At 39.5% G+C, this 144,179-nt stretch overlaps 3 protein-coding genes, 4 non-coding genes and 1 pseudogene across 7 annotated transcripts in view; 4 read left to right on the plus strand and 4 right to left on the minus strand.

Moving 5' to 3' along the window:
• Positions 1 to 1,671: 1,671 nt before the first annotated feature.
• LOC132774813 (chloride channel protein C-like) lies at positions 1,672 to 84,353 on the minus strand. Its single transcript, XM_060775284.2, has 16 exons — positions 84,103 to 84,353; positions 81,587 to 81,716; positions 72,816 to 72,896; positions 70,661 to 70,836; positions 69,288 to 69,380; positions 64,595 to 64,838; positions 49,572 to 49,766; positions 45,917 to 46,014; positions 43,383 to 43,474; positions 41,693 to 41,864; positions 41,060 to 41,231; positions 30,094 to 30,260; positions 20,943 to 21,122; positions 7,796 to 7,889; positions 6,280 to 6,375; positions 1,672 to 3,442 (listed from the first exon to the last, which is right to left on the minus strand). Exons 1-16 carry the CDS (start codon positions 84,351 to 84,353, stop codon positions 3,212 to 3,214), a joined length of 2,472 nt encoding a protein of 823 aa, XP_060631267.2. The 3' UTR covers positions 1,672 to 3,211.
• On the plus strand, positions 74,214 to 74,339 carry LOC132775257 (U2 spliceosomal RNA; annotated as a pseudogene).
• Positions 84,354 to 91,658: 7,305 nt separating the features above from the next.
• On the minus strand, positions 91,659 to 111,873 carry UBE2V2 (ubiquitin conjugating enzyme E2 V2). The gene is made up of 4 exons (XM_060775279.2): positions 111,770 to 111,873; positions 99,408 to 99,553; positions 94,681 to 94,806; positions 91,659 to 92,532 (listed from the first exon to the last, which is right to left on the minus strand). Exons 1-4 carry the CDS (start codon positions 111,783 to 111,785, stop codon positions 92,386 to 92,388), a joined length of 435 nt encoding a protein of 144 aa, XP_060631262.1. The 5' UTR covers positions 111,786 to 111,873; the 3' UTR covers positions 91,659 to 92,385.
• Positions 111,874 to 118,460: 6,587 nt separating this feature from the next.
• On the minus strand, positions 118,461 to 118,533 carry TRNAA-AGC (transfer RNA alanine (anticodon AGC)). The gene has a single exon. It is a non-coding gene; the product is annotated as a tRNA-Ala (tRNA).
• Positions 118,534 to 120,771: 2,238 nt separating this feature from the next.
• TRNAA-AGC (transfer RNA alanine (anticodon AGC)) lies at positions 120,772 to 120,844 on the plus strand. The gene has a single exon. It is a non-coding gene; the product is annotated as a tRNA-Ala (tRNA).
• A 600-nt stretch (positions 120,845 to 121,444) lies between these two features.
• Positions 121,445 to 121,517, plus strand: TRNAA-AGC (transfer RNA alanine (anticodon AGC)). Its single transcript has one exon. It is a non-coding gene; the product is annotated as a tRNA-Ala (tRNA).
• Positions 121,518 to 123,617: 2,100 nt separating this feature from the next.
• Positions 123,618 to 123,690, plus strand: TRNAA-AGC (transfer RNA alanine (anticodon AGC)). The gene has a single exon. It is a non-coding gene; the product is annotated as a tRNA-Ala (tRNA).
• Positions 123,691 to 127,418: 3,728 nt separating this feature from the next.
• The window catches only part of MCM4 (minichromosome maintenance complex component 4), a 22,140-nt gene continuing 5,379 nt past the window's right edge, over positions 127,419 to 144,179 (minus strand). Inside the window, exons 5-16 of the mRNA XM_060775278.2 lie at positions 142,617 to 142,712; positions 142,424 to 142,519; positions 140,687 to 140,825; positions 138,805 to 139,025; positions 137,294 to 137,414; positions 136,633 to 136,892; positions 135,266 to 135,631; positions 132,173 to 132,300; positions 131,644 to 131,851; positions 131,135 to 131,363; positions 130,796 to 130,929; positions 127,419 to 129,226 (exon numbers count right to left, since the gene is read on the minus strand). Coding sequence (XP_060631261.2) covers positions 129,134 to 129,226; positions 130,796 to 130,929; positions 131,135 to 131,363; positions 131,644 to 131,851; positions 132,173 to 132,300; positions 135,266 to 135,631; positions 136,633 to 136,892; positions 137,294 to 137,414; positions 138,805 to 139,025; positions 140,687 to 140,825; positions 142,424 to 142,519; positions 142,617 to 142,712 — 2,091 coding nt within the window. The 3' untranslated portion in view covers positions 127,419 to 129,133. The remainder of the gene's footprint in view (positions 129,227 to 130,795; positions 130,930 to 131,134; positions 131,364 to 131,643; positions 131,852 to 132,172; positions 132,301 to 135,265; positions 135,632 to 136,632; positions 136,893 to 137,293; positions 137,415 to 138,804; positions 139,026 to 140,686; positions 140,826 to 142,423; positions 142,520 to 142,616; positions 142,713 to 144,179) is intronic.

Genomic DNA, 144,179 nt, shown 5'->3' on the forward strand with positions numbered 1-144,179 from the left:
AACTGTGCTCCTCCAAAGGTTTTGGACTTCACTCCCACAATTCCTAACAGCTGGTAAGCTGGCTAGGATTTCTGGGAGCTGAAGTCCAAAACACCTGGAGGAGCACAGTTTGAGAAACACTACTTTAAACAAATCTGTTCACACTGTTCAACAGTAATATTTCAACCTAAAGAAATATTTCATAGTGATAAATAGGAGACTTTACAAAGATATTGGCTAACACACAACTATGTGGGGATCACACACTACATTGCAACATTCAAATAACTGAGGGTTGAAAGTTGAATGGTTATTTTTTCCATAAGACTTCCAACCAACAACTTGCTTTGCAGTATTGCACTTGTTGACCTAAAGGCCTGACATAGACAAACATAAAACAACAGTGAACCAACTGCAACAAATACTCAACAGATGTGCTACTGACTTGCTGTTTCAGTTCATTCAAAAAGTTCTTTTTCCCTCAGAAGAAAGGAATAGGAAGTTCCTCCCCTGGAAAAAAATGGAAACTTAAAACAAATCGCTAATTTTAATGATATAGTCTTCTTCATGAGGGAAAAAATATTTCAAGGGTTACATGAGTAGAAGCATTGAATATCATACCGTGGGACTTAGGTCTACTTGTATCATCTTTTCACTTGGCACAAAACTGCTGAGAATGATCCAAAAACGATAAACATCTACTGAGGTCATTTTTTCAGCACTGTGGTGCTACAGTTCTATCTGAACACGGTGGGCTGCCCATGAGACGCATTTGGTCCTATTGAACAAACCCTGTAGCAATTTGCAAACATGTTGGAAAGAGTGGCATCTAGTGGTTCCTATTGGCAGCTGGGCTTCATCTATCAAATGAAGAGTTTTCGTAACAAAACAGACTACAGATGTGAGATCTAAGCCCAAATAAAACAGGCAGACATTTGGATCTTTAAATGCACAATTTAAATGAGGAAGGAATACAATGGAAACCAGCAGGGAATTCTAATTCATTCTTGGGAGTGGCATTTCCATCCTCACCATAGGATGTGTCAGCATTGCTTTACTGAAGGCAATAACTTTATTCTAAAACAGCTGAATGTAACCTCATAAACTGACACGATAGAGAAGATTCATTTTACATGAATGAACTGCAACACATCATCAATCTTCATGCTCGGTGATTGTGATTTCTAGTCTATATTAATTAATAAACATTTGCAACATTGTAATATACAGCCAAAAAAGCAGGTAGCCATTTGAGTTCTTTAATCCAACACCCCTTGCAAACTCTTTCAGTGAACATACATAATTATGTGTGAATCACTAAGATGACTATGAAGGGTTGCGGACCAGACTGCCAAAGGCACCAGAGCTTTATCTTTTTCATTCAAAAGTCTGTCTTGCTATCAGAAATAGCTCAGCTGAAGATATCCAACAATGTATGGTATGTCTGGCAAACATTAAAGAGAAAGCATTGGCCATCTTATGAAAGGAGCATGAGTAAAAAGGCAATCACAGAATTGCTATGGAGCAAACCTAATGAATAAACCTATGTTTTGTGAAATTGGATTCTGGGAATTGTAGTTTAAATATAGCTTTTGGGCTTACGTACTGCTTTTTTCTAATCCAACTGAATTTTTTAAGGATTTGTGTACTTTCAACACTTTCAGCTTCCAATTGAGATTGAGAAATCAGTGCTTTAAATAAACCATTAACTTTTATTTTGACATTAAATGAAGAGTGGAGCAACTAATTTTCCCCTCTCATAATTTCACAATCACATCTAAAGAAGAGCACCATTGTATGATGCACCAGCCCCACACTCACTCTTCCTGGAAACATTATTTATATACTAATGAGCCTGCTTCCAGCATGAGATCACTCCCCAACTTCAAAATCCTCCAAGTTTATTTCTGAATAATCATTTGCTCAGCTACTTCATGAGGAATTTTCTTTATTACTTTGCTTGCATAAACTCTAGTAAAATTATTCATAAGATGAATCACATATTCACATAACAATATGTGCAAAGAAATCGCTAAATAAATTTGTGTCTTTATACACTGGGATGTGAGCAATAACTCCTATTCAATTTTATTTACTAGTGAAACAGAAAAGGTTCCTGTCATAAATGTTGCCCAACAGTGCTGCAGGCTGATTCCATTTATCTCAGGGGAAACTGCCAATAACATGAAGACACTAAGAAAAAAAATGATCTGGCTGGCACCATCACCATGAAATGTGTTCCTAACTTTCCGGAGGAAAAAAATGCAAGAAAAAAATGAATGCAAACCCAGCAATGACTTTGAAGAATCCTAGTTTCCACCCCAGTGGTTGAAAGGGGTTGCCATTTTCATCTGCTTCCAGAGGATGATCTGTATGTTGTGGTTGTGATGTGTGATGTAGTTTTGCTGTATGGAAACAGGACCTTTTGGTTTTCAAACCTAGAGTTTATAATGTTAAAACAGGGAGTGCATGTAATCACCTATGGAAAAAATTGTTCATATGAGATACCTGACTGGCTTCCCAAAGTAAAGCTACTTCATTGGGGAGGGGTGTCCTTCCTATCTTGGGGTGCTCTGACATTTAATCAGGGCTATACAGTAGATCTGTTGCTATGAAAACAGCCATTCCACTTCAGGTTTTACACCTATTCCTCTGGGTTGTGCAGGAATTGGCTAGTACAGCAGCCTATTTCCAAAAAATCTTCAACAGAGAGAGCACTTGATTAATCCAGACTGGGTATCCTTAAACGCTGGCCCTCCAGCTGTTTGAGCATCCAACTCCCAGAAGCCCTAGCCAGCTTGTTCAATGGTCAGGAATTCCGGGAGTTGGAGGCCCAAAAAAACTGAAGGGCCAGAGTTTGAGAATGCCTGATCCAGACTATATATGGAAGGAGTGACCCTAAAACTGAGGGAACACCTTCAATTATAGATTCATTAGCCACCCTTGCTCCTACTACACACAAATTATACACTTTACATTTTACACATCCTGTCTGAGACTGTGGGAAGAAAAACTGTGTGTAGCAGAAACTCAGCTATATGAATCCAAAGACTTGATCTTCTATTCCTCCATCTAATAGCTTTTTATGATAATTGAGCATTGCCTAAACTGAGAGATACAAACAACCAATTTTAAATTTTATTATGTTGAAGGCAAGATTGTCTTTCTTTTTGAAAAGAACCTAACACAAGAAAGACTTCAGAAACTAAGTATTCCCCAGTCCAATTGCTTGCTAGTCTAAAAGCTCATCATCGGATTGAGGCTGGTGCAATGACTCCTGCAGTCCCAATTTCTCTTCCAGCTGGAATGATATCAGATCTTTTCTGGTGATTATGCCAACAACCCGATTCTGTAAATCCACAACAGTCAGGTGACGAAGGCCTAGAGACCGGAAAATGATATATGAACGCTGCAGAGAGAAATGAGCTTGAATCGACATGGCTGATTTGTTTATGTATGGCTCCTGCAAGATGAAAGAAATAAGATATTAAGGAAAATAAGACAACATTACACATAGTCCTGCATTTTTAAAATCTCACTTAAAAGGAACAGAAGCACAATGAAAGGAACATTTCAGTTTCCACTAGGATTTGATTATTATTGGAATGTACACACAGATCACATAGCATAAAGCAGCTAAAACTAAGCTCTGTTGGTGCATCCAAGGTTTCTGCATGAATATAATCAATTACTACATGTATTCATGTGGTAATTGGAAAAAAAGAAGTAACCTTTTTACCCAAAATGTAGGCATTATTTTAGTTGAAGAAACATCTCAGGTAAGCCTCAGGACTTTATCACACAAGACTAGCAAAGTGGAATTTTGGCAGGATAATCACATATTTGGCCGGTTCTTCACACATGGTGCTTTTCATACCATCTGTTTGTGTAGTGTGATGTTACATGAATTGTTAAAATCCATTAATGTATCCTGATAGCACTGCTTTTCCATTACCGAACTCTATGTGATAAATCCCTTCCATTGCAGTTCCAATATGCTAACAGTCAGTGGGCATTATTTTCCTGCTCTTCCCACTCCCCCTCGCTAGTCCCAAGCAGGCTGGGTTGTTGTTTTGTTCTTTTTTAAATTGTATTGATGTAATCGTGGAATTGTGGTAAAAATAAATAAAATAAAAATGTAAAGGCACAATAACATAATGCATGTAGGTTGGATTTTGCAGGCTGTTCAGAGACAGTTTGCAGGACAATAGATTGCCAAAGCAGTGTCATTACTCTAACACAAAGAAGTGTGAAAATTAACATTGTAAAAATGATATGTTTCCATTCCCTACACTGTTGTGATTGCAGTGAGACAGCAGGCTGGTGTGATAAAGTGCTAAATGTTAATTCAGACATGAAATTCTTCTTTTTGTACTAATGTTGGGAGAAACCACACACAACTAAGGTGATTATATCTGCACATAAAGGTCAGGTATACAACAACCTTTGTAAAGTGGAACACAAAGACATTTTGCTGCAAGAATACTAGTTAGGAAACAGATGTTCAGATAAATGATGTAACTGCCAAAACAACTTCATATGTTAAAAAAAATCCCTAAGGTCAAACCTATGTGGTAGTATTTAGTGCACCATCTTGGCAGAAGGTTCAGCACAGATACAAAAGTCCTAAAAATAAAAACAAGCACCTCATGGCAAGAAAAGTCTTCCGTTTTGAGATTCATTCACAAGTGTAGTTTTTTAGGCTAGACAATCGTATTGCACTATTGTTGGGGTTGATCTGTTTAGAAGCTACAGTTGGGAGTCCAAGAAACCATATGATAACCTGTTCGCCTGAAAAAAAGATATACCCATAAAATAAGCCGTAGCAGCATTTCTAAGCATTTGTGCAATATAAGTCATACCCCGAAAATAAGACATAATGGTAGGTGTGGCTATGCAGCATACAAAGTCAGCTCCCCCTGTCAGATCCTGGTCATTCTGTGCATGCTGCAAGCTAAGGCATAGAGGGAGACATAGAAAGTGAACGGAAAAGTCTTCTCAGTGAAGTGAGGAGCAAGATGCTCTGCTTTAGGTATTATGTGTCCTCAAGGATGAAGAAGTAAAGCTGTGACTGCTGTTTTACTAAGCACTGTGGTTTTTCTCCCCCAGCATCAACCAGTAACAGTCTGTGGGTCTCTCTCACCTCCCACAAACACCAGTAAAGCTGCTGCTCCCCAGCACTGACCAGCAACTGTCTGTAGGTCTCTCTCGCCCCACACAAACACCAGTGGATAGGGGGAAAGCTTCAGCAAGCAGTCTGCTACTGAGCCCAAATATATCATCCCAACACCATTGTGCAGATTGGACCCAGTTCCAGGTTTGGAGAGTTATGATGATGTTCCAGAAGAAGACGACTTAACAGTATTTGTATAAATGCAGATTGTTGTACCATACTTGATAAAAATAAGACATCCACAGAAAATAAGCCACAGTGTGTCTTCTTGAGGAAAATGAATATAAGAGAGTGTCTTTTTTGGAAGGGGGGGGAACCCTTGATCATTTTCAATGGTTCTTCATTGTTTTAAAGATATCAAGTTTTAATCATTAGAGCTCAATATACCTATAACCTGCCACATCTCCTATGTCCCATTATTGCTTTCAAGATATCCAAAAAGGCAACTTCTTGATGTAATTTTATATATATCATTTCAGGAGCCACTGCTTATCAAAAAGATGTAGGATAATCCTTAAAATTGTGCTATGGTTACAGCTAAGTGAAATGTTGCAATATGTGTGGACAATAAAGTTTCTCCCTTTTCATGATATTATAGAGACATTCATGGGAGATTCATAGAAACAGAGCTGCCTTTGGGTTCAACTTTCTGGCACAGCAATTAACATGTAAATGTCAAAATATCTCATGTTAAACAGACAGGGGATCGTCATTGCTGTGTCGTTAGAGACATGGTTGGAGACAGAGAAAATCTCAAGAACAATGCTATGCATATTGTTTTAGTAGGAGTCAAACACTGACATTTAAATGATGTGTTCCATTATCACAGTATCTTTTTGCCAATCTGGAATGTGTTTTAATCACAAATCCCCTTGAAATCGTTGCCTTTGTTGTATTTTCTTGTTGGCTCATTGTATCAACATCTGTTATGTTTATATAATTTGAATTAAAACTCAGGAATGCTGTTTGTACTCTGCTACTTTTGTTGAGAGTGCAACGTCCCAAGATTGGCAGTGTTTATGTAAATCAGTGAGGCTGACAGAGCCGTCATAAACAGAAGGGAAAACTATAACAAACACATTGTTCATAGAGGAAACGTTTGTTTTCAGAGTTGGCTTTACTCTTACCAGATTGATGAAGAGCTGCTGATACAGAGGGTCTGTACTATAGCAGTCCAGCATAATGGCCAACCGTTGCTGATCATGCAGTTTTTCAGCTCTGATCTAGAATAGACAAAATCACTTTTACTTTAAGCAGTTTGTTAAAACATTAGAGTCTTGATTATCCAACCTTTGCTCATCCAACGTTTTGTATTATCCAACGCAATATGCCTCCCACCCGGAGCCACAGTTGTTTCAATACACTGCGATGTTTTGGTGCCAAATTCATAAATACAGTAATTACTACATAACATTACTGTGTATTGAACTTCGCTTTCTGTCAATTTGTTGTAAAGCATGATGTTTTGGTGCTTAATTTGTAAAATCATAACACAATTTGACATTTAATAGGCTTCCCCTTAATCCCTCCTTATTATCCAATATTTTCGCTTATCCAACGTTCTGCTGGCCTGTTTATGTTGGATAAGCAAGACTGTACTGTACTCCAATTTCCTAACATGGTGCAATTGGATTGGATTTTTAGGAAGGAACAATGTGTTGATTTCTTACCTGATGGTGAATAGCTCTGCAAAAAAGTAAAATTAAAATATATTCACCTTGTCTTTGAAAATTAATCTACTTTACTTGACTTCTTTTGTTGACTGAGGATCTTATCACATCACTTCTTTATGCCAGTTTATTAATTTGCTCCAGCCAGTCTCATGCCCTCATGTTGAAGCTGTCTATAACAACCTTACCATTATTTGCACTTTAAAAACATAATTTGCACTTTTTTTGTCCACACTAATGTCATTTTTGTTGAACCCTGTACCCTACCAATCGTTTCATGATTGCTTCATCTAATTTTAAAAAATTACAATAACACTACAATGGAAAAACATTATGATACTAAGGGAACTTCCACACAGCCCTATATCCCCGAATATCAAGGCAGAAAATTCCATAATATCTGCTTTGAACTGGGTTATCTGATTCCACACTCAGATAATGTGGGATTTTCTGCCTTGATATTCTGGGATATAGGGCTGTGTAGAAGCCCCTGGGACATGCTACAATGTTATGACAATATACCAGTAACCAAAATCATTGGAATGGGAGATCAAGAGTGATTTAAAGATACTAAAAAAAGTCATATTTTCTGTCTGAAAACCAGAGGTAGCTTGGAGCTTCTCTGCCAGAGGTTTCCTTGGGAATCCTTGAGAGAGGAATAACCTGGTCACACTTGCATCACATCTGTTAATGGAATAAAATATCCACACCTGAACTGGTGTGGGGAAAGAGGGACATTAACAGATTACTTCCAGGATAAAAAAAAAACCCAACAATGTTACAATGATTGGGAAACAATGATGTGCATGCAGTAAGGCTGAGATTCATGCATTGCTACGACTGTATGGAATCATAGCACCCTTAGAATAAAGCAGGTGACTGACAGTTTGCATTTTCAAAACAGCTAGATTGATTAGAATAGTATTATTTCAGTTGAATAAGCCAGAGAGAGAAATGAAGCAGAACTTTGTACCTTCTGATAAGAAAGAAGTGAACAGGGTTCAGGGTTTTCCTCCGAATCCATTTCAAAGATGTCTTCATTTTCGAGGAGCACACAGAGCTCAAGTCTAGTTTCATGGAGAAACACGTTCATCAGCATCAGTCAATATCAACAGTTCTCAATTGCTATGAGATTAAGATTTTTTTTACAAAAATAAGGAGAGAACTTATTCTAGGTACTGTTTCCTAAAACTTGCTCTCCATAAGTAGTTAGACTGGAGGTACATCACTTACTATTGACTATGCTGGAGACAAGATGAGATGTTATGATGTTTATTGATTGTTATAATGTTATTCTTTTAACTTGTTTTTAACTGTTTTTATCATGTTTAAGTATTGTATTTGCTTTGTTAACCGCTCTGAGTCGCCCTGAGGGCTGAGAAGAGCGGTATACAAATATAGTAAATAAATAAATTTGTAAATATATTAAAAAAACACAGACACACTGGGAAATACAGCAGGGATCATGATATATCAACCCAGCACTTCTAGTAAGCAAATAATCTGATTCACACTAATTAAGAAATAGCTACAATGTTATCAAGGAAGATTTTCCAGAATGCCTTGTCAGATGAGAACTCAATTCCTTTTTTGCCATCTTTTCCCACTTGCCTAAATGGCAGAAATTTCCATGGTTAGCAATACTAGACATGGTCTCCTTTAATGAAGAAAAAATGGAACTGTCACATTTTGTTTTATTTACATATACAAAGACAAAGGCAACTGATTCACCACCATAGATAGGCTTTGCTTTGATTTAGCAGGGTATTTCTTAGATGCACCTCATGAGCATATAGTATACTAGAGACTAGGAGCTTTCTTCTCTGTGAGATAAAATTTGTTTAGCAGAATATAGTTGCCTACAAAAGGGTAGACATATGATCTAAACATAAACTGAGAAAGGCTGAATTCAGTTTCTCCCTAGTTCATTCAAGTGGAGTTTTAATAGGTAGACTCCACCAAAATTGCTTTAAAAAACCCACTCAGGATTATTGGAAAATCATTGGTCTCTTGTGAAGCTGCAAAGATTGTTATAATATTTATCCTCATATGACTTTCCGCGCCCTCCGCCAGTAGTAGAAGTAGGAGACAGATCAATCCAATGTCAGTTTTACAACTAAGATCTTAGTCATTTATTGTACATTGATATTAAAGAGATGAATGATCGAGTAAAGTTATGTTCTATTAATGACCATGTTCATGCATAATGGTGAATCAATCTTGATTTATGAAAATATAATAAATATGAGCCAAGTGCTATTTCGCCATTGTGGGGTTTTTTTATTCCACTTTCCTCCTGTTCACACAAGTGAGTAAACAAGACTAATTCAGATAGATTTGTGCTAACATCAAATCTTATATTATAGTTTGTTATAACCAAGTAAATTAAATGCTAATTTAAGAACCCTGGCTAGATTGGACAAAACAGTCACACCATGGTCCCAATTTTGTTGTGGTACCTTACTCTAGAGGATCAGTTACCCAACCCTGTGCTAAGAGCATTTACACCGTACCATATGAAATAATCCCAGTGCGATGGAGGGGTCTTCTGTAGAAGAAGTAATCAAGGTCAAATCCTTAACAACAGGGGTCCCCAAACTAAGGTCCGCGGGCCAAATGCAAACCTCCAAAATCATGTTCCGGGCTCCTGCCCTAGACTTAAGTCTTTAGGTCATCTGTCTTTAAGATTTCTTTTAAATATGAGAGATAGGGAGATTGAAAGAGAGAGCTGGACACTGAATGCAGGAAAACTTTTCCTGGGAATTTCCTGTTTAAAATGCTGCATCATGGACATTAAATAAATAGGTAAATAGCTTTGTCAAATAACTAAAAATCGGACTTTTAATCCCAGATTTTCCCATCCACTGTAACCAATGGTTGAGGGGTCCCTGTAGCTGTAGCTTAAGAAATAAACAAAATTCTTGCTACAGCTACCAGAATTTCTTTGTTCAATAAAATATATTCTTATAGTTGACACGAGGATGATTGACTCTCCAGCACTGCTTCTTAAACTGTGGTCCCCAACACCAAATGGGGTCCCTTTAACTCAATGTTGGGGTCACAAAAATTTGGCAACAGAAAAAGGTTTCTGAATGCCACACAAATCTGTTAGCAACAACATACAGTGATTACAGCGGACTCTGCAGAAACTATACTCCACAAAAAGGAAAATCAGATTCACAAATGCTGATTTATTTTCTGTGATGGCATGCCCGAGCCTTTGGGGAAACTATATTGTCTGGCTTTACTCGGGGGCTAACTGATACCTTCTGTTAAGATTAAGACCCTTAGCAGACAGAGGTGCTTTAGGCAAGGTGAAAAGATAACCAAATGAGTTAGTGAAACAAGATGAATAAAAGGTTAACTCTAACAGGGACTATCATAAGGTAACTTAAAACAATACATTACAAAATAAGATTTTGCTGGTTGCAGTCATCTTTCTGGAATCTTTGAAAGTCTCTTGCTTCTGGTGCAAAACAATTGTTATAAACTGTCTCAATCTTCTTCCTTGTGAAGCTTTGGCTAGCCAAAAGCTTCTGTTGACCTTTGGACTGCTGGTATAAAAATACTGCTAAACGCAGGTGCTAAGAATGCCTGTTTGAATTGCTTGGGCCTTGGATTATCAGACAATCTATGGTAGCTCTGCTGTAGGAAAAAGGAGGAGCCCAGCAAGAACTCTATACAAAGAAATGGAATAGACCAGCTAAGACTGGCCTCTGGGGAGATTTTAAGCTCCACCCAAAAACTAATACATAGGAAGATGTCTACACTATTGGGAAGACCAATAAACAGGGGAAACTAAAGCAGAGGAGAGAATGAGGCAGAGTCAAAACTTCACATTTTCAGTAAATATTTGGTTTCTATAGTTATTTTATATATCTATATATACCTTGGGTGGAAAGAGGTCACAAGTGCAAAAGGTTTGAGAAGCTCTGCTCTATACTACAGATTTACTTTGTTTTGTTTGGAGTATGTAGAATGAATTCCATGCCAACATGGCTACTGGCTGAGTGATTTGGGAAGTAGTAGTTTTTTTAGAAAACTTTTTTTCAACTCTGATCCTAGTATAGGCCCATAGTTGTTGTTGTTTTTAATGGAATAAAATAAATGTGCATTTTGAACAATATTAAAGAACAGAAACATTCATTTAGCATAAAGCTTTGCTGGTAAATCTGAGCAGATTCCAAATTATTCCACTTTACTCTGAAATAAACCCAGCAGGGAATTACATAGGAGCCAAGCTTTGAGAATTGAAAGAAGAAATCCAGATAATGAAAAAGGCACATGGACATGCAATATATATATATACCACATGCATGATGAAGGAGAGTTTTGGAACACCACTAATGAAAAGCAACCCAAGGCTATTAAACTTGCCACTATCAGGAGAAAAACGAATACTCATTATTTCACTTGGAATTGCAAAAGCCATGCTTCAGAAGTATAACAAGATCATTCTTTGATGTTACATATATCCCTCCTATCACATCATCAGGGCTCAAACACAGCAGCTCAAACATGTTTCTTGCACTATATTTGGGGCTTAACAGGAAGTTTAAGAGATCAGATTGTGAACTGGAAATGGTTCCTCTGTTCGTTATTTATTTAAAAAGGAAGAGACTCCTTTAGGAAAGAGCCTCTTTTCAAAGATACCTTGGCAAGGCCTTGCAGTATTTTTTTCTGCAGCACCAAAACAGGCGTTACAAAGACACCTAATTAAGATAAAGGATTATTACCCAAAACTCCTGCTGAAGATACTTTTCATTCCTGGACATTCTGCATGGTATATCAACATAAAAAGATCTCACACAGCCCTCTTAAGCTGAAATCACTATCTGAAAATATGTATATTTTTGAGAAACACATTATTTGGAGGGAAATTTTTCAAAATGCCTACAAAGTAAATTAAGACTATAGCCCTCTACATAGACTTCCCCAGGAAAAGTTCCCATTGTAATCTGGTGGGATCCTTTTACATTGCTGACAGTGTGCGTAGAACCACACTGTCAGCAATTATACCATGATTCTGCTGCTCTAGAGACCTCATCATATTGAGCAACTCAAGCCAGAGGAGAGGCAGAGGCATCTGTGGGGAAGTGGAGAAAATTCAGTGGGCAGCAGGGGAAACCAGCACCCCACATCGCTCCCTTCCCCATCCCATGAAGGGAAGCATCGCCACCCGGCTTCCGCCCACTCTTTCCCCAGCTTTTTTTAATGAGAACACGGGAAGTTTTTCATGTTGTCTGGGCTCCATCCTAAGACGCTTGCAGGATGGAGCCAGACAGAGCCCTCCCGGAAGTAGCCTGCTTCATGGCAGGCTCTGTCCTGGTTCTATTCTGCAAGCATTCAAGGATGGAGCTGAAGATCAATGTGATGAAGTCCTACAAATATGGAGAAATAGATTCAAACTGCAGGAAAAGAGAGCCCACCTAAACATTAGAACTTCTTGATAGTAGGAGCTGTTCAACAATGGAACATACTATGATCGGTCCTTACATAAACTAGATGGTCCACGTGGTCTCTTCCAATTCTATGTTTCTATGATTCTACATGCTTGCTAACTTTCCCATCATGCATACATTTGAATTTAACAATATGCACTTATCTCAAAGCCACCCACAGGCTATACTTGGACTACATATGTTTTCAATCTGTCTCTGTGGGTTTTAATTCACACATTACAACATTCCTGCTCTTTTTGAAGAGCTTTGTACACCTGCACATTTTTCTACATAAAATGCAAATCCTTTAACTTTTTAAAAGAATATAAAGTGTTATCATTTGGGGCCCTAATATTTCACACTTATGATACAAGCTGTGCTCCAAACACCAGTCACAAAATTCCCCCAAAAAGCCAAAAGAATACAAAATGATGTGCACAAAGTACTCATGGAACAAGCTTTTGTAAATTAATAATATACATAACAGATTATCAACATTTAGATACTATAGTTTATATTAAAGCTTTATCACTTTTATCAGTTTTAGATAGATGTTCAAATGTTCACAAGGTGTGCCCCATTGTTGTTTTTGTTCATTCGTTCAGTCGCTTCTGACTATTCATAATCTCATGGACCAGCCCATGCCAGAGCTCCCTATCAGCCGTGGTCACCCCCAGCTCCTTGAAGGTCAAGCTAGTCACTTCAAGGATAACATCCATCCATCTTGCTCTTGGTCTTCCTTTTTCCTTCCCTTTCCCCAGCATCATTTACTTCTCTAAGCTTTCCTGTCTTCTCATTATGTGGCCAAAGTACTTCAATTTGCCTCTAATAGTCTTCCCTCCAGTGAGCAGTCAGGCTTTATTTCCTGCAGTATGGACTGGTTGGATCCTCTTGCAGTCCAAGGCACTCTCAGAATTTTCCTCCAGCACCACAGTTCAAAAGCATCTATCTTCCTTTGCTCAGCCTTCCAGCTCTCGCATCCATAGCTTATTACGGGGAATACAATTGCTTTAACTACCCCATATTCCCTATTCATTTGGTTTAATCCTATATTTGTCTAGATATATGAGACTTCTGAAATAGTTTAGCCCTCACTTCATTCCATGTTAAAGATGTGGGTTCAATCACACCATTTGCTCCAAAGCAGGCACGTTTTAAAATGTATTTTAGTTGAAATACCACTCCTACATGGAACGAAAAACAATTAAGGGTATATTAATTATATTTAACAATATGGGTTGATGAATACAACTATTTTTCATGTGCACACAGATGGACTCTGCATGTTGAATGAAGACAGGTTATCATTTTTAGTTACTGCGTTTCTTCCTTACTGCACACTATTGTGTACACTACACAGTACACAAGGGATTACTTTCTGTTCAACTTTTAATCTATTCGATTCTCTTCTTAAGCCATTCTATGTGGGAAACCAGCAAACCCCCAATGTTCCAGAGAACAGTAACATATTTTTACCTATTGGCTACATTTTATTTTATTTTTTGCAATCTTCAGGGATTGGCCACTAATGGCTAATGGAAATGAGTTCTCAACTAATCTGTTTCCTTTTAATTTTACTTCTACATCCATGGATACATTTGCTATTTGTGCAACCAAGGGGCCGTTCTCCATTTCAGTAAAACTAAGCACAGTAACTGTGATTTCACCCTTTTCCTAATTAACATAAATTAAAGGGTACCTCTCATATTATGCTCACCCCAGGAGATTCGGTGGTTCTTTCTTTTAAGAGCTCTGCTTTTTAGCCCTCAAATCAATTTCATCAGTCTTCTTTGTTTCAGAAGCCAGAGAAAGTAAAAGATGTGTTTTCTTGTTAAACATATAAAAATCAGAGACATTTGTTGATCTAGTGCAAATCTTTCAGATATCCACCAGTAAATCCCAATCAATATTTTGCCTAGCCTTATTTTTCTAACTGGAACAAAACTAATATGGCGAACACTCCTATTGAGTGCTATTGATCAATTTAAATTATAGAGTATGACAATGTCTTCATAAGACAATTGCTAATTAATGAAACTCTCATTACTGCATTGAGGAAGGCCAAGGAAATTTCTATAAAGAACTATATCCTACATATTAAACTCATCTTTTTCTCAAGCAGCATATAATCAAAATATATAGCTACACCAATGCAACATGCTCATCCACAAGTAATTTTGGCTTCTCAAGTACTTGAGCCACTTTGCCAACCAGAAAGAAAGAATGCCTAATAAACAGTTCTGAAATATACAGACTAGTTTTTGGATCAATTATTTCTCCCTTAAAAGATGTTATTGCATAATGCAGCTTTAAGTTTTCAACTTTGTCATATTTTCTAAACGATAATCTCTTCGTTTTATTTCATTTATGCGACACTGCACTTTACTGGAATGAAAGCATGTACTAGCTAAACAATGTAGTTTGGATTTAGTGTTCCCATGCATCATCATGAAAATGTTTCTCTCGGCAATAGCATCATTATTATTATTAAGTACAGCTGCTCTACCATCTCTAACACAGAGTTAGTAAATGAAATTTCTTTTCAGTATGTGAATTTAGAAATCATTAAAGACAGTGGCTGCAACTAGACTATTATTGGGATCTGGGCTCGATTATCCATTAAGCAAAATAAACCTGTATTTAGGATATCGAATCAAAAGGGGGCACCACAGAAATTTTCCATTGCCAGATTTACAGTGGGCAGTATGGTGCATAACTGCAAATGGTGCATCTGAAGCAGGTTCAACAAAAAGGGGCTTCCATGATAAAAGACTTTGCATTTTTAAAAAGTGGGGAAAAACTTTTCAACTATAAATGAAGTGGAGGAATACAAAAACAAACATTGTTTTTCAGCTTACTCTAACTTTTGCTTCATTTTGAAAATATTTTTATTGTTTATTGTTTATATTTTAGAATTAGATATATATGGGGGCACTGAAATTTTTCAGGCCTCTAAAGGTCTTAATCCAGTCCTGCTTGGGATCCAATGTTTTCCCTACTCAAACTCTTTTCCCCTTTCAGGTAGGGCAGTGGTTCTCAGCCTGTGGGTCCCCAGGTGTTTTGGCTACAACTCCCAGAAATCCCAGCCAGTTTACCAGCACTAAGGATTTCTGGGAGTTGAAGGTCAAAACTCTGGAGACCCACAGGTTGAAAACCACTGAGGTAGGCAGAGGCGGCCCTAGGTAATTTTCAACAGTAAGCAAACAGTATTTTGGCACCCCCCCCCCAACCAATCACTGATATATATTTTCTGTTTGTCGTGGGAGTTCTGTGTGCCATATTTGGTTCAATTCCATCATTGGTGGAGTTCAGAATGCTCTTTGATTGTAGGTTGAACTATACATCCCAGTAACTACAACTCGCATATGTCAAGGTCTATTTTCCCCCAAGAGCCCTCAAGAGCGCCCCTGGGCAAACTCAACTATACGGCAAATGCTTACTTTGTGTAATGGGTTGAGCTGACCCTGGAGGTAGGGTATAATTTCTCCAAACTAGAGTTGCAAACCAAGATCAAACTGTGCTTGGATTTTCTACCTTGGAAGAGTGATTCAAGATGCAGTTTGTAAGCTCTCAGCAGTGCTCAATACCATTGACCATGGTATCCTTTGGAAACACCTAAAACGTTTGGGAACTGGGGACACTGCATTTCAGTGATTCTGGTCCTATCTCCTGGGCAGGTTTCAGATGGATGAAGTTCACTTTTTCAGGTACTGATAAATTAGCTATGACTCAAATAACTAGTACTAGAGAAGAGAAGAAGAGGTGTCTTGCGATTTAATCAGGAAATTAAAATAGAAATTGCAATTAGCTTCTTCCTCCCACATGCCTTTTCCCTATCAATTTATTCCCTTTATTTTTCTACCTTATTTATATGCCGCCTTTCTCTACCCCAAGGGGGACTCAAGGCAGCTTACATGTGGCATTTACATAGTGCCTTAAAACATACAATGTTAACTTAAAATAAATTTGGTTAAAATTAATACATATGAAATATAATTAAAATGCATTCCAATGTTAAAAACACACCGTCCAGGGATCAGAGTCTAAGACCATATCAACACCATAAGGCAGAACCAAGAGCTCCACTCCTACTACCTCCCTATTACAGCTAGTATTGCCAAGAAATCGTACTTGTTTGCTTGCTAAATCCAGGATGCACACCTGGGATAACTAAAGCTGCTATATAGAGATAAGTGTGAGCCTAGTGCTTTATTAATAACCCTTTGGAGCCGTGTTTCCCCAATTTGTGTCAATCAGGGTGCTGGACTTGAGTTTCTTGAAACAAATTATGAATACATTTTATTGATTAATGTATACTCCACTTTTTTTTCAAGCATGGGACCCAGCATAGATTACAATAATTTAAACCAAAATTCAGGAGGGAAATCTTATTTTAGATAAGTTTTTTAAAAATATATATATTTAAAGCATATAGTTAAAACGGTTAAAGTAATTCATTATCTTTTGAAGTTCATTTGTAATATACACCAAAAGATAATAAATAATGATGAAAAATAGTAATTTAATTGGTGAGCTATCGCGGTTCGTATTGACAAAGGTAATTCAGTTATAATTGAAATGGTAAATTTCCTTGAGACCTTTAATCTGAGCCAGTTCAGTCCACTTTAATTTTTGCCTCTTTCAGAAAACAATATATTGGCAATTCTAATTCCACTATACACTTTGGCCAACTTGGATGCGCTACATACTCCCTTCCCCCCATTTCTAAATTATATTTAAATTAATTTACCTCCATTTCTTTAAACATGATTGCTTACTGGATATTCCATCTCTGCTTCATGACTATGTCACCACAATCCCTAAACCACTGAATGAATCATATTGTCAGAAGAAATGCAACTCAGATTTTCCTTCTTTCTTATGTCAAATCCTTAAGTAAACTAGTTGTAGACTATTATAGGAAATTGTTCTAATTTCATTAAATTAGGCTTATAGAGAGATATAACAACCAGGGGTAAACAAACAAACCATTTTTGTCTGTGTTACCAGTAACTTTGTTAACTGAAAACTTCTGCATAGGCTGGAAAACGGGTATTCTGCTTTATTTTTCTGAAGCCTTGTTTGGAAGAACCCAGCACTAAATTACTTGGGTTTTTTCTGTTTCTATATCTGCTTTAGACTTTCCACAAATGAATTGCAGGCACTTTCTATGTAATTGTCCTCAGCAAGTGGGGATGAAGCCAATTTTAAATGTCATCCCTTAAACAAAGATACTCGTTTGCATCTTGGCAAAAGCACTATTACCCTGTGAATAAATGATATTATTTCATTACACATCTGCATATGCTAGTCCAGATGGTGATGTAACACCTGTTTATTATTGATCTAATTATCTTCCATTCTCTGGTAGGTTTGCACAAGAGCCCTGGCCTTTATTTCAACCATAGTTCTAACATGGCCAAATATAATTAGTATCTATTTCTTCATACTTTAAAAAAAAGTAATACCAAAATCAAGCCAGCAGATATTCTGAATTAGATTCAAACTATGTTAAACTTAGTCCTTTGATTTCAGTGGGATATACTGACCAATTTAGACTGGATAAAAACTTGGAAAAGTTTATTTTAACTGTAGTCCCTAAATTTCCTAGTCTGTGCTCTTGAGGTAACTCACAGTCTGCTATTCATAGCAAGGGGAAATTATGATTCAAATTTTAACTATAAGCATCTCAACCCAAAATCAGATACCGATTTAGCATGTACCAGATTACTTTAAAAAAATAATGTAAATTCCACCTTTCCTCCAGTGAGTAGCATCCAAGCTTCCTCATTCCTACAACAAAATTCTTATGAGATACATGGGACAATGAGTGACTGATCCTAAGTAGCCCAGTAGTTTTCATGTCTTAATGGATGTCTTGATCTCCCCAGTCCAACACTCTAGCCAACTGCTGTACCATGATAATTATAAAACTGTTAACACATCACAATCCTAGCTCATAAATGTCTGTAAGAGATAGCTCTCAAAAGTCAGGATGCATTTGCAGGTTTATATACTGTCCAATAATCCTGATTTTGCTAAAACTATCTTGTCATTCCGCCTTTTAATAATAAATATAATTATATAAACTTTATTTATAACCCGCCACCATCTTCCCAGAGGGGACTCAGGGCGGCTAACATGAGGCCAAACTGAAAATAATGCAACATAGTTAAAACACAAAATAACAAAAATACATCATATACAAATATGAAATAAAATGGCCTGTTGTATTTTTCTACTTCTCCCACTTTCTCCTAAAGTTACAAACTGAGTTCAAAGGACAGAAGAGATTTGCATTCAAGGAATTCAGCAAGGGAAGGACAGAATTTTACCTTCCCAAGATGTTTGGGCAGGAGCAAATTACTGCAGTTTTTTCTAACATGTGTGCATTTCCTCTTTAATAATGTTTGCCATCTTGACCTCACTGTGACATTGCTAAGGTTTTCCTCTATGAAATGTTGGAGAGTATGGGATTAAATCACCATGAACAAGAGATTGTTAATGTGAAGTATCTTGACCCTCTAATGTTTTAGGTCAAGGTGGACAACTGTAGTGGGTCTAGCAACCAGTTTGCTTGCCTTGGGACCTTCCAAGGACCACACAGAGTACTACAACTGTTTTAAAAGACCCACCCTCGAAGTGGAATTTGTGGTTTTCAAAAGGGGGCTGTGTTTATATTTGTGTCTTGTTTTGATGTATTTTTTCCTGGATTTTGGGAAAGACATCTAGTGCCTACCTGATCTGGATTGTAAGCTTTCTTTAAAAAAATAATATGCCCTTGTAGCAGCCAGAATATTGGGCAAAATACATAGGATCTCTTTGATCAAGTTGTTCTGTACAAAAGAAACCTATCCTTGAATTTTGGGCAAAAGGGAGTTGGCAGCATGGGTTATGGAGATGAAGGAGCAAGAAAAAAAGGTGCCCTGCATTTGTCCAACACAGAAATACAAGACTGGGTTCAAATCTACAATTAAGCTACCAGAGATATCTTGAAAGTATCTACATTTTAAAAGGAAATAAAATAACTTATTTACTTCAGTGTTGTGACGGGCTCTCGCTTTTTACTAATTCACATGGAAATATGATACACACCTTCAGCTTTTTACTGCCATTATCTTACAGTTTATTGTGGTATTTTTACAAAGTTCAGATGCTCCTTCATCATTGGAAAGTGATGTAGAGTTCAAAACAGTATGGGTGAATTAACAAGGGAAAAATGAAACAAGCATTTTGGCTCACTCATTTATTAGCAACAGCTCTGGTTTTATTGCAGTGGACAGATGGGAAATAAAGAAGTGGGTTAAGCTTATTTAATGTAACATACTCAACCTGTTGGACTCTACAGTTTGAAAGACTTCGTAACTGTACACTTGCTAATAACATTCAATAGAAACAACAACATGACAGATAAATCACTGCAAAAATGTCTGTTTGCCCAGTTGGTTTGGATCCAGACTAATTAAGCTAAACTTAGACTCCATCCAAAGAAATAGGCCAAGATTTAAGTAGCTTTCAAATGAAAGCTCAGTTCAATGAACTCAGCCTGGAACCATCCTAATATGTTTATGGAATAATGTTAAAATTTGACATATACACTATGAATGTGACATAATCAGACGGGTCCAAGTTGTCATAGCTATAACTTGATAGGTAGAGTTGATTGAGGGATCTGACAGGAGAAAGTAGTTAACCTTATAGTGATCTGATAGAAAATGGACTGATGCCACTCACTAACCATATGCTGCCCTGATGAGCTTCCAAGAAAGAAAGAAACATTATTATAGCTAATGGGTATTAATATTCTACTTCCATAGGCCTGAATATTTAAGAATAGCCTAAGCAATGATTATAATAAATAATAAAATTGAAAACTCGTTACACAATACAATTGTATAAAGAATTTTCTCAATAATGAAACTATCTCCCAGCAATAAAATAAGAAAATGGTTAGAAAATGTTTTGTTTTGTAATTCAATTCATCTTTAATGAATATACATTTTCTTATATCTTATCTAAGATTGTCACAAAACTACATTTTCCACATATAAACTGATACCAAGAAATTCTATCAGTCTAGATATGAATTCTTCAGGGATAGGAAACAAACTTAAATATCACAAACTGAATAGTTCTGGTCCCCTTTTAGAAATACCAGTATCCATTGCAATTTTCCTCTGTTGAAGTAGAAATGCTTGCTGATTTTAGATCCTGTTTACTGAAGCACACCATCACAAAATGACATAGACTTTGCTGTTCAGTCTGAATTTTGACATGTTTTATCTTGAAAGAGGTGAACTGGAATAAGAGTAAACAAACGAGAGCTTGCTAGATATTTTTTTTCAAAGAAGTTGGATCAGGTTCAATTTTGCAATCAATTTGACCACTCCAGGTTTTTTTCTGAAGTATTTTTTTCTAGCAAAGCTCCAAGTGCCTTAAGGAATGGAAAAGGTCACAATAATACTAAGGAACACAAAGAGAGGCCTTCCCAGACAGCACTGTGCAAAATACACAAAGTTGTTCCAGCCTATAGAAAGAATACAGATGTAGATCTCAAACTGTCTACTTCATGTGTAACACTGATTTTCATAACAATGCATGTTAAAACCTTATTTCTTTGTTCTAAGTACAGGCCCGAGGGGCCATTTATCTTCAAGAAAGAACACAGTGGTGTCTTACCTTGTAATTGTTCCCAGGAACACCTCTGTCTGATCTGCCTTAGATTTGCAAACCACAGGGAATCCACTATGGTTGGTGTTGGCCAGGAGCTGAGCCAAGAAAGCAACATTTTCCTTTAAGTGGAGAACCCTGACGTGACGCTTCATGACATCTCTGGCAGCAAACAACTCCAGGTTTAACCTGAAAGATATAAAGCAGAAAGGCAAGCCTTTATTTAGTAAACAGGAAACAATGAGTGCTGTACCATGTTAGCATTTGATGACTTTATAATGTGCTGGAGAATTGCTCCAAGCTGCAAATAAATTGGTTTTTTTATTTGTGGATATTTTGTTTAAAATACAATTAGCCAGTAAACTGATTATCCAGCATGGTTTCCTACCTATGAGTAAGACAGTAAATTCAACCAGATGCAAGCAGCAGTTTTCTAGAAGAGGACAAGAGACATTAATCAGCTTTCAAGCATTGGGTTTTAAAGACCTAACTGAAAATAAAATTCTCAGAAAATCACATTTAAGTTACAAAATGTTCTTTGAGCATGGAGGACAATTGGAAGGGGAACAAAAATAATTCTGGCTTTCATAAGAATGGATGAACAGTTAAAATAGCTCAGACTAGTTGTCTACTCAAGCTCAATATCCTGCCCATGGCAGCGGCCATGGATGTCTGCCTGAAGATGTTGGAAACCATTCACAACTGCTGTGTTCACAGATAGCAAGGAACATTTGTGCCACATCTGCTCAAGTTGAAAAATTTAAGCTTTTCATAATAAATTGTGGGTTGCCTTGATGATCTGGTGGTGCCACAGTGGCAGAATGTAAAAGTTGAATAAAATCTAGGATCACTAGAGATTATTACAATTTCCTGACATATCACTTGCAATGGCCACATACAGAATGTAATTCTTTGTTTGAAGACCTATCAGAGTTCATTGGAAGTTTAAGCTGGCTGGTGGAAACATTTGGGTTTAAATTATTTTAATTATTTTTAATATTTTCATCCATATTGTACATCACCTTAGGGGGGCCTAATTAAGACACAAGGAAAAGGAGACTCATGCTTTGATGCATACTAAATTCTAGCACTTCCCCAGTCACTTCTATGGTGAAACATCTCATGGCCCCATTAAATTATAGCAATTATTTCTAAATTTGCAACTACAGACAAAAAGCAACATACATGGGTACACTGATTTTATTCAAATCTCTCTCCCCTTTTGCTGGTGCTCAAGAGTCCATCCTAATCCCACATTTTCTCCAAGGAGCTCAGGAAATCATGCATGCTCTTCCTGTCCTACAACAACCCAACAGGTTCCACTGCCCACTGAGATAATGGAGCCAAGGCTCACAGGGTCAACATTTCAAGACTCTCCCATGTTCCTTCCAACTACCACTGTAATCCTTGCAATATCTATAAGTGAACAGGTATTTGACCCAGCAATGATGTATTGCTATGAGCTATCCCATTTGCAATCCAAAGAATTTTTGACTGTATAAGGACCATTGGCTGTATAAAAGACATTCTCCTCACTGAGATGACAGTGGCCAGACAACTGCCTGAAATTTTGGGTTCTACTTTGAACTGTCACTATGCAGCTGGCACAATGATGACTGCACCAATGAGCCTGAGAGTGCATCTACACAGTAGAATTAATGCAGTTTGACACCACTTCAACTATCACAGCTCAATGCAATGGAATCATGAAAGCTGTCATTTTACAAGGTCTTTAGCCTTGTACCTATTCCAATTTACATACAAATTCAACTTAAGAACAAACCTACAGAAACTATCTTGTGGGTGCCTGTATTACTGTAAAATGTTCTATGGGAAGTCAGTCAATCAACTGAAACCTGATCACTATAGTTCAGAAAGAAGGATTTTGTTTTCAGAAATTAGGGTTTAAGTGTTATCCTCAGTAAACCAGAGTTATCCTACACTTTACAGTATGATAAGGCCATGGTTAATTCTGTGGAAATGAAATTGCTCTGCCTCTCACACACATAAAGGAAGTGGAGGAAAATTCGTAAGAGTTCTGTAGCACTAACTTTCTCAGGCTGTACAAATGAGAGGAGACATGACTCTCCAACTATACACAGAGACAAATGAGTACTTAAATGCGGAATGTGTTTGGGTTAACTTAATGTGTGTGTCATTCGCTTCCCTAAAGAGGATTTAAAATAACATTTGTTTACCAATGACTAACTGAACAGATGTGACATAGCAGTACAGATGTGCTCTGTTAAGGATGGAAACCACGTATACAGCAGAAACAATGAAAATATTTGACGCATTTCAGAAGACTCTTTACACACACATGCACAGATGCATGTTCATCTCACCCATGTGGTAGTACATCCATAAGCTGCCAAGAAAATCATGTCCATAGACAGACATTGTACATATCACTCTCCAAACTAATACAGCAGCTGGAAACTTCTTCCCTCTCTTTCCCAGAGATTGCTGAAATCAGAAAAGTCAGGCAACTGTCAAACTGTACCCCTGCACTGGATGGGATTAAATGTCCCTTGAAATTTCAGGCTTGCCGCTTGGGTGTTCTCCTGCTTGCCTCCAGGATGCCCAGGTTTTGGCAATCACCAAGAGTGCATTTGCACAGCTAAAACAATTGCACCAGCTGTGCCTGTTCCTTGAGATACATGTTTTGATTGCTTCGCATTTGGATTACTCTAACACAGTATTTGTGGCGCTGCCTTTGGAAACTTTACCAGGTTAAAAATGCAATGGCCAGAATACTTACCAGGGCCAGCTAATAGGATCATATAAATCCCTAGTCTAAAATAACTTTACTTGGCTATCAACTCATTTCTCAGCATGATCTAGAGTGCTAATCATAACTTGCTCTATATGGCTGTCTGAAAGACCATACTTTTCTACAAGAAATTATCAGAATCTTCAGATTTGTGAAGGGAGAGCCTTCCCTTGGTTCTGCCATCATCACTGGCTGGATTTGTGAGGACACAAGAGAGAACCTTCTCAATGACTGCTTCTTGCCTTTGGACTTCTCTTCTATGATAGGCTACACTGACTCTCTACCTGCTCTAATTTCACCAGCAACTGATCTTTTTTGTTTAAGCAGACTTTGAATGGGTCATAGGGGGGTATCTGATTGAGATGTGTGCTTTGTTTATTTAAATGTCTGTATGCCTTTCACATGATTTGATACTGTTTTAATGTGGCAGTTTTAATTATTTTTACATTTTATTGTTAGGTTTTTTAATTCACCTTGTGAGCTACACTGAGACCCAACTGAGGAGAAAGGCAGCATACAAATGTAATAAATAAATGAAATAAAAACTGCTTATTAGGGTTTTTTTAACTATTCATTTCCAATTACTGCTGAAATTGAGAATCTGACTTGCCCAAGATCACCCCATGGGTTCCCAAGGCTAAGTAGGAATTTAAACCCTAGTGTCCCAAAGTCTTACTTAGTTCAATTCTCAAACCACAATACAATAGTCTATCTATGGGACATGACTATAATAGTCAAACCGACTGATATAGCATAATTATGCATTGTATATACTTGAGTATAAGCTAACCTGAATATAAGCTGAGGCACCCAATTTTATCACAAAAAACTGGGAAAACTCATTAACTCAAATATACGCCAAGGGTGGGAAATGCAGCAGCTACTGGTAAATTTCAAAAATAAAAATAGATACTAATCAAATTACCGTATATACTCAAGTATAAGCCAATCTGAATATAAGCCGGGGGGGGGGGCTTTTTCATCCTTAAATATGTGCTGAAAATCTTGGCTTATACTCAAGTATATACAGTAATAACAGCCAGGAAAATGCTGACAATAGGCTTATCAATAGGCAGAGTGCTTTCCTCATTTCCTGGTTTTAGAGTGACAACATTCAAGATAATATCAATTTTATCTCCATATTCTTTCCAATTTTAAAGATTGCATATAGGTAATGTGGAATTTTGATTATGTGAGTCTAATTGCAATTTTATATATTATTATGGCATATAATAAAAAGATTTTAAATGACACTTCTCAGGCCTGACACAGCTGAACAGATAAAACAACAACCAAGCAGTTGTGTCTCGGGCAATTTCTGATAATAAAGGTCTATAAAAGGAAAAGGAAAACAGGATAAGGGTAGATATTCCACTTTAAAATTGTAGAATGACCATAAGACATAGAATAATTTAAAGCGATTTTATATGAAACCAACATACTGTGCAGCATCAAAAACACAACCATTGAATTATTGCAACTACACTGAAAACTCCTGGGAAGGTCTTCAATAATCTAGAACAGGAGTCCTCAAACTTTTTAAACAGAGGGCCAGGTCGCAGTCCCTCAAACTGTTTGAGGGCCAGATTATAATTTGGAAAAAAAAATGAATGAATTCCAATGCCCACTCCACATATCTTATTTGTAGTGCAAAAGAAACACACTTTAAAAAAATACAATAATTAAAATGAAGCGCAATTTTAACAAATATAAACTTATTAGTATTTCAATGGGAAGTGTGGGCCTGCTTTTGGCTGATGAGATAGGATTGTTGTTGTTGTTGTGTGCTTTCAAGTCATTTCAGGCTTAGGTTGACCCTGAGCAAGGGCTGGGTAAATGACCTTGGAGGGCCATATCCAGCCCCCGGGCCTTAGTTTGAGGACCCCTGATCTAGAAGACCTGTTACAGAAAGAGCATCACCTCCATACCTGGTCTATAAGAGCAGGAAGAAAACCAAGGTCTGTGTGGGAAAAGGATGTTCTTAACATAGGACAGTTCTTAAAATGAAGTATCAAGTATGAAGAAATCTTAGAAAGTCTTAAGAACTATTTCTCTCCCAACACAATTGAAATATTGGTCAGTTTCAAGTAGAAAACATGTGGATATTTCTCTCACCATGAGATTCTTTCTGTCAGCTGGTGGCCAGATATCTTGGCAACCTTAACCAATTAATGGAATATCTTATCCAGTGATTGGACTCACTATATGTTCCACCTACAAAATATTTCATCTAACAGCTGAATGGACCCAAAGGGTGCAATAAATTGGCACACAATCCACAGGCTCTTTCCAACTAGCCAAAAGTATTCAATCTATGTTTCTCTCTTAATAGGAATTCATTTTGTGCTTGTTATCTACAATGACCTACAGAAGAAAAAACAATTCAAAAACTTTCCAGGAGTCTGGAACAAATTTACTCCATATGAGACCACCATGAGATTCTTTATATCAAAAAAGAAATGGTTTTGTTAGGTGAAGCTTTTCAGAATGGTAGGCAGGAGTTCAGAAAAAAATGTGTTTGTTTCTCCACAAGGACAAGCTTATTTTGTTCAGAGAAAGAAGGGCAAATACATGACTGGAATCATTTTTTTAACAGGAAACAAGAATAAAAATGAACCATGAGGGACTATCTCTAATTTTAGGAAAAATCCTGGGCTGTTGTAGGTTTTTCGGGCTATATGGCCATGTTCTAGAAGCATTCTCTCCTGATGTTTCACCTGCATCTATGGCAGGCATCCTCAGAAGTTGTGAGATCAACTGGAATCCTGTTGGTTAGTAACAAACAGTATAGCTCCACTGAATCAGTGGCTCAATAGTGTGTCAAAACATAGGTAAGTCCTAATTGTTTCAATGGCTTTACTTTAGTCAGCACAAACTGTGTTTAGACCAATAATAGTTTGACCGTAGGAAATTAAGGTTAGTATGAAATTATTTATGTATTTATAGCCCACTTTTTCTCTCAGGATCAAGACTCAAGGGTGAAAGTTTTTAAAAAGTAAGGTTAAACTGCCAGCTGTAGAAAACATTGCCAATCAAAAGGTCAACAGTTCAAGTCCAGACTGTGGTGAGCTATTGCCATCAGCCCATCTTCTGCTCACCTAGCAGTTCAAAAACAGCAATTGGCATGGAGGTAATATAAGGCACCCATGCGGTCATGCCAGCGATTCGATCAGGAGAACATCTAAGGACAACAAAGCTCCTTGGCATGGAAGACAGCACCTCCCCATGGCCGGAGTCAAGCACAGCCTCCAGATGCCATAAATGGAAAAAGATGGGAAAGCCTTTACCTATGTTTGTGTACTGTCTGTCTTTGTTAATTTTATAGCAGCATTAAATGTTTGCCATATATGTGTACTATAATCCGCCCTGAGTCCCCTCGGCGAGATAGAACAGAATATAAATAAAGTATATCATCATCATCATCATCATCATTAGCATATAAAGGAGAGTGGATTGGTGAAATAACAACATTGAGAATGATAGGGAGAAGATGATAAGATACTATGAGTAAGGGAATTGGGTGTTTTTGCTTGGAAAAAATAAGATTAAAAGTAATAAAAAGATGAATAAGATTGAGAAGTGATATCTTTAAATATGTGAAAAAAATATGGCAGGGAGTAGACTGATTGGCTCTTACAGTCCCTTCCAACTCTATGAATCCATATCTCTATATGTGTACATACACAGACACCCACACTACAGGCTTCCCTATAGATTCTGAAGAGGGTAAACATAGGCTCTGGTGGGATGTGATGAACAATTCTAGATGTTTCTGGAAAATCTATACCATGGACATCACAACTTTATTATATGAGCAGGGTGCATAGCTATGCCACAGGAGCCATGCCACAAGGTAAGCTTTATTTTTAAGTTCTGAAATACAAGTCTGACCCTCTAAGTTAATATTGTCATCCATTCTTTTTCTTGCCCTCTCATTCCCCTTTTTTTATTACATACTCTCCTACACACATGTATACCATTTTAAAAACACAGAGCATTCTATCTAATCTGTATTTAATTTGAGGATGGCAGGTTTATATATACAAATGTGGAAATGTGAGTGATTTCTCAATAAATTCATTTCAATCCAATTAAAAGATTGATATACAAAATACAGGTTCTAGAGAACCAAATCAGCATGTTGGAAGAGGTAATATCAAAAAGCAATACTATGCAATACAACCAAAGTTCCAAGATATTTCTATTTATAACCAGAATTCTTGGCCCTCAAAAGCATCTTTATATGACATATCATGCAGAAACACCATGAGACTTTTGACATATCTCATGTTAAGCTAGAACAGAACAAGTACCAGATTCACTCAGCTCTTAACTCAACTTATCCCATTAAAAGTAGGCTGTAAGGTATTTTCTCTCTCGAAGTGCCTAGTGGCTTATAAAAGCAGGAGGAGCTGCCAAGTTGTAGATGTGTTCAAGTACTCTTGCCCTCATTAAAAAAAAAAACACTCTCTGGCAGCCGGCAATCCTAAGCATTCCAGTTAACTCCGTTTTATAAAATGGGAATGGTGGGGAGGCTTTTTTATAGCTAGGAGTGCAGCACAATTAGAAGTCACAATGCACTGCAGAATTAGATACAGCTTGATCAGCCAGAATCCCAAAGGCAATAAACTGCATAATCAGGAACAAGCTTTATTAGATATAAGTCATCCTGTCCTAGATGGGATTACATTCCCCTGAAAGGCTTTTTGCAGCTTGGGGATGTTTCTGGATCCGTTACTTCAAATGATAACTCAGACAGGAGTCTAGGAGTGCCTCTCAGCTTCAGCTGTTATGCTAGCTGCACCCTTACTAGCAATGGAGGATCTAAAGATGTCATTAATAATAAAGATGCATTAATAACCTCCAAGTTGGACTTCTGCAATGCATTGTACATTGGGCTACCTCTGTACCAAATTTGGAAACTCAATTTAGTTCACAACATGGAAGCCTGAATGGTCACTGGTACATCTGGGAGTGATTATATCACACTTATATTATAATCACTCCACTGGCTACCAATTAATTTCTGGGCAAAGTTCAAAATGTTGGTTATTATCTTTAAAGCCCTGTATGATTTGGGCCCAAGTTACCTACAAGATCATCTCCTCCTTTATAATCCACTCAGGTATTATTTATTCCACTCAGCCAGAACTAGGATGGCAACAGTCACTCAGAGGACTTTTTATGCAACTGCCTCTACTTTGTGGAATGACCTACTGTCTGACTTCAAAATAGAATTAAAAGCAAATCTATTCCAGTATGCCTATCCAGATTATTTTAAATTATGAATGGTAAATTATGTACTGGTTGTTTAAATGTCTATAGACTGTATAAACCTTTTAAACGGATGTTTTAACTGGGTTATGCAGTTATGGATCCATCTAGGGTGCACAGGAGTAATTCCATCATGTCATGGCGGGGGGGAGGAGGCTAGACTATTTAAAGACCAGGGAAGACCCAGGAAATGAACTGTCAGGGGTACTTTGTGGTTTTCCTGCATGACAGGAGGTTGGACTAGATGGCCCATGTGGTCTCTTCCAACTCTATTATTCTATGACGCCATGCAAAATTGCAAAATGATTTCTAGATCACCTTCTCTCATAAAAGCAAAGGTTTATTTATCCTGAGCCTGAAATGGCCCAGGTGCAAAAACATGGTAAAATTTTCTCCAACCCCCCTGAAGAGCATTTGTGTGTGGAGGGAGTTTTTTGCTTCAGGATACAGCCTTTCAAGGTTTCCAGAGGGGATGGAAACATGGCACTAACTCCCAACAATTGCCCATCTCTAGTTCCAAATATGGTTCAATGAATAACTCCATATCCCAAGTTTGAGGATAACCCTGATCTGTTTAAAGAAACAATGGTTATTTAATGTTGCATGCAATTGAGAATACAGTTCAGATTTAAAGCAGAAGTAACTTTGTATTGTTGAAGGCTTTCATGGCTGGAATCACTGGGTTGTTGTAGGTTTTTTGGGCTATATGGCCATGTTCTAGAAGCATTCTCTCCTGACGTTTCACCTGCATCTATGGGAAGCATCCTTAGAGGTTGTGAGGTCTGACCTGCAACAACTCAGAAGTAACTTTCACACTGCCTCATTTCAGATTAACTAAACTAGAGGCCCACACACACACACACACACACATACATATATATGGGGAGGAAAAGGGATGGCTACTCTGGCATAGTTGAACTTCACTCCATCTCTCCATCTAGAACCTAAAACATAAGAAGTCACCCAAAATGGTAATCTTGTAAAATCAGGCAACTAACAAAGTCCACACATTTCACTGACTCTTGGAAAACCTGTTAACAGATAACAGATTACAATTTTCTCCCAAAATGAGACTAATACAGGCTCACAGCATAGATCAAAAATAATGCTCACCAGTTTTTTCTGTGGCCAACAAATGGCTCAGCATCTAAATAAGGGATGCATTTCAGCTTCAATAAAGAACTGTACAGCGATGTGTTGAACCAGTCGCCAACCATTTTGGCTAACATGACGGCCAGCATGATGAGTAGCAAAGACTGTACATCATTTGTGAGCTCTACCTAAAGGAGAAATGAAAATGTGAATTATTAGGAGATGAACAATGCTATCAGTAGACTTCAGATTCAAAGTCAAGTTTTAACTATGTGTTTTTATTATTAAAAGTAATCAAGTACCATTTAAGCATTAAGTTTTATAAGTGTTCAAATGCAGCAAAAAGGAAGCTGCTAAACGTTAATTCAAATGATTTGTCCTTTTACCCAAGGGTTGTATGCTCTGTCAAGGCTCTCAAGTACACGAGAGAGAGAGAGCCCTTAAACTCACACTAGTGATAACACTGTTCTTAAAGTAAAGTGTGAAGAAGCCACTTGGTAGTTTCACTTCAGCCCCACTCAAGATAAGGGCTACAGTTAATGACTGTCCATGAATCTGTCAAGAGCTTCCTTCAAACTTTCTTGACTCTAGAAAGGTCAAGTTCCTAGGTAGTGTTTATCTTTGCAGACTCAATACAGCAGTAATATAATAATGTTGGATGGATCTGGCTGGAAACATGCTACATATGTTGAGAAAACACAGTAGACTATAAAACACATCCAGGGGCAGCCATAGTGGCCATACTAACAAAGTACCACAACTTCCAAAACCCACAAAACAGTGATGCCTCCACCAAGCCAACCAAAAATATACAAAATACATCATGCAAACGTTTGAAACTCCATTGGCTTCCATGCAACAAATGAGCAAAAAGAGTGCATTTGTGGTCCTATAAACTGAAGACTAACCCCACCAAATGGCTCTTGGTTCGGGATACCTGCTATGACAAAGTTTGGCCACCCTCACAAGGTTTACATTTTGTGGAAACAGAATTCACACATAAGGAAGGTGCATGAGGTTAAATCAAGGATAAGGTTAAATTGGTGCTATATTTAAAGCAAAGAAGAGAGAAAAAATAAGAAAACAAAGGAAGACAATTTACCAGCCAATGAAGTATTTTAGCTGTGCTTATTGTAACATGTAGATCACAACAACAAAAAACCCAGCTTGGTTTTAATACTTCTTTGATTTAGATCTCAAAGCATCACAACCTACGCCTTTAACACTATTCAGTTGCACAGTCCATACTGCTAGTGAACTGAAGAAAAATTCTGCTGATAGACAGATTTATAATGCCTAAATAAGAAAATTGCTTTCACCTTGCTTACCTCATAACTCCACACTTACTGAAACGCTTTGGAGGCTGTTTTAGGGGGGAAACCTTACACTGTAGCCTGCACGTTCCTGCAACTGCTACATGTCCCAAGCTTCCACATCATTATAACCAATTGGCTCTGTTCCTATTACTTTAGTTTTATTACATAACACATACTTATGTATTTCATTAAGGGCATCAACGGGGCACAGGACTTCAAAGAGCAGAGGGCAGCTGCCCAGGAAACTCCAAAGATGGCATTACATAAAATGACTGATAAAAGCCCTGGCCCTCATTCTCAGCCGCACTGCGGTTAACCTGTTTCAGGGTTTGGCTTTTGGTTTTAAAAAATGTAGTCAAAATGGAACCTCATTAGAGACAGAGCTGCTGATGCAGCACACTTTTACCAAGGATTTTTTTTAATTTGAATTCATGAAACAGGAGGGAATTCCAGTTAAAAGTTAAATCATCTGGTGCAAAAAGCATATTTTTACTCTATAAAGACAAATGCAAAAAAAGGGCACCATTTATATTTAGGCTCATAAAAAGACAAGCAACTGTGGTATAATGTGAGCATTCCTTAAAATGCAACAGCAGCCTGCCTCCTTCAGCACATGATAAAATACTTACTTTCTCTTCTTAGAAATGATACTATATAGTCACAATTATCTCACAGACTTTAAGAACAAAGCCTTTTCTCACCTTAAAACTAATGAATGAATAAACATCCATGGACTCCAGTCCATTTTATCAATTATATGAAGCATCAGACTTTCAAGAATATAATGCAAGGCACAGTGTTTCGAGGTAGATGGGAACTTGCAGGTATGTAAGCTCGCTGGGTGACATTGGACCAGTTCTTCACTTTCGACTTGATCTACCTTCCAAGGCTTTACCGAAAACCAAGTGGAAAAGGGAGATCTATGGCCATTGTCTTGAGCCCATTGGAGAAAGGGCAATATATAAATACACAGCTGGTAGTAGTGACAATTATTTACAAAAGCCTGCTTCTTCCCGCAACAAGCTTAATACAGCTAGCCCTTCTGAAATTGATCTGAAACAAATAATGTACCTCAAGTGTTCACCGACCTGAGGCTTTTATATTTCTAACTAATTCTAGAGGGTTGCATTGCTATGCTGTTAAAATGGCTGCCTAAAATAGTTAGCTTCAACTCTTCCAGGAGAGCTTGTATACATGAGGAGGAACTAGGGGTGTACAATTCAGCTAAACCCCATACTATTTTTGGTGTCTGGCTTTTGGTGAACCCCCCCCCCCCCCTGACCCCCAAATCCATTTTTCAGGAGCCTCCCGAACTTGGACGGGCAAAATTCCATTTTTCAATCCGGCTGTCAAAAGATCAGTTTTCACTCTGGGAAGATTCAGACCATTGGTGGCAATGTGGAAACTTCCAAGGCACACCTTTTGGGGCATCAGTCTTAAGAAACCAATTTTTCGGGGTTCTTTTCCTGTAATATCCTTCAACTAGACCTGGGTTAAGGCATCAGACTTAAGAAACTACCCTTTCTGAGATCATTTCTCCTTATATCCTTCAATGAGACCTGGGTTTAGGCATCAGATTTAAGAAACTACCCTTTCTGGGATTGTTTCTCCTTATACCCTTCAATAAGACCTGGGTTAAGGCATCAGACTTAAGAAACTACTTTTTCTGGGGTCCTTTCCTCTAATATCCTTCAATGAGACCTGGGTTAAGGCATCAGACTTTTAAAAACCACACTTTCTGTGATCCTTTCTCCTTTTATCCTTCAATGAGACCTGGATTAGGGCATCAGACTTAAGAAACCAACCTTTTCAGGATCCTTTCTTCTGATATCCGTCCATGAAACCTGGGCTAAGACATCAGACTTAAGAAGCCAACCTTTCTGGAATCGTTTGCCCTCAACACCCTTTTTCAATGAAGCTTATGGCATTCTTTTTAAACACTTATTTCAGTGGGGGCCACTTCACCTGAAGCTGCATTAGCCATTTTTTTAAAAGATATAAATTACCTCCTCATTTTATGGCAGCTTTAGAAATGGCAAGATACGTCTACCCCACATTTAAAGGTTGCCTCGTGTGAAGGGCACCATTGGCGGCAATTTCTAAAGTGTGCAGAAAGTAAACACTTATTGATATTTATTTTTATTTGAGTCAAAAAGCAAGCTAAGCCATGCAGAACTGCTAGCCGCAAGGAGAATTTAGGTCACCATGAACTGCAGCAAAATTTGTCTCTCTCAGAAGCCTGCTCACAACAGAAAAATGGAGGCTTAGTTTGGCTAAAAGACACGCCATAGCTTTCTTTTGTTCTGATTGGCTCAACTGGCAAGGCTTACAGGGAAAACCCATGCAGGCACAGGGCTGCCTCTCCATGTTCCATGTGTAGCCAAATGTAACCAAAAGTAGCCATGGTCAGCAACCCCATGGTCTGTTCCAGCTGGAAAAAAATGTTAGCAGCACCCATGCTGTTACGACTGAATCAGCAAGACCCCATTTTGAAAAATGGATCTGTGCACAGCCCTAGGAGGCACTATAGCTTGTGACAATAAAAAATCAAAATATGCAGTTTGTTTCCAAAAGGTATCAAATTTAAACAAAATTAAAATGAGATATAAGTGACAGCTCATTGTTGGCAAGGATTAGAATATTATGAACAGATCAAAACTATCAAAATGCATCACATCATTTCTGTACAGAGCTTGGAAAATTGCATTTTATAGCAAAAGAATGCATATCTTCAGCACACTTTTTTCAAATTTTGTAAGCTCCACAAATGTGGAAGTACCTAGTTGGAAATCACCAGGACTGGGAACTAAGCAGCCCTCCATATACTGTTGAATGGCAACTCCCAGCAGCCCTGGCCAGCATTGCAATGCTGAATAATAATAATAATAATAATAATAATAATAACAACAACAACAACAAAAACAAAAACAACAACAATAATCCTTTATTTATACCACGCTAACATCTCCCTAAGCAATAAACATTAAAACAAGAGCAATAAACATTAGACAATAACACCACAACACATTTAAAACTAAGGCCGGGCCAAATGTAATGATTAAATTTTTTAAAAATGCTGGACATGACAGGTGAAATCGATAGGTTTTTGGAGAATGCTTGGAGCTGTTGTCCAATAACCTGAAAGGCATAAAATTCCCACCAATGAAGTAGTTCCTTTTCCCCAATATCAATGGTCAAACTATTATGTCACAAAGGTTAAGAAGAGGCGTTAGTCTTTTTTTTAAAATTGCAACTTTTCCATTTACTTTTGTAATTCTACATGTGGCCTCAATTGTGAAGGAAGAATAACACATCATTCCAAAGGTGTTCATGCTGTATTCCACCATGTGTTGTACGTGTTGAAGTGACAACGAAGAAGACAGGAGAAATGTGTGTCTACATAGGTCAACAACTTGTAGCAGTGGCTTGTGGATTATGTACTCTCCCACACTTAGTACCTTCTTGGGAACTTACTTAGTAACCATGTTATTTCTGGGAAATGTTAGCTAATTGCAACACAACAGAGTTAACAACTGCCAGTTAGTGCACTAAGGGGTTTAGTGGAAAAGTAGACACACATTCTCAATGAAACCACAATGTTCATTCATTCAGCATTCATTCAGAACATTTCTACTGTGAAGCTATTCCTATGTGCTGAACATAGCCAGAAAAACAGTTAACGACATCCACAGATGTTTCACAGTTTTGTAACAGATGGAATCCGTTTTTGACATTTTGTGTTTCTTTTCCCAGGAGCTTTGGGTTCCCAATGCAATGCATAAAATGGTTACAAACAGATTTAAAAACAAATTTGTAATTCAGTTTTGAAAAATAAAGGCCAAATGGATACGCTGTGATCTATTCCAAGAAGGTTGTTATCATGCCACAACACAGCTGGACACTACACAAATGCAATAACAGGGACAGCATACCCTAGAGTTGGGATGGACAACAATGATCCTACAGATGTTTTTTAGACTACTATTTCTCCAAACTTTCATGCCTGGCTAGGCTCATGGGAACTGTAGGCCAACAAGATCAGCAGGGTGACAATTTCCCTCCCCTTCCCTCAAGGACTTCAGTCAGTCAATGAAGTCTGTTTCTGCTCTTAACATAGGCTAAAGGTATCGGAGATACCCACTATACTTCCCATTCTATGCATGCTTGCTTATGACATTCTACCTTCTTTCTATCACATTATAAACATCTGAAAAATATAAGAAAACTGGTGATGGTGCAAAATAGCCTTAAACCATGTGAAAAGGATCGATTCACATTGCTTCTTGTCACAAATGTAACTTGCTATATAACACTCCCTTTACATTGGTTTCAAGACAGACTTCTCTCCACTTTATTCCACTCTCTCTATTTTTCCTTTTCATATGTGCCAGTGCTCAGAAAAGTTACCCTGGGCAGAGTAACATGCCTAGAACCTCTTTGGTCACATTTCCGTGCTCTTTTATCTCAAGTTTGTGCTCTCAGTACTCTCCCTACTCTCAATAGCCTTACCTCCTGTCTTTTACTCTCTTGCACACCAAAATCCACTGCAGACTGTACTAATAATATTAGGAAAGAAAGAGTTGATTTGGTATCATACTGACGTTTTTCTGCAATGATTTTACTCTACTGCTGGATGAATGTTGTTGTTTATTCGTTCAGTCACTTCTGACTCTTTGTGACCTCATGGACCAGCCCACACCAGACCTCCCTGTTGACCGTGGCCAGTCCCAGATCCTTCAAGGTCAAGCCAGTCACTTCAGGGATACCATCCATCCATCTTACCCTTAGTCGGCCCCTCTTCCTTTTTCCTTCTCTGTTCTCCAGCATAATTATCTTCTCCCAACTTTCTTGTCTTCTCATTATGTGGTCAAAGTACTTCATCTTTGCCTCTAATATCCTTCCCTCCAGTGAGCAGCCGGGTATTATTTCCTGGAGTATGGAATGGTTGGATCTTCTTGCAATCCAAGGCACTCTCAGAATTTTCCTCCAGCACCACAGTTCAAAAACATCTATCTTCCTTCACTCAGCCTTCCTGCTCTCGCATCCATAGCTTATTACGGGGAATACAATTGCTTTAACTACCCCATATTCCCTATTCATTTGGTATAATCCTATATTTGTTTAGATATATGAGACTTCTGAAATAGTTTAGCCCTCACTTCATTCCATGTTAAAGATGTGGGTTCAATCACACCATTTGCTCCAAAGCAGACATGTTTTAAAATGTATTTTAGTTGGAATCCCACTCCTAAATGGAACGAAAAACAATTAAGGGTATATTAATTATATTTAACAATATGAGTTGAAGAATACAATTATTTTCCATTCACACATATGGATTCTGCAAGTTGAATGAAGACAGGTTATCATTTTTAATTACTGCATTTCTTCCTGTTGGATCTTCCAGTTGGATCTTCTTGGTGCTCTCAGAACTTTCCTCCAACAACACAGTTCAAAAGCTTCTATCTTCCTTCACTTAGCCTTCCCTATGGTCCAGCTCTTTGAACCATAGGTTACTATGGGGAATACCATTGCTTTAACTATGCGGATCTTTGTTGTCAGTGTGATGTCTCTACTCTTTACTATTTTATCAGGATTGATCATTGCTCTCTTCCCAAGAAGCAAATGTCTTCTGATTTCCTGGCTGCAGTCTGCATCTGTAGTAATCTTTGTACCTAGAAATACAAAGTCTGTCACTGCCTCCATGTTTTCTCCCTCTATTTGCCAATTGTCAATCAGTCTGGTTGCCATAATCTTGTGGGGGGGGGCTATGTTTAACTGCAAGCCAGCTTTTGCACTTTCTTCTTTCACCTTGGTTAAAAGGTTCCTCAGCTCCTCCTCACTTCCAGCCATCAAAGTGGTATCATCTGTGTATCTCAGGTTGTTAATGTTTCTTCCAGAAATTTTAACTCCAACCTTGGATTGATCAAGCCCTGCACATTGCACGATGTGTTCTGGATACAAGCTGAATAGGTCAGGAGAAAGTATACAGCCTTGCTGTACTCCTTTCCCAATCTTGAACCAGTCTGTTGTTCCGATGTCTGTTCTTAACTGTTGCTACTTGGTTGTTATGCAGAATAATATCTGGATTAATATGTCTCTTGAAATTCATTTTTACTATTTGCATGTAATATCAAAACTAAGGTGATTCCAAATCAGAAAACTTCTTGGGAGGAGAGCAATGTCCAGTCTCGATAAAATAGTGAAGAGTAGAGACATCAGACTGGCAACAAAGATCCGCCTAGTCAAAGCCATGGTATTCCCTGTAGTCACCTACGGATGTGAGAGCTGGACCTTAGGGAAGGCCATGGTATTCCCTGTAGTCACCTACGGATGTGAGAGCTGGACCTTAGGGAAGGCTGAGCGAAGGAAGATCGATGCTTTTGAGCTGTGGTGTTGGAGGAAAGTGCTGAGAGTGCCTTGGACTGCCAGAAGATCCAACCAGTCCATCCTCCAGGAAATAAAGCCCGACTGCTCACTGGAGGGAAAGATACTAGAGACAAAGTTGAAGTACTTTGGCCACATCATGAGGAGACAGGAAAGCCTAGAGAAGACAATTATGCTGGGGAAAGTGGAAGGCAAAAGGAGGAGGGGCCGACCAAGGGCAAGATGGATGGATGGCATCCTTGAAGTGACTGGACTGACCTTGAGGGAGCTGGGGGTGGTAACGGCCGACAGGGAGCTCTGGCGTGGGCTGGTCCATGAGGTCACGAAGAGTCGGAGACGACTGAACGAATGAACAACAAAGGTGATTCCAAGAAAAAGCAATCTGTCACAAAAGGCTGGAGGTGATGATATAGAATAGCTACAATACTTTCCACAGTCTATGTAAAATTCTTTGGACCTATATATTTTTCAAGAAAAACTTACATGTCTGCCCAAATGGGTGAAAGTGCACTTCATTCCTTGGTGGGTGGTGCATTGCAGTTCTTTGGAAATCAAATTCCATCTCGCATTCTCAGAACTTGTATTTTACTGAAAGGGTTGAGCCTTGTGTGTCAATATGGGAGAAATAAACAGACTGGAATGAGAGCTGGACAGAGCCTGTGGGGTCCTGCTGGTTCCTTTTTAAAAAAGAATTCTTCAAACCTGTTCTCTACCCCCTGCATATCTCTTGCCAAATGGGACACTGCGTAAAGCCAAAGCAAACATTCCAAAATTATTTGGGAACCCATAACACAATATCAGAAAAATATGTGCAATACTACAGTTCAAGGGCACAGGGGGGGGGGGGGTTAACAAAAATGTTTTTTGCATTGTCACATCCAAATCACTTTTTTCTACTTCTTTTTCTTCTTCTCAAAAACTAACACTTTCTCAAATGATGCCACTATTTGCTTTGGATGTCTATGGGCTGAGTTCAATTCCCAGGAAAAGTGGGGAAGGCACACCAAAGTTATAACCTGCCACCTAGGGGAATTAAGGGTGCATTGCAGGTCAACTATAATTACTCCCGATTCTTCGCTGTTTATTATGCGGCTGTCATTTTCTGTGCTGCAAAGCTCTATAAAAGTTGCACTGTTCGTGACCTTTTTATTATTAGCAAATTGTGCTGAACACAGCTTTCCACACTGGAAAATGTTCAAAAACACTTCTCCCCCCGCCCCCCAAGAGATCCCATTTTACTCCCACAACAAGTGAGACTGGAATGAGTCTTTTCATTATCTTCCAAACCCCCAACCAGTCTCTTTTTCTAATTACACTGGTTTTGAACAAAGCAAAATTTGCATTCTTTTTTCAAAGCAAAGGTCACAACTATGTTGAAAGGCAATGAGTTATTAGAAAGTTGATGTCTCTTTAATTGCGGCTCTCGGAAAGCACAAAAATAGCAATGATTATGTTTATCGCAGACTAAAGAGACTGCTTTCCACTGATGCTACTATTTTAAAAGGAAATAGGGTTCAGATGCCAGAAACAACTCTAAGCCTGTCATGTTAGGAGGGTTTTTTGGAAAATAGCAGGGGGCTCAGAAGTATAACTATGGGAGAAACATGAAGGCATTGCCTCTCCAAAGAATTCTGCCTTCATCCAATGAAATTTTGGGATGTTGAAGGTTTTCATGGCTGGAATCACTGGGTTATTGTAGGTTTTTAGGGCTGTGTGGCCATGTTCTAGAAGCATTCTCTCCTGACGTTTCACCTGCATCTGTGGCACGCATCCTCAGAGGATGCTTGCCACAGATGCAGTCAAAACATCAGGAGAGAATGCTTCTAGAACATGGCCATACAGCCAAAAAAAACCTACAATGGCCCAAATTTTGGGATCTTTGTAGGACTCTATTCAGCAGTCCTCTTTTTGAAGGATAGAGGACAATCTTCATATTGACCAGGCCAAATCCAGCATAGAGATTAAGAATAATACGAGAGAGCTGAAGTATTGAAATTGCTTATCAACCATTCACACCTGGAGTGCAGAGTCAGCAGTAAGAAGAACTATGTTTCCATTTAAACTGTAGTCATTGTTCCTAAAGTTGCAGTTGTACATAATGATTAGCATTGCAAAATTTGATATAAATCTGTGCCCTCTATTTTGGTGATATGCTGGTAGCCATCTTAATCTGTTAGCAAAACCAATTCCATCTTTTATGTGATGAACAAGTGTCAGGCAAGGAAAGAGGTGAAGTAGATTACAGCTTCTTAAATTGTAGGTCCTGACCCCCTTAGTACAGTGTCTGGGTTATGAAAAATTTAGCAACAGAAAAAGGTTTCTGAATGCCACCTAGACATTTACATGAATCTGTTACCAACAACATGCAGTGTTCCACTAGACTTTGCAGAAATTATGTCAGTTGTTCTTCATAAAAAGGAAAATCAGCCTTGTAAATGTTGGTTTATTATCAGTAAATGTTTGGGTTTTATACATGTTTTATATACCTTATAGCGTATATACCCAGCATTGCCCAAGTGTCAGAGGACACTGTCTTTCCTTTCATTTCCCCTCCCCTTTCTCCCTTCTCCATCTCTGAGAGCATCTACCTCACCATATCTCCATAACAACATGATTCTCTTTCTTGCTCTTTCCTGCCTTCTTCCTTTCCCTCAGACACATGTCACCTTTCTTTCTCAGTCACACACAGAGGGCCACTTCACTTAGCAACAGCCTTTGTAATACAGACCGACTGACAGGTGGACTTTTAGAAAGATAGATAGACTAACCTGAGATCGTAAAAAAGTTTAAGAAGCCTTGTAATGGACTAGTCATCTATGTACCTATGGGAACATGCCTACAGCAAATAAACTAATTTACAGTATGCACTATGCACACACAAAAATACATACAAACACACACGGAATATATTGTTACTCTGTTCCATCAAAGTTCCATATCATGTGAAGACCCAACCTCTGTATACCTTTCTCTCCTCTGCATAGATACTTCCAATGTATGAATAACATTAATGGGCTGCATACCACTGTTTCTGTATACAAATATAACTCATATGAAAGGAAATTTCCAAATAGGACTGATGAGTCCCTCAATATGTGCTCAAAGAATTATAGAAGGGCTTTGGGCTTTCTTAATGCTTCCCAGAAGCCCTCGCCCTCAGGCAAGCAATTGATGATTTGAATCACATACAGTCATATTTACAGTCTATTACTCAGGCTCTACAATGTTGTGTATACTTTTGGCTATAAAGTAACTTCTGTCTTTATAGGTTGACTTTTACGAACCATTATAACAGTCAAGGAGATGGTGAGCCTGGAGACACCACTGAAGAAGGAAGCAGCTCCAACCGCAGCAAAGAGACCTGGATCAATCCACGCCCCACTTTCATCAGTCCGAACCCCAAAAGTGGAAACTAATATCAAGCCGATAATCCTGCCAAATAATGCTCCTGTATAGCTGCAAAAAAGAAAAGAGAATAAGTATACTACTCTGGGCAGAAACAAATGTATACTTGCTTCTTAGTGCAGCCAATGTGTAAATATTGTCCCAGAAGATTAAGAAAATAGTCATCCATTCAGAAAGTGTGAAGTGTGAGAAACAGTATTAAACCCCTTGAGCTAAACAGTGTTTGCAGCTTAAGGTAAAATGCGTACAATGAAATGTACTGCTGTCATCAGACTTTGGTTTACAACATATATCTCTATTGGGATAGTCCAAAATTAATTAATTATTTTCTTATGCAAAGCATGCAGAGGAGATCCATCCCCATCAAAATACTTTTTTAGAGTAAACGGTTATTAACCAAAGGCCTATTAAGAAGTCATAGGATGATGCATAAGAGGGAATTATACAGACTGCAAATAGCCAGTGACAATGTTCTCTTTTGTCCTCAAAAATGGAATACATGTGGTACTTACAGCATGGGTATCACCAAACCACTTGCAACAGCAGATCCTGCAGTCAGGCAGGACAACAAGAAGTAGAATACTAATACTGTAAAAAGAGAAGCATATCCAAACTCGTTGTGAGTCCCACGTCTGAATAGGTATGTGATACCTCTCATACCATTCTCAACCAAGAGAGCAGCAGCTTTAAATGAGAAAAAGAGAGGGGGAAGGGGAAAAAAATAAAATGGAAGGTGTCATCATTTGAAGTTCTCTCAGAATGCAAGCATACACCGGGATTGTGGCGCAGCTGGCTGAGTGTCAGCTGCATTAAGATCACTCTGACCAAAAGGTCATGAGTTCGAAGCCAGCCCGGGCTGGAGTGGGTGTCCAGCCATTGTGTAGCCCGTTGTCGATCTTTGCAACCCGAAAGACAGTTGCATCTGTCAAGTAGGAAAATAAGGGACCACCTTGTGTGGGAGGCAAAATTTAACTGATTTATGAGGCCATAAAGAAAAAAGACTCCCGGGAATGTGGAATGCGGAAGAACTTCATCGGTGTCGTTGATGGACGATGAAAAGCAGCAGCTCCCCTGGCGGCCAGAAAAAAAAAAGTTAAATAGCCTTGGTGTATTTGTGTGTTAAATGTTGTTTGTCAAACTGGCATTGAATGTTTGCCAAATATGTGTTTACTGTAATCCGCCCTGAGTCCCCTGTGGGGTGAGAAGGGCGGAATATAAGAACTGTAAATAAATAAATAAATAAATACACACATTGCAGGGGATTGACTGGATGGCCCATGCGGTCCTTTCCAATTTTAGGATTCTATGATACAGATTTCTATGTCATTTCTATACAGATGGAGGGACTTGCTCATAATCACCTGTTGCTGGCCTTTAACCAGTTTATCAATCTTATGCAACTATACATTGAGTACTCTTTATCCAAAAGGCTTTGGAACAGAGTTTTTTGCAGATAATCCAAAAACCTCATTACATTATTTTTAATGTAATGAATTATAGAGAATGCCATGATTTCTTGTAAGATATATGTTACAAGATGCTCAAAAGAAGGTTTATTGGTAGGAAAGCCCAATGCATTTCAATCTGTGTGTACTCTTAAGATCTTCTTCAGGGGCTACACAGAATCAAGCTACAGCAATTTGCTTCCTTGAAAAAAATACTGAAAAATTGGTTTTCATATGTACATTAATTGATTCAATAATTCCTGGTTCAGAAATTTCTGAAGTGAGGTTCTAAGTAGCAGTCTGAAGGCCCTAAGAGCACATAGAGGACAAAATGTGTTGGCATTTTTTAAACTAGTAAACAACTATTTTTGATATGTCTTTCTCTTGCATCTTCTGTGGATTTCACAGTTTTTGCTTATTACTTGTAATACACAATTTCCTACATCCATTTCACAAGCAGGATGAAATACTCTGTCTTTATTTGTTTCCACCAGCTTCAATTACATTTGTGAAAAAATCCTACATAGGATTGTGCCAATATAGTGTCAAGGAAACCTAGCTATTAGAGTGTGTTAGGAAGCACCTCTACTGACGAACTCAAATTTGCTTCTGCTGGCTTACGTTCACAGGCATCAATAAGTAACCCTTTTTGATACTGGAGATTTTGCTTAAAAACAAATTGGGAGATATTTAATTACTTGGAAAATGTACTTACATAAACACTGTTAATTTTATTTCTTTGTGAATATTGCCTTACCTTCATTAAAGGTTTGGTTGAAATCTGTCCCATTCTGTAATGTTGTTGGCGGACAATTATACTGTGAAGCTTGCCACCTAACTTGGCTTGCACTTGAAACAAAACAAAACAATATTAAATCCATGAGATGAAAATGTGATCTAAGAGTCCTGAAACTAACTCTCTTGCACTGTCAGAATATATGAAATAGGGCTGCAATAGTTAGTCATCTCCCATCTGTCAACTACAGCCAACAACAACACATATATATCAGAAAAGGTGTACTGCCAAGCCCATAGCCAGCAGGGGGTATGGATTCAACCCCCCCCCCCCCCCCACACACACACACACACACACATATTTTCAGGTTAAAAACTTGTTTAGTCATGAATTTTAACTGGTTAACCAAACCCCATGTTAAGTCTAAGAAAAGCAAAAATTAGAATTCCTCCATTTATTACCTATCTTTCCACCAAGTTTTGATGTTGTGCATGTTTAATCAACTTTTTTGGCATAAAGATAACATAATAGACTGAAACCAGCATGATTGCTCTTTTGCTCTTCTCCCTTTCAGAGGTCTCTCTTATGTCTGACTTCTTGCTCCTCCCACTGGGGTATAAAAGGAAGGCATGAAAGCATCTCTGGGACATTCCAAAGACAGCTGTCTTACTGTGTAAATGTCCGCTAGCTTGAGTTGCTCTTCAGAGACTCAAAGCCCTGTTAGTTGCTATTAGTGTTTCCTTTCATCCACCTGACTCCAGAAGATGCCTAAACATCTGTCAAAGCAACTGAGCATTTTTGAGTTCATGGCAAAAAAGAAAAGGGCAAATATTGATAACCAAGAAGGCAGCAGGTTAAGAACCATTGCAGCAGCTGGTACTGATGAAGACCCCAGACCATGCACACCTGGATTGCAGGTGAAAACTATAGAAACTGAGTTATATATCACTGGTTCATCTAATCCAAGCCCTGCCAAAGAAACCATGGAACAGGAGCAAAGAGAAGAAGCTGTGTCATTGTTAGACCTTGGACTTTAATTGAACAAGACTGTTTCTGATGATCAAGCGAAAGCTCAATTAGTGCAAAATTCACAGACTCCATTGCATGGATATGTATTTCCTGTGGATAAGAAGAGGCATCTAAATTTTCAACTCAAATAGTTCAATGGATTTCCCTGGTTAGCCTACCTATTTAACATACAAGGTGCACTCTGTAAGTACTGTGTGTGTTTACAGGAGAAGCTGGAGGTAAAGGTGGTCATCAGAAGCTTGGTGCATTGGTTGCTAAACCATTTGTGCGATGGAAAGATGCAATACACATCTTCAACAGACACCAAAAAACAAAGTACCATCAGAACAACTTTTGCTTGGCTGAAACCTTCTTGTTAATTCACAGTGGGAAATGTCTTGATGTAACCCATCATCATGATAATGGAAATAAGAAGAAAACAGAAAGAAACTGATTCAGGACCTATTACCTGTGAAGAACCTATACGTGGAAAAGTTAAAATTCCTAGCATCTGTTGAAGGCAGACTTGTAAAAACAACATCCAGGCGACATCCAGGCAATTTCACCAAAACCTATATCAATTGTGTACATCCCATTTTTGGGCTCTTTCAGCAGTCAGCTTCAAAAAAGGTTTATGAGGCATAGGGAAAGGATTCAGGAACTGAAGGTGCTCTTCCCTATTTATTGTGGCCATTTAAAATCCAACTTAACAGTTGCACAGAGCTTCACAATGAATGCCTTCAAGATACTGACACACTGGTGCAACCTCATCACATTTACGGCGGTGGCCGGTGGCGGTGCTCCTCTTTGCCATGAAATGTGTCAAAGCTGGCAACCCACACCTCGCCTTGCCCTCTGGGAGGGTGATCACATGCTTCCCCTCTTACATTTAGCAACACAAGAAGCCTCCCATGTTGTCTGGGCAGTGGCACCCACGAAGCTGGTACTATGTTTCAAAGCACTAGTCTCCCGGGCTAGTGGAGCATGGCCGTACAGCCCAGAATCACCCCCTTTTTTTCTTGGCTACATGCCTGAGTACTACACACAGACCAATCCAGATCAATTACATGAGCACGAGGAGCCCAACTCAGTCTCAATCCTTTCCCAGGTGAATAAATAATATGGGAATACAAATCCTTTTTCATAACAGCTGACTATGTTAAAGGTGAGGAGAATAACCTAAAATGTCCACCTTTAGTATATTTTATTTATTTATTTATTTAGTATATTTTAGTATATTCTATAGTACATTGTTGAGGACATCTTATATCCCTCAGTGTCTACTGAAAATAGTTTTCCACTTAAGTTGTCTGATTTTTTCCCTTTGAGTATACTATTTGGTAAATTTTCTTACGTTTGTAATTTTCAACATGGAGCTTTGATTGAAAAGGGAAATTCTGGAGTATACACAGTGGACCTCAAAGATTAGGTCTAGAAGCTTCACCAGGCTTCATATTGGGAATGATTTTCAAGCTGAAGAAGTCAAACACAATATAAAACATTACACAGACATAAAATATTTTTGTACAAATCCAGCATGTACTTACTTTTGCATCTTACTAGGTAGATCAAATGTTGGCAAGTTCTTAACTGGAGTACAGTGAAAGAAATAGGGCAAGTAGACAGTAGCAGTAAGGGTCAAGACCTGTCCATCAATCAGAAAAATTGAATATTACCTATGGAGAATCTAAAATGAGCAAGTCCAGTCATTATCCTTGAGTTCTATACAGTGCTGCTTTTAAAAATAGTCCAGAATCTATAGCTAGTTCAAAATATTTACCCGATCACAAGTTTGATAGAAACACCCCCATTGTAAAACCAACAGGTTAGGATGACCAGCTACATACCACCAAAAAAGACAAGAGTTCTATATGAAATTTGTACAGACTCATCTATATGTAGACTGCAACCTTAGAAATGGCTACTATCATTCCAATGGTAATACAATAAATTTCATCTTATTGAGGAAGACTGTAACAATGTGCAGTGACCATTGGAACGGCCCGGATTACGCTCATGGATTGTGTGTTTAACTCTTAATGTATTGTTCTTAAAAGTTCTAGTTGTTTTAATGTACTTTTAAATTCGATTTTAATATTTATTTGAGTGTCCATTGTGTTTTAGGGCATCAAAGTTTTGCCTATATGAAAAGCCACTTGAGTCTCCTCCGGGGAAAGAAAGACGGGGTAGAAATGTCGTAAATAAATAAATAAGCGGAGGTGTATCTGCACAGTGCAATTTTACCACTTCGTTATCACTTTGTCATGTTTCCATCCTACAACATCCTAAGATCTGTAGTTTGTCATGGTATTTGGAATTTTTTTCCAGAGCTCTAATCCATTCCCCTGTACTACAGAATTAGCAGATAATGTTTCCATGACAATTAAAGTCATAGTAAAGTACCATGATACCAGGGCCAGTACTATGAACAGACAAAATGAGGAAGGTGTCTGAAACAGCAGAATGCCGTGCTGTGAATGGGCAGCAAATTCTTATTGGTTATTTTATCTGTTACTGTTGTATTTTTTAACTGCCAAAGATAGGAGAAGTGAGCATGAGATTTTATGCCTTACATGCCAAAATAACTGGTTTGGTTTAAATAATATGTGATTTAATTTGTATGATGAAGGGACAGCATATGCTGTTCTGCCTTAAGCAGTAAAACATGCTTGACCAGCCCTGAGATAACTTAATCTGCCTTTACAGTATGTTGTCAAAGGTCTAAATATAAATGGACAATTTTGAGCCCCCTATTCTGCCTTCTTATTGTTCTGTTTTATGTTAAACCAGCCTTGATCACAACAAAGAGCTCCTTCAGACCAATGACATTTTCAAAAATAATCTATTTTTGGAAATGGAGGGCACGTGGCTAAGCTAAACCTATGGTTAAAACATTTATTATGCTTATAAATTGGGATGGTATTTTGCATTTCATAGACTAGAAATCAGTAAATGAAATCTAAAAAAATTAAACACAGAATTACCACATCACAAATCTCTCTGTTTGCATTAAATATGATAAATTATATATGTTTTTAAAATCTGATAATACTTGTTTGGAATACGAAATACAGTAGAGTCTCGCTTATTGAACCTTCGCTCATCCAACATTCTGTATTATCCAACGAAGTCTGCCTCCCACCTGGATCCACAGCTGTTTCAATACACTGCAATGTTTTGGTGATAAATTAGTAAATACAGTAATTATTACATAATGTTACTGTATATTGAATTACTTTTTTTGTCAATTTGTTGTAAAACTTGATGCTTTGGTGCTTAATTTGTAAAATAATAATGTAATTTGAAGTTTAATAGGCTTTTCCTTAATCTCTCCTTATTATCCAACATTTTCGCTGATCCAGCGTTCTGCTGGACCGTTTATATTGGATAAGCAAGACTCTACTGTCCAAGATATGTTAAAAATATAAACAAGTCTGATATTGAATATTTCCATATATATCTACATGGCAGTGATGGGTTTTGGCATAAAACTGATTAATATTGATAGAGCATAAGCCACCATGAGGAAACTCACATTTAAAGATTACACAATATTATACTATACCATCTGTATCATGCTAGATCTGTGCCAAAACTAAACAGTATCTAATATTTTATCACCTTCTATTTTTATCTTCATCCCCATTGAATCCAGAGATGGCATTAAAGATTAAGTCACAGTGGCCTTGGAAGCAGGAAGCAGAAATAACTTCCTAATGTCATGTGCCTACTTCTTCCTCAAAAATTTTTTTTTTGTGTCAGGAGCGAATTGAGAAACTTCAAGTCGCTTTTTGGTGTGAGAGAACTGGCTGTCTGCAAGGACATTGCCCAGAGGATGCATAGATATTTTTTTACTATCCTGTGGGAGGCTTCTCTCATGTCCCCGCATAGGAAGCTGGAGCTGACATATAGTAGCTCATCTCACTCCCCAACTTTGAACCACTGACCTTTTGGTCAGCAGTCCTGCCAGAACAAGGGTTTAACCCATTCTATTGTCGAAGGTTTTAATGTCCGGAATCACTGGGTTGTTATGAGTCTCCCGGGCTAGTGGAGCATGGCCGTACAGCCCAGAATCAAAAAATCATAGAGTTGGAAGAGACTTCATGGCCCATCCAGTCCAACCCCCTGCCAAGAAGCAGGAAAATCACATTCAAAGAACCCCCGACAGATGACCATCCAGCCTCTGTTTAAAAGCCTCCAAAGAAGGAGTCTCCACCACACTCCGGGGCAGAGAGTTCCACTGCTGAACAGCTCCCACAGTCAGGAAGTTCTTCCTTATTTTCAGATGGAATCTCCTTTCTTGTTGTTTGAAGCCATTGTTCCACGTCCTAGTCTCCAGGGCAGCAGAAAACAAGCTTGCTCCCACCTCCCTATGACTTCTCCTCACGTATTTATACATGCCCATCATTTCTCCTCTCAGCCTTCTCTTCTTCAGGCTAAACATGCCCAGCTATTTAAGGCACTTCTCATAGGGCTTGTTCTCCAGACCCTTGATCATTTTCGCTGCCCTCCTCTGGACACATTCCAGCTTGTCAATATCTCTCTTCAATTGTGGTGCCCAGAATTGGACACAATATTCCAGATGTGGTCTAACCAAGGCAGAACAGAGTGGTAGCATGGCTTCCCTGGATCTAGACACTATACTCCTATTGATGCAGGCCAAAATCCCATTGGCTTTTTTTGCTGCCGCATCACATTGTTGACTCACAACAACCCAGTTTAACCCATTGTACCACCGGGCTAAAATAAAAAAGCTGCTATTATATTCACACTCCATTGCTGTCAAGATCCTCTGCATGCATAGCCATACACCTCCTTACTTTTGTCTGCCATGAAAGAAGAAAGGAGGAATATGGTATTACAAAGTATACAGGGCAATGAGTAGACCAACTATAATTTTGAATGTTTGCTGGGAGGGATGAAGGAGGAAATCACCTATCCTTCAGACCTTGCAATTGTCCTAGTCCTGATTTCTATAGGGTCTCTTTTACAAAAGGTATTCAAAGCCATAGCTAGGCTTCTTTGCTGCTCCTCTCAGCAAAACAATAGCCATTGTCCTAATTTTTCCCTCCTCCTCTTTCCCTGCAGAAACTCTTCCAAGGCAGCTCACATCTTGGATCAGCCCGATCAGCTGGCAACTCAAGAGCGGAATCCTGTCAAATGAAAATACAGCATTGGGACACACTGCAAGACAATACTTACAAGGACTAGCACAGTTTCTAAGAGCTTAGTTATTCTTCTCAAGGATGTTTTTGGAATTCGTTTGAAGAACCACATGCGAAATTTATTAATCTTTATATTCAAGAATACAAAGAGCGCTCCTAAAAGGCCCCCAAGTACTCCAATGAAAATGGCTGGAATGAATGCCAGGATGCTCATATCCAGTAAATTCTTCACCTAAATTGAAAGAAAAAGAAACAGCATGTTCTCTGAGTACTGCCAGTTAGTTGATATGCAGCAGCCACTATGTTGGAAGAAACATGATACAACAATTGGACAAATAAGAAGAAATTAGATGTATAAAAAGCAGACTGTTCTTATAACCACCTATAAGGTCATAGCCAAAGTCTCTTGCCAGATCTTTCAAGGTATCCAGTGCTCCTGTCTTTGCCTTTTAGGATCAAAATAAAGCATGCAAACTGTTTACAATGCTATGTATGCAGTTTTCCACAGCATAATAATCTAAAATAAACAACCGGGATCTCAATTTTTCTTTTCACTTTCTCCCCTGTGAAGCTGTTGGAAATCACTGCGGTCACAGATCTGTAGAGTGACAGCAAGACTAGTCACAAAATCGTGCTATATGGAAGCAGAGGTTGACCTAATCGGCAATTGCTGATATTATTTTATGCAGATATCTAAGCCATATTTGCAAAATTCTACATTAATATGGTTCATCTTCCTGCAAGTGAAGTCCAGACATAATCTCTGGAGGCGTTATGACTAAAACTTCCTATTTCAGGTGGAATTTGGTGATTTATGGCAGGCATCCTCACAGGTTGTGAGGTCTGTTAGAAACTAAGAAAATGGGGTTTATATATCTGTGGAATGGGTGGGAGAAAGAACTCTTGTCTGCTTGAGATAGGTATGAATGTTTCAATTGGCCACCTTGATTAGTGTTTAATGGCCTAGCAGTTTCAAGGTCTGACTTCTTACTGCCTGGGGGAATCCTTCGTTGGGAGGTGATTAGCTGGCCCTTAGAGTTTCTTGTCTGGAATTCCCCTGTTTTTGAGTGTTGTTCTTTATTTACTGTTATGATTTTAGAGTTTTTAATACTGGTAGTCAGATTTTGTTCAGTTTTTTTTATCGTGTCAGGAGCGACTTGAGAAACTGCAAGTCGCTTCTGGTATGAGAGAATTGGCCATCTGCAAGGACATTGCCCAGGGGACGCCCAGATGATTTGATGTTTTTATCATCCTTGTGGGAGGCTTCTCTCATGTCCCCGCATGAGGAGCTGGAGCTGATAGAGGGAGTTCATCTGCCTCTCCCCAGATTCGAACCTGCGACCTGTCGGTCTTCAGTCCTGCCAGCACAGGGGTTTAACCCACTGCACCACCGGGGGCAGTAAAAACATGTTATATTTTTTATTAAAAATTCCTTTGCAATCAAAATAATCTAACGCATCTCCTTCCATTTATTCTAAACTTTCTCCTTTCACACTTTACTTTAACCTAAACCCAATTGCCAGATTTGTATCGCTAATTTCTCCGATTACAGCTTTCCTCTCCATTCTCCTCCCTTTCTATTTCCATTTCAGTTTGTTTCGCTTACTAATCTACTTCACAGCCTATCGTGGCCCCTTTTCTCATCAAAAGAAAAGGGTTCACAATGATCTTTGGAGTAAAATGGAATCCATTCCCTTCTACCAAACTTTTTATTATTATCAGACACTTCCTTCATTTTTTTTCCACCTTTATTCTCTCCACCCACTCAAATACATTCATATGGACAATTCCTATTGCTTGCTGCTATCCAATGGCAGATTATTCCTCGGAGGTAGAAAAAGCAGCCATTACTCCAACACCATATCCAGGTCCTTCTCATTTTCCTGTCACGTGGTCCGTCTATCCTTTTATTCATTTAAATTATTTTTATACTGGTTGTTTGGGTCTATAGACTCCTTAAGGCAATATAACATTAAGAGATAAAAAAAACAATTAAATGCAGTTCATATCTAAGCTGTCCTCCATTCTTTCTATTGTTTTACACACACACACACTTCCAGACATCTTTTCTTTGTTTTTGTCTTTTTTCCATTTTGTGCTTACAGTTAGCAAGCATCCAGAGACACAGGTTGAAAATGTCAGCTGTGTCCAATGGCTTCCTCGGGCAGTTAAGCCTTTTGAATGCTTTCGGGCTGAAATTTGTGCTGTTAAATTTATATTCTGTCTCCAACCAAAATGAGCTAACTCATGTTGTGAGTAAAACTGTGCAGCCTAATCACATTTACATTTATTCAGAATGAGCCTCAATGAATGTGTTGCCTTCTGGGCACACAGAACTGTGGCTTTTATAGACAATACATTCAGACTTCTATAGAAACTCCATGTTTGGGGGGGGGGGATCAAAGAGGCTAGGTATAATAGGCCTTCTTTACAATGTTATGTTGAGCTCAGTGAAACTGAAGAAAATAAAAATATTTTCCTTGAAAAACATAAACCACAAAGCTTCCCGTTGAGAGTTTCTGCTGTAAATCATGAAAGAAGCCAAATCCCCCTGGAGCAAATTGCTGGCTGAAATGAAAATATTTCTGATTATCCAGCCTATCTGGCAAGTGGAATATGGTGGAGCCATGGTAGAAACCACCTTGGCAACTATTCCTTTGGGGAATAAACAGAAATAAAGATCAATTGTTCTTTTGTGAAAAATCCTACATGAGCTTAATATGGACTATAAACTGTTATTCAAGGCAGACATCATTACAATGCTCTTGTATAGATCTACTCAATAATACTAGAGAAATAATAATGGAACAAAATTTTCCTTCAGGGAACACATTTTTCTGTGTGTATATTCACACTGTATGTGCACAGGTTTAAATATTTGTGAGAATACCTGCACCTGAGTTTACTCCTGATTCCTAGGTAAAGGTAAAGGTTTCCCCTGACATTAAGTCTAGTCATGTCCAACAATGAGGTCACGAAGAGTCGGAGACGACTGAACGAATGAACAACAACAACATGTCCAACTCTGGGAGTTGGTGCTCATCTCTATTTCTAAGCCGAAAAGCCAGCGTTGTCCATAGACACCTCAAAGATCATGTGGCCAGCATGACTGCATGGAGCACCATTACCTTCCTATGGAAGCGGTACCTATTGATCTATTCACGTTTGCATGTTTTTGAACTGCTAGGTTGGCAGAAGCTGGGCCTAACAGCAGGAGCTCACCCCGCTCCCCGGATTCAAACCGCCAACCTTTTGGTCAGCAAGTTCAGAGCTGATTCATACTCACATTCAAAAATACTCTTGAAAGTATGTTTTATGGATTTAATTGTTTTATATCACATTTAAATAATACTGTTTTAAATTTTGGAAATTTGAATTTAGCTGGATCTTTTTACAGTTATTGAATCACATTTTATGAGAAAAGCAGGATACACATTAAATAAATACTGTATACAGCCATCAGATATACCAAAAAAATCTTAGACTTCTTGAGAATGGTAATTATTTTAGATTACATTCCCTGTAGCTCAGTACTACCATATACCACCGTGTAATCATTCCCACCACAAAATAACCCAGTTTTTTTTTTCAATTCAAAATTTAGTTTTTCGTTTTCATTGTGTAATCACTGCATGGATAATTCTGTTCATCATGCTGTTTAAAAGGAGCAATGTATTAATGAGTGGCTCCGGGCCTAGAATTTTAAACGTATGTGGTTGTCCTTGAAAGAAGTGATTTAAAAACAGTTGTTCTCCTCTTGAATGAAGTGATTTGAAAAGCAAGTTGATTTAAAATATGTGGTTTTTAAGCACTGCAAAAGCATTGGGCCCCCTGGTGGAACAGTGGGTCACCAAGCTGCTAAACTTGGTGACCGAAAGGTTGGCAGTTCGAATCCATGGAACAGGGTGAGCTCTTGTTGTTAGTCTCAGATCCGTCATTGTGGTCCACGTGCATAATGGTCCTCCAAGTGTAGTAAATACTTACTAGTCTCAGCTTCTACCAGCCTAGCAGTTGGAAAACATTCAAATGTGAGTAGATCAATAGGTACCGACTTGGCAGGAAGGTAACAGCGTTCCATGCAGTCATGCTGGCCACATGACCTTGGAGGTGTTTATGGACAACGCTGGCTCTTCGGCTTAGAAATGGAAATGAGCACCACCCCTCAGAGTCGGACACAACTAGATTTAATGTCAAGGGAAAACCTTTACCTTTACTTAAAAGCAGTTTTAAAAAAAAAAGCTTGGCATAATGGTTACACTCCTGTACAGAAGTTGATTATAAATTGTATGATTTTAACTGTATTTGTGTTTAGATTGGCTGCACTAATGCTGGAGCGGCCTAACTGAGAGGAGTGTGTTGCCATGGAGACGATGTAGGCTAGAGAAGTGGGAGGAGCTTAGAGGGGAGAGTTTAAAAAAATGACAGTTAATGTTCAGTTAGTGTTTTGGAGTCGGAGTTAGCAGTAGAGAGAGAGAGAGAGGGAAGTAGAGAAGCAGTGTTTGTGAATAGTCAGAGGTTTCTTCAGTTTAGGAAGGCTGAAGGGGAAACCTAATTAGTTTCATTAGTTAGAGAGGACTAAGAGAAGCTTGTTTAGATCACTAGTTAGAAATGAACTAGAGATCTGGGGTTTGATCACGGAAGGATCAAACAGGAAGGCTATTCACCTCAGGAAACATTGTTTAAGAAAGTGCTTCACCACAGTAAAAGTCAATTACAAGTTGTATCATCCAGAAGTGTGAACTGTATTGCAACCAAGTTACATGTAAAGTTCTCAAAGTATTTCCAAGTTTATCAACAGCCTGCAACCATACGCTTTGTTCAAAATACGCTTTGTTCAGCTTCCGGTTTCCGGTATGGTGGTCGGCAGCTGAAACGCTGAGCTGCCTAACCACAAACTACAATCGGAAGGAATCCTGAGCCCCCCCCTCACTAACCATCTGCAAACTGAGGGGAGAGAGACCCTGAGCCTTAGGCTCCCCACAGAGGGTCGCGGAGCCGGGAGAAAGAGTCAGGAAGAGCCAGGAAAGCACGAAGAAGGCAGAGAGAGAGAAGCCGCCATTGCATCGCGGCTCCCCATCGCGGCTGGCCAGGCCGATAGCTTTTCCAACCAGCTTTTCCAACCAGGCCGCAGGCTTAAAAAATATATAGCCCAACATCAATCTGCCTTACCCACAGATACCGCCGCTGTGCACGATCGCTGGAGCGGGGCCTCTGCCGCTGGAGCCCTTGGAGCTCTGCTGGGCCTCCGCCAGAGCTGCCGCCACCGGAGCTCTAATGCCGCCACCGGAGCTCTAACGCCGCCGCCGCCGACCACCAGGGCTCTAGCGCCGCCAGAGCCGCCAGAGCCGCCGCCGGAGCTCTAACGCCGCCGCCGCCGACCACCAGGCCCGCCACCACCGCCGGGACCGCCGTCGCCGCCAGCGTGGGAGCCGCTCGAGTCCATCCGAGCGGCCGGCTCACCCCCCCTCCATCGGGGCGAAGCGTCCGAAGCCGCGGGTGAGTGGAGCCACAGGTCGGTGGAGTGGGACGAAAAAAAAGCAGAGCGGGGTGGCGACGAATGGCAGGAGAGAGTGAGCCGCTGCCGCTGCGGCAGGAGGCCAGGACTGGGTGCCCCCTCCCTACACCAACGCCCGCCTGCATCAACGCGGGGACCAGCTTGTAGCAGCGGCGGGGCTGCCCTTGCAGTGGGACCTTGCCGTCTGTGCTGCCGCACGGGCCGCGGCGTTGTGGGCGTCATCCGGCTGGGCCCTGCCGCCTGGAGCTTATCGGCGGGGCCTTCACCACCTCACCACCTAGCTGCACACGGCGCCCAGCCGTCGGGCCCAATAACAGTGCCTCTCCTAACTGGGCCTTTTCCATCGAAACCCGCCCCAGGCGTGAGGCCTCTACCCTCCAGGCCCTATCGAGTGGGCCACTGCATAGCTGCATCGCTGGAGCCAGTGGAACTAGGCCCTGGGCTACTAAGCCGGGCCTAGCTACCTTGCCCATTACCATCTGCCACCAGCTGGGCCTTCTCCATACAGACAAGCAGTGTGTAGACCTACTTGCAGTTGGGTGTAGACCTATTTGTGTTGACCTCTCTGTGCTGACTGATACTTGTAGACCTTTTGTGCCGACCTCTTTCTGCTGTTAACTGACATCGTGATAGACCAATTTGTGCTGACCACCACCGTGTTAACCAGCTCCGGAAGACAGAAGACCCATCCGCATTTTTCATCAATCGTCTGAGTTTACATCTTGAATCATAACAACCTTATTCTCTTAATAGTGTGTTTACATGCCAACTGCCAATCTCTTTAATTACTGTGCTTACATATTGCGAACATTGCACGTTACAGTTCCTTTCTATCTTTGCTGCTAATGTGGTAATAAGAGCATAATATAGCACCTTAAGGCGCCTGCCTCTTTTGCCAACTGTTTTTGCACTTTACCCCTTCCCCGATCCCTCCTGCCGCACTTTACTAGTATTGAGGGCAAGTTTTTGAGCTTTCGTCGCACTTTAAGATCCTGCACCTTATGAATCGCCCTAGTGGCTCGTAGCCGTGGAGTTTACTACTGTTGCACTTTAAGACTCTAGCACTTTAGGTACCATCCTACTCTCGCGGCTGAACGTTTGCCACTTGTATCACTACCACCCACTGAAGTGTACTGTTTCCACCCATGTGGTCCCCCACCCTCCTATGTATACTGTCCCTGATATTATTGACTGGTGAAAGGGGCAGGGGAGGAAGTGGGCTGGAGCCTGTGAAGAACGATGAGGAGGGGAGGGGGGATAAAGAAGACCAAAGCAACTGGCAAGAAAAAACGCCAACATTCCAAACAGCTGGCGAAACAGAGACTAAGACCTTGGTCATGAACTGTGGCACGGAGGAGGGGAGGTGTTCCACTAGCCGAGGGGCCCCCATAGAGGTCGTGGTGGGAAGGAGGAGATGCGGGAAAAGGAGACCTCAAATTCGGCTAAATTCGGACCATTTATCCACATTAACAATTCCAAATCGGTCTCCTAAGGTAAATTGGTGTAACCAGGTGAGCGGACCCTCTGGACTGAAGGTGGTGCTGTTGAACGCCAGATCTGTCAACGGAAAAACGACCTGGATCCAGGACCTAATCCTGGACGAGCGGGCAGATCTGGCGTGCATCACGGAGACCTGGCTGGATGAAGCTGGAGGAGTAAATCTGACCCAGCTTTGTCCTCCAGGCTTCTCCGTGCAGCACCAACCGAGATCCGGAGGGCGGGGAGGCGGGGTCGCAGTGGTCTATAGAGATTCCATCCATCTGACCAGGTGCCCCATCCCGCAGACCACAAATTTTGAATGCGTCTACCTGAGGGTGGGTGACCGGGACAGAATAGGGATTCTGCTAGTGTACCGTCCACCTCGCTGCACTACAGTCTCCCTACCTGAGCTAGCGGGGGTGGTCTCGAGCCTGGCGTTGGAGTCTCAACAGCTCCTTGTGCTGGGAGACTTCAATATCCATGCCGAGGCGACCCTCACAGGTGCGGCTCAGGACTTCATGTCTGCCATGGCAACCATGGGGCTGTCCCAACAAATATCTGGCCCCACCCACTGTGCTGGACACACATTGGACTTGGTTTTCTGCCAGGGATGGGAACAGGGTGGCGGTGTGGAGGAGTTGTCCATCTCTCCGTTGCCATGGACCGACCACTTCCTGATCAGATTTAGGCTCACTGCGCCCCCTAACCTCTGCAAAGGTGGAGGACCCATTAAGATGGTCCGCCCCAAGAGGCTGATGGATCCGAATGGATTCCTGACGGCTCTTGGGGATTTTCCCGCCACCTCGGTAGGTGACCATGTCGAAGCCTTGGTCGCTCTCTGGAATGGGGAGATGGCCAGGGCTATTGACATGATTGCTCCGGAACGTCCCCTCTCAAGTAGCCGAGCTAAACCAGCCCCTTGGTTTACTGAGGAGCTGGCAGTGATGAAGCGAAGGAAGAGGGAACTAGAGAGCGTGTGGCGCTCGGATCCGAGCGAGTCAAATTGAGCACGGTTTGTGTCCTTTCTTAGGGCATATGCCGCGGCAATAAAGGCCGCAAAGAAAACCTTCTTTGCGGCCACTATTGCGTCTGCAAAGAACCGTCCGGCGGAGTTGTTTCGGATTGTCAGAGGTCTTTTAACTCCCGCCACCTCAGGCGGGAGCCCTGACAATTCGGTCACGCGCTGTGAAGCATTTGCTCGGTTCTTTGCAGACAAAGTCGCCTTGATCCGCTCTGAGCTGGACGCCGCGTTAAATGCAGTCTCCGAGGATGTAACAAGAGCACCTGCTTGTCCTATTTTGTTGGATTCTTTTCAGTTTGTGAAACCCGAGGATGTGGACAAGATACTTGGAGGAATGAGGCCCACCACGTCCATCCTAGACCCCTGCCCATCCTGGCTTCTGAGGGAGGCCAGAGGGGGATTGGCTGAGTGGGTAACAGTGGTGGTGAATGCCTCCCTTCGGGAAGGCAAGATTCCAGCGAGCCTAAAACAGGCTATTATAAAGCCGCTGTTGAAGAAACCATCACTGGACCCCACTAAATTGGACAACTTTCGGCCTGTTTCCAATCTCCCCTTCTTGGGCAAAGTCATGGAAAGCGTGGTGGCCTCACAACTCCAGGTATTCTTGAGAGACACGGATTATCTGGATCCGGCACAGTCTGGTTTCAGACCGGGACATGGTACCGAGACGGTCTTGGTCGCCTTAGTGGATGATCTGCGCCGGGAGCTAGACAGGGGGAGTGTGTCCCTGTTGGTGCTCCTGGACCTCTCAGCGGCCTTCGATACCGTCGACCACGGTATCCTTCTGGGGCGCCTTGCGGAAATGGGCCTTGGGGGCACTGCTTTGCAGTGGCTCCAATCATTCCTGGAGGGCCGCACCCAGAAGGTGTTATTGGGGGACTCCTGTTCTACACCACAACCTTTGACTTGTGGGGTTCCACAGGGTTCCATACTGTCCCCCATGCTGTTTAATATCTACATGAAGCCGCTGGGTGAGATCATCCGGAGTTTCGGGGTGCGGTGTCATCTGTACGCAGATGATGTCCAACTCTGTCACTCCTTCCCACCTGCTACTAAGGAGGCTATCGAGGTCCTGAACCGGTGCCTGGCCGCTGTAACGGTCTGGATGAGGGCGAACAAACTGAAATTAAATCCAGACAAGACAGAGGTACTCCTGGTCAGTCGCAAGGCCGAACGGGGTATAGGGTTACAGCCTGTGCTGGATGGGGTCGCACTCCCCTTGAAGGCGCAGGTTCGCAGCTTGGGTGTGACCCTGGACTCATCGTTGAGCCTGGATCCCCAGGTGTCAGCGGTGACCAGGGGAGCATTTGCACAGCTCTGGCTCGTGCGCCAGCTGCGCCCGTATCTCGGGAAGTCTGACTTGGCCACGGTGGTACTCGCTCTGGTCACATCCCGCCTTGACTACTGCAACGCTCTCTACGTGGGGCTGCCCTTGAAGACGGCCCGGAAGCTTCAGCTGGTTCAGCGCGCGGCAGCCATGTTACTAACTGGAGCGGGTGGCAGGGAGCACACAACGCCCTTGTTGTCCCAGCTCCATTGGCTGCCGATTTGCTACCGGACCCAATTTAAGGTGCTGGTTTTGGCCTACAAAGCCCTAAACGGTTCCGGCCCAAAATACCTTTCGGACCGCATCTTGGCCTACGAGCCCACGAGGACCTTGAGATCGTCCGGGGAGGCCCTTCTCTCGATCCCGCCTGCCTCACAGGCACGTCTGGCGGGGACGAGGGAGAGGGCCTTCTCGGTGGTGGCCCCCCGGCTGTGGAACACTCTCCCTGCAGACATCAGACAGGCGCCCTCCCTCATGTCCTTCCGAAAAAGCCTCAAGACATGGCTGTTCGAGAAGGCATTTAATTAAGTGCTATAACAATGTGGTAAAGATGACTGGAATGGAACAAGGAATATGAGATTGGTTATGACTCCACTATGAGACGAAGCGGATTTTTAGTGTAGCTTTGTAATTGTGGTTTAGTTTATATGTTGTTGTAATTGCCTTTTTGTAAATTGTCTTTTATATGTGTGTACACCGCCATGAGTCGCCCTAAAGGGCTGAGAATGGCGGTTAATAAATGCATCAAATAAATAAATAAATAAATAAATAAATAAAATAAACTTATTAATTTTTGTTTGAAGACAGTGTCATCTCTATATATCTGCGTCTGGGAACCAGTTCTCATCAGCATTACCTCCCGTTGGTGGCAGTTACCTGAATTACATCTATAATTATCTACACCTTTTATAAATTAGCAAACCTTTGGAGATTTAAACAGTATTAGGTGGAATACCTTCGCAGATTGGCCAGTGTTGCTAACCACAGTAAAAGAAATCCAGTGCAGGCAGGAGAGAGTGGGATACTTTTACAAATTGGTGTCAGTGGTGTGGCAATCTATCACAAATTGGTGATATTCGGTAGCATTGGAACGTTCCCTCTTTACAACTCCATATTTTGGCTAAAAAACCAGCATATAATCTGCGATGATTAGAGTATGTTCAGACCCTTAATTTGATAATCATGATTTATTACCATTTGCTAGCAACAAAGAACTTGGGAGAAATTAAGGGGGCACTAGAAGATTATACATATTGCTATGCAACGTAAATCACACCATAAATTATAATTTGATTGATTGAGCCACCTGTAACAACATACTCGTGCATTAATTAATTAATTTGCTTGTTTGTTTGTTTTGACTACTTCAAACATGGAAGTGCTGGATCATATAGATAATCAGTGGCTAGAAAAATATTCTTCAAATGTAAACTCTTTCATTCTCTAATAAAATTTATCACGGTGGATACGATTTCCACATATGACCGTAGAGAGCTGCTCTCACTAGGGAAGGGGCAATCAGATCCGAACCCTGATTCAATATAGTAGATCCTTATGATTTTCTTAAATTGAGATTATACACACAGTCTCCATCTATATATAATATTTGCCAAAAGTACATCCTGTGAAATTTGGAAAAGGGGGATTTTTCTAACTTTAGTTAACAGGAGACATATAACATTTCTTATTTTATCCTACAGGCTATGGAAACATCAAAAGCATTCAAATGGTGGGAAATTTAGTTCAACAAGAATACATTCTGGTTATTCTGGACGTATACTAGACAAATAAAATTATTGTCCATCAGGCCAACATAAAGTAGGAAAAAGAGGACTGCATAGATACATGCATAGAATTATGGGTTTTGATGTCTACAGTTAATCGATAATTCTGTCTAAAGTTAAGGCACACAAAGCTCCAACTGATTACGGAAACTAGGAGGTCAACCAAAATTATTTCAATCTGCATTTGAAAACCTATTCTTACATCAATTAGGACCCAAAGTTCTTTGTCCTTACATTGACCTTAGATTCATCTATGAAGGAAAGACCTATGTGTTCTGCATCTGTTGTAGGTGAAGATGAAAGCAGTAGGAAGAGTAGCAGGAAATCATCCTGTAGCTAACTCCCCCTCTGAACTTCTATAATGGTGTGAACAACAAAAAAAATAGCTAGACAATGTGTTGATCCCTGCACATTGGGGCGGGGGGTGTTATTGTCAGTCCACAATACTTGATACCTTAAAAACCACTATTTTAATGTCTTAGATCTCCATACTTAAGAGGGCCAGCTCCCCTTGCAGGACTCCTCCAAAGTTCAGTACCACATCATTCACATATACTATGAATCATTTTATTGTAGTTCATATTGCTACTTGAATGCCCAATGTTACATATTTAAATGTGTTTAATATGTTGGTCCAACAGTCTGTTGACTGCAATAAAATATTGTGTGTGTATACATATGTAAAGCAAAGGATCCAGCAAAGGATCACCGCCTTGTCGGGGCGCTGGAGCTTGAGCACCTCAATGATGTCATGAGCGAAACCGTGAAGGGACACCCAAGACGGGACGGTCGTGGCAGAGAGGTCAGACCAAGCGTGATCCCTGGGGAAGGCAATGGCAAACCACTCCAGTATCCTTGCCAAGAAAACTAAATGGACCAGTACAACCAGAGATATGTCGGTATGCCATTGGAAGATGGGACTCCCAGGTCGGAAGATGGCCAAAATGCTACTGGGGAGGAGCAGAGGATAAGTTCAACTAGCCCCAGATGTGATGACGCAGCTAGCTCAAAGCCGAAAGGAAGGCTAGCGGCCGACGGTACTGGAGGTGAACGATGAATCCGATGCTCTAAAGATCAACACACCATAGGAACCTGGAATGTAAGATCTATGAGCCAGGGCAAATTGGATGTTGTTACTGGTGAGATGTCAAGACTAAAGATAGACATTCTGGGGGTCAGCGAACTGAAATGGACTGGAATGGGCCACTTCACATCAGATGACCACCAGATCTACTACTGCGGACAAGAGGAACATCGAAGAAATGGAGTAGCCTTCATAATTAATAAGAAATTCGCTAAAGCGGTGCTTGGATACAACCCAAAAAATGACAGAATGATCTCAATTCGAGTGCAAGGAAAGCCTTTCAACATTACAGTGATCCAAATATACGCCCCAACCACAGCTGCTGAAGAAGCAGAAGTAGATCAGTTCTATGAGGATCTGCAGGACCTACTGGATAATACACCAAAAAGAGACATTATTTTCATTACAGGAGACTGGAATGCCAAGGTGGGAAGTCAAATGACAACAGGGATCACAGGCAAGCATGGTCTGGGAGAACAAAATGAAGCGGGATGCAGGCTGATAGAATTTTGCCAGGAAAACTCGCTGTGTATAACAAACACTCTCTTCCAACAACCTAAAAGACGGCTTTACACATGGACTTCACCAGATGGTCAGCACCGAAATCAGATTGACTACATCCTCTGCAGCCAAAGGTGGCGGACATCCATCCAGTCGGTGAAAACAAGACCTGGGGCTGACTGTAGCTCAGATCACGAACTTCTTATTGCTCAATTTAGAATAAAACTGAAGAGATCAGGGAAAATACACAGACCAGTTAGATATGATCTCACTAACATTCCGAGCGAATATACAGTGGAAGTGAAGAACAGATTTGAAGGACTAGATTTAGTAAACAGAGTCCCAGAAGAACTATGGACAGAAGTCCGAGACATTGTTCAGGAGGCGGCAACAAAGTACGTTCCAAAGAAAAAGAAAACCAAGAAGGCAAAATGGTTGTCTGCTGAGACACTGGAAGTAGCCCAAGAAAGGAGGAAAGCAAAAGGAAACAGTGATAATAAGGGGAGATATGCCCAGTTAAATGCGCAATTCCAGAGGTTAGCCAGAAGAGATAAGGAACTATTTTTAAATAAGCAATGCATGGAAGTGGAAGAAGACAACAGAATAGGAAGGACAAGAGACCTCTTCCAGAAAATTAGAAACATTGGAGGTAAATTTCAGGCAAAAATTGGTATGATAAGAAACAAAGATGGCAAGGACCTAACAGAAGCTGAAGAGATAAAGAGAAGGTGGCGAGACTATACAGAAGATCTGTATAAGAAGGATAATAATATTGAGGATAGTTATGACGGTGTGGTGAATGAATTAGAACCAGACATCCTGAGGAGTGAGGTTGAATGGGCCTTAAGAAGCATTGCTAACAACAAGGCAGCAGGAGACAACGGGATCCCAGCTGAACTGTTTAAAATCTTAAAAGATGATGCTGTCAAGGTGATGCATGCCATTTGCCAGCAAATATGGAAAACACAAGAATGGCCATCAGACTGGAAAAAATCAACTTATATCCCCATACCAAAAAAGGGAAATACGAAAGACTGCTCCAACTTCCGTACAGTGACCCTTATTTCTCATGCCAGTAAGGTAATGCTCAAGATCCTGCAAGGAAGACTCCAGCAATACATGGAGCGAGAGTTGCCAGATGTCCAAGCTGGGTTTAGAAAAGGCAGAGGAACGAGAGACCAGATTGCCAATATCCGCTGGATAATGGAGAAAGGCAGGGAGTTTCAGAAAAACATCTACTTCTGCTTCATTGACTATTCTAAAGCCTTTGACTGTGTGGATCATAATAAATTGTGGCAAGTTCTTAGTGGGATGGACATCCCAAGCCACCTTGTCTCTCTCCTGAGGAATCTGTACAAGGACCAAGTAGCAACAGTCAGAACTGACCACGGAACAACAGACTGGTTCAAGATTGGGAAAGGCGTACGGCAAGGCTGCATCCTCTCACCCAACCTTTTTAACTTGTATGCAGAACACATCATGCAATGTGCGGGGCTGGATGAATGCAAAGCTGGGGTGAAAATTGCTGGAAGAAACATTAACAACCTCAGATATGCAGATGACACCACCCTGATGGCCGAAAGCGAGGAGGATCTGAGGAGCCTTCTAATCAAGGTGAAAGAAGAAAGCGCAAAAGCCGGGTTGCAGCTAAACGTCAAAAAAACCAAGATTATGGCAACAAGAATGATTGACAACTGGAAAATAGAGGGAGAAACCGTGGAGGCTGTGACAGACTTTGTATTTCTAGGGGCAAAGATTACTGCAGATGCAGACTGTAGCCAGGAAATCAGAAGACGCTTACTTCTTGGGAGGAGAGCAATGTCCAGTCTCGATAAAATAGTGAAGAGTAGAGACATCAGACTGGCAACAAAGATCCGCCTAGTCAAAGCCATGGTATTCCCTGTAGTCACCTACGGATGTGAAAGCTGGACCTTAGGGAAGGCTGAGCGAAGGAAGATCAATGCTTTTGAGCTGTGGTGTTGGAGGAAAGTGCTGAGAGTGCCTTGGACTGCGAGAAGATCCAACCAGTCCATCCTCCAGGAAATAAAGCCCGACTGCTCACTGGAGGGAAAGATACTAGAGACAAAGTTGAAGTACTTTGGCCACATCATGAGGAGACAGGAAAGCCTAGAGAAGACAATTATGCTGGGGAAAGTGGAAGGCAAAAGGAAGAGGGGCCGACCAAGGGCAAGATGGATGGATGGCATCCTTGAAGTGACTAGACTGACCTTGAAGGAGCTGGGGGTGGTAACGGCCGACAGGGAGCTCTGGCGTGGACTGGTCCATGAGGTCACGAAGAGTCGGAGACGACTGAACGAATGAACAACAACAACATACATATGTACGTACCCAAAACAAAATCCTCTTCTCTGCTTTGAAAAATCCAAATTGACCTCGGTAGACAAACCCAGAGAAGGAAGAGGAGAGTAGATCTGTAGTGAAGGCAGCCATCAAGCAGCAGAAGAACGTTTGCCAGGCCAGTTTGATATCCCAGAAAGATGCCACCTCCTCTAGTGTAAACAGAAGGCCTCCCACTGGAGCATGAAAAACAGACGCAATCCCAGCTCCTGCACCAGCTGTAACAAAATTCCTCCTGTAACAAAATACCAGAAAACAATTGATATGTTTTAGTTTTTAAAAAATCATGGAAGGACAGCAAAGCTTTATTTGAGAACAAAATTATAGTTTTGCTGTCAAAAAGCTATGCTGTTCATCTTCAGATCACTGAACAGCAAAGTTTAAAAGATGTTTAATGGTAAAGTTGGAAGAAGGCTAGTTTTACACAGCAAGATGTCCTGAGGTGGCCTTAGACAGAGCCCGGTGCTTACTGATGTTATTATACATTTGAATCTGTAGTTGTTCCCCATCGTGACCCGATAAGAAATTGTTGTTGTTCCTGGGAAATATTATGCAGGAAGGAGAGCTGTGACACCCAGAATCTCCCAACCAATTCTGGAAATGTAATCCAACAAGATAGCATTTCTAGGTTCTGCCTAGTGCACCCCAAGACATAGAGGTATACAGAGATAAGCTGCATTCTATCCAAATGTTTGATTTAGTTGCTATACGTCAGGGATTCTAACACAAACACTAAAAGGTTGAAAGAACTGCATGAAGACCCCATCAAAGTTACATTTTGCAAGCAATCAACATTCAGACTAAAAGGTTAAATCATTTGCCCAAAGACAGTACAATTGTTAACATGGAATTATTTGTTCTTTTGAGAGTACAGTATAGTCTCGCTTATCCAACATAAATGGGCCAGCAGAATATTGGATAAGCGAAAATGTTGGACAATAAGGAGGAATTAAGGAAAAGCCTATTAAACATCAAATTACATTATGATTTTGCAAATTAAGCACCAAAACATCATGTTTTACAACAAATTGACAGGAAAAGCAATTCAATACACAGTAACATTATGTAGTATTTATTGTATTTCCAAATTTAGCTCCAAAACATTGCATGTATTGAAACAGCTGTGGATCAGAGCAGGAGGCAGACTGCGTTGGATAATACATAACATTGAATGAGCAAAGGTTGGATAAGTGGGACTCTACTGTATAGTGAAAATCATTCAGAGATACATCAAGAAGAATATGATGTGCCTTTTATAACTGTTCACTCCAGCTTTAACATACAATCAATAAGTAGAAAGACAAACCAGAAAGGTAAGCATACTTTCCAGCAGTTTGTATAAAATTATATGCAATTGGGAATTGTAAATGTTGTGTATGTTTATGTGTATGTCCTAAAATAAAAAATAATATAATAAGAAATGATAAACCAGTATTTCAATTAATCTTGCCTTATGCTCATAAAACACTAAACTAATATTTGATATAATCTTATGTTTCTTGGGCTGCGGTGGCACAATGGGTTAAATAGCTGAGCTGCAGAACTTTCTGACCAAAAGGTTGGAGGTTTGAATCCATGGGACAGGGTGAGCTCCCATTGTTACCCTAGCAGTTCAAAAACATGCAAATGTGTGTAGATCAATAGGTACCACATCATCTAAAAGGTAACAGCACTCCATGCAGTCATGCCAGCCACATGACCTTGGAGGTGCCTACGGACAATGCTGGCTCTTCAGCTTAGAAATGGAAATGAACACCAGCCCCCAGAGTTGGACTCAACTAGACTTAATGTTTCTTGCCTGAGTATTACCAGTTGATGTATCCTACTAGTTATAGCAATTTTAGGAGCAAGGAGCTGATCAAGAATATCATCATCAGCATTGTGCCTGGATTAGGACTCTCATTTGTTTTCTCTTGGCAAGTAAAAGGTTGAAAGCAGATTTTGAAATTAATTCCTGGATTGGGTGTATATGCCCTGGATTGCTTTAGCAGAGAAAAGGGGCAAGTTCTGATCTGGATGTACAGCAACACTAACACTTTTCTTGTGAATGAGTTCATTCTCTGAAGCTATTCCTCTGTTAGAAGGAAGAGCCACATAGGCATGACCGGGGAGTATGCACTAGCGCATGTTCATGAGTCATAAATCAGGTTCCCTCAGAACCTGTGAGAATAGAGTTTATGTGTCAAGTTTAAAACTTCATGAGTTCTCTCATGTTTAAACTGCTTCCCTTTTGTGAATTGATTAGAAGAGGGAAATAAATTGAAATATAGATTCGCCTTCATATTTTTGCCATGTTTCTATGTACAACACCTGTATATATTATTGTTTATACCCAATCTGATTTAAAATATTAAGAGATGAACCTGAATCTTAAAAATGGCAAATTGTTATATTTCACCTGTTTTCAGGTATGTCAGAACCCCAAAATAAACTTATGAATGGAATAGATGTAAGGAAAAGGCAAAAAAAAAAACAACAACAATGCAAGCCATTATCTGTTGACTTAGGTTAAATGTTCAGTGCAAATACAAAGCAATTCTGCAATATATCAACATATGTTTATAGCTAAAGCAAAATCAATATTTTTGCAAGATAGCTGATTTTTTCCAGATTTCTATTCTGTAGATAGGAGTGAAAGAGCCAGTTGTACTATCCGTAACCAGACCCAGTGGGTTCAAGTTTCCATTGGGAATTTAATGTGCATGGAAAGATACCTCTCATGTCTTTGCTAGTGCCCATGTGGCAAGTTTCTACCATAAGCATCAGCTTAAGAAACACATCACTAATTGCTGAGGCAAGTTAAAAGGCAAAATGTATCATGTTTATTTGGGCTGTCTGGTTATCCTTCTGCCACAGATAGCTTGTAATAGCTTTTTGTTTGGAGCTGCAACAAACACTTTGGTCAAAGGTTTGAGGTTTATTTACATATTTTCATAATCCAGTGTTTTAAAGCTATAGAACTTGATCTTTCAAATGGTTCCAATTGCAAACTTGACATGAACAATAACAGTGGTATAAAAGATCCAGTTTAAAATAAAACCTTATAGCGTACCCTAAGGATTTGCAAATGCCATCATTTCACAAATAAAAGATAAAGAGTTTGTAATTCCCATCTGTACAGTGAGAGCTGCTGGTTTATCACATCCAAGTATCTTGAAAAAAATGTTATTTATATAAAAAGAAACATTCTCTGTGTCACATTGCATGAAATCATTTTCAGTGGAAAAAATAGTTCATTTAAAATCCTGTGACTATTGTGAATGGAAAGTTCTGTTTTGTGCGTGCTCTGCAGCAAGGCAAGCCAGCCACTTTTTCAATATGAGCCAGAAAGCAATTAAAAATCTGATCAGGAGTCACAAACTTTTGTTCTGTTAATTTGACATGCCATTTTTTTCTTCCCATTAAATCTTCCTCCACAAATCTTAGTTTGCCATCTTTGGTAAGTATATGTCCATAGAGCAGTGGTTCGCAATCTTCCGAATGCCTCAACTCCTTAATACACTTCCTCATGCTGTGGTGACCTCCTAATCATAAAATTATTTTCATTGCTACTTCGTAACTGTAATTTTGCTACTGTTTTGAGTTGTAATGTAAATATTTGATATGCAGGATGTATTTTCATGCACTGGACCATATTTGGCACAAATACCCAATATGCCCAAATTTGAATACTGGTGGGGTTGGAGGAGGGGATTGATTTTTTCATTTGGGAGTTGTAGTTGCTGGGATTTTTAGTTTCCCTATAATCAAAGAGCATTCTGATCTCTACCAACGATGGAATTGAACCACATTTGGCACACAGAATCCCCATGACCAAGAGAAAATACTGGAAGGGTTTTGGAGTTGTAGTTCATCTATCTCCAGAGAGCCCTGTGGACTCAAACAATGATGGATCTGGACCAAACTTGGCACGAATACTCAATATGCCCAAATGTGAAAATTGGTGGAGTTTAGGGGAAATAGATCATGACATTTGGGAGTTGTTATTGCTGGGATTTACAGTTAATCTACACTCAAAGAGCACTCTGAACCCATCCCACAAGGGATCTGCACCAGACTTGGAACACCACCTACATGGTCAACATTGAATGCTGGTAGGGTTGGGGGAGGGCTGTTTTTGAATTCTGAGAGTTTTAGTTCACCAACATACCAAAAAGGAAGAGAAGGACAGGCGGAGAGATCTTCAGCATTCTCTGCCAAAAGGATTCCCAAGACCATTAGAAATATGTGTTTCCAATGGTCTTTGGCAACCCCTCTGAAACCCTCCTCTTGACCCCCCCCCCCGGGGGTCCCGACCCCCAGGTTCAGAAGCACTGTATTAGCAAGATGTATAAAACAAAGGTAATTTTACTTCTGGCTTAGCATGCATAGGATTTCATGGCAGTGCTGTCTAAAATGCAATATTATTATCTGCAAAGGAGGTGTGGCTTTGGAGGAGGGATGTATGTATTCATTTCCCTCTCCCACTTGAAAATGTCACCCATTTCTCTAAAGAGAAGGAATTAAAGTAACTGTTCAGCACTACCACAGACATTATGGTTATACATAATAATCCATTATTGAGTGTAACGATGTCACTAATCTTACTTTTATATGTTATACTACCTTTGAGAAAACCCCAGCGCACCTTTCAAAAACAACTTGCATTGTATAACATACTTTAATAAATGATTAAATCCCTTACTTGTCTGCTGTGTTCCAAAATCTTGTAAAGGACATAAGATTTATTCCAAGGATCTTTGGCTTGAACTGGCTCAATCCATAACCAATTACTGCTCTGTAAACAAAAGCCAAAAAAATATAAACATTATTGTTATTGTTAGTTTGAAAAACTTGAAAGAAGTCACATAATTTGTTGCCTCAGAGTTACAAAGTAACTTATATTCATTTTTCAGTCTATGGGTTCTCAGAGGTTTTGAGGTGGGGGGGCAGAGAAAAAGAGAGATATGAGGGAGAGCATGGCATAATGAGACTTAAAACGCAGTATTATAGCATGAATCTGTTTAGGATTTCAATCATCCATGCCCTTTTCCAAGTCCCTCTATTCCATTACCATTCCTCCCTTCCCGTAAATTCCTCAGCAATAGACTTATAATGGTCTTTGACCACTGAGAATGTTTAGTACTCATGGGACTGAAACATTGTGCTTTCTCAAGAACTAGAATGGGGAAACTTTAGCCTTCAGATACTTTAGCCTCTACCCCTACTTCAAGCACACCCAGCATGGCAGGTGGCAAGGGACTGAATTGCAGTCCAGATAATCTGGAGACTACAAATTCACCCCAATCAGAAAGTTTATAGAGTTCTTGAGCAGCCTTACGCCTAAATACTCTGAAGGCACTCAATTACATCTACTATCAGAAGCTAAGCAGGGTCAGGTGTGGTTATTAATTCAAATGGAGATAGTCAAGTAGTACCAGAATATTTTAGAGGAAAGTAAAGGCAAATGGCCTCAAAGTATGCTTTAGCTAAGAAAACTATGAAATGTGTAAGTTAATGGATGACAAATATTCATACATTACTTTTTTTACAATCTTAACATAACTCATTTTTCTTTATAAATAGCACTGCTTGTTGAAATACACATCTTGCTTTATTCTAAAGGTTTACTAATAAAGTAGAGGGTATATATTCAAATGTAAATGATATATATGTAACACAAAAATTTGGAACTCCAGTAAGCCTGAGTGTAAATCCCCCCCACACCAAAAAAAACTTATAAGGGGCTTCATGCACTGCCAAAATGCCAAAAGTAGCTGGAAGTTCTACTTTTGAAGAACAGGTATAGAACAATGTAATGAATAATGTAGAGGAACCTTCTTTGAGGACAGCAAAACCATATTGGATGCCCCAAGAATACATCACTAATGTAAATCCAGAGAACTAGGGCCTTTTATGGAGATAAAAATAGCTCTCTCATGCTGAGTGTGTGTGACTTACTCAGGATCACCCTGTTGGTTTCCAAAGTTGAACAGAGATTCAAACCCTGGTGTCCTGGAGTTGGGAGTTCAGTACTCAAGCCACTATAGCATACTAGGTCTCAAACTAATTCCTTACCCCAAATGAATCATGGGACCTTCTGGTCCACAGAAGAGTCCAGATGCTACTGCTAGAACACAAGAGCCAAATGTTCCCAGAAAAGTCCTGATATTAAAAACATGTGGAATCGATGCCCCATTCAGAAAACCAATGACTTCTGGTAATCCACTTGGTGCGCCAGCTGGACAGAAGAACTGTGGGGGGAAAACTGTGTGGTATTACTGTAGCAGTCACATAAACACATGAACAATTGAGTTCCCAAAACTCGAACCCAGTTGTTCCCAACCTTTTTTTTATCAGGGAGCACTTGACCAGGGACCACTCTCCAACATTAGTACCAAAAGGGTTACGAATCGGTTTTTGGTTAACTTTGGATTCGGTTTGGCTATTTAGTGTGTTGATTCAGAAAATTGCATTGGAAGGCCACATCTGCTCTAGTTTATATATGCCATCCAGTAGTCGCCATCTACTTGCCCACAGAAAATGATATTTAATACGCCTTGGCACTATAAGAGGGTTTTGTGAGACCAGTCACTCTCATTGCAATGGTGTAGTAATGATGAGGCGGTGGACCACATTTTAGTTATTGCGGACCACTGGTGGTCCACGGACCACAGGTTGGGAACCACTTCTCTAACCAAATGTGTTAGGTTTTTCTTTCATTCAAGACTATGAAATAAGCTAATTTAATTACACTTAATGGCATGGAACTATGATTTTGTATAAATTCTCTATAGCCTATAGTCTAGTTTGTGCAATCTGTTAGGTTTCATTGTTTATTTTATTATAAAATTGGAGTTAACTTGAATTACCTTCCTGGGGTTGTTCATTAACAATGCCTCTGAATGCAACATCACCTCCTCGATAACCTTGGCTTAAATTCAGTTTCTAGTCCTACTTGAAATTCAATCAATTGCTAAATGGTAAACGAATGCCTCAATAAATCCAATCAATTCAATGGATTTTCTGTAGGAGGAACTAGCACTTATATTTACACCGTTAATTGTAAAAGTTCAGTAAGCAGGTCTCTCAGGATAGAACCTAGGCTCTTCTAGTTAGCCTGTGCTCTGCCATTATATTGTGCCATGGTCCCAGCTTGGCTCTTCTCTCTCTTTTTTAATGGACAATGGCTCTAAACTGGCTTGTGAACAGTTTAACAAAAACAATACAGTGAAACCAAAGCCAACAAGAATTTCAAACTACATGGAAGTAAATATAAACAATCTTTAATGATATCCTATGGAATAAAAGTATCTTCACGTTTCTATAAAAAGTAGAGAAAAGATAATTCCATTTTTCTAGCGGAGAGCATCCCAGCTGATTTTAATGTGGTATGCTTTTCAATCTCCCATATAGTTCCAAGTTAGCCACTGGGCCATGCTGGTTTGGAAAAGAGATATGATTTTCTTTTATCCTTTCTGTTCATTTTGATGTTACAGAGTTAGTCGTGCTTCAGATAAGCAATGTAAGAAAAAACAATTCTGCTGAACCAGTTTTTTCTGGTAAGTTCATAAGTGTATTTAGATGCCTTTTTTAAAGGTTTATATTAGCAATATTCAAACTGTGCTGACTACAGCAGACCAAACTTATGTATTGCCTTATTCAGGCATTCTTTGGTTATTTTTAAATGGCACACACGGGAAGTGCTTTTCTGTTCACAACCAAGTGAGAATCATGTGGAGAGTCACTATGTGAATAAGAACTTCTCATCTACAGAACTATTATCCCTCCATGGAAGCAAACAATAGAGGGAGATGAGGTTAAGTATTCCTCTCTGCTCATGTGTTAATTAAAACCTAACACAAAACATCTCAAGGCTAAATTTGTGGAGTGCACCAGCACTGGGTCTTACACACTTTATCTATAAGGCAGCATCTTCCATCTCTTACAGCACAGGAAAAGTTGAGTATCCCTCATCCAAAATATTTCAGACCAGAAGTGTGTTGAATTTTGGATATTTTAATATACATGTTATACAAATGCCCTGAAGATATTTTTATAAACAATAAAATTATAATGTTACATGAAATTACATGAAACAAAGTTGTACATTGCTAAGATATCAGAAAGCAAAGGCCACTCGTGAATAAATTTAGATTTTGGAGTATTCTGGATAAAAGATGTCAACCACATTCAAAGCAGATCAGAAAAGTGCAGTAGTCTAACCACTTACCACTACCAATCCCGATGATACAGTGATCATAAGAAGTCCAATTCCAAGTATGCAGATCCAGGTCATGTGAAAGCTGTTATTCTATCAGTTTTAGAAATAAATAAATTAGTATTATTAGTGTAGAAATGACATTCTTTACATTTTTCACTTTCCTTATCAATTCTACCAACTTATTTCATCCTTTCCTTATCAAGTGGCTTCTAACTGTCAACACTTTCAGACAAAATCACTAACTATATGGAAGTCGAAAATTATTTCGTTTCTAGAATTTTAGAGATGATTCACCTGTTTTAAGTTATTTATTTGAAAAGCCATTAAATATGAAGGATTATTTCAATATTTATTTACAGAATTAATATTCTGCCCTTCTCATCCCAAAGGTGACTCAGGGCGGATCACATAACACATATACGGCAAACATTCAATACCAACTATACAATGACAAGACAGACAACAGATAAAGGTATATAGGCTGTCCCATCTTTTGGCATCTTTGGAGGCTGTGCTCAGTTCTGGCCACAGGGGGGTGCTGTGGCTCCATCTCCTTGCCGAAGAGCTTTTCTTTGTTCATAAACTTCCCTTTTCTGATTGAAACATCATACCTAAAATACCTCCCCGATTTAATGTGGTTCCTATTTATCGACTCACATTTGTTTTTGAACTGCTAGGTTGGCAGAAGCTGGGCAGAAGGTCAGGCGCTCACCCTGACCTGGGCTGCGAACTATCAACCTTCCAGTTGGCAAGATTTATTGCAGCTTGGTGATTAACCTGCTGTGCTACAGCCTGTATTACATACTGAATATTGGTAAGCATTTTAAATTATTTAAAGGTGTGAAACAAGGAGCATTGCTTTACACTGCATCAGACCATTTAGTCATATAACCTAGTATTGTTCTCACTCATTGACAATGACTGCAGTGTATCAAGCAAGATTATTTCTAAATTGTATATGAAGATACTAGAAAATGAATTTAGGATCTTCTTTATGTAAAGTATGTATTCTGCCATTAAGTAATGATGTCTTCCAAATACCCTGTTTCCCCAAAAATAAACCCACCCCAAAAATTAGACTTAGCATAATTTTTCAGGATTTTTGGAGATATTTGAAAAATAAGCAAAAATAAAGTCAATTTGGAAAAAGAAGACATCCCCTGAAAATAAGCCTTAACACATATTTTGGAGCAAAAAATAATATAAGATCCAGTCTTATTTTGGGGGGAAAAGGGTAGCACTTCTAGTATCACATAACACAGATTAACCTGTGATGCTAAAAACCACTTATATTTTATATAATCACTTAGATTTCAAGAAATATCCACAACATAAACAACAACAATTCTTTATTGATTAGTCAATTTTGACCATATCAAAACATGCAAAACATACAAAAACATACACATCGCTTCTCGGCCTTTTGGCTAAGATCAAGTGTAGTGTGTGTAGTGTAACATAAAAAACCAACAAAATAAATGTTTAGTCAAACTGATTCTTCTTTTTGAAAAGTTAATGTCCCTGCTACCTTAAAAACCCAACTAGAACATATTTCAATGCAAATCTAAGTCTTTGTTACCCTAGACAATTAGAGTACTTTATTGGATTGCTGTAAGTTTTCTGGGCTGTATGGCCATGTTCCAGAAGCATAATTTCTTGACATCTCACCCACATCTATGGCAGGTACAGATATATAACCCTCACTTGCCTAGTTTCCAACAGACTTCACTGCCTCTGAGGATGCCCATAGATATGTGTGAAATGTCAGGAGATAATACTTCTGGATCATGGCCATACAGCCTGGAAAACTCACAGCAACCTGGTGGTTCCAGCCACAAAAGCCTTCAACAACACAGAGTACTTTATTGTCATAGCCGTTTCCTCCAGAATTCTGGGATTTTTATTTTGGCAAGGCATTAGCTACAGCTGTCTAACAGAGAATTTCATATGTTCCGCAGAAATACAAATGCTTAGCAAAGAATTTAAAATATCCCACAGAAAGATAAACTCCAAATTTCCATCAGTCAACAACACAGCAGTTAAAGGCATGTGATAGTGATGAAGTAGTGTAATGTGAAAGAAACAATATTTTGCAAAAATAAAAGAAATAGGGTAAAAGTTATATCATTATAGCATGATAATGTATATAAATCCACACCAAGGAAAACCTGATAGCCAAAATGCTAGATCTAATTTTGAACAGATTTAGAATGCATGCATTATAATCACTGAAAAGTTTAGTTATTTGACTGGAACTTTTCTAAGTAGAACTAGCGATTTGCCTTGCCTTTCCTTGTTTTGGTTTTAGCCAGAGCCATGTTGTCTCCAGTGCACATCACAGGTAAACAGACTCATGAATTTTCAAAAATGTCATGGTGTTGAGGTTAGAGTCACTTGTATCTGAGTGAGAAAGATGCCTCAATGATGAAATAGTTCAGCAAACTACCACAGACTTCCTGCCTTTGCTTCAGGTCAGCTCTTTGACTGGAAATTGCAAACATGTAGCATATTGTAGTGATTAAAGAAAACTGGATAGCATATAACATGGTCACCTAGCAAATCAAAGAAGTTGGTAACTCAGACATGAGATATTTTCCCTTGATTCCTTAAAGTTGACTTATATGTGGATTAGATTGTCAAGATGTTGATGTGGTTCTTGATAAATATTGCACAAAAAGAAAATAACGTAAGTTAAACTTCTATCTGTACAAACAAAGCAATTCTGGGAGGCAATATAATAATAACAATATAAACATGTTTTGTTTATACTGTACCAAGAGATCAAGATTGGGAATTATGTATGTTTGGTGAGAAATAGTGGTGGCCGAAGACCCACATAGTTAAAGCAGTGGTATTCCCTGTGGATGGATGCAAGAGCTGAACCATAAGTTAAGCTGAGAAAAGGAAGATAGATGCTTTTGAACTGTGGTGTTGGAGTGCCTTGGATCACAAGATCAAACCAGACCATACTCCAGGAAATAATGCATGACTGCTCACTGGAGGAAAGGATATTAGAGGCAAAGATGAAGTATTTTGGCCACATAATGAGAAGACAGGAAAGCTTGAAGAAGATAATGATGCTGGGGAAAATGGAAGGAAAAAGGAAGAGGGACCAACCAAGGTCAAGATGGATGGATGTTATCCTTGAAGTGACTGGGCCTTGACCTTGAAGGAGCTGGGGGTGGTGATGGCCGACAGGGAGCTCTGATGTGGGCTGGTCCATGAGGTCACAAAGACTCAGAAGCGACAGAATAAATAAACAACAAAGTGGTAGCCAAAGGCACATGAAAAATTGTATGACCAAGCAGACTTGAACTTGGGTCTCTCTGTGTGAAGTTGAGCACATTTAACATCACTCTATGCTGGTTCTTCTTGGGGGGGGGGGGGGGGTTGAAATGTAGAAGAAAAAGGTGGAATAATTAATGACCATATTTGCATAAATGGAATACAAATGAGACGAATTTGCCTAATTGGAATACTTCACATATAGATGCCTGGATTGGAGGAAGTGGAATTCAGCAACCAAGCAATCATCTTGTGAGAGTCAGCATGATATAGTGCAGGGATTCCCAAAGTAGTGGTTTGAGCATTGGACTATGACTCTGGAAATAAGGTTCTGAATCCGCGCTCAGACATGAAGTTCACTGAATGACTTCGGGCATGTCACACTCTCCTGGCCTCAAAGAAAGGCAATGGCAGATCCCTTCTAAACAAATCTTGCCAAGGAAAACCCATATGTCAAAATAATTTGAACACACAGAACAATAAATGATTACACTATGTAACACAACATTTGTTCCTGGGTTGCCAATGTCATTTTAAAATTGGTTCTGTCACAGAAACATAGACAACGTCTCTTAAACTGCAAAAACTTTGTTTTTGCAGGACATCCTGCAGCACATTTTGCTATTGTTTTTCAATGAACACTTTGAGTCTCAACCAATTCAACATGGTTTGTGGCAGCCCCAAAACCGAAGTTTCTGGAGTATAGCAACTACTTTCAAAATAAGTACCATACAATTTAATAGGAAATAACATGTTCAAACCAGGAACAGAATTTTTTACAAATTTTGTAACATAGTGTTATCTCAATCTAAATACCCTAAAGGTGTGGTCTTGGGTGCGAAGCAGGGTTAGTACTTGCATGGGAGACCACCAAAGAAAATAGGTAAAGGTAAAGGTTTTCCCCTGATATTAAGTCCAGTTGTATCCAACTCTGGGGGTTGGTGCCCATCTCCATTTCTAAGCCAAAGAACCGACGTTACCCGTAGACACCTCCAAGGTCATGTGGCCGGCATGACTGACTGGAGTGCCATTACTGCATGGAGCTCCGTTACCTTCCCACCAGAGTGTTGCCTATTAATCTACTCACATTTGCATCTTTTTGAACTGCTAGGTTGGCAGAAACTGGGCCTAATAGCAGGAGCTCACACCACTCCCCAGATTCGAACCTGCAACCTTTTGGTCAGCAAGTTCAGCAGCTCCGCGCTTTAATCCACTGCGCTACCGTAGGATCACCAAAGAAAATATCAGGTGCTATAATCAGAAGGTAGAACTGGCAATATCACCCCTGAGCATTCCTTGCCTAAGTATATCCTATGAAATTGACCCAAACAACTACTGTCTGGTCAGCCTCACATCGATACCAGGCAAGATTCTGGAAAAGATTGTTAAGGAAGTGGTCTGCAAACACTTAGAAACAAATGCGGTCATCGCTAATAGTCAACATGGATTTATCAAAAACAAGTCGTGCCAGACTAACCTGATCTCTTTTTTCGATAGAGTTACAAGCTGGGTAGATGTGGGGAATGCCGTGGATGTAGCGTACCTGGATTTTAGTAAGGCCTTCGACAAGGCCCCCCATGACCTTCTGGCAAGGAAACTAGTCCAATGTGGGCTAGGCAAAACTACGGTGAGGTGGATCTGTAATTGGTTAAATGGACGAACCCAGAGGGTGCTCACCAATGCTTCCTCTTCATCCTGGAAAGAAGTGACGAGCGGAGTGCCGCAGGGTTCCATCCTGGGCCCGGTCCTGTTCAACATCTTTATTAATGACTTAGATGAAGGGCTAGAAGGCATGATCATCAAGTTTGCAGACGACACCAAATTGGGAGGGATAGCCAATACTCCAGAGGACAGGAGCAGGATTCAAGACAATCTTGACAGATTAGAGAGATGGGCCAAAACTAACAAAATGAAGTTCAACAGTGACAAATGCAAGATACTCCACTTTGGCAGGAAAAACAAAATGCAAAGATACAGAATCGGGGCTGCCTGGCTTGAGAGCAGTACGAGTGAAAAAGATCTTGGAGTCCTTGTGGACAACAAGTTAAACATGAGCCAACAATGTGATGTGGTGGCAAAAAAAAGCCAATGGGATTTTGGCCTGCATCAATAGGAGCATAGTGTCTAGGTCCAGGGAAGTAATGCTACCCCTCTATTCTGCTTTGGTTAGACCACACCTCAAGAGAGATATTGACAAGCTGGAATGTGTCCAGAGGAGGGCAACTAAAATGATCAAGGGTTTGGAGAACAAGCCCTATGAGGAGCAGCTTAAGGAGCTGGACATGTTTAGCCTGAAGAAGAGAAGGCTGAGAGGAGATATGATAGCCATGTATAAATATATGAGAGGAAGCCACAGCGAGGAGGGAGCAAGCTTGTTTTCTGCTTCCTTGGAGACTAGGATGCGAACAATGGCTTCAAACTACAAGAGAGGTGATTCCATCTGAACATGAGGAAGAACTTCCTGACTGTGGGAGCCGTTCAGCAGCGGAACTCTCTGCCCCAGAGTGTGGTGGAAGCTCCTTCTTTGGAAGCTTTTAAACAGAGGCTGGATGGCCATCTGTCAGGGGTGATTTGAATGCAATATTCCTGCTTCTTGGCAGGGGGTTGGACTGGATGGCCCATGAGGTCTCTTCCAACTCTTTGATTCTATGATTCTATGAAATTCATGGGGTCACCATAAGTCAATAGGCAACTTAAAAAAACATGATCTTCTCATTAGAAGTTGCAGAACCAAACAAAAGGGGGAAAGCCCAGGGAGAGACATTCAGAGGCTGGAGTGTATATTCATCAATCTCCTTTTGCTCACCTTTCTTGCAAATAAAATCCTCCTGGTGTTTTTAATTATGGTGAAATGTAATGGCATGGAAACAATTCCTTCTTGGTCCCTTCTCAGCTATTCCAATTGCAATTTTAAGGAGTCTATATTTGTTTTCACTTTGATGGCAACATTTTTAACCTCTGCCAGGTCAAAATGAAGACCAGATGCTCTGAACTATTTATCCGCGAAGTCCTCTTTATTGACTAGTGGGCTCTTGTTGCTGACACACTCAATAATATGCAGATTCCTTATAGACCACTTCAAGAGCTCAACATAGCTGGCCCCCAGTCAAGGAAACCGAAACTGTTATACCACACATTAGCCACTGGGTCTATTAGACCATTGTAAAAGGTGAGGACAGCATTCACTGTCCTGGATGAATGCATTGCAATTTCTGCTGTCTCAGACATAATTATCTGGTTTTTTGTTTTGTAGTTAGATTTACTCTATCCAGACTTTTCAAAAACAGAAACATACACAACACCAGGATCTCTGATCTAGATCCTGGAATGATAATAGGAAAACAACTTATCCATACTTAAAGAGGGAAAAAGAATACATGACGAAAAGATACAACAAAACAAGACTAACATGCTAATGTATAGGTACAACTTTATTTTTAAAAATGCTTTATTTAAATATAAATACTCTATATCTCATCACATCGGAAAAGGCTGCAACAGTGCCTGCATTACTAGAAAGTAGCCCACCTGACTTATCAAACAAGCCAGTTGTGGGACTGGTGGGAGCAGAGTCATTAGGGCCACCATCTTTGCTGTTTGGCCAGCTTTCCAAATCTTTTCAGTGTTTGGGGAGCCCAGGGAAAGAGAACAGGAGCAGTAGCCAATCCATTTTGAATCTGGTGGTTCAAAAGTATTGATTGCCCAGAGGCCAATCAGAGTGACAACTTAGTCTTCAATCCAGTCAGAGTGGGAGTATAAAGGCAACTACCAGGAGCTCCTCTTGGCAGTTGCCTTCAAGGGAGTCCCTTTGAGGGGACTCAGGGGTTATATTCAAGATGGGTTCAGAACAACAGCAGTACAGTACAGCATTCCCTTGCTGAGGGTTATGCCATGGTTTCTGTCTTCAGCCTGGAGCAATATCAACAGATATCCTGATCAATACCAAAATCCAGGTCCATGTGTGGCTGCCAACCCTATTATAAAATGTAACCAATAAAGTTGTGACCATTGTTATTCCAGTGTATTTACATGTGTCTGTGATTATTTGAATGGGCTGGACTCACCCTGCATACACAAAGTAGTTTTCCAAGTCAAGGGAAATAATAGGCTCACTATATTCTATATTAGTTGGGCCTCTCTAGGAGAACTGGGTTGAGGTCTGGGTGCCTCATTTTAAGAAGAATATGCATAAATGGCAGAAGATGAAATGCAGATGATAAGAGAACAAAACTTAAGAATAAAGGTGACATGAGAAAATGTCATAGGAACTGTTTGTCTTAATGAAGAAAAAGCTCAGGGGACAAGACTGCACTTTTTAATTATTTTAAGACTGTCAGAATTGGCCTCAGAGACAGAGGTCCCAGTTATATATTTCCCAAGCAAATCAGTGATTTAGCAGAAGCCCTGCCCCTTTGTGCCACGTGCTCAGGGAAAGTATATGGCCAGACATGAAGAAATGCCTCCAATAGAAGCCTTAAAAATACAGTGAAGAGTCAAGGTTGACTCTGCAAACCTAATTCACCTGCTGCACTCTACCTAGAGACTGTCTAAAATCAGTGACTCAGCAGACCCCCGGGCCCCTTAGAGTCTAGATCAGGGGTCCTCAAACTTAGGCCCGGGGGCCAGATGTGGCCCTCCAGGGTCATTCACCCGGCCCTCGCTCAGGGTCAACCTAAGTCTGAAACGACTTGAACGCACATAACAACAACAACAATCCTATCTCATCAGCCAAAAGCAGGCCCACATTTCCCATTGAAATACTAATAAGTTTATATTTGTTAACATTGTTCCTCATTTTAATTATTGTATTGTTTTTAAGTGTTTATTACACTACAAATAAGATATGTGCAGCGTGCACAGGAATTCATGTTTTATTTTTCAAATTATAAACCGGCCCTCCAACAGTTTGAGGGACTGTGACCTGGCCCTCTGCTTAAAAAGTTTGTGGACGCCTGGTCTAGATAGAGTGCTCACAGAGATCACATAGCCAGAAACAAACAACAGTTGAATCATAGATCTGGAAGTATCCACAAATGCCATCTACTCCATCTCCCTGCCATGCAGGAACACACAATCCAAGTGCTCCCAATAGATGGCCATCCAGCCTCTGTTTAAAACATCCAGAGAAGGGGACTCCAACATACTCCAAGGCAGTGTTATTCCACTGCCGATTGTATTGTCCTGGTCTTTGGAGACATACCTTGGCTTATATAGAATTTGAAGACTGGGCCCTTCTTAATTTTCACAAAGCAACATCAAGATTCATCCTAGGACCTCAATTTGAGCCCAAAGATAATATCCAGTAGGAACCTGGATGGGGCAAAATGGTCCCTGCTGATAAATGCTCATCATTAAGAGAAGCTATCGAAAGCACACAAACTTCTCAGGGCATGCCCACAAAATTGTCACTATCCAACAAAAAGATGCATAATCCTAACAAAACAGTAATTTACATTTTGCCATTTAACAGTAATTTACGTTTGCTGCCATTTTACCTGAATATAATTTTCTACCAGCTCCCATTTCAGCTGGATGAGATAATCAATTATTTGATGGATTAGGAAACCCAGGATTCCTACTACTATGCCAATGAGGCCCATCACCAACCATCGATCCCAGTCCAATCTAAAAATGAAAAGAAACAAGCACAACAATTAACTAATTAATAGTTTACCTTTTCCTAAGCATCCTAAAAACCTAAATAGCTATATTTCAGAATCTTGACTTTAGAAATAAATCTGTGGCTGGCACTTTTCAATTTGGAAAAAAATTCAACATGTTCTAGCCATTGTTTTGTACAGATATAGCTAATGTCATGGGAACCCAGAAGGCATGAAGAAAAACCATGCATGTAGACTTTGTAGGCTACATGACTCACCTTTGGTTCACCCACAGCTGCATTCAGTGCTTTATCAGAGACAAACAAATTTCATAACCTTACCCTTTGAAAGTAAAGCATAGAAGAAATTTCAGTTGGACGTCTTCTCCACAAGTTTGCAGAGAAACCATGGCACATTGGACTCAAATCATTACAGTAGCCTAATTTGCATGAGTCATTGCTATTTAGTTCACCCAACTATTTTACATGTATTTTAACACTGTATTGATTTCCTTTATGGATGCTTCACAGCGAACTTTCTAATTAAAAGTGCATTACTTGTGGATTAGTTTTATCATTAATTATGAAAATTTTCTCCTCACATGAAGTTTAGAGTACCTCCTTCCCAGTGAAAAATGCTTCATTATATCCCTGGCAATTTTATTTATTATCACCAATGGGTTCCATTTTGCTCTTTTAATTTACTACAACAGTTTTAATTGCTAAAAGATGCAGATTTATTATTCTTATTTCTAACGGTTAGGATGCCATAATGCAAAAGATCTAGTTCTCCCTGGTTTTTGTTTTTTTTTTTACAGTTCTGAGGGGTTTTTTTCAAAGCAGGTCCAATTTTTCTTACTCTTTCCAAAGAAGACTGAAGGATATCCTAGTTACAAGAAACATTCTCTCCAACAATCATTTCATATGCAATTTGGCTGTGCATTACTACCTGTGTATTATGTTCATGATTTTTTTTAAAAAAAATCCTAAAATTCTTGGGTATTTGTATTTCTCGTATCTTCCTTTCCCTTCTGATATTTGTGATAGTTGCAAGGTCCTGTATCACTTGCTTCGAAGAGAGTTCACAGTGGTGGCAGCAATCCTTTCTGTTCCCCATCCCCAAATATGTGCAAACAGCAGCCTTGTACTTCAGGAGGCAAGTGGTAACAGTACTTGCTATTAACTGGGATATGGGTCTCAATGTACTGCAAATGCCTATTCATTTTGTGTCCCTTCCTGTATCCATTCCCCATCACCTGCCAAATATGTATGTACTCTTCATTGTCACCAGTAGATGGCAATACAGGGCTTTTTTAAAGTAATAATTTAAAAAATCGTATACAATTAATGAATACACATGAAGAGGAAATAGTGGAACGTATTTGAAAAGGGTGAAGGATTTACAAGCTCTACATCTCTCTAAACTTTAGCCCTTTTAACATGAGGTGTGTCTTGCTGAATATATACCTCGCCCCTTCATGACTGTCTTTTTGAGACAACTGATGTTAGACATATTCCATAATATGACTCCAAGAAAATGGGTGGATTGAGGCAGTAGATCCCAACAACAAAAACCATTTCATCTGAATTTTAGATGGGGTTGGTCAAATGTGGCCTTCAAGATGTTATTAGTTTGCATTTTATTTTGCTGATTGTTTTTCTGTAGACTGGGAACCAACTTCATTTATCTGACATGTCAAACTCTTACATAAATTATGATTAATAACATTATCCTTTAATGAAGAAACAGAAACTTGTAGGATTCTGATTATTCTTTTTTAAAGTAATCATTTCGATATCTTCAAATAGTGGGGAAATTATTGCTTTTGTAACTACTCTTATAAACAACTACATTTAGGAAGCCACTTGTACAAAATGGTTAAAGGTTCCTTTTTATTCTAAAGTTCTTTTGGGGGGTGATTAAATTGGACCTAGAGAGGGGGGAAAGGTGATCTCTCAGGAAATCTTGGCATGATGAGACCCCAAAATATCATCATTTAGATCTAGCAGATGCAATAAATCTCTCCTCCCTGGAAATTCATTGGTTTGGAGGATTCAAACTAAGGTAGCTTTCCTACCCTTGAATGCTGTAGCACCAAGGAAAAACTTCACATTGTAATTTGTGTTGCTTTATGCCTTCAACTTCTCTCCAACTTACTGCAGTCCTAAGGCAAACTTTCCATTGGCTTTTCTCAATTAATTCAGAAGGGATTTTCCATTCCTTTTCTCTAAAACTAAGAGCATTTGACTTGCCCAAGGTCACCCAGTGCAGTGGGTTTCTATGACTGAGCAGGGATTAAATCCTGATCTCCGAAGTCCAAGTCCAACACTCAGACTATAATACCACATGTCCCCCATTTAATAATTCCAACCCAGGAATGATGTGCAAGGTATTAAGGATGTTGTAGTTACCTGTAGCTTTGTCCTTGCAGCCATTTCTTATAAATCTTACTGTGTGAAGGCAAATAATCCAAACTTTCAGGAACCGACAGGTATTCTCTTTCCTTCTCCCGAAAATTAATGTTTCTTAAGCAACTTCGGTTGTTATCACCACTGTCACACCTGGGATCAAGAGACTCGATCAAATCTGGTCGATCTTCGGCCAGCAGCATTTGCTCTTCGCCCTCATTTGTGCTCCTCTTGTGAGAAAGGAGGGTTGGCATTTTGCAGAACCAAAAGTGACCCAAAAAGAGACCCAAGGCCACAGCCTGTGAAGGGGACTCCCTATTGAGTCCACAGTGACCAATATGACAGGAAAGATTTCAAGTGTGGAACAAGAGCTCACTGGCTCATGTTGTGGGCTGGGTTGCAGTAGCGGCACAGAGATTGAGATGTTTTTGTTACCACAACTGGCTAAAACTAGATTTTTCTTTATGGGTAACTTTCTTACTAGATGGGCTTGGCATACAATTGATCCAACACTACTGCTTCCTAACAACACACAGGATTTCAAATTCGACAGTTCTTTGGGAACTTATTATACAAAACGCTGAAAAAAAACATGCATACTCTCATTTAATGCTATGTATCAGGGGACTGATGAGACCTGTGCTCTGACCAGACCACCAATTTCGGGGGGGGGGGCTTTCTGGGGGGGGAACCCTTCTTATTGCAACTTCTTGTTGGCCTCTTGAAACAAATAAGCAGAAGAAACATGGAGAAAAAGCAGTAGTCATGATACACTTGCTCATAAAAAAGGAGAGGCAGTAAGTTGCAATAGCTATTATTAGGTTGCTCAGGTAGGTGAGCCTCAGAGCCATTTGTCAAAAGATCTCTCAAAACCTAGAACGTTCATTCCTTACCACTTAAATTCAAAGTGAAAAAGTGAAAATTGAAGTTATTTTGGATGCACAGCCCAGACTCTACTCATTCCTTCAATGAGTAGAGTCCAGCCATCTCACTTTAGTCAGAGATGGGTCACTTAATGATTCCAGGGCTCAGTTAAATGCTACACTTATTTCTTCTCTCTCTCTCTACAAAGATATAAACTCCTATGTAGTGGTGGGAGGCCCATCAAACATTATCTTTAAATAGATGAACTGCTTGAGATCATCACTTTGTATAACCAGCGCATAGCAGTGCTTCTAAATCAGTGGTTCCCAACCTTTGGTCTTTTGGACTTTTGTTTTGGACTTCAGATCCCACAATTCTTAACAGCTGGTATAATGGCTGGGATTTCTGGGAGTTGAAGTCTCAAACACCTGGCAGACCAAAGGTTGGGAACCACTGTTCTAAATGTTGATATCTGTGGCAATTGAGTCCGCACACATCAAGAGAGAGGTAGGAAGAAACAGAGGAAAAGAGACTTTCTGCAGAAACTTCCTCCATCTCAATGGAGACTGGAACTGAATAATATGCTGTATAATATCAATCTGGCATTAATTAGAATCATAAACCTGGAAGAGATTTCATGGGCCATCCAATCCAACCCCTGCCAAGAAGCAGGAAAATCGCATTCAAAGCACCCCTGACGGATAGACATCCAGCCTCTGTTTAAAAGTCTCCAAAAAAGGAGCCTCTACCACACATTGGGGCAGAGAGTTCCACTGCTGAACATCTCTCACAGTTAGGAAGTTCTTCCTCAAGCTCAGGTAGAATTCCTTTCCTGTCATTTGAAGCCAATTACTTACCAATTTTTTTTGTACAAAGTCGTCTGCAGCTTACAGGCTTGGTCTTGAGGGCCCATTGTACATTCTGCTACTGAGAGACACTAGGCTAGTGGGAATGCAAGACATGGCCTTTTCTTTATGAAACCACACCTCCATTGTGCAATTTCCTCCCGATTAACACCAGGTGAGTAATAAGGACATTGATATTCTGCTTAGCATTTGTAAATTCGAAGTGTTGATTGGTAGTTTTATTCTTTTAAAGAGTTTTGGTTAGACTGGTCATACCCCTGTTGGCCAGGTTTTCCCCAGATTATAAGCACACCATTGTGAGTGCATCTCAACTATCATCTGTCCTATATTCCAAGTTTATTTCTTTTTTAAAAAGTGTAAGTCTAGTCCCTTTTGATACCCAAAGTATAGGACAAAATGTGGTGGCTCCCTTCTGTGAATTTGCTTTGCAATAAATTCTTTTCCTTTCAGACTCAAAGGAAGGGAGATATCTGAATGGTGCAGAAATTGTCAAGTGCAATAAGCAAGGAAGAAGTGCATTGTGAGGGGAAGCCAGGATGAGGAGTTGAGTTGGAGGAAAGGCAAATGAGCAGCGCTTATGACATTGTGTAGGCAGCAAGGAAGAGGCACCTGAAAACATTACTCTGTAATGGTCTCTCAGATCAGCTGCTTCTGTACAGAATAATATGAAGGTCAAAAACTCAGTGAAATAAAAAAATATTATTATTATTATTATTATTATTATTATTATTATTATTATAATAACTTTATTTGTACCCCGCTAGCATCTCCCAAGGGATTCGATGCGGCTTACAACGGCCGAAGCCCACACAATACAACAATACAACAATACCTAGCAAATAAACGGTTAAGCAAAAACAATAACAAGAGCAGCACAACAAGACATTATTAAAAACTGAGCCGGCCAGAGTAGGGGTACAGGATTAAAAGTGCTGATGTGTCGGAGGAATATGGGGTTATAGTATAAGTGCGGTGTGCGGTGATCTTGGTTCTAACTAAAGTGCTTCTGGGATTTGGTACTGGGGTTCCTAGTCTGAGAAGGCACATTGGAACAGCCAGGTTTTCAAATTCTTCCTGAAGACTGCCAGTGTAGGGGCTTGTCTGAGGTCTTTCGGGAGGGCATTCCAGAGGCGGGGGGCCACCACAGAGAAGGCCCTGTCTCGTGTCCCCACCAAGCGCACTTGTGACGCGGGCGGGATCACGAGCAGGGTCTCTCCAGATGACCGGAGTGAACGTGTGGGTTCGTAGACAACGATACAGTCACGCAGGTAGGGTGGTCCCAAACCGTTCAGGGCTTTGTAGGTAAGCACCTGCACCTTAAATTGGGCTCGGAAAATAAACGGCAGCCAGTGGAGCTCCTTAAACAGGAGGGTTGACCTCTCTCTGTAGTGGGCCCCAGTTAACATCCTGGCTGCTGCAAGAATATGCTGTATTAATATATTTAGAATGCACAGAATGATTTCAAAATTAGAATAATTTGGCAATCTGTAATTTATATATTTGGATTTGAGAAACTGGAACATCACAACTAATATTTTTAGTACTCTCTTCCTAATATGTTTAAGATTTACTATTTTAGCACTTGTTATGCATACTATCTAGAAGGGTTTATAATAAGATATGTAATAAAAACTGATTCTAATAAAATCAATATTAAAAGAGCTAGAATTGAAATGAATGCATTTAACAAATGAATGAATAAAATGCAATAATGGTACTAGGTGGAAGAAGCATAGGAAATAACATTATCTGAATCTACACAACATGCATTGCTACTTTATATGTTAAACCAACAGTGTCTGAACAGGAAGATGAAGTATCTCGTGCCCTGGTATTGCAAATATGTTTACTATAAACTTAAAAAACAGTCACAATATTGCATGTTTACACAAGAGTGTCTGATGTCAATAACGTCAAACAAGGAAACTTCCAGTACTTTCTTGCTGCCCAACTATTTATACAGCAGGACAACAATGAAAGAATACTGCAACTATTTTACCTGAGCTATTTTGGCTTTCCAACAGGTAGAAGTTGGAGACACATCCCACCCTTTCCACACCAAAAAAACTCACAACCTGATATTCTAAGAAGCTTCTAAGGCAACAAAAGCAGTTTCCCTGACTTACAGTAATAGAGGGCAGCCAATTAAACTTAACATACAACCAGAAATCATGTCAAAAGTCTATTACCGAAATAGAACTTTGAGCTCAATCACTAGCTATGGTGCCCCTCAACTCTGGTTCTTCTCAGATTTTGTTCATCTGCAACTTGGCCAGGCTTCAATCAGCGTGATTGAGATAGCTGCTCATTGATTATAAGCATCCAGATTTCCATATCGATGTAATTCAACTGATGGCAGAACAGGCACAGAAAAACTGATACATTCAATACACACTATAGAATGGAATATTAGTACTAGGGAATCCTACAATTTTCTAGGGAATGAATCAGGTTCTTAACAAGGTAACCCATGCCATTCCCTCGAGTCCCTTTGGAGAGATGGTGGGTAAAAATAAATTATTATTCAACTCATTTCATACACAGAAGCTGAACTGACTTATGCAATCATCTTAATTTAACACCTTAGACAACACAAAATCCTGGAAAAAGCAAACTCCCTTATAGTGCACAATGCAGGCAATGTGAATTAAAATATTAAATTCCAGGCATATTCAGTTTGTGTGGAAGAAACGTATTTTAGGACAGAGAAGCCAAACATCTTTAAATGCCACCTTCTTAATATTTTGCATGTTGTCTTTGCTTATAGGTCACAGAATAAAAGTTGGAAGAGACCACAAGGACCATCCAATCCAAACCCATTGAGACATGCAGGGACGCACAATCAAAGCAGTCTCAACAGATGGTCTTCCAGCCTCTACAAAGACTTCTAGAAAAGGAGACTCCACCACATTCTTGGGAAGCATTTTTGATCGTTGAACATCTCTTACCACCAGGACATCTTCCCCCCCCCCCCCCCCAATGTTTAGATGGAATCACTTTTCTTCTCCAAGCAAAACATTACCCAGTTATGCTTGACTTCTCCCTTCCCCTGTATAACAAACTCTAGAAGAACACGGTCACTCCCACCTAAGAAACCTGCCACTTCCACCCCATTTACCAGGTTGTTACTATTGGTTAGGATCAGATCTAAAATAGCTGATCCCCCTTTGAACAATAAAATTGTCTGCAAGACAAGCGATGAATTTATTAGTCCCAATATTCTTGCCAGAATTCACTCAAACATCAACAAAATCTTTTACCATATATGGAGCAACAAATACCAGATATCCAAGCTATGTTTAGGAAAGGAAGAGGGACTAGCAACAATACTGCGAATATATGTTGGATAATAAAGAATACCAAAGAATTTCAGAAGAAAATCACCCTATGTTGAAGACTAGAGCAAAGCCTTTGATTGTGACAGATCATAAAAACTTGGGACAGCTCTTAAGAAATTGATGCATCAAAACATTTGATTGTACTGATGTATAACCTGCACTCAGGTCAAGAGATTGCAGTCAGGATAATATACAGAGAAACTAAATGGTTTCCAGCTGGCAAAGCGATCAGGCAAAGTTGCATTTTATGATGCTGTTTAACTTTTACGTTGAACAGGTAATGTGCAAAGCAGGATTAGACTCAAGATGAAAAGGTTGGAATATTGAAGGAAGAAACATTGATGGTTTAAGACATGCAGAGGACACTATGCTACTAGTAGAAAATATCAAGGACTTGTAATAATTACTGGAAAACATGAAGGAAAAAAGGGCAGAGGCAAGTTCATAGTTGAGCATGAGTTGAAGAAAACAAAAATGACTACAGATTTATATTATTAATATAACTTTAGATGAAGAAAAGATTGAAATATTTTTTCTACATCATGGCTTAGCCATTAAGCAGAATGCAGACTACTGTCAACTACTCAGAAAACTCAGAATAGCAACTATAAAGAACTAGGCATACTCAAGTGTAAAGATATACAACAATACTAAATTTAGGATTGTCAAAGCTATCATATTTACAATTTCTATCTATCGTTGTGAAAGCTGGATATAGTGAAGTAAGGTGATAGCAAGAAAATAAACTCATTTGGAATGTGGTACTGGAAAGGACTTGTAAAGATATCATTATTTGTAAAGACAAATTGTTCTTAGAACAAATGAAGGCGAAATTACTAAAATGAGACTGTCATACTTTGGACATATCATGACTCACCAGAAGAGATAATAATGTTTGGAAGTAAAAGAAGATGAAGACCACATTCCAGACACATAGACTTAAACAAGGAATCCACAATCCTGAGACTGAAAGACCTGCCTGAGCAGGGCTGATGATGATGGAGTGATTTGGAATCCTCTCCTTCATTGGATCACCATAAGTCAAAATTTACTTGATGACAGTTAACAACAAAAATAATAACAAAACCATCTCTTATAAGCCACATTCGGTTCTGGTTAGGTGAAAAGCTGGGTATAAAAATATGCTGTATTTTTAATTTCAATATTTTGTTACTGTTTGAATCTAGTCTGCTGCAGCATCCCTGGGTCCTGCAGAAACAGTGGCATGGAATATATTCTACAGTAGTAATATAGTAAACAACCAAGGTCAAAATGGTCTTGGTTGTTTACTCTCATTGTAGCCTTGTATTATGGCAAAACAATTCTACTGTAAATTTGCTCTATTTGAAGTGATGTTTATTGCTTGCCTTCTTTAGATTATCTTTCTAAATTTGCTGATTTTTAAAAATGTATCTGTGTATGCATTCCAATTTTGTCCAGTTTTGTTATGATTCTGTTTGTGCCTAATATTACTCTACAATATTCTTCCAAAAGAGTACATCTTCTCCTGATAAGGATCCGACCCCCCCCCCCCCTTTTTGGGGAAGACAATATACTAAACTGCATCCTACAAACAATCCCAAACAAAATATATATTCTTAAATTTAGTTACACTGAAATGAAACACTTACCTTAGGGTACATTATTTTCAATAAGCATTCCTTCCATTAGGATATTAGAAAGTACACAGCCAATCCGTTTCTGGTTGTTGTGAATTTTAAAGAGGAAAGCTTCAATTTTCATTTTCTTTTAATCACAAAGCACTTCTAAAGTTCCTAGTGCTAAAAGCATTGCTTTTCATATGTACCGTGACATATATTTGAAAATAAACAGAGTATGCCTCTGCATATAACCTTATAGAGGACTGGGTTGTTGTGAGTTTTCCGGCTGTATGGCCATGTTCCAGAAGCATTCTCTTCTCATGTTTCACCCACATCTATGCAGGCATCCTCAGAGGTTGTGAGCTATAGAGGATATAGAGTGTATCACACAAACAGCTATGCATGCACCTCCTTGCAAGTCTCTTTAGGATTTTAAAATTAGCTTATTAAAGAATCATTGTTCATGGCCCAACTTTAACTCTATGCCTCTCAAATTGCTTAATAGAACAGCATTCAGATTCAAACCAGAACCGAAATCCATGGAAGCTGTTCTACACTCCCCCAAACCTGTCCCACATCACTATTTACTAATATACATGTACAACAAAAGGCACCTAGAACAAGGAGTCCTGAAACAAGAATTACAACAGCAAGACCACTGTTTTCAAGATTAACACAAAAAGGAAGTGGAAGAACAGATATCAGGTTCTATCTCTTGCACAAATAGCTTGTAGCCAATATCTTTGGCAAGGAACTCCACAATGTGCTCCAAATCCCCAACGTATCATTTATAAGACAGTGGTGATTGAACATAGCTTAGATGCAAAATTTGACTTCTTGTAATGTAGTACCCACATAACATAAATATAGAAATAGCAGAGCCTCAGAGATACTTTCCACATTTTATTTACATTTGAAGACTAACTTTATTCTCAATCACATATCCATACACCTATTTCCTTTTTTTGTTTTGTTTCACTAAAACTTAAATGCATGGTTTATTAGAACAAAGACTTGTAAACAAATATTTGCAATGTCCATTACATGTAACACACAGGAGCCGCTTAAAAGAAAATCATTTCCCCATTTTATAAATACAAGTATCAAAACAATCCTGACCGTATTCTGTGACACTACTAGCAGTCAGCACCCACACCTTTGCAAAAATTAAACAAGTTGAGCAATGGTATTTGCAGTACCTGCTACTGAAACAATTTTATCTGCAGCTCTTTTACTAAAGCAAGATGAATAAAGCATGCCATTTGTTTTTGATTTTCTTCTTGAGAAAAGGTTTTTGAAACATTATTCCACAGCAACCTGGCACTTCCTGTCATGCTTTCATCTTGAAACAATGGAGCTCCGATTTTAGGCTACTTCAGGCTTATGCTTAATATGACAGTGCCTTGGTAAAAGGAAAAAAAATGTGCTGCCTTTTTTGTCTGTTTGTGCCTGAAAATATATGGGGCATACATATACATATATATATATTCTTTCAAATGTCCAGATCATGTACACCAGCAGAAACTCTTAATGTGCAGGTGGTTTGCATTGTGAGATTGAATCAAGACATTAACATAAGTAGAAGTTGTTTAAGACAAGTTTGGGATTCAGCTAAAATTAATTGTTGTACGTTTGTCCTTCTGGAGGTTGTGGAAGCTTCATATTTTCTTTGGACATCATTAGACGCCTTAACTCTTGAAGTACAACTTTAATGCTATAAGAATTTTGCCATTTTGCTAACACTGGTATGCTTCGTGCATCCACCTGTAAACAAAACAAAGCAAACATTTCAGTGGAGAAGGAGAATAAAGACTAACTGATTCCATAATCAGGATGATAGTGAGACTTACAGAGAACCTGAACTTTACCAATTGAAGTTCTGCCAAAATTGGTTCCACTAATACACACATGGGCAAACTATTTTGCCTTGGGGCTGCACTGTGGGCCCTGTTGGGAGGGCCGGGCCAGAAGGGAGAGGGGCCAAGAAAGGATGGGGGCTAGGAGGGGCAAGGAAAGGGCCCGAATCATCCTCAGGTCGTTCTCCCAGCATAAAGACAGGGATGCTCGTCCCATTCTTATGCTGGAAGGCAGGACACGTGGCGACTGCCTTGATCTTCCTCTCCATCCTCCTCCCATGATCCTCGGGCTGTCCTCTTGTCATTATGCTGGGAGGAGGGCAAGACAGGCAGCGGCTGAGTGTGCTCCAGAGAGCTCTCAGCTGTCGCATGCCTTCCTCGAGCCATCCTCCCACCATCATAAGAATTGGGACACTCGTACCATTCTTATGCCGGGAGGTGGGTGAGACACATGGTGGCTGAGATTACTCCAGAGGGCTTTCAGTTGTTATGTGCCTTCCTCCTCAATCTTTTTGGCATAAGGACACAGAAGCAACCGTGTCCTTATGTCAAGAAGACAGGGAAAATGAGGAGGCCTTGAAGTAAGCACCCAGGAGTCCACATCCGGCCCCCAGGCCTTAGTTTGCCCACACCTACAGTAATACATAAGAGTTAAGAACAAGATCTAACATCTACCAGGAGAGGTGTTTTTCTCCATTTGAAAACCGAGAAACCTGCATTGTCACCTCCTGGTTATGTCGCTGGCAAGATTGTTTGGAACATCTGTTTGCCTTTCCCTGCCAAAGTGGTACCTATTTATCTACTCACATTTGTATGTTTTCAAACTGCTAGGTTGGCAGGAGCTGGGCCTAACAGAGGGAGCACACCCCATCCTGCAGATTCGAACTGCCAACCTCCAGGTCAGCTGTTAAGCAGCACAAGGGTTTTGCACCATCGCAGGCCCCAGGGGCCATCCAGTCCAACCCCCTTCTGCCATGCAGAAAAAGTGCAATCAAAGCACCCCAACAGATAGTCACCCAGCCTTTGCAAAAATTATAATAGCAGCAGGAACTCTTGGGGCCATCCAGTTAAATTCCCTTCTGCCATTCAGAAAAAGCAGACTCAAAAACCCACTGAGTGGTGGGAGGGAAATAGGGTTTTGGAAGCAAAGAAGTGAAGGAAAAAGATCTAGGCAGCAAGGGGCTGAGGAGAAAAGGCTTTTGGCAGTGAAGGAGAAGAGCAGGAAAGAAGAAGAGGAGGAGGAGGAGGGAACTGCTGAGCGCCTTGATATGCTTCACAGAACCCCAAGGGCTCCATGGAGCACACCTTGAGAACCACTGCTCTAAACTATGAGCATCTCAGTAAGTGATATATGAAGTGATCTCTCTCTGAAGTTCAGAAATTATGTATCCAGGACAATACAGAGCTTCTGCATCTATAATTTCTTTCACCCATTTCTTCTTCTGAATGGAGCAATACTGATTGTGTTGTGGCACAGAAATATATGAGGTCTGGAATGGTGTCCACCATGACGGTAACAGACTTGTGCAATTATTTGCACAGTCAGGAATTCCTCAACTCAAATATCTGAAATACAGCCAAACCATTTATTCAATTCTGTCTTAACATACAATCCATAAATGTGAGACCTTAACCCAGAGGTGTCAGGCTTGTGGCCTTCCAGCTATTTGGGCCTCCAACTCCCAGAAGCCCTAGCCACCATGCCCAATGGCCAGGAATTCTGGGAGCTGAGGTTCGAGGAACCTGGAGGGCTACAAGTTTGACACCACCACCTTAATTTATGGACACATTATCATCTCAAGCATTATAAACACATTTTTTTCTACTCAATGTTTTTTTTTTTCATGTAAGAAGCAGCTGCATTTCACTTTACTAAAGCAGCCATACCTCATGGTGACTTCGGAACACTGCAACCATCTTCAACAAATACAATTTGCATAACTGTACATTCAGCATTTCATAGCATGATTTCATAGCATGTCCATGGACATCTTCTCTTTCCATCAGAACCAGTTTTTCTATCAACCCCCCCCCCCCCAGCTTAATGTTTACTTACCATTCCATTGGAATTATTTATTCCATTCATATTAATTTTAGTTACAAATCTAACTGTTGGAGGTGCCTCTGGATATTTAGACCCACACTCTACTTTCAAGCTGTATATTCTGTTTTCGTAATTTGTCTAGTAAAGAGAGAAAAGAAAATAATTAATCATACTGAAAGCTTAGAAAGATTCAAATTAAGGGGAGAATAACTGATTTTACATTTGTCTCTTCCAAGTCATCTTCAAGAGCAAGCCTATATAGAGAAGGCTACAATACTCTAAGAGAGAAGTTGCCAACACATGAACTAGCTCTGCACCCGAAATTCTGTAATAAATATTAGGTTAAAGCTAATCTCCTGTATCCAAAAGTAATTAACAGACAAGTAATTTGCTGAAACTTGTTTGGCAGTAACTATGGATAGCAGAAAGATGACACTGAATGCAGTTCATTCAACCAGACTAGCAGAATTTCAACATTTTAAAAGGGCTTCATTCATGCAATCTAACTGTTGATGTGAAGGAAAGAACCAAAAGCAGAAGACATTTTTGCATACTTGGTTATCTGGAAATACATGTGATTCGTAAGACTGGAAAATTAATGATTTTCTACTGTTAAAGCATAAAAAAAGAACTTCAGGTTGAGTGAAAGACAAAAAGAAATTCAGATTTTTAAAAATACTACAATTATAATTAGCAGATTATTCCTGGCATCTCTAAAATATCTGTATCTATATATGAATATATGGTCCGAGTTCTTTTATGTTAATGAAAAAGAAAGTCAAAGAGAAACAGAAATATACCTTTCCTTACAACTAATACAGGGCCCCTTAATTTTAAATTAAGAAAATCTTGCATTTAGTACAAAAGGAACTTGGCAGAAGATATCTAATGACCTTACCAAAACTTTTTGGAAAGATTAACAAAGCTCCAGATAAACTTTTGTAAATATCTTAAAATACAAAGGCTCAATGGGGAGAATTTGCTTTTTTCCTCCAAAAGCTAACTTAATGTTTTCTCCTCAGCTTACGACAAACTTTCTGCTACTGTTCAACACAAACAATTATAAAATTTTGCTAATACTCCAGCTCCAATGCCACTTGGTTACAAAAGTTTTTACCTTTCATATCTGCTAATCTTTGTCACCCCCCCCCCCCACCGCTTTTTGGGACAGTGCTTTGGATCCTAGGCCATCTACATCTGTTTCCCAACAACTCAAAAGATTCTCCGTAGTCCGATTCTTTTATCATTCATTTTCTGATACAGTAACTGACTTCTTTATCATTTAGTGCACAAATTGGCTTATTATTATTGAAATTCTAATGGAGTTGTTAATACTGAATGACAAATGCAATCATACAAAACATTTGAATTGATTATATTATATGGCATCATAATTATCTTGTTAATAAATAATAGAAAGCCTGAAGTCCTCAATCACTGAATACATAAACAACACGATTCATCAAATCAAATTCAGGAAACTGTGCATAGGTCACTTAGTAATCAGATAATGCAATTCTCTCTTGATTGACTAAAATACCTATCACACCAGCCACCCAACAAAGTTACTAAGCAAATATCCTGGATAAAGATATCAATGAATCAATGCAAGGAAGGTCTTCGGGTCAGGAAAATGTGCAATCTGAGTGTAAGTGTTCAACAGGTCATTAATACAGTGAACAATTCAAACTTATTCTCTGGATATCCTAATTACACTGGAAATGGCTATGGTTAGTGGGGTGTTACACAGCTGAAGCTACCTTTCCAATATTTCCCCTTTGAAATATCGGATCTGGAACTGGCAATGTACCTGCAGTGCTACTACAACAGGCTTTAAGTGAGAGTCACTTTGAACAGTACTGAAACTTCAACTGATACAAAATGTTATGTCCAGATTGTTAACAGGATCTGGAAAAAGGAAACATTTGATTCTTTTTTTACCACCATTAAGTCACCATGTATATCATTTCCAAGCCCAATTCAAAGTACTGGCTGAATTGAAAGACTTTGCTCAAAACTGCCTTCAAGTCCATCTTCTTCGATTTGAATCATACCTTGTTTGAAGACATGCATGTTTAGTGGGAAGGCTTGCTTAATAACTAACCATGCTTTCTGATACACTATCCACAGATTTTGCTGCAACAGACAAACAGCTTTCCCTCTGGAGGTTTTAATGGTTCCACCAAGACTCTGAAATTTCTTAATAAAAATGCTTTTCCCTTTCTGTGTAAAAATGTACACTAGATGGCACTGCCCTTCCTACCATGCCAGATTTTGAATTGCACAGGCCAAGTATCCCTTATCTAAAATGCATGACACCAGAAGTGTTTTTTTTTTTTTCCTTTTCACATTCTGGGATACTTTCACGTATGTAATAAGATATCTTAAAGAAAATATCTAAGTCTAAACTCAAACTTCATTTATTTTTCAACATATATATACAGATAGTCATACATGATATTTTTAAACAATTTTGTTCATAAAACAAAGTTTGTGTGCACAGAAATATGAGAAAACAAAGGTGTCAGTATCTACCCCATCCACGCAGATAATCTTGGAGTATTTTGGATTTAAAAAATCCGGATAAGGGATGTTCAACTTGTATTATCCTCCATGATCTTTCTACCTTGCTTCAATGTTGCATTACTGTTTTACTGGACAGTTGTATTAAACAACAAAACATAGGAAGTTAGAGAAATTTTAAATTGTTCCAAATTATTTTTGAAAAAGTGGCCTAGAGATCTTATGGCACAGAATAGGATAAATAAAATCATGCAAATAAATAAAACTATGCAACATGCTATACTTAGTAAATAAAACCCTTTACATTAATCAATGTAAAGTAAGCAAAATTTTCTGTTAAGTGGAAGAACTAAATATTTACAAATCTGATTTAGAAATTAGTTTTACTTATTATGGCTCGCACATTCTTTTCACCAACCATAATAACTTATTTTTTAAAACGTGGCCAGAATTTCATAAAAATCTAATTGAGGCTGTGCTTCTAAGGGGAACTTCTAAACAAAGGCACATTTGAAAGCATGAGGGAAAAAAGTATATTTAAGACTGAGCCAGGGGGTGCTGTGTTTTATGTAGTTTAACAGGTTTAAAACTGTTTTATTGGTTTTACCTATGTATGCTGTGTTTAATTGTAGTTTAATATTTATATGCTTTGGATTTTAGTTTACATACTGTATGATTTTAAGTGTTAGCTGGTTTGAATCTCTTTTGGGAGGGAAGAAGGATATTAAAATAATATTAATAACAGAAAACCCCATCTCAATAAATCTTGCAAAGAAAACATTAATAGGGTCGCCTTAGGGTCACTGTGAGTTAGGAAGAACTTGAATGCACAAAACAGTTGTATGAAAGGACCGTAGTAGTAGTAGCAATAAATAAATAAATAATAATAAAACTTTATTTGTAGACCGCCCTATCTCCCCGAAGGGACTCAGGGGCGGTTTCCAACATATATGGCAAAAACATCAAATGCCAAAAATGGAAAAACATACAAACAAATTACATCAAAACAGACCACATCAAGCAATATAAAAGCACCTAACAGACAAAAATAATTTGTTTAAAGGCAACAGATCCTATTTGATCTTGGAAGCTAAGTAGGGACAGCCATAGTTAATGCTAGGAGAAGAGACCACCAATGAAAACCAGGTGGTGCATTCTATTTTCAGAGGAAGGAACTAGTAAAACCACCCCGCGTAGTCTTTTGCCTAAGAAAACACTATAAAAATAATGAAGATGTCATATGTCAACAAGCTACTTGAAGGCAGACACACATTTATGCAAGACCATGCCTAGGCTATATATGCACCCTTTGAAGGCTCCACTAGATGGCACTGTTGCCTCAATACAGATTTGAAAATACTATACTTCCTGCGCATTTGCAGGATTTAATTACACTTGCATATTATAAGCCCTGCTTCAACTACTGCCCTATATCATTTTTATCACTTTGAAAATGCCAACATCTTTGAAACTGATGGAGGGACCAGGCTGCGCACACATGGAAAGAGATGGGACAGAGAGATTGTGATGAAATGTGCTTGTGTGTTTCTGCTCACTCATTGGCAGGGATGGGATGATTGTGAGGTGGAACAGTGTATGAGTGTATGTGTTTACAGATTAAGAAAGGGAGGAAGGAAGGAAAAAGCCCATAGAAGTGTTTTAGGAAAAGGGTGGTTATGGGGTGATTGTGAAGAGGGAGGGTGTGCATTTGTTGGTTCACTTCTAAAGTCTGGAGGATAGTGTGTGTGTGTGGGGGGGGGGGGGTACGTATTCATTTATTCACTCACTTTAACAGCCAGATGCAGTGCAGTCTGCCAACCACTGGTTTCGGCCTTTGGAAAGAATGAAGATAAATCCATTCCCCTACCTTCCACTTGGAGACAGGTGAGCAGACTAGCGAGCTACTGCCTTTACAATTTGTGAGCATTAAGAGCCAAAAAGGGCTTGTTATCACACTTGTGATCATTCATTCCAAAGAAAGCAGCTGATGGTAAAGATCAAGCGCTAGTGCTTGGGTGGCATAGAAGTATTCACTGTTTTTCTACTTTAATGTGATTACTGGACTTGTAACCTCTGGTAAGGAGGAAGGCTGAGCATATGGGTCTAACTGCATAAAAAAACATTATCCTAGCTCAAATACACACACTTGTACTTTAAGTGTTTACCAATAAACTCTGTGACACATGGTGTATGAAAAATAAATTAATAGCACTGACCCTTGGTGGTCCAATAATCATGCCCGTCCACCTTGTAAGCGTCATATCTTCATCATCTTCGAGGCCCCAGCTTACTGTACCATCTCCTACTCCTTTCTGACCTTCTTCAAGTTCTTCCAACAAACGAAAATTACGAGGGACTTTAACTATTTGAAGAAATAAAGATAAATGAATATCACTGTTCAAAATTTGACTTCACCTGTGTTGACATAAACAGCACATCTCTGAATTTCAACACATTTTACAGCTATTTTATATTTCAACTATGTATATTATATTTAAGCTGATGTGAAAAGGAAATATGTCCTGATTTATAATTTATTTAAAATTCCTCAACAAATTTATGTGATAATGTGGACATAAATACAAGGAATTTTGGAAACTTATTCTTTCTTATGAAACTTATTACAGGTGATGTGGTCTAAAACTTCTCTCAGACAGATAAAATCGAACTTTTCATGATTTAATTCATAAATTTCCTATATGAAAGATAAGAGGTTCCCATATGCAAATCTGAAGTGCTACTTGAACAACTGAACACAGAAAAAATACAGCTGTAAGCACCTATTAGTTGATTAATTCTTTGTGGTTCATACATGACATTAACATACAGCATGTACTGTACTACAAAGTCTGGAGTTTTAATTGACATATGCATCTGCATAGCAAAACAGAATTGATCATCACCTAATCTACTGAAGAAGACTACAGTACATGGTGATTGACTTGAATAGGTGTTGGCCATTTGTTGTGATAGCACAACCACTTATGAAATAATAGTTCCAGTGCCAAACATAACAGTGCCAAATAAATACACAATATTAACACAAACATATTTTTGATGTTGAAACCTATTTAGAATGAAAACTAAAGTATTTAGAATTATGAAGTTCACCAAAATACAGAATATAAAAGATTATCACTGACATCAATTCCCAAAAGCCTGTTTGAATAGACAGAAACATTGTTAGTTGCTGGCAAAAAGCCAACAAACATGAGGGCATCCTAGTCTTCCTGGGGATGAAATGTCAAAGTCTGGATGAAAGAATTTAAAAAGGCTCTGTCACATGTCACCACCAGACTTGTCAGGGAAAGTTATGAAACTGACAAAAAAGCCTCCATGAACTTAGGATTTGGTCAGGCTCATGCTGGAAGATAAGGTCCCCTTCACAGTCTGAAATCAAGCAGAATAGGACGGTACAGCTCACAACAAGCACTTCAAACTGTGCTAGAATATAGTATAGTAATCAAGTGAGCCCGGCTGCTCACTGGAGGGAAGGATACTAGAGACAAAGTTGAAGTACTTTGGCCACATCATGAGGAGACAGCAAAGCCTAGAGAAGACAATTATGCTGGGGAAAGTGGAAGGCAAAAGGAAGAGGGGCTGACCAAGGGCAAGATGGATGGATGGCATCCTTGAAGTGACTGGACTGACCTTGAAGGAGCTGGGGGTGGTGATGGCCGACAGGGAGCTCTGGCATGGACTGGTCCATGAGGTCACAAAGAGTCGGAGACGACTGAACGAATGAACAACAACAACAATCAAGGAGCTCAAAGATCCCTGGTTGCACAACTAAATTATGAATCTGAATGACTAAACCAATTTAAACTATTTGGGCTTGTTCTGAAGCTGGCTACCAGAATGCTGGTTTGGAGAAAACCGGAAACCATGATTAGAGCCTTCTTTGTGACAGATCACACTACAAAGAGAAGTGTTAACTGTACACAGAAAAAGCCTATTAAGATGAGTCACCAAAGCACAAACTTCTGTGACAAAGTTATTTTTTTCATATGTTTATTTATGCTGATATATGGTCATCCAAATCTGAGCCTATGAAACTTTGACTATTTAAAGCAAAACCAAAAAGTTTAAAATAATTTAATTGGAGAATCACAAAGAGTAAGACATCTCCATTTAAAGAGCCCCTGGCTCTGGGGAACTGAATCTGAAAATGTAACATTGTATACATCTGTGTTTGTAATACATGCATTTACACACGTAATATTACATTACATACATTTCAAGATTAAATTCCCAGAGCTCGGAGGTATTTAGAGGGAGTTACATTACCTTTCATGAGATTCTCCAGTCAATGAATAATTCAGATTGGAAATCCGAGTTTGAAATATATGGGTAACATAAATTGTGCAGCAAAACACCCATGTTGGTGAAAATTCCTCACTAGTGGATAGCGCATCAGGATCAGATGCAGTTACTTTTTATTCCATAAAAATATTAAATGGACAGGAAAGCACTAAATACTATCTTGAGAGGAAGTTAATGACAAATCATGTTGTACAAAATAAAACAAAGCATACTGAAAAGTCCATCAAATCCTTCAAGTGTACAAAAGGTAATTACTAGAGCCTGTGTCCAATTGCTAATCCCAATAGATGTCCTAGTCATCCGCAAACCAGATCAACAATTGGGTCACACCGTCTACAGAAAACCCACACACACAGATAGATATCTACATAAAAACTCCAAGCATCACCCAAGTCAAAAAAGAAGCACCATTAAAGCCTTGGCAGACCGTGCAAAAAGAATCTGCGAACCCCACCTCCTCCAAGATGAACTGAACCACCTCAACTGGGCTCTCCAGGCCAATGGATACTCCACCTCAGACATCAGAAGAGCTGCAAGACCAAGAACAAGCCACGAGAGTAAAGATGACGATCCACCCAGAGGAAAAGTGTTCCTGCCATACATCAAGGGAACCACTGATCGCATAGGGAAGCTGATGAGGAAACACAACATACAAACAATCTACAAACCCACCAAGAAAATCCAACAAATGCTACGTTCAGCAAAGGACAAGAGGGATCCTCTCACCTCTGCAGGAGTCTACCGTATACCATGCAGCTGTGGACAAGTCTACATAGGGACCACCAAACACAGCGCCCAGACACGCATCAAGGAACATGAAAGGCACTACAGACTACTTCAACCAGAGAAGTCAGCCATAGCAGAGCACCTGATGAACCAGCCTGGACACAGCATATTATTTGAGAACACAGAAATGCTGGACCACACCAACAACCGCCATGTCAGACTACACAGAGAAGCCATTGAAATCCACAAGCATGTGGACAATTTCAACAGAAAGGAAGAGACCATGAAAATGAACAAAATCTGGCTACCAGTATTTAAAAAACTCTAAAATTATAACAGATAAACAACAGAGAGGAAAAAACCAGGCACAGATTAACACCTCCCAGCAACAGATTTTCCCAGGCTCAGGCAGGCCTTCAAATGCTAATGAAGGTGATCAGCTAAACATTCACACCTAACTGCAGCAGGGAAGAGCTCCTTGCCCCACCCCAGCCATTCCACAGATATATAAACCCATTTTTCCTACTTCCAACAGACCTCACAACCTCTGAGGATGCTTGCCATAGATGCAGGCGAAACGTCAGGAGAAATGCCTCTAGAACATGGCTCTATAGCCCGAAAAAACCCACAAGAACCTAGTGATTCCAGCCATGAAAGCCTTCAACAATACATTCATACATATTTGATCCCTTTAATAAGTCAACAATTATGCAAGTGAGCAATGCCTGCTCTTAAATTGGTTTGACCACAAGCATGCTCACACGGCTATTTTTGGAAACACGATTGAGGAAAGGGCTAAGATAACTGAACAGATGATATCTGCAAGAGAGCTGAGGACAGAATCCTATCAGTATAGAAAAGAACTGGATTAAAACATGCTAGCAATCTTAACTTAAATATAGTAGCATTATACTAAATATAGCAAAAGAGGTAACGATTTGACCTAAAGCATTATATATGATGGGACTTCAGCTTCCATAGATTTCTGGTATCCACAGGGGGTCCTTGATCCAAATCCCAGCAGATACTAAGAGCCTTCTTTATGGCTAAAATCAGCACTATCATACATTCAACCAATGCACTTTATATTGCACAAGAAAGCCCATTCTTCTTTCCAATCAATTGAGCAACCAATCAATGTTTTCAAGATATCTTGTTAAAATTGCATTGCTATTGCTTCCAACTAAGATTGATCATGGTCAGTGGTCACCAAGGGAAACAATTTTGAACAGGCACCTGTAAATATACTATCATATATCACAGGCCACATTTTTTAAGGTTTTCAAAGAATTACAACAGCAGTAACTGTTGTGTCTGCTCAATGTCTTTGTCTGAATATAATTGCCTCATTATACGACTTAGGTTCAGGTTATTTGAAAGACCACAATTCACTTTATAAACCTGTCAGATATTTTTGAACATCTGGGGAGGGCTTTCTCTGTCCCAACACCCACTCAAGTGCATTTGGTGAAAATAAGGGATATGGCCTTTTCAGTGACTGCTCCCAGACTTTGGGACACCCTCCTAAAGGAGACCAAGATGGCTCCATTCCTACTTGCCTACTGCAAACAGGTAAAAACATTACTGTACCGACAAGCATTTGGGGGAGGATGAGGGGCAAGCTTCTGGGAAGATTGTAGGTGAGATTTAAAGCTGGTGAGTTTTAAATACAATGTTAATAGTATCAATTGTATTATAACTGTATTTTAACTTTATATCCACACATTAATATTTATTGGATTTTTTAATGTTTGTATTTGCTTGGTTTTAAATTGTCATGAAATGGCGTGGTTGTTAACATGCCTTACATCCCCATGGGGAGAAAGGTGGGATATGAATAAAGTTGTTGTTAATAATAATGCTACTACTAATAATATTGAGAATAATCAAAATGATGAGTACTACACTTAGTATTTAGAGCACTGCTAACTGACTTCAGTCTCACCTCCTCTATACAGTAATTCTGTAAGGGTAACAAATATCCAAGAACATAAAACCACCTACATTCAACATTTGATACAAGTCAAAACCATTCCCTACAGCTGCATGACCGTGTTTCCTTTTGACTAAAAATAATATTCATATATTTAGACCAATGGCTTTCTGCCCTATGATAGATCAGATTTAGTGTATTATATCCATGTGGTTTAAACAATTTGGCAACTGGACACAAAATCATCCAATATGCTTAAAGCTTAATTAAAAATAGTATCATTGACACTTTATACCAGTGGTTCTCAACCTTTAGGTCCCCAGTTGTTTTGGCCTACAACTCCCAGAAATCCCAGCCAGTTTATCAGCTCTTAGGATTTCTGGAAATTAAAGGCCAAAACAACTGGAGAACTACAGGTTGAGAACCACTGCTTTATACAGTTACAGTATGACCAAAGTTGTAGACTAAATCCACAGATCTCCTCATCAGATAAACCTGTGTGGTAAAGCTTAACTTGATTGATAATATTGTATTTCAGGTTTTTTAAAAAACTTATCAAGCCAAGCTCTGGGGCCCTTCCACACAATCCTATATCCCAAAATATCAAGGCAGAAAATCCCACATTATCTGAGTTTAGACTCAGAAAACCCAGTTCAAAGCCAATATTGTGAGATTTGCTGCCTTGATATTCTGGAATATAGAACTGTGTGGAAGGGTCCTAAGGGTCCTTCCAGACAGGCCCTATATCCCAGGAGTTGATCCTAGTTTTTCTGCTTTAATATGATCACATGAGTCCCCATTGCCAGATATTCTGGGATAAACAGAAAACCTGGGATCAGATCCTGGGATATAGGGCCTGTCTGGGAGGGCCCTAAGTCCACATTGCCATATATTCCAGTTCAAAACAGAAAATGTGGGATTTTATTCAGATGTGTGGAAGGGACCTAAGTGTTGTCTTTGAAAATATCTATCTCTTGCCCTGAGGCAGTCATAACAGGAGTGTTAAGTAAACTATCTCATTACCTATTTGCATTTGCCGCAGAAGCTACTGTTCCCTGAGGAGAAAACATATTCAAAACTGGTTTTGAATTAGGTTCAAGAGTAAAAGACTAGAAAACATATATGTTCTTCTAAAGTCTTGCCCCTGCCCTAAATTTGCTTGATTTGAGGCTTAGGTGAAATTCTGCAGAATTTTGTTGTGAACAGTTGCACATTTGTGCTTACTGAATTTTGTTTCTTAACTTAGTCAAAGAGATGGGTCTGGGTCAGAGTCCGAACCATCTCAATTCTCCCCTTTGCACAAAGAACTTGATATTGTTCAACAATGAAAAGCTCCTATGAAAAATTTCCCTTTCTTCTCATTATTACTGTTGTTTTTTGAGTAATTTTTATGCACATTTAACATAGTATCCAGGGACAATATATTTATGGACTACCTTTCCTGTTTCTTTTCTATTATGTGATTCCATAACTTCTAGGGGCTGCTTTTAAATTTATTTTCTACAGTTAGAAACAATTTGTAACTTTGCATATACCACAAGAGTAGGGAAGGTGCTAAATTGTTCTCTATGTCAATAATTTCTAGGAATTCACTTGTAAAGCTGTTTCTGATTTTAATTTCTATGTTCTTTCTTGGCTACAAAGGGAACTTCAGTTATTAGGTAAAATATACTGTATATCTTAACAAGAATCAAAATAAAAGAAAATGCCATCTTGGATCTGAAATATATGTTTAAATTTATATTCTTTTAAAGCATTAAAATATTGATTTGGTTCATTGGGAAAGTAACATTATACAAATACTTTATGTTAAATAGTCTGTTGCCTAGTTTTTAAAAAATAGCTGTTGATTTTTTTTGGGGGGGGGGTTGGTTTTGTTTTTGTTTAGTCGTGTCAGGAGCGACTTGAGAAACTGAAAGTGGCTTCTGGTGTGAGAGAATTGGCCATCTGCGAAGACGCTGCCCAGGGGACGCCCGGATATTTTGATGTTTTTACCATCCTTGCGGGAGGCTTCTCTCATGTCCCCGCATGGGGAGCTAGAGCTGATAGAGTGAGCTCATCCGCGCTCTCCCCAAATTCGAACCTGCGACCTGTCGGTCTTCAGTCCTGCCGGCACAGGGGTTCAACCCACTGCACCACCGGGGGCTCAGCTGTTGATGTTAATGTAATACTATTTAGAAGTGCTTTAATATTTACACTATATCTCATATAAATTTCAGGCAAATGGGAGAAAGCAATAAGCATGACCCACTGCAACAATGTTGCTTGTGGAATGTACTATTTCTACTCACAATTGGTAATTTATCATTAGAGTGCAAGAAACAGGACTTACATTGTTATCTATACATTTTTATTCAGAAGTATGCATACTGCATTTAATGACACCTATTCCAAGATGAACAGAAGGCTCCAACTACCTATACAAACAACTTTGGCATCATTGTTAAACTAAGATTGGGCTAAACCAAGGTTTTAAAAAGTTCACTTCTTCATCTACCAAAGTTTTAAATGTAAAAGGCAAGGCATACTAAAGATCTTGGAATAGCTCTAACATTAAGAATATAAGAGTCGCCCCAGGGCTGAGAGCGGCGGTTAATAAATGCAGCAAATAAATAAATATATATTTAATCACTCTGGAATACATGCACCAGATTAGGAATGCAAGCACTAACCTACCTCCACCTATCTATATATTCATGTACAAATCAATCTTGGGTATAAATATAGGACAGTAATGAGGGCTCACAATTATGGATTTTAATATGACCTTTGGGTAAATTAAGAGGAATTCTATGGAGGGGAGAAAGCACTGCCATTGCCACAGAGGTCCAATCCTCTCTACACTCTCAAACATAGCACAGCTTCTGGCCTTTTTGAACATCAGGGCATCAAAATGGCAACTGGTATTTTGTGCTTTCCCTCAAAGGAGAAACAAGTGAACAGGTATTGGTGTTCTTTCAGGTTTTCTCGGGATAGACTGAACTCTCATCTTTCATCACTCTATTTTAGAGAAGAGGATGGTTCCTTTTTGATAAAAAATAAGTACAATCCATACATTGATCCATCAATAAGTGGACCTATGTTTTATAGTCAAATTTTAAATAAAGCTTATTTCAAAGCTTTCTAGACTTATACATGAGCATATACTGTATTTTAATACTGTGTGAAAGTACCCAATCACCAATAGGCAGTTAGCTGTTTATAGCTATTGGCTGATACCACAATCTTAAAATCCACCAAACCCAACCCCAAATCTTATTTGATCATATATGCAACACATATAAATCATGGCAACAGTTCAGAGTTTAGAATACAATAGCCTGAGTGCTAAGTCTACTGCACCTAAACAAGGAAGAACTTTAAAACTGGTCATTTCAACATGCTAGACCATTTAGAAAACAAAACTCTTATCAAACATAGAGACTATAAAGAACCAGGACTGAAGATTGTAAGCAAAGTTAATATAACAATGCTCACTATTCACAAGCTAAGTCTCCCAAGACCCAACTGCACCAGTTCTTGTTGGATTAAAACTCTTACTAACTCCGCTGATTAAAACTGATGTGATTTACAGTCCAACCACTCTAGTGAAGTGCAACCTTAAGTGGTGGTCCCTAACTTGATAGTAACTCTGATACATAAGAATTGTTTAAAGAAAAAGGGAGGAGCTGATTCAAACAGGTAGGATGAGGCAGAAATCAATAGCTTACCTACAACTCCACAAAGAGCTCTAGCTGTAGTACGACCTCAGGTCTGTACAATGTTTACATGCTTTCTTGCGTCCAAATATTTTCTTTTCAATTTATTTTTGGCCTTGTGAAATAGGTTAGTTACAATCAAAGGACTGTGGGGGTATTTTTTATTCAACTACTAACACTATAACATGTACTTCACACTATTATGAGAACAGGAAGATGCATATCATTTGCGTGGACAAATGTGTCTAAATTCAATTGTTTAATCCCAACTAGAGTTCGCCCATGGAATCAGTGGGATGTATGTGAATGATGGATTCAATGAGTATTCCCTAAATTAAACCAAAAAAAAAAGGATTTAGGCAATGTTACTTTATAATACTGGCACTTTCAACTGCTAATTATCATGCTAGCTCAAAATCTAATGATCCAATCTTACATAGTGCTTGTAACTTGATATTGCATGCGTTACCCCAAGAGTAAATAATAAAGTCAATATTTAAAACATTCAGGTTGCATTAAACCTTGAAATTCTCATGTGAAAAGACAAATAGTTGTGGAGAACTCATGCACAACATGCAATTTTATAGATCTATTAAAACAAATAGGTGTTCCATACACTTATTTATCCTGTTCATGGTTTTCTTTTTTACTGCATATTGAGGAATTTACCTGGCATCCATGACAGTTATTGCTATATTATACAGTTATGCCCCCTTTATTATTATTATTATTTTATCATCATCAAAAGGCATGCCAGTGATGGATTGAATCTTCCGAAGAGCAGTATAATCAATTTATAATGTTAATAAAAGTAGCTCCCAATACCACTGCCTTTGATACTTAAAACTAGGGAATCTTTTCAGACTGACATCATAATTTGTCTTTTATGTCTTTATCGTGGAGGTCTCATAGCTCATATCTCAACTATTCTGACTTTTTTTGGAAGCCCTGTATTGTATTTTGTGACATCAGTTCTTTTATGGGGGTATTGTGGGTGGATGCTGGTGTATTAGTTAACCTTTATATTATTATGATAATTGATTAACATCCTGTAATTGTATTAAAATACACATTACAAAAATATAATGTAACATCTTGAAAATGTGGATATTTTCGAGGTTTAGCTAGTTAATTGCAGAGATTATGCCACTTAATAAAAGTTATTGTAAAAACTTACTAGCAGTGTTTTTAAATAAGAACTAGAATGCGTAGTGCAAAATACTCAATACCATATTGTAGTAAAAATTAAGTAGTTGAAATAATTAACAAACTATACTGTAAATGGTCCAGATGCAAACAAAATCAGTCTTCAGTAATGAAATGACTCAAAAATAATAATAATGATAATTTTATTTCTTACCCGCCTCTCCTTGTGGCTTAAGGCGGGTTACAACACAATTAAAAAACATTGCAAAACAAGCATACATATTTCTATAAAAGATCCACATTAAAACTGCTGCATTAAAAACACTACATTCATACTACAACTTGAGAAGCAAACGAACCAGAGGCATTGATCCAGCTTTTAGCCCCAACTAAAATAGTAAGCAAACGCTTTTGTAAGTTCCATTATTCAAGTAGTCTATACCAGGAGTAACTAACTACAATTTATAGTACTAGACCATTTCTATAAGCATTCATTTGATTGATTCCACTCTATGGTCCCAAGTAACAGCCTGATTACATTTTTTCTACACTAGTTCCAGAGCCATCGTCTCAAAAGTGCGACTAGTGGGAATGAGAGAGGAGGCCACAGATCGGGAACTTCCTCCCAAAAGAGATTAGAATGGCCCCCTCCTTGCTTTAATTCCAGAACCAAATTAAAACTTTCCTAAGGAAGCAGGCCTTCCCTTATGTTAAAGAGTTGTACAGCAAATGCCAGATTTATGTGTGCAATATACGAATTATAGTGAACCTCTGACAATGGACCTGACAGTGCCTGCCCTAAAGGGATGGATTTTAGATTTAGGTTGGTATTTTAATCTAATGAATATTTAAATTTGTTGGGTTTTTTTGCTAGTTACATGTATTGCAAGTTTATAAATTTATCAGATATGTTTTTATCTGTTGATTATATTTAATTTTATGTTTTGTTTACATGTTGTTTGCTGCTTTGAGTCCAAGTATGGGGGGGAAAGCAGGATAGAGATAAATAAATAAGAACAGTTCAACATAATCCCATGAAAGGAAAGAGTGCTAAAACATCATAGGACTGAATAAAGAAATATACTGAAAAGTCATGACAGTAGACAATAAGGAGAAGCAGTGTGGGAAGACATAATGTTGTTGGCGGAGTAGTGGTGAAAGAATAAAAGGAGCATAGTTCAGATTAAAAAGAGGAAATACAAAAAGGGGGAAAGTGAAAGTAAGACAAGTACACAACATAAAATGAAAGGCGGAAGTAGACGCTTTTTCCACAGTTTACTACCTGAGCAAGGACAGGATGAAAGAACAATGAAAGCAAACTGAGGGCCCTTCCAGACAGACGCTATATCCCAGGTTTTTGTTTCCACCAGGTCCTTTCCACACAGCCCTATATCCCAGAATATCAAGGCAGAAAATCCCACATTATCTGCTTTGAACTGGAATATATAGCTGTGTGGAGTGATAACCCAGTTCAAAGCCGATATTGTGAGACTTTCTGTCTTGATATTCTGGGATTTCGAGCTGTGTGGAAGGGCCACCAGATTATCAGGCACGGTGGACTCATATAATCCAGTTTAAAGCAGAAAACAAGGGAACTGATCCTGGAATATAGGGCCTGTCGGGAAGGACCCTTAGAGATAACCCAGTTCAAAACCGATATTGTGGGATTTTCTGCCTTGATATTCTGGGATTTAGAGCTGTGTGGAAGGGCCACCAGATTATCGGGCACGGTGGACTCATATGATCCAGTTTAAAGCAGAAATCCAGGGATCTGATCCTGGAATATAGGGCCTGTCGGGAAGGACCCTTAGAGATAAACCAGTTCAAAACCAATGTTGTGGGATTTTCTGCCTTGATATTCTGGGACTTAGAGCTGTATGGAAGGACCCCCAGATTATCTGGCACGGTGGACTCCTATAATCCAGTTTAAAGCAGAAAACCAGGGATCTGATCCTGGAATATAGGGCGACCCAAGGGTGACCCAAATGATCTGTCTTTCTAGAAGCTGGACTGGATGGGCTCTGGGATCTCTTCCGACAACAGGATTACAAATGAGATACAGAAACCTTATCCTGAAATAAGAAAAAAGTGCAAAAATATTGACCTGAAATAAGAGAAAAAAGAGCAGAACTGTTTTCACCCACACACTGATCTGAAAAGAATGGGAGACACCAGTCAAAGAGGAAGACAAAACACACATATATCTGTAGTAGTTTCCTATGGTATGGGCAAACTTGGGCCTCCAGGTGTTTTGGACTTCAACTCCCACAATTCCTAACAGCCTACCGGCTGTTAGGAATTGTGGGAGTTGAAGTCCAAAACACCTGGAGGCCCAAGTTTGCCCATGACTGTGCTAACCCAAGCTCAATAGTTACACCACCTAGCTTTACCTTCGAAGAGGGTGAATTAGGGAAAGGGAGGCATTTGACAGCTTTGTGTTTTCATGGGGGGATTGGGGTGAATGAAAAGACCCCTCGGATTGTCACCCCGCAAGCCTGACCTCAGAGAGAAACCCCTCACTTCCGCTCCGCATCCCTTCTTACTCTGCCTGCCCTGAGGCCTCCCAACCACCACCCTCCTCGGGACCAGGAGAACCTGCCCGGGGCTGCGGGGATAGAGGCCGCCCTCCCAGAGGAAGCTGAACCCCAGCCTCCTGCCAAGGCGCTCCCTGAGCCCAAGGGCGCCCCATTTCCCCGCAAGGCCTCCTCTCAAGGCAACGCCCCCGCCCAGCGCCCCCTGAGAGAGCACATACCTGTGGAGCCGGCCATCTTGTCCAAACCCCTCCCCCGCCAGCCAGGAAGCACACGGGCGGAGGCCACGTGACTCTTAGCCCTGCGCGCTGCGTCACCTCCTGGAAACAAGCTCCGCCCACCGCGCCGGCGAGATGGGTTGCTGCCGGGTAGAAAGACCAGCGTGGCAGGAGCGGTGATGTAGATGGAGGGCGGGGCGGAGAGAAAGGGGGCGGGGCTACGGAAGAAGGGAGAGCCAATGGGAGTCTTGGGCGGGGCAAGCGGAGGACACTCACTCCTGTTTCCAATGAAATGTAGTTTACTTCATTCTTTCTTTTTCTTTCTTTTTGATATATTTTCTCAGCTCTGCCCTATTGAATTGTCTAGTTCTTATTTATTTATTTAGAAAGAGATATTTAATTTTTTTCAGCTCTGCCCTATTAAACTTGTCTAGTTCTTATTTGTTTAGAAATAGATATTTAATTTTTTCAGCTCTGCCCAATTAAATTTGTCTAGGTTATTGTAGGTTTTTTTCGGGCTATATGGCCATGGTCTAGAGCAGGGGTCCTCAAACTAAGGCCCAGGGGCTGAATGTGGCCCTCCAAGGTCAATTACCTGGCCCATGCTCAGGGTCAACCTAAGTATGAAACTACTTGAAAACACACAACAACAACAATCTTATCTCATCAGCCAAAACCAGGCCCACACTTTCCATTGAAATACTAATAACTTTATATTTGTTAAAATTGTCCTTAATTTTAATTATTGTATTGTTTTTTAAAAAAATCACTATAAATAAGATATGTGCAGTGTGCATAGGAATTCATTCGTGTTTTTATCAAATTATAATCCGGCCCACCAACAGTTTGAGGGACTGTAATCTGGCCCTCTGTTTAAAAAGTTTGTGGACCCCTGGTCTAGAGGCATTCTCTCCTGACATTTCACTTGCATCTATGGCAAGCATCCTCAGAGGTAGTGAGGTCTGTTGGAACTAGGAAAAAGGTTTTATATATCTGTGGAATGAACAGGGTGGGACAAAGGACTCCTGTCTGCTGGAGCTAGGTGTGAATGTTTCAACTGACCACCTTGATTAGCATACAATGGCCTGACATTGCCTAGAGCAAACTTTTGTTGAGAGGTGATTAGATGTCCTTGTTTGTTTCCTGTCTGTTGATGTGCTGTTGCAATTTTAGAGTTTTTTTAATACTGGTAGCCAGATTTTGTTCATTTTTGTGGTTTTCTCCTTTTTGTTGAAATTGTCCACATGCTTGTGTATTTCAATGGCTTCTCTGTGTAGTCTGACATGGTGGTTGTTGGTGTGGTCCAGCATTTCTGTGTTCTCAAATAAAATGCTGTGTCCAGGTTGGTTCATCAGGTGCTCTGCTATGGCTGATTTCTCTGGTTGGAGTAGTCTGCAGTGCCTTTCATGTTCCTGGATTCTTGTTTGGGTGCTGCGTTTGGTGGTCCCTATGTAGACTTGTCCACAGCTGCATGGTATACGGTAGACTCCTGCAGAGGTGAGAGGATCCCTCTTGTCCTTTGCTGAACGTAGCATTTGTTGGATTTTCTTGGTGGGTTTGTAGATTGTTTGTATGTTGTGTTTCCTCATCAACTTCCCTATGCGATCAGTGGTTCCCTTGATGTATGGCAAGAACACTTTTCCTCTGGGTGGATCTTCGTCTTTATTCTCGTGGAAACACAACAAATTACAATAAAATAAAACAGAAATGCAAACAACAGCATAGCAAAGTGCAAAAACATATGAATACAATAAGCAATGTGCACAAAACATAAGGAAGCAATAAGTAAACATAATAACAGTGAACGGGCCGCATGTACAATGAAATGATTTAAAAACTCAGGGTGAGATAAAGGAGAATTATTTGCAAGGGAGAACTCATAGAGAGACAGGCCATCGTACAAGGGGAGGGGCAAACTCCTAGGACAAGAAAGTTGAGGGGAGCAATAGTTTAAGATTATGTGGCTAATCTCCAAAAGCGCAACAGCAAAGCCAGGTCTTGAGATTCTTTTTAAAGGTTTCTAAGGTCGGGGCTTTCCTAATCTCTCCGGGCAATGAGTTCCAGAGTCGGGGGGCCACAGAGGAGAAGGGTCTCTCCCTTGTACCCACAAGGCAAGCCTGAGAAACTGGCAGGGGCAAAAGGAGGGCCTCCACCCAAGAACGAAGAGCTCAGGCTGGTTTATGGAGAGAAGGGCTTTATAGGTATAATATTGAAAAAAATTAAAGAGCTCATTAAAAAAAATAGAATAAAAAAATAAATTCATAAGTGTACTGCAGGTTAGCCAAATCCAATACAATTATGTATATATTGGTTTGCTGTGAGTTTTCTGGGCTGTATGGCCATGTTCTAGCAGCATTCTCTCCTGACGTTTCACCCACATCTATGGCTGGCATCTTCAGAGGTTGTGAGGTCTGTTGGAAACTAGGCAAATAGGGTTTAGGTATCTGTGGAATGTCCTGAGTGGGAAAAAGGACTCTTTGCTGGAGGCAAGTGCAAGTGTTGCAATTGACCACCTTGATTAGCATTGAATGGTCATGCAGTTTCAAAGCCTTGCTGCTTCCTGCCTGGGGAAAATACTTTGTTGGCATATTATTTTAGAACACAGAAATACTGAACCACTCGAGCAACCACCATGTCAGACTACACAAGAGAAGCCACCGAAATCCACAAGCATGTAGACAATTTCAACAGAAAGGAGGAAATGATGAAAATGAACAAAATCCAGCTACCAATATTTTAAAAAATCCTCTAAAATCAGGACAGTAGATAAAGAAGAATACTCAAACAACACAGGAATTTCAGTCATGAAACAATCGGGGCCAGCTAACACCTCGAAATAAAGGATTCCCCCAGGCAGCAACTAGCCAGGCTTTGAAGCTGCAGTGCCATTAAATGCTAATCAAGGTGACCACACTTGCCTCAAGCAGGCAAAAGTTCTTTCTCCCACCTGGACATTCCACAGATATATAAACCCCACTTGCCTGGTTTCCAACATACCTCACAACCTTTGAGGATGCCTGAGATAGATGTGGGCAAAATGTCAGGAGAGAATGCTTCTGGAACATGGCCATACAGCCCAAAAAACTCACTGCAACCCAATGATTCCGGCTATGAAAGCCTTTGACAACACAATTATGTATATTGTGTATAGAAGGAAATAAAAACAAAACAAAATTTGCCAAGAATGCATCTAGAATTAATGCGATTTGACACTTCAACTGCCATGGCTCAAGGCTATGGAATCATGGGAGTTGTAGTTTTACAAGGAAAAATCCATGATTTCCAATGTCCCATTGTATACACAGGTGTGGGAAAATGACGAGTCATATATCAAATGACAAAATTAAGGTTTGATTTTTGGATTTTTAAACTGTGGAAGGTTGAATCTATGGATGCAGAATCTGTGGCTACGGAGGGCCAACTGTACTGGTAGAACACCTATAATCAGGCATGTAGCCGGGGGGGGGGGCTCAAGGGGCTTCAGCCCCCCCCCCCCCCCCCGAAATTCTCATGGTGGTCCACGAGAAGGCCTTACTGGTGCATTATTTAAATGGTTATGTTTATTCATATCATGATCTGATCACCATGCTCAATATATCCCATATACATGGGGGTATTGGGGTAACGATACAAAAAGTTTGTTAGGGTAGACCCTCTTTCACTCAGACTCAGAATCAAAATCCTGCTATGGGCCTGCCTATCATAATTCATAGTTGGCATGTTTCTTTTTCCCTGACTTAGGGAATATTGTCATGGCAGTTACAGTGGAATAATAGCACTGTAGCTATGAAGTGTGATAGGGATCATCACATGTCTAGCAGTGCATTATGCTGCCTTGAGGTGTGGTGGAGTCTCTTTCTCTGGGTGCTTTAAAACAGAAGCCTGGTGGCCATTTGTTGAGAGTGCTTAACTTGTTTATTCCCACAGGGCAGAATAGGGTTGGACTGTGACGCTTGTGGTCTCTTCCAATTCTTTGTAAAGTAAACTGTAAGCTCTGTGCAATGCCATCTGTGTTGACACAGGGTTCCACATCGTGAACAAAAAGATAGCTGCTTTAAAAATAAGTCTTTATTTTGTTTGGAGACAGGACCGGAAGAGCAGGAAGCAAGAGGGCATTTTCTATCTTGATGTCCTGAGCTGAGGCTCATTATATCATCATTCTGTTTGTTATCTGGGCAGAGCTGTAGCAGGAGCTTGTCTATCCTGTGCTTAGGCTTTGGTTTCTTTTTGACTTCTTATTGACGTAGAGTCATAGAATAACAAGCAGGAATTAAGGGGACAGCAAGCAACTTTTGCAGAGAGCGTTTGTGTGCTGTGGTTGATGGGCTTGAAGATGCTTAAGGAAACTGGCAGAAGGTCGGGTACAATGAGGCAGTTGGTGCACCTACACTGCAGAACAGGGATGGGTAAACATCGGCCCTCCAGGTGTTTTGGACTTCAACTCCTATAATTCCTAACAGCCGATAGACTGTTAGGAATTGTGGGAGTTAAAGTTCAAAACACATGGAGGGCTGAAGTTCGCCCATGCATGCTGGAGAATGAACGCTGTTTAACACCACTTGAACTGCCATGGTTGAATGCTATGGAATCATGGGAGTTGTAGTTTGGTCAGGTACCAGCCCTCTTCGGCAGAACAAGTTAGAGACCGTGTAAACTACAGCTCTCACGATTCCATACTATGCAGCCATGGCAATTAAAGTGGTACCCAACAGCAGTGTAAATTTGGTCTCATGATGTGTATTTTAAACACATTGAATTGAAAGTACATGTATGAAAAGTAATATAATCACTGGGTTGCTGTGAGTTTTCTGGGCTGAAAGGCTATATTCCAGAAGCATTCTCTCCTGACATTTCGCCCACATCTATGGCAGGCATCCTTAGTCTATTGGAAACTAGGCAGCCTCAACTAGTCTCAGCCTCCCAACCTCTGAGCATGCTTGCCATAAATGTGGGTGAAACGTCAGGAGAGAATGCCTCTGGAACATGGCCATATAGCTCAGAAAACTCACAGCAACCCAGTGATTCTGGCCATGAAAGCCTTTGACAACACAATATAATCTCTCTCTTTCTAAGGTGCCTTTGCTGTGTTGATCTACGTTGTTGCTGTTATAAAAGAAATTGAACAACGCTGCAGTAAAATAAAGACAGATCCCATGGCACTAGCGTTTGGTTTTGCATCAACTATGGAAGCATTGTGGTTATGACTATGGCAAGCAGCAGGCCCAGTTTTTGCTCAATGTGAATTTGTTTAACTCTTCCTGGAATGGGCAGACATGTGTCATGTGATGATGAGTCCATGTAGTCATGGTCTAAAAACAATATGCACAAGAGGAAGTTTTCTATCTGGAAAGTTTGGTTGTTAAAATGATGAAAAACAGTAGTGGGTATTTGTACAAGAGAACTCTGAGCTCAGACAACACGCAATGTCTCTCCAATCTTTTTTCGTATCTAATGGTATCGAAAGGGTGTTTTGCATCGGGACACCAAATGCTCATTCTGGGTTATTGATTCTATGACATCACATACTATATGGGAGCCATCTCAGGTATGTACCTGAGGTGGCTCCTGTATGAGGCATTGTAAGATGCTGGCTTCAGGTGACAGAGCACAAGGGATGGCAAACTACACATTTCCTCTCGAAGGTCTTTGCTAACAGTGTGGTTGTTCTTTCGCTATGATGAAGACTTTGGTAGGAAAATGGTTGACATATGGCTCTCCAGAGTTTACTAGGTCAAAAATATCTTGTGTTAACAGAGCTGTTTAAAAGAGACCATTGTTAAGGGTCTTCCTGGGGCTTGTCTGTAGTGGGTAGTGATGGTGGAGGTGGGAAGGCGACATGTGCCTTTCAAAGATTGACCATATACAATCCAGATTATCTGCTTTGAACTGGATTATATTAGTCTACACTGCCATATAATCCAGTTCAAATCAGATGATCTGGACTGCATAGGGCAGCGTAGATGGGGCCTTAGGCTTCCCCTGATACAAACGCATAAACTCAAGTGGCCATGCTTTATTACACTCTCACCTAGCAAACAATGCCAAACACATTATTGACATTCATAGCTATCTAATTTGTTTTAATGCTTCTATTGTTACCATTTTATTAATGTTTAAGATTGATAAGTATAGTATTACACACAAAGACACATTTTAATGCATGCTTCTTGTGATATTCGCTGTGAGGGAGTAGCATTTCCCCTGAATATGCCTGATTTTAGTACCATTTGAATGCCCTTTAAGTACATTAGTTTATTTCCTGGAAATTCAGCACATGCTTTGATGGCCACCACTTTGAGTAGCACTGCTTTGCAGCATGATGCTATATATGTCTACAAAGAAGAAAGAAGCATTGAATTTCTTTGGATTTACCTTATGGCAAATGTTTATAATTGTGCACGGTACACTATGAAAGCCTTCTTTACTGCAAACACTCTGTACTGCTCCCATATCACCCCCTTAGAGTGCTTGGAGGCAGAAAGGGTGGTCTTTAAAACAAAGACAAAATAGCTTTTGCAATACCTCTTGCTGTGCAAACTGAGTAATGTATGCATTTACATAAGAAACCAAATGATTACCTCCAGAAAGTTAAAGAGGACTTTACCTTAATTTTGAGTTCCAATTCATCTGCACAGTAGGAACATAAGCAAATGCTTGGTAATTAAAAGCAGCAACTGTATTAAAACAGCACTTCTGGAGAATGCGGGCATCGATCCCGCTACCTCTCGCATGCTAAGCGAGCGCTCTACCATTTGAGCTAATTCCCCTGCCATATACAAGGGCCCTTCCACACAGCCCTATATCCCAGAATATCAAGGCAGGAAGTCCCATATTATGGACTCAGATAACCTAGCTCAAAGCAGATATTGTGAGATTTTCTGCCTTGATATTCTGGGCTATATGGCTGTGTGGAAGGGCCCGCAATCTATTGAATAGCAGGTTTTAAAATACGCCCAAAAAGGAGCAAGCTGGATAATTTGGGCATTCTTTTCATGTGCCCAGTGTATGCCTTTGAGCTGATTTCATTCCCATTTCTTTTACAGCATGGGATGTGATCGGAAATTCTGTTTCAATAGGAGCTGTGGTGGCTAACATGGCAAAATCTTTTACATATTTTCTGATAGATAGCAGTAGGGACTGAAGCAAATAATGAGGTAGGGTTTACAGTGGAGTTGGTATAGCCAGATCTTTGGTGGATTGATTCAGTTTGTTGGAGCATGCAAGGAATCTGTGAGTGTGTAGGTGTCAACTGTAAAATGAGATGCATTAAGCTGATTGGTTGTGCAATGCCTAGGGAGATGGCTGAGCCTGGGACTTTTGGATACTGTTACATTTTTGTTCAGGCTTGAGCTATGCAAGTGCAGAGAGAAGAAGAAGCAGAGACACAGTTTGAAGTGTACTCTTGCTTCATGAGCTGCTGAAGGAGTTTATCTACATGGACAAAGAAAGACCATTTTAAATATCTCATAAAAGGACATTATGTGAGTTGATGCAACTGATCACATGATTGTAAATAAGTTGTTCTGATTTACGAAGAGTAAATTAACCTGCTCTAGCATCCTGCCATCTCACAAATACTCAGGTTCTCTCCAGCTTTAATTTTAGCTTTTGTCATTTTATATAAAGGACAACATTTTAACATGCCATTACATATAATGAGGCTTGAGCACCCACGGATATTTGTATCAACAGGGGGTCTTGGAACCAATCGTGAGAAGAGACAGGGCCTTCTCAGTGGTGGCTCCTTTGCTCTGGAACTATCTCCCCAGTGAGAATAGGTCAGCATCCTCCTTCCTGGCCTTTAGAAAGAAAGAAAAAAGACATGGTTGTGGGACCAAGTCTTTAGCCAGTAAAATAATGCAGTGCAAAGAATAATTAGGAAATATGTGTAATGAAAATTGGAATGGCTACAGTGTACGATTTTTGGATCGTGTGATTTTAATATTTATAGTAGATGTTTTTAGTGCTTTGTCTTAATATTTGAATGTTTATGCCTTATATTTAATGGTTTTAATTATTTTAATTTATAGTTATATATTAGTGTTTAGTTATTATGATTTTTTCTTTCCTTTCTACATGTATATTGGCATTGAATTTTGCTGTTAGTATGTTGTAAATCACCTTGAGTCTCATCCCCCTCAAGGGTGAGAAAGGCGATATATAAATATAGTAAATTAAATAATAAATAAAATAATAAATATCAAGACTCCACTGTATAAACATGAAGACACCTCCATTTGTATACTTACTGAGTAATATTATAAAAACTGCAGGATATGCAGTAGGAGGGAGTAGAGTACTTGCTTAGCATGTGAGAAGTAGTGGGATCAGTGGCCACATTCTCTATTTTTTCTCCCCTTTCTGTCACTCATTTTTCAGTAGCTGTTGGTCTACCATTTTAATAATGCCTGCCATAGATGCAGGCGAAACGTCAGAAGAGAATGCTTCTGAAACATGGTCATACAGTCTGAAAAACTTACAACCCAGGTCTACCATTCCTTTGCAATGCCTAGGGAGCTAGTGATTTCAAGATAGTTCCCAGATAGCTTTGAGCAGCTTATATATTTCTGAATTAAGTGCCAAGTCAAAAGTTGGTAAGGAGTTAAAACCCTCCAGATAATAGGAGGGGTCAGGATATGTGGAACAGAAGCAGAAACTCATTCAGAAAAAAAGAGAACACTGAAATATTCTAGGTTATTTAAAGTTTCCTTTGCAAGGACAGGTTGTTATCTATGATATATTCTGGCTTATAGGGAGCTCTGGCGTAGGCTGGTCCATGAGGTCACGAAGAGTCGGAGACGACTGAACGAATGAACAACAACATTCTGGCTTATAAGACTCTCCATTTGATCTGCCTCTATTTCTTTAAATTCCTAGCGGAGGAAATTGAACCTAGCATTTTGTATTGCTCAAGGGAGTAAAGAGCACGTGATGGCATTATCCGGAAAGACCAGTTCCTGTGATGACTCATCTGACAGTAGATGGTGAAAGGGAATTACCAGGAAGGGGAATTAGCTCAAATGGTAGAGCGCTCGCTTAGCATGCGAGAGGTAGCGGGATCGATGCCCGCATTCTCCAGTTCGGTTTTTTCCCCTCTTTGCTCATTTTAGTATAGAGATCACAAATACATAAATAAATGATGAAGAGATGGTTTGTTAAAATGTTGGGAGTGCTGTTGTTTTGAAAAAGGCTTCCTGGTTACATCCTATGCTGCAAAAGAAATGGGAAGGGAATCAGCTCAGATGGCAGAGTACTCACTGAGCATGTGAAAAGAATGCAGAAATTCTCAAGCTTGTTCCTTTTTTTTTGTCTGTATTTTAAGACCAACTATTCAATAGAATGCGTTTTACAAGTATTTGTGAAGTTTTTCAAAAAGCGTTCCAAGTAAGGTATACAGAAGGGGAATTAGCTCAAATGGTAGAGCGCTCGCTTAGCATGTGAGAGGTAGCGGGATCGATGCCCGCATTCTCCACAGTTCATGTTTTCCTTTGTGTATATTAATAAAGAGAATTTCCATTTGAAAGCGTGGCTACCTTTTTGAAAATTGAAAAAGAGTTTTGTGGCCACAGCCTATGTTTCAATGTATAGAATAATCTGCAAGATAGATTCTTACAATTTCATGACAAAACTTATAAAGGGGGCTTCATGATCACAACTTCCTATGGAAAATGCATAGGAGGGGAATTAGCTCAAATGGTAGAGCGCTCGCTTAGCATGCGAGAGGTAGCGGGATCGATGCCCGCATTCTCCACTTGGTGGGCTTTTTTAAAAAAAGAAGTATATTTCAGTGAATGGAGAAGAGCAAAGCACAAACCACCTATTACAATGCAGTCTGAGCTCTGCCACATGCACAACGGAAGACCTCCTTATAGCAACACCAGAGGCGCTCTAAGTGGTCAAAGGATATTTAGTATAATGCTAAGTTTTTTAAACTTTGTTTTTTTTACAATGCATCACAACTGTTTCTCAAGTCGCTCCTGACACAGAAAACAAAAATTACAACTGTACCCTCTGTTTGCTTCTGATAAATAGTGTATGGTATATTCAGTAGTGTAAAGTTTTATGTTTAGATGAAAATTGTAAGTGTTTTACTATAGAAACCTATGGTGCTAATTGCAGGGGAGGGAAATTAACTTAATTCAGCACTGAACAACAATAGAAGGTTAAAGGACCATATTAGTCACAATCCTCATTCCCCACACTCCAGCTTTTACTTCTGGGGCTCAGACAGTTGTCATTGGTGGTATAAATGCCCTTCACATACCACAAAGTGAATTTTGGAGCAAAAGTTGCTATTTAAAAAAATACACAAAAAATCTCCTGAGTCCTGGGTTCCATTGGGGCATACTTTGCCCCATCACAGCTTAAATTATAGATCACACTATTCAAGAAACATTGGGGTTCATTTTTGTTTTGGGTTGCTGTGAGTTTTCCAGGCTGTATGGCCATGTTCCACAAGCATTATCTCCTGACATTTCACCCACATCTTTGGCAGGCATCCTCAGACGTTGTGAGATCTGTTGGAAACTAGCCAAGTGAGGTTTATATATCTGGAATGACCAGGGTGGAAGAAAGAACTCTTGTCTGCTTGAGGCAAGTGTGAATGTTGCGGTTGGCCACCTTCGTTAGCATTTAATGGCCTTGCAGCTTCAAAGCTTGGCTAGTTGCTGCCTGGGGAAATCATTTGTTGGGAGATGTTAGCTGACCCTGATTGATTCTTCTCTGGAATTCCCCTGCTTTTTAGGTGTTAAGGATTTCAAAGGATTCTCTGTGTAGTAAGACATGGTGGTCATTAGAGTGGTTCAGCATTTCTGTGTTCGCAAATAATATGCTGTGCCCAGGTTGGTTCATCCAAGTGCTCTGGTATGGCTGACTTCTTTAGTTGAATTAGTCTGCAGTTTCTTTCATGTTTCTTGATTTGTGCTGCATTTGGAAGTCCCTACATAGACTGATCCACAGCTGCATAGTAAATGGTAGACTCTTGTAGAGATGAGAGGATCCCTCTTGTCCTTTGCTGATTGAAGCATTTCCTGGATTTTCTCAGTGGATCTGTAAATCATTTGTAGGCTGTATTCCTGCATTCCTTGGCTCATATTATTTGTATACATTTTGGTATACATAATGTTCAGTATAGTGCATTATTTCAGTTTTGTGACTCAACTTGCAAAGGGTTTTGTGATCACAAGCTCCCTATACAATGTGTATGGCAGGGGAATTAGCTCAAATGGTAGAGCGCTCGCTTAGCATGTGAGAGGTAGCGGGATCGATGCCCGCATTCTCCAGAAGTGACTGTTTTTAATATATCTTAACATGATAGTTCTTGTCCATGTTCCTGCTTGCAGTTGCATGGAAAACCCAACTGCAGATTCCTTGTTTAGTTAGCTGGAAATAGCTTTATAGGAATGCCTGTCTTATAATGGCACATCTTCAGTTTGACAGGTAAGACATATCAGAGAAACAAACACTAATTTTATTAAAGGAGGGGGACAAATATTTAGGCATATCTGGTAGACTTCATCCCTTCCCCTATTCCCCTTCCTTTTGTGTCATATTATTTAGATTGTAAGTCTAAGGGCTGAGAGTTGTCAAATGAAAAATTGTAAACCCTTTTTGCCTTAAAGTGAGTATATAAATGAACTTTCTAGGTTACGTAAGACGAGTACAGAGGGTATATACCTGCCAGAAGCAACAGATTTTAGGACTGATTATTCTTTCATTCCTGCTTCTAGGAAGCCAGTCCTCTCTCCTTGTTGAAGCATTAAGATGAGTCATCAAGATTCCAGGCATAGTTGCAGACTCTTTTGTGATAACACCTTCTTTCTTCACAACTTTCTCACCAAGCTGCAACCGAGGGGAATTAGCTCAAATGGTAGAGCGCTCGCTTAGCATGCGAGAGGTAGCGGGATCGATGCCCGCATTCTCCAGTTGGCTTTATTGTGTTTTAATAGAAAGTGCTAAGCTGTTACGCTTTCCAAATGCATGTTGTTTTAGAGGAAGGTTATATACTATACTATGTAATATGGGTAGAGAAACAGAAGCCAAAACATACAATGAGTTTGTGGTGATCTACACATGAAAGCTTAAATATATATCTCATAAAAATACTTACCCTCCAGAAAGTACTCCTACAATTTTGCCATACATTTATATCTTGTGATACTGTAATAAAATAAAAATTTTGAGTTTCTTTATTTCTAAATTGATAACATTATAAACAGTTTTAAAGTTTTTGTATATATTGATTCAGTGCATCCAAAATAAGGTAATTGTAATAAATGATACTGAATGGCTGAGTTTTTGTATTGATTTAAAAATGTTTTTAATGTTTTAATTGTATATTTTGGATTGTTGTGGCATCGAATGGCTTCGGGATTGAGAAAGATGTGATAGATATATTGTAAATAAATAAATATTCCAGGCTGTATGGCCATGTTCCAGAAGCATCCTCTCTTGACATTTCACCCACATCTATGGCATGAATCCTCAGAGGTTGTGGTCTCTTGGAAACTAGGGAAGTGAAGTTTATATATTAGTGGAAAAATGTCCAAGGTGGGAGAAAGAACTCGTCTGTTTGAGGCAAGTGTCAATGTTGCAGTTGGCCACCTTGATTAGCATTTAATTGCCTTGCACCTTCAAAGCTCCCTGAAGGAATCCTTTGTTGGGAGGTGTTAGCTGGCTCTGATTGTTTCCTGTCTGGAATTCATCGGCTTTCTGAGTGTTGTTCTTTATTTGTTGTCCTGATTTTTGAATTTTCTAATACTGGAAGCCAGATTTTGTTCATTGTCATGGTTTGTTCCTTTCTGTTGAAATTGTCCACATGCTTGTGGATTTCAATGGCTTCTCTGTGTAGTCTGGCATGGTAGTTGTTAGAGTGGTCCAGCATTTCTGTGTCTAGGTTGGTTCATCAAGTGCTCTACTATGGCTGACTTGTCTGGATTGAAGTAGTCTATAGTGTCTTTCATGTTCCTTGATTCATGTTTGGGCACAAATCCCTAATACCTCCCAATAAATGATTCCCTCAGACAGGAAGCAGCCAGGCTTTGAGGCTACAAGGCCATTCAATGCTAATCAAGTGGCCAATTACAACATTAACACTTTCCGCAAGCAGATACATGTTCTTTCTCCCACCCTGGACATTGCACAGGTATTTAAACCTCGCTTGCCTAGTTTCCAAGCGATCTCACAAACTTTGAGGATGCCTGCCATAGATGTGGGTGAAATGTCAGGAGAAAATGCTTCTGGAACATGGTCATACAGCCCATAAAACTCACAGCAACCCAGTGATTCCAGCCATGAAAGTCTTTAACACGACTATAATGAAATTGGTTACTTTTTAAATGCCACTTTCTTCCTTTCTCTCACCTATGTATGCTGAAAAAATTATATGTGTGATTTAATCACACTGGGAATACTAGTAGAAGACCCAATATATCATCATTATTTGATATGATACAAGGATCCCTTCACACTACCAATTATAATACCATCATTTCATTTCAATGCCAACATCTTATAGAATCCTAGAATTTGTAGTTTAGGGAAGGATATGAGAATTCTTTTCTTAGTCTGAAAGCTCTAGTGTTGAATAAAATCCACAACCTCACGATTCAATAGGATGGACCTATAGCAGTTAAAGTGGAATTCTAATACTATAATTGTATAGTGTGAAAGGATCCACAGTTGAGATATAGTAAGTAATCACACTCTTCTGCAATAAAATTGCCTTCTTTTGAGCATCATGTACTGTCTCCATTTTAACTATCATGTAAGCTTTCTAGACTCCTCAGATGTAACTTTACATTTCAGAAACAAGAGAGCTAAAATTTGCATTTACTGGTTAATCTTTTTGCTATTTTAGAATGGAAAAAGAATTGGAAGAGATCCCAAGGGCTATCCAATCCTCTGCCATGCAGGAACACCTACTTAAAGTACTGTGTGATGTGATTTTTGCTCCTGTGTTATAAATGTCATTTCCTAATTGGTTCTATCATTTTAAAAAATATGGAAAAGGTTTACTAAACTGCAAAAATTTTGTTTGTCCGAGACATCCTGCAGCACATTTTGTTATAGGTTTTCAATGAATATCCCATAGAATCTCAACCAATTTAACATAGTTTGTGGCTGCAACAAAGTTTCTGAAGTATAACCACTACTTTCAAAGTAAGTACTGTGTAATTAAACAGGAATAACACTTTCAAACCAGGAACAGAAAATTTCTCAAATTTTGTTATATAATACTATCATCCACTCTCAGCTTTAAAACCTGCAGAGGAGAATTCACCACATTCACAGGCAGCAAATTCCTCTGTCAAACAGCTCTTACCATGAGGAAGTTCTTCCTAATGTTTAGGTGGAATATCCTTTCCTGCAGTTTGAATCCACAGCCCCATATCCAGAACTGGACACAGCATTTTGAAGTCTGATTAAAGAGTGGTGCTATTATCTCACTTGATTTAGAGACACTATGTTATTGATGCAGCCTATAACCCTATTGGCTCTTTTAGCTGCCACATCACAATGTAGATCATACTCAGCTTGTGGTTTATTAAGACTCCTAGAGCCCTTTCACAGGTGGTCAAGCAAGTTGTAACCTATGCTATCCCTGTGCATTTCAGTCCCTCAAGGTAATTTTGGATTTCAATTCTGTCCTCCGTAGAGTATTAGCTATCCCTCCCAATTTGGTGTCACCTGCAAATTTGATAAGCATATCCTCTATTCCACCATCCAAGTCACAGATAAAGATGTAAAGTAACACCTGGCCCAGTACAGAACCCTATGATACCCCACTAGTCACTTTCCTCTATGACGAAGAGCCAATGGTAAACACCCTTTGGATTTGGTTGGTCAACCAATTACCCATCCACGTATTGCCTACAACCTTCACCAGCTCTGACTTTTATAGTAAATCATGTCTTCTCATGATATGTCAAAAGTGCAATGATCCCAGTTTACTTCTTTTTGCTTCTAGTGAGAATTCAGGCTAGATTTACTCTCGAACCTTTTGTTTTTGGCCACACATTGCATTCATAACAATCTCCTCCAGCACATTTTGAATACGTTGGGGTAGAATTATCTACATTTTACTAGGGATTTTTTTTCCCAAGAATATCATGGGCACCTTGTCAAAGGCCTTAATAAAATCAAGATATGCTATATCCACGGTATTCCCTTTATCTACCAAACTTATCAAAAATAAAAAGATATGATTAATGTGGCATGGCATAGCCAGGCCTGAAACCAGTCTGAAATGGATCTAGACCAGTGAATCCCAACCTTTTTTTGACCAGGGACTACTTCTCCAAGATTAGTACCAAAAGGGTTACAAAACAGTTTTTGGTCAACTTTAGATTCGGTTTAAGGTGCTAATTCAGAAAATTGCATCAGATAGATAACATCAGCTCTAGTTTTGGATACAGAACCTATGACATGGTCAGTGACAGGAAAGGAGTGTCAGGAGGCACGAAAGGAGTGGAAATAAAAATTTTAAAAAAGGGGAAGGAGGCTCCCGGACCAGATTTTCATCTTTGCAGTTTACTGGTGGTCTGCGGCCCACAGGTTAAGAACCACTGACGTAGACAATTTCATCAAGAGACCCTTAGAACTAAGAGGTCATCACGCAACCCTATATTGTACCTGAAAAAGGAAGATTAGACACTGAGCAGTAATATTTATTACAGAGGGGTTCAGGGTTAGCTTTTTCAGCACGTTCCTCACAGACCTACCCTGTAAACAGGCATTGACTACCACCTTCATCCCCACTGACTGTTTGAATAAGCCAGGAAGGGCAAGGATCTAGAACGCATATGGTGGTTCTCATTTGCCAAACAATATGAGTAAGAATAAAAGATCTCCCATGCAAGAAAATGGTGTTAAGCACTGGCTTTGGACTCAAGACTTCAGACATTTCCTGTGCAGGACCTAAATCACCAAAATACAGTTCTATTTGCATATTTGTTTTCCAAATGCTTAACACCCAGCTTAGCAGCTGTACTTTATTGAATAATGAACAATTTGCTAAAGCATAAAAATATAGCACTACAATATAGCAAACAATTCTTCATGTTCATACTAAATTGTTAATGAAATAATATTTAAATGTAATAATAATAAACTTTTTTCCTACCCCGCCACCATATAACCTGCTAAGAAAGTGTGCATAAAGTTTTAATTCTATGTGCTAAAGAATCTGAATAAAAGTAGAATTCAATGTGGGTTTTGATCCAACTTAACAAATATCTTCAAATTATAGTTAGGCCCTCTACATTTGTGGGGATTAGAGGTGGAAGACTCCCGCTGAAGTGGAAAATCCATGAATATTTTCAGTCGTCCAATTGCCAGGGAAGAGAGACAATGTGCTAACACAGTGGTTCCCAGGTGGCTTGCTTTCTCCCACAACTGTACTGCACATGGCAGGACAGATACAGTAGGAAAAGGGAGTTTGGTAGGGCAGCCGAGGCAATGGGTGTGTGTGGAGTGGAGCCTCTTCCCCCACCTTGGCCCTCATAGTCTGCCTGTGCTCCCTTGAAACAGAGATGTTTGGGAGAGGATTCTAGGAGCGAGGCCGAGGTACTGGATGGGGAGAGTAAAGATGATGCAATGAGCAGACCTCTTTCCTCATTCCTCTGACATGTCACTACTGTCTTGACCCCCAGAGGCCTTGTATGACCTCCCTGCTTCTCTTCCCTGCAACCGATATCTGATGCACTCCCAACTCCAGAATTATCCAATCCCATACTTCATTGAGACAAGATAGTAACAAATTACCAAATTACTGAAAGCTATTTGCAAGCATGATCATTGAAAAGGAAAGCCATGGAGGAAGGGAGGGTGAGCCAGTCCTCTGGGGAACAGCGGATAGCAGAAGAGGGAGGAAAAAGGCCCTGTTTCCCATGGACCCATCGTGATCCCCACCCATCACCCCAGACACTCTCCTGGATTCCCTGTCTCTGTTGTGCTGTGTGGCTTGGTTGCAGGGGAGAGAAACAAGGAGTGAAGGAGGCAGAGAGTGAGGCAGGAAAGAGGAGGAGGCTACTGGGGACCAAGGCAGTGGCTGTGGCTAGCAGAGTAGGAAGGCCCAGTCTCCACACATCCATTGTAGACTCTGTGGTCATCACTCTAGCCAAGTGCTTCCCAAAGCCCACAGAGCAGTTGGCTTCAGAAGTATTTGATGATGTTTACTGGTGCTCCTGAAGCCCGAGGCTGTTGTGTGAACATGCAGGCATCTGCCTTGGACGTTGGAGGGCAGAGGCTTTGGAAGGGTGATGACAAACCTACAAATAACCAAATCAAATTATGCTGGACCTACAAATGTAGAGGAATATTATAGCAAGCATAATTTTACAGCTCTAAGATTATAAAGGTATGAATTTAGAGCAGTCTAACAGTCTTCCCTGTGACAGTCAAGAAGTCGTCATCAGCCAGTGCATGAAGTGCTTCTTCAAACATTTCTTTAGTGACAGCCTTAAAGAAAAGAGAAAAATAAAGTGAAAAAAGGAACACCACACAGGACAAATCAAAAGTATATACATGTCATTTACCTAATCAGTTTCCCATGACAAATCCTCAACAGCCAGCACTATAAAACTTACTTTCTAATTGTGCTTGAGAATCTTGTGGTTAGTGATAAACAGATCAAGACCAGTAAAAAAAAAACCCCTGACAATTGGATTGTGTTGGGCAGCTAAACCAGGAAATCCCAATGGATGACCCCCCACGAGGATCTTCCTCCAGGGGCAAACCAAGAATGGGCAACTTGGAAGTCCCTGAACAGACTTAGAAGCGGAGTAGCAGATCAAAAGACAACCTGGCAAAATGGCACTACCTAAAAGAATCCTCCACCTTGTGTGACTGTAGAGCAGAAGAGACAACTCCACATCTGTGTGATTGTCCACTATGCCCTGTCTCATGTACAGTGGCAGAATTGTTAGAGGCTATAAACAATGCCATTGCTGTTGCCCGTTTTTGGTAGAAAGATATTTAGCCGCTTGTGCTCCTTCTATTTTTATCTGTTTTATACTAATTTATGCAATGCTTTTGATACAAAGTAAATAGTGTTCCTGATAGTTGTTACTCTCTTCAAGAATTAGTAAATATCGAGGGGTTTTCCCTCAAATAGGCCAAGATCTAATTTGATTATGTAGCATATATGACAGGAATTGTTGCTTTATTTCCCTCACTATTCCATTGCAGTCCTCTGTTGGCCAAATTACGAATCAAAATTATAGTAAGTCCTAAAGAAATCATGTGCCACATGGTTTCTTGCCTCTGCAAAGTAGGTTTTTAGAGTGAAGAGGGGACGGCAAGAGGGAAGAAAACTAATAGATTCTTGAAATGGAATGCAATAGCATACCACTGGATCCTGATGAATATAAAGAAATGTGGCAAAAAACAAAGCACAGACAGCCCTCAAGTTACAAATATCTGACTCATACTTAAGAACAGGGATCTAAATCTACCCCTAAGAAGGGAAAATTAACTATTGAAAGAGTTTTCATGGGGAAAAGGTGTTCCTGCTAAAGCTTTCTCACCAAGCCTTATTTCCACAACAAGCCACATTTTTCAAAATCCAATTATCACAGGGACAGAAAGTGAGGTGAAATCTTCTGAACACAAACACAGACAGCAAAACAAATACCACAGGGGTGATATCTCTTCCTATTTGCCTAAGGTTACACTGAAAAATTGTTCCTGTTCCAATATGCATACAGATTCAACTTAGAAACAAACCTATATAACCTATCTTGTTTGTAACTTGGCGACTGTAATCGGCTACCTTTCAGTGTCACATAAAACCTTATTAGACAACGGATCACACCACCTTCCAAAGGTTGTTAGATTGCATTTCTCAGCATACATCATTGACTTTCTCCTCCAAATCAAGACTATTACTTTGCCTTGTCCCAATTAATGCTATAGTTTCAATAAAAAGATGGATCCTTACTGCTGAAGATTTTTTTCCAATATACCAGATGCAAGTGAATAGCAGAAATACAGCATGAAAGGCTTTAGATGTAGAATAGTCAAACTCACAGTTTCAGATTGTGCACGAAGATCGTCAAAGAGCTGTTGATATCTTAGAGCTGGTGTTTTGCCCTTAGACTGAATAAGCTTCTTCAAAGCTTGAGCCAGCTCTTCCTTACGTTTTCGAGCAGTGGCACTCATTCCTTAAAAAACAAATAGAAGGGCTATGATACTTCTTCCCAAGTATTATCAGTTAATTGAATAGCATTTATAGAAATTCCAGTGCTACAAACTAGCTCTTTTAATAGATCATTGTATCACCCTGTTCTCCACTGATTGAAATGGACCATAACTTGAGCAACACATATATGAGAAATACCAAGATTAAGTTAGCTTTTGCATATTGACCTGTAGTCAGGATAGATATATCCACAATCCCAGTTCTTGGATCAGTTGCAGACTGTTTTAGAGCCTCCCGATGAAGACGTTTTGCTTCCTCTACATCTATTGTTTCCACCTTGGCAGAGAAACGGACTTTAGCATGAGCTTCTGCTAGACGAATCAGTGATTCCAGCTGCCGAGGATAGGCAGAAACCATTCCTCTACCACTTCCAATCTTTCGCATATCAACATATGCCTAGGATAGAGAAAAATGAAATTACATGCATTACATTTGCATGCTTGTATACATGTTTATATATCAATATGTTGAAGGATTCCCAAATTAGATGTCTCAATGATAACTGCATACTTTAAATGGGTATGTAAGTGGAACTATTAATAAATTGGACTATCAGAAATAATAATTTTATTGGCTTATTAAATACCCCTGTACCTTTCTCCTCTACAAAGTTGGAGGTCTTTTAATATCATTTTAAAATGATACATAAAGTTAAAATTATTTCACTTTCCCTTACCTCAATAAGAGCTTGACTTGCTTCTTCACTCAGTCGTGGATTGACATAGGTACGAGCATAAGCAATATAATCTCTTAAAACTGTCATATCCATGTACTCCTCTTCCAACTGTTCTTCGGTTTGATAATATAATGCAACCAAGTGGTGAGCCAGACGTCTGTCATATGCTTCATCTCGAGGATCCAGCATAAGGAAAATTAGGTCAAATCTACGTTCAAAAACTTAGAATTAATTCTCTTTCACTGGAACAATTAACTTGTGGATTTAGTGAATTTGTAGGCTGAAGTTTAATGATGCTTGGAATAAAGGGAATACATTTTTATTTTTAAACTTCAGAAGTAACTCTGGGAGCTCACAAACCTTTCCTTAAATATAAATAGACAATAAGTACTACCAATATTCTTTTCTAAATACTTTTTAGATGACTGTGAAAAGGTTTTACAACATTATATACTAATTATACTTAGAAAGAGGGAAAAGGCTTAATGCAAATAGAAAAGAATGCAATTAAGTATTTTGTAAAGTATACCTAGATAACAAGGTGTGGGGAAGCTGAATGTTTTCAATTGTTGTTTTCTTTGGGTTCCACTGGGATTCTATTGGATTGGCAGCTGCAAGAATTGAGGTGCGAGCATTCAATTGGCAAATTATTCCAGCCTATCAGAAAATATTTGAAAAATACAAGAAAAGATTTAATATTTAATTCAAGTGAAAACTACGTGCCAGTGTATATGTAGGCCGCAGCAATAAATAGCAGTATACATTATCCGTTTCTGAGTGAGCCCTTCAGCATCTTTCCCCTGAGAAGATGGAGATTAACACCACCCTCCAAAGTAGGGCACAATTAGACTTAATGTCAGGAGAAACCATTACCTTTACTATGTATGTGTGTATGTGGTTCGGGTGCCCACTTCCACAGACAGGCTCCCACTTCAACAAACAGCTTTAACTAACTGTGCTGAGGAGCCACCAAAAGCCCTCCCTCCAATGACATTTCAGGTTATAGAAAGCACCATAAACATGAAGCCCAACCCCTGCCAATGTCCTTCCCAAACACCATATTGCCCACCACCCAAGGAATGCTTTCATCCGGGGACAATTTCATCCTAGATTTTACGTGTTTCCGACTCTCTCCATTGGTGTGGAATTTGCGTGATCCCGCCCACTGCCTCTCCCTTAACCCTTTCCTACTCCTTTCAACTCTGTCTGCACAACAAACAGCAGAACTGATCAGTAACTAAACAAAACTGGAGGAGTTTGGGGGATTGACTCCACATGATGGAAGTTGTAGTTCACCTGCATCAAGTAACAGCACTGTGTCCGTCCGTCCGTCCTCCACTGACAATGGACTGGACCACATTTGGCGCACAGAATCCCATGACCAAAGAAAAATACTGAAGAGGTTTGGAAGAAATTCACCTTGATTTATAGCTGTTGTAGGTACTGGGATTTATAGATCACCTACAATCAAACAGCACCCTGGATCCCACCAACAATGTCCCTGAACCTAAGCATACAGAACCCCCATGACCAACAAAATAATGCAGGAGGCCTTTGGGGGAAGGACAATTCACTGATTTATAGGAATTATAGTTCACCTACATCCAGAGAGCACTGGATTTGGGTTGGAATTGGCCTTGACATTTGTTAATTGCAAGTACTGGGATGTATAGTTCACCTGCAATCAAAGAGCACTCTGAACTCCACTGATAACGCATCTAGTGTAAATTTGCCAAACACGACTAACTTTAAGGTATTGATAGAGGGGTTAATCTGGCATGATGTGAGTTGTAGTACACCCACAACCTTATGCATTTTGTAAAATTAAAAAATGACTTCTTCTAATAACCCATGCAACGCCGGATACCCAAGCTGGTTTAAAATGAAAATGACTGACAGGGAACAGGATTAGCTATATGTGGTTGGCAGGGCAGAAAAGGAAACAGCCTTAATGGTGTAAACCAGGGGTCCCCAAACTACGGCCCGTGGGCCGTATGCGGCCCGCCGAGGGCATTTCTCCAACCCGCAGGCCTGGCCTGGCCCTGCCCACCCGGCGCCGCTCCGCCCATCGCGGGAACTCTCTGCTCTGGCCGCTCTGCTCGTGAGGGAGGGAGAAGCCTTTTGTAGTATACCTGCCTCCTTGGAGACCAGAGCAGAGCGTTCCTGCAAAGCAAAGCAGAGGGTTCCTGCAAAGGCCGGAGCGGTGCCGGGTGGGCGTGGCCAGCGGTGCCGGGTGGGCATGGCCAGAGAACAGCAGCGTTCCCTGGCCACGCCCACCCGACGCCGCTGGCCACGCCCACCCGACGCCGCTGGCCACGCCCACCCGACGCCGCTCCGGCCTTTGCAGGAACCCTCTGCTCTGCTTTGCAGGAACCCTCTGCTCTGGTCTCCAAGGAGGCAGGTAAACTACAATTCCAAAACCAAAGGACACTGCCCACCAAACCCTTCCAGTATTTTCTGTTGGTCATGGAAGAACTGTGTGCCAAGTTTGGTTCAATTCCACCTTAGATGGGGTTCAGAATGCTCTTTGATTGTAGGTGAACTATAAATCCCAGCAACTACAACTCCCAAACGTCAAGATTCTATTTCCCCCACACTCCACAAGTGTTCACATTTGGGCATATGGAATATCAGTGCCAAGTTTGGTCCAGATCGATCATTGAGTCCACAGTAATTGATGGAGGCAGGTGAACTACAACTCCAAAACCAAAGGACACTGCCCACCAAACCCTTCCAGTATTTTCTGTTGGTCATGGGAGAACTGTGCGCCAAGTTTGGTTCAGTTCCACCTTAGATGGGGTTCAGAATGCTCTTTGATTGTAGGTGAACTATAAATCCCAGCAACTGCAACTCCCAAATGTTAAGATTCTATTTTCCCCCAAACTCCACCTGTGTTCACATTTGGGCATATTGGGTATTTGTGCCAAGTTTGATCCCGATCCATCATTGTTTGTGTCCACAATGATCTCTGAATGTAGGTGAAGTACAACTCCAAAACCAAAGAACACTGCCCACCAAACCCTTCCACTATTTTCAGTTGGTCATGGGAGAAATGTGTGCCAAGTTTGGTTCAATTCCATCGTTGTGGGGGTTCAGAATACTCTTTGATTGTAGGTGAACTATAAATCCCAGCAACTATAACTCACAAATGACAAAATCATTTTTTGTGTGAAGGACATACATTGGGTTGTTAGGTGTCTTGTGTCTAAAATTGGTGTCAATTCGTCCAGTGGTTTTTGAGTTCTGTTAATCCCACAAACGAACATTACATTTTTATTTATATAGAAGTGTGGGTCTTTGTTTTTTGATTTGGGGGGGGGGGGGTTGCACTGCAAATAGTATATGTGCAGAGTGCATAGGAATTCATTCATGTTTTTTTTCAAATTATAATCCGGCCCCCCAACAGTTTGCGGGACTGCGACCCGGCCCTCTGTTCAAAAAGTTTGGGGACCCCTGGTGTAAACCAATGAAGAATACAAACTACTGCCTAGTCGGTTTTGCACAAGGGGAATTTACCCATTTGTGAGTGGGCCGGTCTTACCAAGTGATACAAACATCAAGGAACATCTTTTAGACTGCAGTAGACTAACTAATGTCTTACAAATATTTTGAAGTTTCTCACCTTAGCAATAGACAGTGTTTGTTGTTCCATGACTTCATGAAGAACTGATCTTGTGCTTTCATTCATTTTATCAAACTCATCGATACAGCAAATCCCATTGTCACTGAGGACCAAGGCTCCAGTCTGTAATACTAACTGCCTTGTTTCAGGATCCTTCATCACGTAGGCTGTGAGACCAACAGCACTGGAACCTTTCCCAGATGTATATTGGCCTCTTGGAACCAGGTTATAGACATACTGAAGCAACTGTGATTTACTGGTGCCAGGATCTCCACAAAGTAAAATGTTGACCTCAGCACGGAAGTTACCTCGACCAGTGTGGCTGAAATCTTTCCTTGAGCCTCCAAACAGCTGAAGAAGAATGCCCTGCAAGAACAAGTTTTGACACCCAACTTAATCTTGGAAATAGTGAACCCAATTATCAATATATACAAGCATGACTTATGTCTAATTAAGAGACTGAGATATTAGACTTATTGTGAGGAGGAGCAATCCAGTACTGCTGGGTTCCACCCAACTGCTGCTTCAGCTGGCAGGAGTCCACATTCTATTCTGTTAATTCCAAATGGATCCCTGCCTTTCTTCATCAGTTATTTTCCCTAGCCTACACTTCTTCAACCAGCAAATACCTGCAGCTCTATATGAGCTTTTGGGCCTCCAGTCTCTTGATTTTCTGTCCACCTCTTTGATTGCTTCACACTGAGTTCCTTAGGGCCCTTCCACACAGCTATAAAACCCAGCACATCAAGGCAGAAAATTCCACAATATCTGCTTTGAATTGGGTTATTTGAGGCCCTTTCCACACGGTTGTATAAAATCCACATTGAAGAGAGTTATATGGCAGTGTGGACTCAGATAATCCAGTTCAAAGCAGATAATGTGCTATTTTCTGCCTTGATATTCTGGGATATAGGGCTGTGTGGAAGGGCTCTTGCTTAGTCAGAATGCTTTAGCAGTCTTTTCTGTGAATTTGCAGAACTTTGAGTGCTTTTTCCCATTACTAATTCATTTTAATGTTATTATGTCTTCTTAATGTTACCCAACTTACTTTCTTCCTTTTTGTCACTGCCTTTTGATTCCGCCCATAACGACACATCCTCCGCTTTTCTTTCGCCCATAAATATGTTTAAATTCATTTTCTTTTAACCACAGATACTTGCTGTGTTGCAGACATCAACACGACTGACTTTTAATTTTGCGTCGGTTTGCTTTTCTGCTAATGAATGTACCGCTATCCAGTATTTCATTATTATGTTTCCATGGGTTTTATCAAAATATGTGAACATAGGTGTACAAAGGCCTTAATGAGTTTCATCAATTGGCTATACAGTTCTGGAGTTTCACGTATAATTTTAAATTCTACTTACTTTTTTAATATCTTCATGCTCGTAAATACTTGGAGCAAGTGCTGAAGAAAGCCTATCATAAATATCAGGCTTTCTAGAAAGCTCTTGAAGCATTTTTTCACGCTGTTCTGTAAACATTTTCTGTTCTGCTCCTTCTTCGATGCCATGCAAACGTTTTGAGTCAGTTTTGCAGTAATGAATAACATCAATGTGGGTCTTATAGACGGCTCTTACACTGCTCATTCTTGGAATAACACGAACAGGGACTGCTCTGTATATACCTGTTTAAACAAAATAATATTATAGAAGTTTGAAACTGTTGAGGCTTGTGTTTCATTTGAAAGTAATTTTTGTGCATTTTAAACTACTGCAACCTGCCATGACACCCTACCTGGGGAAAAAGGAGGAATATTATCAATTTATTTATCAGAACTGTTAAATAAATAGTTGCATATTATAAAGATCTACACATACTTTTCCATCTTAAATAGAAAGGACTACCCACTTTGTATACGCATATGGTTGTAGAGAAGAAGAAAAAGAAAAGCAAGTATAAACCAGGAATTCTCTAATTTCACCCAACTTGCACATCTTTCTAAACTATTAGAAAAGAAACAGTATTAGATATAGGATTTTCTTTTTTTTACATAATTAAGGGTAAGAATTGTTTCTCAAATCGTACCTGTAACATTTATTCTGTCACCAGGCTGCACCTTATCCACTAGATCATTGTGAGCAAAAAGGACAATTGTGTACGGTGTCTGGCCAGCTGGCATATCATCTGGAGACTCCTGCAGTTTGATCTAAAAGAAGACAAACACTTAGTTCAAATACAACAATGCCTCTTTTTTATCAGATCAACTAATTCGGAGATGTACTGGATGAAACCTTTTCAAATGAGATACTGTTTGGAAGACAGAAATATATTAATAATGTTGATTCTCACACTAAATAGTTCTTCAGAATATAAGACATTCTAGTGCGGGGTCCCACTGATATCCTTTTCATTTGAGCAAGCAGTAATTGTCCCACAGTAATCAACTGAGCAGTACATACAGACATATTTTCCTAAATTCCTGTTAGATATTGTACTAGGTACTGTATATACTCGAGCATAAGCCAAGTTTTCATCCCCTTTTAAGGCTGAAAAAGCACCCCTCGGCTTATACTCAAATCAAAAATTATTTATTAATCTATTCTGTTGTTGTTATTATTATTATTATTATTATTACATTTATTATTTACTCTATTGATTACTATTATTGCAGTTATTATTTTACTCTATTATTACATTTATTAGTTTACTCTATTATTATTGGAAGGATATATAAGCACATTTACATTGAAGGTTAGAATAATGGTTTAATCAGAGTTGGACAGTCTTATTTTAAATTAGTTTCATATAAATATTCAAAATCATTTAACCTACGGATACCTCAATTGATGTAATGTTATTGGTATCTATTTTTTTATTTTGAAATTTACCAGGAACTGCTGCATTTCCCACCCTTGGCTTATACACAAGTCAATACATTTCCCCAGATTTTTGTGGTAAAATTAAGTGCCTTGGCTAATACTCGAATATATACGATATGTCCATTGCATTTTTTTTGGTAAAAATAGCTAAGATGAATGGTGGGAAATTTCATTTAGGCCTATGATAAACCTTTTTTTAAACCAGGAAAGAAAAACACAATCACTGCCTTGCCCTCATAATAAAAAATGCATGTGAGACATTTGAATTATGGAAAAAACAAGCAGAACATCTTCCATGTCTACATGTAGAATTTGTTCTAAATGTAGGAAAATAATACTGCTGTTTGCAGCAAACACATAGTGCTCAAACAAATACACAATACAATAAATCATATTCTCATAGAATAATAAAACACACAGTTTAACAAGTCATAGATAAACAATTCATAGATTAATAAAGGATAGCATCATAAAAATGGTATTTTTGAAAAGTATAATCTAGAGTTCAAAAGTAACTTTTCAGATATAGGAATATCCCTAAATTAGCATGTGGCCAAGATTGGAAAGGTTTTGTACGTTTTCTACTTTGCAGCGTTGGCTATGAATCCATTGATAATGCAGAAATATATTTTGATACTTCTACAGACCACATATATAATGGTTTCCTGTTGAACATTCAACATGTAAAAATATAATGTGAAAAAGTGATTAACATACCATCTGTTTATCTGAGAATAGGGAACGATTATGAATCAAAGCCATACTATGTGTGGTGTTACAATTCTTGCATGCAGATGGTTCAGCAATTCTGCCACGATCAATTTCTACTCTTGCTGTAAAACCACAGACTTGGCATTTGAAAAAAGCTTCTTGCATTTCTGGAATTAACTGTGAGCTTCTGATCACCATACCATTTATAGTGATAAGCTGGTCAATATCTATGATGTCAAACAAAGAACACAGATTTATGAAATCAAATCATTTTAGTATTATCTAATACACAGGAACTCAAGTGACAGTTCCTACCATTTTCATGTGAACTACCTTTCCCTTCTTATTGCACATATGCAGGTTTGGTTTAACATTGTTTTTGGCATTTTGCTTCACTAGTTTAGTCTCTGTACTCATACTGCCATCGATTATTTCACTATGTGTATTTGATTCGATTTTCCCCGTGTACCCTACTTCACCTTTGCTAGAGGATACAATTTTTATCTCTTAATTCATCCTTTTTATCAGCCTCAGTGACACTCTGAGCTATGGTCTTCTTGGGCATAGTATTCTTAATTTTCTCTCACTCCTTGATTAGTTTGGTAGCCACCAAAGGTGTTCCATCGTATTCTTAGTCTATACTGCCTCCTTTTTTCCATCTTTAAACCTTACAATAAATTTATCCAATCCTTGTTATATCAGTCACAATGAATGTAAGTACATCAAGTCAACTGCAGAGACAAGGAAAACTATGCCAGGTCCCAAGGTCAGCAATTAAAAAACTGACCAAGAAGGGGAGAGTGCTGGTTGAAATGGAACAAGAATATAGCCCTACCTTGTAAGGTTGGCACATGAGAACAAAACCCAGCTGTGGCAGATTACTTCTCTGTGCCATCCTGAGGATCTGTTATATTGCTATGCATTTGTATCTTTATATAAAACTTGGTTTTCTGTTGAAATGATTTGTTAATAAATATGCAATTTCCCCCTTAAGAAAATCATATATAGGCTTACTAATGTTCACAAACTTCTCCCAGTAGCAAAGTTTGAAAAAGTAGGACTCAAGATCAGTTTGTTACAGATTTATACATATGTATATATCTGAATTGGTGTATTTGATATGTAACTGTTTTCTAAAAAAGTAACTATATTCAGTGTTGGAGGAAGCAACCTTCTCAAGCCTCCTCGATTTGATGTTTGTCTGTTTTATTAGTAAGTTGTTTTATATCCTGAAGTATATGTATTACATGTGGTTTCCAGTTACCTCATTTCTATATACCTAAAGCAGTGGGAGGAGCTGCAGGTCATGTGATTAGAATGTTCAGTTTTAAACAGGATGAGTTAGAGATATCAGTTGAACCTTAAGCCTGTTAGAAGTCAGTGTTGAGCCTTGAGTGAGTGTAGAAGTCTGTCAGAGTCCAGAAGGCAGTGTTAGGAGCTACTAAACTTGTCTTGAGGCTTGTATTTTCTTTGAAAGTAAACTCTTATTAAAGAGAGCTGTATAAAGCAATATAGTTTATGAAGAAACTGTTAAAGATTATAAGTTATAGATACAAACTATCTGAAATGTTACTGAAGTTTTCTTAACCTTTACAAGAAATGTGCCTGTAGCTTTAAATATATGAAGTTATCAGTAAACAAACTTGTTATCTTTTTTTAAAAGAAGTCTCCTTGCATCTTTGTCTATTGAAGTCATCAAATAGTAAATAATGTAACAGAACTGAGTTATATACTTCCATGACCTTTTCTTGATATCAATCCATTTCTTGAAACGTAGTAAACAATGCAGGAAGATGTAAATCATGTCCCTTGCTCTAAATTTTTAAAGGGCAAAATGTATAGCAATGTTTCTCCTCACATCTACACAGCTATATCCCAAATATCTTACCTTCTGGGTTTAAGCTCCTCATGTTTCTGGTCCTTAATGCATTGAATGGCCTAACTTGAATTTGATGTTCCAGTACTGAGTCAGGGTAACGGTCAAAGAAGATTTCATTAACAGCCATATCAAATGTGGGAATAACTTCCTAGACAAATGAGATATAAACCATAATTATTGTCTCAGTTCTTGTGGGTTTTTTCGGGCTATATGGCCATGTTCTAGAGGCATTTCTCCTGACGTTTCGCCTGCATCTATGGCAAGCATCCTCAGAGGGTGAGGTCATAATTATGAGCACATAATTATTGTGCTTGCTACTACATTTGTGTGAAGCAGAGAAAAAGTTTTATACATTTATAATTATTAGATGGAATAAATACCTGCTATGCTAATGGTTACGCTTTTGGGGGGGGGGGGGCTTGCAAAATTCTCTCTTGTATTGTACAGGTTAAACATCTTTATCCAGAATTCCTAAATCCAGTATTAAAAATATTATGTAAATAAATACTTTCAAGCTGAAAGTAATTAAATTCATAATATTTCATATATATGGAATAAATGCAACATCAATGGCTTTTGTTTTCAAGTAGTCCAATCCCCAAAATACCTCATTATGTATACTGAAATATTACAAAATTCCCCCCTCCAAGGTAATTCTACTTTGGGAATTTGGGAGCAAGCATTCAGCCTGGCATAATTATCTGTGCAACTCAGGTAGAATTGACCCCTGATTGAATATGATTGAATATGCACAATTGTCACCTAAAGTTTACATATGTTGTTTAATGTTGTTTTAAATGGTTTTTTAATAGCTTTTAATTGTTGTTTGGGCATGAGTCCCCTTCTGGGCGAGCAGGGTGGGATATAAATGTCATAAATAAATAAATACTTGTTCAGGGTACTTCAGACATGTTTTCCAAATAGAAGCATGTACTGCATATTTTTTTTGTACAAATGAATAACAAATAATAATAAACTTTATTTATATCCTGCCACCCTCTCCCCGAAGGGCAGCTCACAAGGTACTCCAGGGTGCACATATAACATACAGCAGGTAAAAAAGTATAAAACAAGGCACATAAAAATATAACAATACCCCTCAACAATGTAGCATAAAAACAAAATAATACTATTTTAAAACAGTAGATAAAACAAACTGCCATCAATTCACAAGGTACTAAGTGTCAGCTTCATATGGGCCCATTCAGCCTATTCAAGGTCAAAGGCCTTCTGATCACCCATGTTTTCAGGTTGGAATGGAAGGATTGAAGGGTGGGGGCTAGTCTAATCTCTTTTGGGAGGGGATTCCAGAGCTGGGGGGTCACTACAGAGAAGGCCCTCTCTCTCATTGCCACCAACCACGCTTGAGACAGTGGTGGGACCGAGAGGAGGGCCTACCCTTTCGATCTGAGCCCACACCAGTTTATGGAAAGAGATGCAGTCACGAAGATAGGTTGGACCCAAAGCTCATAGGGCTTTATAAGTAATCACCTGCACCTTGAATTGAACCCGGAAACTTGTCAGAAGCCAGTTTTGTTAATTATTGGATTTTTTCTTCTTACTCTCTCTAAAAATACTAACATTTTATTTATTTTTATTCCGAAATAAAATGTAGCACCACTTACTTTTCTCTAAATTACTATCTGACCATTAGCGCATATTTTAAGCAACAGATCAAAGTTAGGATCACTGACTTTAAGATCAAGCTAACACTGTATTGATGAACTTGTTGAAAAAGTGTCTTACCTGTGGATAGCACATCAGCTGTCTGTAAAGATTTTCATCAAATGACTTCAGATGGTCACAGTTCACATTCAGAAATGGTTCTCCAATTAAATTTATCTGGAAAAAATGCATTAGATTAACACTGCAAAATGCTGAAAGCTATCATTTAAATCTTAAATTGCAAGCTAGTCTAAGCAATAGTGATATGACATACCTCCTCTAGCCTCTGCATATACAGGGGCTCATTAAGGTCCAGTCCAATATTTTCTTCTTCTGACGCTGTTGGATCAATAAAACGCTGAAGAAACCTCTAAGAATTTCATAATAAAAAACAAGTTTTCAGTGTAGAAACCCATCCAAGGGAATTAAGTAGTTACAACATTATTTCCAGTGGCTTCATATAATCTCCTTACAGTATTATGACTGAATATAATTAACTACAAACAGTAGAGAAATTTATCCTGGGATTGAGAGAAGCTTCTAGGGAGTTCCCATTTTCTATTCCTTTGGCTAATCTAATTCCCTTCCTTTCAAGATTACATTCAATTTACAATAATGTTCTGAATCCCTCTTCTCTTTAGCAAAATCTTATAAAAAGCAACTCTCATAAGTATCAAAAATATAAAGTGTATTGCACCATTAACTATTAAAATAACATATTGTTTTTAACTTGACGTTTTAATGTTTATATGTTGTTGTGTTTTTATGATTTAATTGATAGCTGTATATTTATTGTATGTTGGGTTTTATGTACATGAGGCATTGAATTTTGCCATATATACTGTATGTTGGAAAGTGCTTTGAGTCCCGTCCCACCCCCACCCCAGGGGAGGGAGGAGAAAAGGGTATACAAATGTAGTAAATAAATAATAAATTATGCTGGGTTGTTGTAGGTTTTTTCGGGCTGTATGGCCATGTTCTAGAGGCATTCTCTCCTGACGTTTCGCCTGCATCTATGGCAAGCATTCTCAGAGGTTGTGAGGTCTCAGACTGTTGGAGAAGAGGATGAGGTCATAATGGCTCAAGTGAAAAAGAACTTTGGATCCTGCCATTCCGAGTGGAGCACACATCTGTTAAGGGCATCAGAAATATCTAAAGGTATACACTGTGGCAATGGACGCCCCCCCAAAAAAACCTCTTTGTGGCTAATATTACATCTGTAAGGAACTATCCAACGGAGCTGTTTCGAGTGGTCAGAGGGTTGTTCAATCCCACCCCACAAGACAGGATCCCTAACCACTCGGCAGCTCGCTCTGAAGCATTTGCTTCATTCTTTGTGAACAAAGTTGCGCTGATACAGTTTGACCTGGACTCCATGTTAACCGCAGTCTCTGATGATGTAACACAAGCACCTGCTTGTCCAGTTTTTATGGATTCATTTCAATTGGTGCAGCTCGAGGATGTAGACAAGATCCTTGGAGAAGCAAGAGCAGCCACATTCATCCTAGACCCCTGCCCATCCTGGCTGGTAAAGGAGGCCAGATGCGGTTTGGCAGAGTGGGTGAAGGTGGTGATTAATGCCTCCTTAGAGGAAGGCAAGATTCCAGCCAGCTTAAAAGAAGCTGTAATAAAACCGCTGTTGAAGAAACCATCACTGGACCCCAATCAATTGAACAACTTTCGGCCAGTTTCCAATCTCCCCTTTTTGGACAAAGTTCTGGAACGTGTGGTGGCCTCACAATTCCAGGGGTTCTTGGAAGAAACTGATTATCTTGCAATGGTTCAAATACATACTAATATTAATAATAAAACTTCATTTTTAACCTGCCCTTTCTCC

This window comes from Anolis sagrei, chromosome 4 (assembly GCF_037176765.1).
Source record: "Anolis sagrei isolate rAnoSag1 chromosome 4, rAnoSag1.mat, whole genome shotgun sequence".
In the NCBI taxonomy this organism is placed as follows: domain Eukaryota; kingdom Metazoa; phylum Chordata; class Lepidosauria; order Squamata; family Dactyloidae; genus Anolis; species Anolis sagrei.

Bases quoted from the DNA above. Each gene is read 5' to 3' on its own strand.
- LOC132774813 (XM_060775284.2), bottom strand. From the start codon at position 84,353: ATGCCAACCCTCCTTTCTCACAAGAGGAGCACAAATGAGGGCGAAGAG. The intron at 64,839-69,287 runs GTAAGGGATTTA...ATTTTGTTACAG, and splicing joins TTTTGGAACACAGCAGACAA to GAGGAATTTTGTTACAGCTG. The intron at 49,767-64,594 runs GTACGTACATAT...CTTTCAATTTAG, and splicing joins AGAAGAGGATTTTGTTTTGG to GTGAAGAATTTACTGGATAT.
- UBE2V2 (XM_060775279.2), bottom strand. The intron at 94,807-99,407 runs GTCAGTGCTATT...TCTCTTTACTAG, and splicing joins TGATTATTGGACCACCAAGG to ACAAATTACGAAAACAGAAT. The intron at 92,533-94,680 runs GTAAGTAAACAT...TTTTGTTTACAG, and splicing joins TAAATAATTCCAATGGAATG to GTGGATGCACGAAGCATACC.